The sequence below is a fragment of the Malania oleifera genome, chromosome 4 (assembly GCF_029873635.1).
Source record: "Malania oleifera isolate guangnan ecotype guangnan chromosome 4, ASM2987363v1, whole genome shotgun sequence".
In the NCBI taxonomy this organism is placed as follows: Eukaryota; Viridiplantae; Streptophyta; class Magnoliopsida; order Santalales; family Ximeniaceae; genus Malania; species Malania oleifera.
Window position 1 is genome coordinate 86,854,127 of NC_080420.1, and position 117,499 is coordinate 86,971,625.

At 36.6% G+C, this 117,499-nt stretch overlaps 1 protein-coding gene across 1 annotated transcript; it reads right to left on the bottom strand.

The window, feature by feature from the left end:
• Window positions 1-38,501: 38,501 nt before the first annotated feature.
• Window positions 38,502-96,779, bottom strand: LOC131154492 (riboflavin biosynthesis protein PYRR, chloroplastic). Its single transcript, XM_058107299.1, has 9 exons — window positions 96,146-96,779; window positions 91,812-91,946; window positions 87,086-87,185; window positions 86,799-86,924; window positions 86,379-86,692; window positions 78,115-78,234; window positions 45,717-45,962; window positions 45,504-45,629; window positions 38,502-38,861 (listed from the first exon to the last, which is right to left on the bottom strand). Exons 1-9 carry the CDS (start codon window positions 96,491-96,493, stop codon window positions 38,598-38,600), a joined length of 1,779 nt encoding a protein of 592 aa, XP_057963282.1. The 5' UTR covers window positions 96,494-96,779; the 3' UTR covers window positions 38,502-38,597.
• Between the last annotated feature and the right edge of the window lie 20,720 nt (window positions 96,780-117,499).

The window sequence follows — 117,499 nt, forward strand, 5'->3', positions numbered from 1 at the left end:
GGTCTCATCAAATTCAGCATCCATGGCTATAACTCCACCTACAACGGTAGTTCCCTACAACGTGTAAATATTTTCATCTAGTTTCTGCCCTTTCATTACAGTCAGATTACCTTTCCATATTGTCAAGACTCCACCTTTGTACTTGTAATTAAAGTCATTACAATCCAAAATGCCGAGAGATATCAAACTCTTTCTCAACTCAGGTGTATGTCTTACATTATACAATGTTCTTAGAGCACCATCAAACATTTTTATCTTTACATTTCCTATGCCAACGATCTTGCAAGAAGCATTATTACCTATAATAACTGATCTAGTATTTACTAACTTGTAAGTGTTAAACCACTCCTTGTTTGGAGTCAAGTGATGAGAACATGTCGAGTCAAGTATCCAAGAGTCTATTAGATTATCCGACTCCGCTGAAACTGATAGAAAATCACCATCCACTGAATCCTCTTCTTGAACAACATTCACAGATTTAGAAATCCCCCCGTGCTTATTAGCATTTCCCTTCTTCCTATCCGGACACTCCAGTTTCACATGCCCATTTTTACCGCATTTATAACACTAAATTTCCTGCTTCTTCTTGGATTGATTCCAGGATTTCGGATTAGACCCATTTTTAAACTTTCCTTTGCCTCGCTCATTACAACCCTTTACCACAAGTCTTTTCCCTTCATCACATATTTTTATCCTTTAATGAAAATTTAACAAAGCACTTGTTACCTCTTCCAAATCAAGTGTTTCTTTTCCCCACGTAAGAATGGTCACAAGATTTTCATAGGTATGAGTTAAGGGCAAAGAATTTAATAGCATCAAAGCCTTATCATGCTCATCAAACTTCACATCAACACTCATAAGATCACTTGTGATTTGATTAAACACATTAATGTGTTGATTTAAACTAGATCCTTCTACCATATTAAGCCAATATAAACACTACTTAAGAAAAAGTTTGTTATTGAGGGATTTAGACATGTACCGACTTTCTAACTTTTACCAGATAGCCGCTAAAGAATCCTCCTCCATCACCCGATAGAGAACTTCATTAGCCAAACACAAGCGTATTGTCGACGCTACCTTTGCTTTCAAATCTAACCATGTTGCCGCATCCATTCCTTCTGGTTGAGTATCAAGCATAGCCTTAGGCATTCCTTGTAGCACAAGAATATCTTTCACTCTCCTCTGCCATAAACCAAAGTTTTTGGTTCCATCGAATTTGACAATGTCAAATCTTGCAGAAGACGGTCCCGATGCCATAACAACAATCGCTCTGATACCAATTTGTTGTGATATGGATCGTATAATGAAGATGCACAGTGGAATAATCAACAAGAAATAAATAACACAACCAATAAGCACAAAAACACAAAGATTTACGTGGTTCGATAAAGCCTACATCCACGGAAGCGAAAAGGCACACAAATTTCACTATGAAAATCACAATGTATACAATACACTTCAATAATGATCATTTCCCCTCTCAAAATATGCCCAGATGACATATATAAAGTTTTCTTGGAGGTTTCCCTCGTTTGCCGAACCATCCAACGTTCAAAATTTGAAAATTCAGACAAACTGCCGTAGCCCAGGCGCCCCTCGTCAACGAACACAGGAGTTTCGTATACGAGACCAAGAAGAACCTTCATCGACGAATACAAGGATCTCGTCGATGAAGTCAGAAGTCTGAAATTTCCTGCACTCGGTAATTATTTGTCGACGAGCTTCAGAACCTTCATTGACAAACCTCTGTTGTTCCCTTGTCGATGAGCATAGGCCCTTCGTCGACAAGTCCTGCTGTGCTACCCCCTTCATGTTTTTCTTCCTCTCTTATTTGCTTATCAAAACAGAAGTATAAGAGCCACAAATAATATAAATTAGTGTAGGTTTTCAAAGAATAAAAAAACTACTTATGTCGTTATTAGCTAAATGTGTCAACCATCTCTATCTTCTTCTCCATGCTCTCTCTCTTCCCATGTCTTCCTTCTTTCCCATGTCCTCCCATTCCCCTTTAGCAATTGTACATAAAACTTTTACTAGGGAATTGTAAATTACTGGTCATTTTCCTACTTATGTACTCTTCTTTCTTCCCCCAACTCTCTCCTTTCTCTCACTTCCCTATGTCTTTCTATCCCCTTTTTGTAAAAGTACAAAGTCATAATTAGTCCATTACTATTGTATTAGATGGATTTTTCTTATTCAGACAACTTGGTTTGAATTTAGGGTTCATAATCTCTATTACTGTGTCATCTAAACCTAGTTCATCTGATGGATCCACAAGGGGGGGTTGACGTGAATTAGTTGCTGCTGGCTAGAGATAAGGCCAACAATAATAGGATGATGTTCTCTTGTTCAAATAAAATAGTCTTCCAGAGCCAATGATTATGACAAGAACAACTTCACCAAGATGCCTCATAAGAAAGATCCTTCTTTTTTCATTCTTCTTCGTTGCATGCAAGCGCCCTCTCCTTGTAATTATTTTCTTTTTTAAAAAATGATAAGATTTGGATGGTCCACCGGTCCTCGGACTCCCCGCTTTTTCTTCTTCTCTTACAAAACTCAATATATGAACCTGTAAGAACTCGTAGGATGGTCTTGCGAGTTTTGGGCGCACATCATTTTGGGAAAATGTTGTGATAGAATGATTTTTAAATAAAATATTTTTTTTAAATAAAATACTCAAAATTACATTGAGTTCAAATGACAAAAAGGTAAAGAAATAACATATTAAAAATAGAAAAAAGTAATTGAATTATAAGTGTTGGAGTTAAGTTTTTATGCAAGAAAAAATTGGTCAATGAATTTGATTGATTACATTTTATATACATTGTGAATTATGACTCACATTCAAAAGGAAAGCATCAATGGAATTCAGAGTATAGTAGTTCAGCAATTGTAGTATTTCTATTTTGTCTAAAACCATCGATGGATTTTCTAAAACTGTTGACGATTTTGTTATGGGATTTTCTGAAACCATGTGATTGTACCCAAGGGATGAACTACATCTCCTTCAAATTTGACTTAGGGCGTTTAGATAGGTTGCAGGCGTTCCCTTCCTATCTTCATTTCTTGCAGAACTGACCAAAAAAATATGTTGGCCAAACTTCCATTATCTATCTGAAAACTAAGGTGTAGTCCCAGGAGGGAGGGTGAATTGGGTTTTAAAAGTTTCTTTGAACTCCTTTTATAGATTCACAACTTATTGTAAGTTTAGTACTCAAACAAGGATGATTTGAATTACAATATCAACTAGAAATCAATATTCACTTTTAAAACTTTAAGAATGAGTAAATCAACTTGATCTTGCAGCAATGTCAATTAACCCCCAACCAATAAATTGATTCAATCAACACAACCCAATGATTCACAATGTAATTCTTTCAACTTTTGAATAATTCAATCCTCTCAATAAGATAACCAAAAAAAGATTCACACTAAAAAATGAATTCAGCAAAGCTTCCGAGATTTAGCGATTGAGTAACTCAAAGTAAAGTTTGATAAAAGCCCTGTTTTAATGAAGCACAATTGAAAATCTAAACACTCTTACGAAACTCAAATTTTAAATAAACTTTCAATTAATAAGTCTTGGGTGTTAATCAATCAACGTACTCCCTTATGGCTTCCGCAATAAGTATTGATCAACTAATGTACTCCCTTTTGGTTTTAGCAATCCCAAAGTCAAATTAATTTTTAGTTTATTTAATATCCAATCCACACAATTTATAGATTTGAAATTAACAACGATGCAGTTATATATGTGCAAAAAATTAAGGAGAGTTCAAAGAAAGAGAGTGAGACCAAGTTTTCACGAGGTTCGGCTTATACCAGCCTACGTCCTCGCCTTTGGCAAGACCACCTAAGGATTCCACTATAATGCTTCTTTATGGGCGAAGCAAACCATTACAATCCCTCATTCAATTAGGGTGGATCCCCCTTTCCAAGTGATACCCCACGCTTGGTACAACGATCCAACCAACCTTGAACCGTCAAAAACTACAAGAGAAACAAGAAACAATTAAGTGTACAATGACACTCTCAAAAGAGTAGATTAGTACAATTAAAATCTATATTTTAATCAAAATCACAATATAGAAAGATGAAGCTCAAGAAGATATCACTGGGGTTCTTTCTTAGATTGTAAAACTCAGTTAAGAACACAAGAACCATGGCCTTTAAATCAACAAAATCTCAGCAAAAGTATTCAATAAGAGAGCTTTGAAAATATAATTGAGATTGATTTTCTAGTTAGGTTATTTTAATTCTCGAAATCAACATGCATTTACAGAGTTAAAAAGTATATTATCATGTTACCCAAGTTGCTTGGAGTGTTTCCCAAACATTGAAAGAGTTTAGAGCCCAAGAAATCTATTTTGGAAACATTCCCTCACTGTTTTAAATTTGAAAGATCGAAGGTCAGTCACCTGAGGGGTTGTGTCAATCTCCTGAGCCTTTAATTCAGTGTATTTTTACAACACAGTATAGGGTCAGTCGCCTGACCCTGAGAGGTTACTCGCCTAACCAAGTTTTGTCTACTTGTCAGTTGCCTGAACAGACAAGGGTCAGCCGCCTGACAACTTCGATCACCCTTCAATATTTTGATCATAACTTTTTCTATACAATTTCAAATTAGACGTTCTTAGTATCAACAGAAATCTAAGAGAAAATTCCACAACTTTCATTTTGAACACATTTTAAAATAAGGAGGGTTTAATAAAGAAAAATGCACATCAATGCGGATATAGAAAAAATCACCAAATCGCATACACAAAGAGGACAAGGGGAAGATGAAGGGGGCTCTAAATAACATTGTTTCAACCCCCAATCAATCATAAATAAATAAATATATATATATATATATAGATATTTTTTTAAACCACTAATCAAAATGGTGCGATTTTGGTGCCTAGTGAGTGCGTGTAAGCATGCGTTTGCATGTGGATGCCATGTGCGGGTATGAGCATCCATGCATCTACTTGTTTTTACTTTAAAACGATCATGTATAAAATGATATTTTTTAACTTACTTTTTACATGTGTACGCAAGTGCAAGTGCATAGGTAAGCACACAGAGGCATCTGCAACCATACCTTCTTTGAAAAATTTATAATTTACCAAATTGAATAAAATTATAAATGGGACCCAAGAAAATATCCAAAATTTTTAGAAAAAAAAAATAGAAGAGGATATTATAGAAGAGAGAGAGAGAGAGAGAATTATGAGATTTGGAAGGAAAGGTAAGCTTAACCCTAGGTTTATTGGCCCATTTGAAATTCTTGAGAGAGTGGAGTTAGTTGCCTACAGGCTAACTTTACCGCCCGTTCTGTTGAATACACAATGTATTCCATGTTTCCATGCTGAGTAAATATGTCCTAGACCCCTCTCATGTGATCAATTATGGTGAGATAGAGCTCGGGGATACTCTAGCATATAAGGAGGTACCAGTGCAGATTCTAGACAAGAAAGAATAAGAATTGGTCAATAAGAAGATTCCTTTAGTAAAAATCTTATGGAGAAATCATGTGATAGAGGAAGCTTCATAGGAACTCGAGGAGCAGATATGAAATAAGTACTCGTATCTCTTCAGCAGGGATCAGTAGTAATCAGGAAAAGTTACTAGTAAATATGTGAAATTTCTTTTGTGCAGGTTAGTTAGATGTAATAATTTTTGGTAGTAGATAGTATTTTGGTTGTAGGAGAATTTTATTTTATGTGTATATATAATCTCCTAGAGCCTTGAATGTAACCATGTTATTCCTCCGCCATAAGTGAGGGTAAGTAATAAAATAAGTAGCCCATTTTCCTCAAAGGATGGTGTTCAATACAAATAATAAATTTCGAGGACGAAATTTTTATAAGGATGGGAGAATTTAGAGACTTAGTGAATTATAGCAATTAAATTATAAAATAAAGGAGAGGAAAAGGAAATTTTTAAAGGGGTTTTGCATTCATCAACGAAATGGCTTATTGGGATCATCGACGGGGACACGTGTTATATTGATAAGGAATCACCGAGAGGGCTATTTCAGGGCCTGAAATTCGTCGACATTGAATAAGTGTTCATCAACAAACTCTCTACTTGGCCTCGTCGACGAAGTGACGTGTCTCGTCGACGAAGGTAGGTGTATAAAAAGCTCAAACTCGATTTTTCAGCGTGAAAATGGCGTCCTAACCACCCTTCTCTCTCCACTTCATCCTCCACACCTTCTCTCTAGGATTCTGGGCTGGATCTTCGTCGGTTTTACGATCCGAAGCTACCACGTCAGTCATGGGAAGATTCTTTTCACATCTATTAGAGTGACTTGTAGGTCGGGCCAACTTGGGATCCATCCCACAATTTGGCTAAGTTAGTTAATTTCAATTTTATTAGGTTTTTTGGTGTTTTTGTACTGAGAAGAATATGTTAGGTAAGATAATAGTTAAGTTTTGTTGGAAAAATATCAATTTCAGGGTGTTGAGCTGGGGACCACACGGGTGTAATTTTGAAGTAATTTGTAGGCTTTTCCATAAGTCAGGTAAAGGGATAAACTAAGTCAGTATTTCTATGAAATTATTTATTAATATTCAGCTTTTATTTTGAAGGAAACTATGTATGTTATAGAACTGAGTTTGGGAATACTGTTGTTTAACAGGAAAACTATTTTAATACAGTTTAGTAGGGATTAAGATTTTGTGTAATTTTATGAATGGAACAATATCCATTTTTTTGTGGCATGAGTATGAAATTCTATGATTTTATGTAATATCAGAATATTATGTTTTCAGATTAAGTATGTTTTTACTGTTTTCAGGAAAATATTAAAAACTAAAAATGATACAGGGATTTTCAAACTACGAATGTTATATAATATGCTGGCATAAGGGCCGTGGATTTTATATGATATACCAGTGTAAGGGCCGTGGTTTTATATGATATGCTTAGGGCCATGAATTTTACATGATATATTATGCAAGAATTCATGAAAATATTATCATGACAGTTATTATTATGAAACAGTTATGTATCATTATTTGAAATTTACTATATGTTATAAGAACCTAGATGGCTTGGTTTAGGCTTTCACGAAGCACGGTACCATAGCTATATGATCACGATCATGTATATGTTAGTGTTACCACTTGTTGTAAGGGGTAGTGGGAGAACGTAAGTCGATGTGGTTTTATGGTAGTGCAGGCATCCCTCTAGTGTCCGAACCAAGAGGGGCAGACCCATCGTACTTACAGACTTATGTTGATCTAGCATGGATGGGGGGTAAGACATGAAACCAGCCGGCTATTCATCCAAGGTGTTATTTCATGTACAGTAATAGAAATATGAGATGATTTTTATGTATAAAAATTAGTATGTTATACCATGTTATGAGAAATTATGTTTTCCCTAGATATGAAACAGACAATTTCTTCAAATGTAATTTATGTACTGTTATATGTATAACACGAAAATACTTATGTTGCCACACACAGATATTAGTTTATTTCCCTTAATGAGAGGTGTCTCACATCAGAAATACAAACATTTTAGGAGCCCCAGATAGAAGAGCAAATAGAGCTCCGCAGCGTTAGAGTTCGTGTTGACTCTACGAGTCCAATCTGGTTTTGATAATGACAAATCACTTGGTATTTGATCTGTGCATTGAGTTTGTGAACAGGAACTATATTAAGCAGGCATGGAAGGATACCGAGTCATGCAAGCCATAAAGTAAAGCTGACATATATTGGCAAGATCCATTGAACTCAATGAGTATAAGAATCAAGATGCAAGCGGCAAAGTTCAAGAACGTCATGGGAATGGGTACTTAGAACTCATGTATTTATATTTTCGTATGATTTAATTTAAGGCTCAACATATACCTTAGAATGAATTTAGGACTCATACATTTCATGAACATCATTAAGGGACTTTCATCGACTTGGAAATATTCTTAAAACCTTGGAAAGTATTTTTATAAAGGATCCAAGAAAGAGAACAAAGCAAGTTTTTAAATTAGAAAGGAAAAATTCAGAAAAGGGCACTTCGGTAGCCTGAACTCAACCTTAGTCTCCTGAATAATTTTTTCAGGAGTCTAAAGATTAAGTTCGGCGGCCTAAAGAATTAATGGGAAACACAGAATCTGGCCGAGGCACTTCGGTCGCCTAAACTTGGGACTTCAGGTGCCTGAACTCGCCACTTCAGGAGCCTGAACCATACTTCAGTCGTCTGACCCTATATTCCAAGTTAATTTTTCAAAGCTTTAAGGGACTTCGGTCGCCTGGGCTTCGACCTTAGTCGCCTGAACATACGAGAAAACTTAAAAATTAGATTTTTATTAAAAGAACTCGCGAGCTATTTCTTTGATCCAACAGTTGAGATCAATTCTAAGGGTAAGACACTATATATACTGAATATCTAAACCCTAATAAAAAAGCCAAGATCAACGAGAAAAAAAGATAACACTTTTTGAAAGCAAATTGAGAACGTTGAGCACTTTACTATACCATTGCCTGCACTTCAACTTATACTTATCAAGTTTGAGAAAATCAACTCAGAAAAACAAAGGGATCTTATATACTCTTCTTGATTTCATTTTGGTATTGAGGTTTGGTAAATCAATCTTCTAGTTAAGAGTTATTCTCATGGAATTTCATTCTCTAAACAGATTTGTTGATTGATATTCATTTTTCAAAGAGATTGGTATTGCAAAATCGATTTTTGATTAAGTATTAAGAGGTTGATCTTGTGTGTGCGTGTGTGTGTCTAAATATATATATATATATATATATATATATATATATATATATTAAATCACTTTGATAGGATTACACTTGAAAAGAGTTTTAGCTATTGATTAAATACTTTAGGTTCAAGTGAGTTTTTTTCCATTCAAAGACTTGATATTTTTTAATACTAAAAATCCACTTGATTGGATATCCTTGAAGTTCATTAATATATATATTGTTGAAGGATATTTTCTGAAATAGACTACATTAGTTTTTTATCTTTGGAATACATATCGTCTATATATATACTTGAATATTACAAAGATCTTGTTGTGATTGAATATTTGAAAGAAAACCTTTTGATTTTGATTAATATAATATTCAAGATAAAGCTTTTAATAAATTCACATTAGATATATTTGTACATCTTTACAAAGTGAACTAGAACCCTAATATACTCCAAAGCGTTTCAAATATATCTTTACTTGAGAGTTTTTGATAAAAAAGGATTTGTGTGTTGAAGCATATCATTCATAAATGATTGTATCGTTTCATACATTCTGAGCTTCAAGTTACATCATATGTTAATGTATTAGGAATTTGAATTGTACTCACTAGCTTTTGTTGGAAGCGATTTTGAGTGTTTTACAGATTTCATTGTATTCACAGTTCGGCTTGTGAACCGGGGTTTAAGGAGAGTGCTATATCTCTTATAAGTAACGGATTAGAAGGGAGTTGTACCTCTTGTAAGCAGTGGATTGTAAGGGAAGTTTCGTCCCAATTTAAGGAGCAGGGATTATAGTGAAATCCTTGAGTGGGTTGCTCAAGGTGAGGACGTAGGCTGAGTTGGCTAAACCTCATAAAAATTATGTTTGTCTTCTCTCTTCCCTTAACCCTTTACTTTCTGCACTACATTATATTATTTGCATTACATGTGGATATTAAATTACTTTACACACAATTAATTGGGTAAAAAAAACTCATTGATAAAATAAATTTAACTCTATCATAAATCCTTGAAATTGATTTGTTAAATATACAAATAAGGATTAAGTGGTAAATAGGTTCAAAGAATTTTTAAAATACCCAATTACCCCCCCCCCCTTTCTTGGAATTACACCTTAATCAACATTTGGTATCAAAGCGGGTATACATTGACTTAATAGTTTTTTTTATAAAAAGATCACATGGTACACATTGGTGTTACTCCATTCGGTGAGAGACACTCATCCACTAGACCACCCATTTTCTGTAGTGTAAATTACACCTATTGGAAACGTAGGATGAGCATAAATCTATTGAACGTAGATTGGAAGGTATGGAAAATAGTAACTAAGGAAAATCATATTCACATGAAAGTAATTGATAAGTATAATGTACCTAAAACTGAAGATGAATATATTGAAGAGGACTGTAAATCAGTACAAATCAATGCAACTGCCATGAACTTGCTTTTCTGTGCATTAGATGTAAATGAATTTAATAGGGTAATGGCATGTAACTCCGTTAAAGAAATTGGGAAAAATTGGAAATTACATATAAAGGCACTAAGGAAGTCAAGGATAGTAGGATAGACATGCTCACCAGTGAATATGAAGCATTTAAGATGACTGTAGATGAATCTATTCAATCCATGTACACTAGATTCACACACATCATAAACTCTTTAAATGCTCTTGGAAAAACTTACCCTACTTATGAGTTGATCAGGAAAATACTCAGGGGATTACCTCCAGTGTGGGAAGCGAAAGCTACAACAATAGTAGAAGGGAGAAACCTCAAGGAGATGTCTGTGGACGAACTCATTGGATCGCTCATCACCTATGAACTGGTGATAAATGAGAGGAAAAATGAGCAAAGCAAAGCAAAGAAAGCCATAGCGCTTAAGGCAACATCTCACAGCTCCAGTGAGGAGAGTGACTCAGAATCAGAAGACAACATGGCCTTGCTTACAAATAAGTTCATAAAGTCCTTGAAAAAGAATAAGAAGTTCAACAAAAAATTCTGGAACTCTAAATCAGAAAGAGGAAAGTCTAGCATGAAGAAAAAGAAAGAGGATCCACCAACATGCTACAACTCCTGAGAGGTTGGACGCATCAAGCCTGAGTGTCCTAAACTAGTGAAAGCCTCAAAGAAAAAGAAGAATGCGTTGAAAGTTAGTTGGGATACACACAGCACTAGTTGTTCAGAATCTGAATCAAGAAACGACGAGGTTGCCAATCTATGTCTAATGGCACATGATGACCTTGAGGTACAATCATCATTTTCATCATCTTCGTATTATTCTAATGATTCTAAAAATGAAAATGATATGATTTCATATGATGAACTGAAACAAGAATACCTATACTCTATTAAAATGCTTTAGAAGAAAACAAATAAAATTTCTAAGTTGAAAAGTAAAGTCAAAGAACTTGCAAGCTTACTTGAATGTCAAAAATAATTTCATGCATCTTTCATAAGAAATAAAGATTTGAAAATTGAGGAGTTAGAAAAGGATTTGAAAGATAAATCTGAAATTATTTGTAAATTTACTGAATGACAAAATAATTTTGAAAAGCTCCTAGGAACTCAAAAAAATTCCCTAGAAAAGAAAGGGCTTGGTTTTAATGGGAAGGAAAATCTAAAGAAGAGACATCTTTACATGGGGTACTTTATAAGAGAGTCAAAATCTTATGTTCCAACTAAGCATTATCATAGAAATACTATATGCTTTAAATGTAAAAGGTTGGGTCACATAAAATTCAACTGTCCTTTCAAAAATAAAGATGTCAAAATTAAGAAATTATGGAAGGTTAAAGGAGAATCTAGCACTAACCCCCCGGAACCCAAGAAAATCTGGGTACCAAAGCTAGTTGTTTGATTGTGTCTTGCAGATATGTTTAAGATCAGCATCCTCAAAAGATAAATAGTATATGGATAGCAGATGTTCACGTCATATGACCAAGGATAAAGCAAAGTTCACGTCCAACACACCCAAGGATGAAGGGTTTGTCAATTTTGGAGATAATGCTAAGGGAAGGATCATAGGTGTAGGTAAAGTTGGTAATGATTCGTTATTAATTATTGATGATGTTTTACTGGTTGAAGGTTTAAAACACAACTTATTAAGCATAAGCCAACTATGTGATAAGGGTTACAAAGTATCTTTTGAACATGATAAGTGCATATTTGAACACAAAACTGATAATAAGATATTGTTCACTACTAAACGTCATGAAAACGTATATACCACAAGCTTTGATAACTTAACTTCACAGAGTGTGACATGCTTATCTGCTATGAATGAAATTAGCTGGATTTGGCATAGGAGACTAGGATACGCAAATATGGATTTAATCTCAAAACTTGTTAAGAAAGAATTAGTTAAGGAACTGCCTAAGACTAAATTCATGAAACATAAAATCTGTGATGCATGTCAACTAGGAAAACAAGAAAGAACAAGCTTTAAGAAGAAGAAAGAAATCTCCACTACTAGGTCACTCCAAATGCTACACTTAGACTTATTTGGTCCAAACCCAATTTAGAGTTTAGGAGGAAAATCATATGCATTTTTCATAGTTGATGATTTTTCAAGATATACATGGGTACTATTCTTAGGTCACAAAGATGAAGCATGAGAAAAATTTACAAACCTGTGCAAGAAAATTAAAAATGAAAAGGGACATACAATCACTAAAATTCGAAGTGATAGGGGTAAAGAATTCAAAAATCAAGGCATGAAAGACTATTGTAATTCATCAGGAATTGCCCATAATTTTTAGCTCCTAGAACACCACAATAGAATGGTGTAGTTGAAAAGAAGAATAGGTCTATACAAGCAATGGCTAGAGCTACGCTTAACGAACATAAACTACCTAAGTATTTCTGAGCTGAGGCAGTGAATACAGCCTGCTATGTGCTAAATAGAGTTCTAATTAGACCATCACTTAATAAGACTCCGTACAAGTTATGGAATGGCCATAGACCAAACATATCATATTTTCATGTCTTTGGTTGTAAATGTTTTGTGCTTAGAGACAACAAACACCTAGGAAAGTTTGATATGAAATATGATGAAGGTATCTTCCTAGGGTATGCCTTAGATAGTAAAGCCTATAGAGTATATATAACAAACGAACATTGACGGTTATAGAATCTATTCATGTAGTGTTCGATGAGTCAAATCTCTTCTCCAAAATAGCTGATGAAGATGAAGTTGAGATAAACAAGGAACTTGAGGAACTATTTATTGAAAATGATTCAGAAAAGAAAAATGAAATTAAGGAACCATCTATTGAAACTAATCAAATTGAAAATGAGGTTAATGAACCACCTAGAGAATGGAAGTACATAAAGAATCACCTCATTGATCAAATAATAGGTGAACCATTATGTGGAGTAGCCACTCGATCCTCTCTTAGGAATATGATTAGTCACACTGCATTTCTATCTCAAGAAGAACCTAAGAATGTGGGTGAAGCTATAGAGGATGAATCATAAGTGTTGTCCAGGCAAGAAGAGTTAAATCAATTTGAGAGAAACAAAGTATGGACATTAGTTCCCAGACCTAAGGATGAGTCAATGATCGGAACCAAATGGATATATAAGAATAAGAAAGATGAACATGGAGTAGTTGTGAGAAATAAGGCTAGATTAGTAGTTCAGGGATATAATCAAGAAGAAGGTATAGATTTTGAAGAAACATTTGCACCTGTAGCTAGAATGGAAGCCATTCGAATGCTTTTAGCATATGCAGCTTTTAAGGATTTCAAGTTATATTAAATGGAAGTCAAAAGCGCATTTTTAACTAGCTACATAAATGAAGAAGTGTATGTAGAACAACCCCTAGGCTTTGAAAACCATAAGAATCCGGATCACATATATAAAATGACAAAAACCTTGTACGGTTTAGAGCAAGCTCCTAGAGCTTGGTATGAAAGGGTAAGCGGTTCTTTTTATTAGAAAATGGTTTTATAAAAGGAATGATAGATACAACCCTGTTCATAAAGTCCAATAAAGATAACATTCTCCTAGTGCAAGTATATGTAGATGACATCATATTTGGCGCTATGAATAAAGAATTGTGTAATGAATTTGCTAATACCATGCAAAATGAATTTGAGATGAGCATGATGGATGAACTAAATTTCTTCCTAAGACTTCAGATCAAATAAGCAAAACATGAAATATTCATAAATCAATCGAAGTATATTAAAGACCTACTCAAAAAGTTTAATATGGAAGATGGAAAAATACTAGGTACACCTATGAGCGCTTCATTGAAATTAGACAAAGATGAACAAGGTATACCAGTAGATGTCAAGCTATATTGTGGAATGATAGGTAGCTTATTATATCTTACTGCCAGTAGACCTAATATAATGTTTAGCATATATTTGTACGCAAGATTTCAGTCGGCGCCAAAAGAGTCACATTTGCTAGCTGTTAAATGAATACTTAGATACCAGAAAGGAACCGTGGAACTTGGGTTATGGTATCCTAAGTACACATCTTTTGATATTATCAGCTATTCAGATGCTGATTTTGTAGGTAGCAAAATGGATAGGAAGAGCACGAGTGGTACTTGTCATTTCTTAAGACTCTTGGTTTTCCAAGAAACAAAATTCAGTAGTTCTTTCCACAGCTGAGGTTGAATGCATAGCAGCAGGTAGTTGTTGTACTCAAACGCTATACATGAAGCAACAATTGAAGGATTTTGGATTAAGTTATGAAACAATCCCTATAAGATGCGACAAAACGAGTGCAATAAACATTTCAAAAAATCTCATATTACATTCACGAACTAAGCATATAGAGATACGACATCACTTTCTTCGTGATCATGTGCAAAAAAGGGATGTGACACTTGAGTTTGTATGCACGAATGAACAATGGGCAGACATATTCATGAAACCACTTGTGGAGGATAGGTTTATCCAAATTATGCATGAATTAGGCCTAATGATAGACGAGAGGTTGCCTATAATTATATTAGATAACATAATTCGGGGGGAGTAATGTCACTTAAGATGTAATCACTTGGTATCAAATCAATCATCTTTTAGTATCGCATTAATTCACATTAGGTATCAAATCAATCAACATTTGTTCACATTCGATATAACATTAGTCCACATTTGGTATCACATCAATCAATATTTGATATCCTCACACAATATTTGAAATTTATGCATTAGCAAGGGAGATAGTTGATGTCAAAAAGGGGAAGAAGAAAATTTTTAATCTAATGGTTGAACAAGCTTACAACTTTAAGATTTCTAAGGGGAGAAAAACATAAGGGTATATTCACTCATGTATTATTATACACCTTTTTGTTGATGTCAAAAGGGGGAGAAAAATCAAGAGTAAAAGATGTTAAGCAAAGGAGAATAAGGATAACAGCAAAAATAAAAATTGTTGAAACATCATTAGCATACTTCATATTTCATTTGGATTCAGCCTAAACACTTGGTGTATGAACATGAGCATATTTTCATTTATTGAATATTTGATGCATCATTTGAGGGGGAGCCTTGTTAGGCATAACCCATTATATATTTTTGCTCGTGTATTTGTCATTATCAAAAAGAGGGAGATTGTTGACTCTACGATTCCAATCCGGCTTTGATAATGATAAATCACTTGATATTTAATCTGTGCATTGAGTTTGTGAACATGAACTATATTAAGCATGCACGGAAGGATAACGAGTCATGGAAGTCATAAAGTAAAGCTGACATATCTTGGCAAGATCCATGGAACTCAAAAAGTATAAGAATCAAGATGCAAGTGGCAAAGTTCAAGAATGTCATGGGAATGGGTACCTAGAACTCATGTATTTACATTTTCGTATGATTTTATTTGAGGCTCAACATATACCTTAGAATGACTTTAGGACTCATGCATTTCATGAACATCATTAGGGGACTTTCATGGACTTAAAAATGTTCTTAAAACCCTGGAAAGTATTTTTATAAAGGACCCAAGAAAGAGAGCAAAGCATATTTTTAAATTAGAAAGGAAAAATTCAAAAAAAGAGCACTTCGATAGCCTAAACTCAACCTCAGTCGCTTGAATAATTTCTTCAGGAGCCTAAAGATTAAGTTCGGTAGCCTAAAGAATTAATGGGAAACACAGAATCTAGTTGAGGCACTTCGGTCATATGAACTTGGGACTTCAGGCGCCTGAACTCACTACTTCAGGAGCTTGAACCATACTTCAGTCGTCTGACCCTGTATTCCAAGTTAACTTTTCAAAGCTTTAAGGGACTTTGGTTGCCTGGTCTTTGACCTTAGTCTCCTGAACTTGTGAGAAAACTTAAAAATTAGATTTTTATTAAAAGAACTCACGAACTATTTCTTTGATCCAACGGTTGCGTTCAATTCTAAGGGTAAGTGTAATGACTCGAAGAATAAAGCCATTTAAATTTTAAAGAGAGGGGAAAATGGAATTAGTAAAAAAGAAGGCAGTAGCAGACTTCACATTCATCGACGATGTGGCAATTTGGGCTCATCGATGTAGGTATGCTTCGTCGAAAAGAAGATACCGAGAGTGGGTTTGGATGATTCTGAATTTCTTCGACAAGGAGTGAGTTCGTTGATGAATTGTCTTCATGACCTTGTCGACGAGATGACATGGCTCGTCGACAAAGGTCAGTGTATAAATAGCCCTAAACGCGATTTTTCAGCTGAATTTGGCTACATAAATTCTCTCTCTCTCCCCCTTTTGATTTTCCCTCCTTCTCTCTAGGATTTCAGGCCGATCTTTTGCCGATTCGATGATCCGTAGCAACCACGACGCTCCTGGGAACATTCTTTGCATATCTGCCGAAGTGGATCGTTGGTGGGGTTAGTTCGAAATCCATCCCAGATCTAGGGTAAGGCTTTCTACTCAATATTTGACTTCTTGACAGTTGTAGGAAGCGTAGTACGCATAAAAATACTGAAGTTTAGTTATGGAGAATATCATTTTTAGGGTGTTGAACAGGGAACCCTACGAGTGCAGGACTATTTTCTTAGGGGCTTTTTAGGAATCAGGTAAGGGGATAAACTAAGTTAGATATTTTATGAAAATATAAGTATAATTTTATAGCATTTGATTTCAGAAAATGTATGTATATAAATATGTATTATGTTGGAAAATACTGCTGAAACTGATGAGATATTATGATTTTATGATAAATCCATTTTGTGTGGCATTAGTAGAATATATGATAAATTACTGTTTTTCAGGGAATATGATAATGATATGGAATTATTTTTGAAAAATCAGCATACGGGCCAAGAATTTTCTATGTTTTTTCGGCGTACGAACCAAGCATGGATATGTTCTGCCCGCTTATGGGCTGAGATATGGATATGTTTTGCTGGCGTACAAGCCAAGCTATGGTAAAAATATGAAATTCCAACGTATAGGCCAATGATTTTTATGATGTATATACATATGCAAAATGATGTGATGATGCCAACTTGGTAAATATTAGTATGAAATATCCATGTATCACAGTTTGATTATATGTTATATGTTATTAGAACTTGGTTGGCTTGGTCTAGGCTAACACTTGCACGGTACCGTTGCTATGTGTTCATGATCATCATGATATTGTGTTAACATTGCTGTACGGAGTAGCGTGAGGATGGATAGTCGATGTGGTTTTTAAGAAGTGTGGACGCCCCTGGTGTATAGACCAGGTCTGGCAGACCCATCAGACTTACAGACTGTACTTTTGACTTGGCAGTGGTCGGGCAATCATTGTCAGGTTCTGCCTTCGAGCCACACAACCTAGTCATGTGGGGGTAATACATGACAACAACCAGCTAACCTACTAGGGTTTTTTTTGTATTATTATTATATGAGATGGATTATGCTATGAAACCCAGTATGTTCTACCTTGATATGATTATACATGGTTTTTCCTAGAAATGATACAGACGATTTTATTGGTTATGGTTATTTATTCTTTTATGCATAACACGGATAAACTCATGTTGCCACACACTAGTATTACTTTATTTCTCTTACTGAGAGGTGTCTCACCCCGAATTATATGAACTTTTTAGGAGCCTCTGATAGGAGAACGGATAAAGCTCCGCTAAGATAGTTACGACTAATCTGCCCTTTCTAGAGGGTATGTATTTGATAGGGTCAAATGGATTTTGTGGGAAGTGACCCTAGGTCTCTTTTGAGTTGTGTATATAAATACAATGGATGTAGTAACTCTGGTACTGTGATGAGTGATGTTGGGTATATGGTATTATATGATATGTATGATTTTATGTTTCCTGTTGCTTAGGCTTTCGTACTGTAGTTCTGATGTATCCCTGGTTCCCACGGGTTCAGGTTGATTATGATCTGCTAGGGTTTGATGCAATGATTATATTACATGGAAAAAAATGTGTGGAAATTAAGCAGGTCATTACATTAAGACACTCTGAATATCTAAACCCTAATAAAAAAAGCCAAGATCAACGAGAAGAAAAGAAAACACTTTTTGAAAGCGAATTGAGAACGCTGAGCACTTTGCTATATGATTGCCTGCACTTCAACTTATACTTATCAAGCTTGCGCAAATCAACTTAGAAAAACAAAGGGATATCATATACTCTTCTTGATTTCATTCTGGTATTGAGGTTTGGTAAATCAATCTTCTAGTTAAGAGTTATTCTTATAGAATTTCATTCTCTAAACAAATTTGTTGATTAATATTCATTTTTTAAAGAGATTGGTATTGCAAAATCTATTTTTGATTAAGTATTAAGAGGTTGATCTTCTGTGAGTGTGTGTGTGTGTGTGTGTGTGTGTGTGTGTGTGTGTGTGTGTGTGTGTGTGTATTAAATCACTTTGATAGGATTACACTTGAAAAGAGCTTTAGCTATTGATTAAATGCTTTAGGTTCAAGTGAGTTTTTCCATTCAAAGATTTGATAATTTTTAATACTAAAAATCCACTTGATTGGATATCCTTGAAGTTCATATATATATATATATATATATATATATATATATATATATATATATATATATTGTTGAAGGATATTTTCTGAAATAGACTACATTAGTTTTTTATCTTTGGAATACATATCGTCTATATATATACTTGCATATTACAAAGATCTTGTTGTGATTGAATATTTTAAAGAAAGCCTTTTGATTTTGATTAATATAATATTCAAGATAAAGCTTTTAATAAGTTCACATTAGATATATTTGTGTATCTTAACAAAGTGAACTAGAACCCCAATATACTCCAAAGCGTTTCAAATATATCTTTACTTGGGAGTTTTTGATAAAAAGGGATTTGTGTGTTGAAGCATATCATTCATAAACGATTGTATCGTTTAATACATTCTGAACTTCAAGTTACATCTTATGTTAATGTATTAGGAATTTGAATTGTACTCACTAGCTTTTATTGAAAGTGATTTTGAGTGTTTTACAAATTTTATTGTATTCACGGTTCGGCTTGTGAACCGGGATTTGAGGAGAGAGTTGTATCTCTTGTGAGCAGCAGATTAGGTGGGAGTTGTATCTCTTGTAAGCAACGGATTGTAAAGGAAGCTCCATCCCAATTTAAGGAGCCGGGATTATTGTGAAATCCTTAAGTGGGTTGCTCAAGGCAAGGACATAGGCCGAGTTGGTTGAATCTTGTAAAAATTGTATTTGCCTTCTCTCTTCCCTTAACTCTTTACTTTCCACACTACATTATATTATTTGCATTGCATGTGGATGTTGAATTACTTTACACACAATTAATTGGGTAAAAAGAATTCATTGATAAAATAAATTTAATTTTGTAATAAATCCCTGAAATTGATTTGTTAAATATACAAATAAGGATTAAGTGATAAATAGGTTCAAAGAATTTTTAAAATACCCAATTCACCCCCCTCCCCCTCTTGGGATTACACCTTAATCAATAGTTCTACTGTTCTACCCTATCTGAAGGGTAAGTCATTTTGCTAGGGCCTAATGGATTTTTGGGTGGTGACCCTAGGGCACTTTTAGGATATTTTGGGATGTGTGTATGTATATGACAGTTGTAGTAAAACTCTGGTATTGTGTTGAATGAATGATTTGATATGTATATGATTTTATGTTTTCCGCTGCTTAGGTATCAGTGTTGTATTCAAGTATATCCCTGGTACCCATGAGTTCAAGTTGATTATGTTTTATCAGGTTTATTATGTTTTTTAAAAAATTTTATGGTAAAATAGGCAAGTTGTTACATATGAATAATGAGTATGTGAAGATAGAAGATGAGAAATGTGAAATGAGTTTATGTGATGTGAAATACTGAGAACTATGGGAACCGACATCATGAAGAGATGAGTAGTACGGAGATAATAGATGCAGAGTAAAGTATAAATGTATTATTTATTGTAGTATTATATTTATTTGAGATGAGGTAAACTCTCTGTATGAGGACTTGCTGAGAAAGACGAGTGCCCTGATAGGTATCGGATGTAGTTATACCGGGTTGCATAACATATTAGGGTAGAGGAAAGCTACTTATATGGACGGGTAATCTTCCCTATTCTTAGGAACCTTCGCTGATAAATACTACTGTGAATGTGTGTGAATACAAGACAAACTATCCACCTGATGGCTTAATGAGTAAGATAAGTGCCCTAATGAGCATCAATTGTAGCCATACCCGGTTGCATAAGGTATCAGAGCAGAGAGGTACTACTTGTATGGGCGAGTAATATCCCCCATCCTTGGGAAACTCTCATTAATAAAATACGTTGCATGTGTGTGAGTAGGGACAGAAAATGATTTCATAATTGTGGATTAATTTGTAAATGATGATTATATTTTGTACACAAACCTCATGACTGACACACACTGGTATTAATCTATTTCGTCTTACTAAGATGTTTCTCACCCGCTATAAATTTTATCTTTTTCAGGACTCTATGTGATCGAGCTCAGTGAGTTCGGGGTTGGCGTAGCATTTTTTAGAGAGAGAGGGTATAGACTTTTGATGTTTATTTTTGGGTTTTGTTTAAGTTTTCTGAGATGTATATATTTGAATACTGGATGTTGGAGATTACTATTTTGGGATGTATATATATGTATGTATAAATAGAACTATGGTATGTTATAAGGGATGTTAGTTTATTTTTCCACTGCGTAATTGATGTTATAGTATCAGATACAGGTAAATGGAACACGTAGCACTTGGGTCCCACTTGGCGGGTTTGGGGCATCACAAGGTGGGTTTAGAGCATTAGGTTTTAGGTTCTGTAGACTTAGGGATGATTAATACTAGGATAGGAAATGGGTAGGTTAGGTGTTGAGAGTTACAGGATTTTGTCTTGTAGCCTGGAGGCAGAAGTACAGCAACGGCTTCCTGTGATTTTTTTGAAGCAGTCGACAGTTTCAGAAAAACCACGGCAAACCTTAGATGATTTTTTTTTTCTAAGTTGTGGGACTGGTCCTTAAGTTGAGAAGTTGGATGTATATTGGATTTTAGTTTAATGATTGTGTTGATTAGGTTATGATAATGGGATCTAAATTCTTTTTATGTCCTATTTTCAGGATGGACCCTAGAAGGAAGAATGTAGAGGTTGAAGGAAGAGATGACTTAGAGGCTTCTAGTGAGGAGGATTTTGATACCTCCACGATGCAAAGAGGTATAGCCTGTCAAGTGAGGGCAAAGATAAGGCGGGATCCTAGATAGCAGAACTATCCATCTGTAAACTAGGGTTGTAGCATCAAGGAGTTCATGAGATTGAACCCTCCGACTTTTGCGGGAGGACCTGATCCAGTGGCTGCAGAGAACTGGGTTCAAGAAATTGAGGAGATAATGGAAGTATTCGGCTGCACAAATGAGCAGAAGGTTCGTTATGCTGCGTTTAAGATGATAGGAGATGCGAAACGTGGGTGGCTTTCTATGAAACTATTAAAAGGACAAAGATTGGTAAAGGTGGCACTAACATGGGATCGATTTAAAGAGATGTTCTTTGATAGGTATTTTCACTTGCCTACTAGAGAAGAAAAGGTTGAGGAGTTTACCAACCTAACCCAAGGGAATATGACTGTTGGGGAGTATGTAATGAAATTTGTGGAGTTATCTCACTTCGCACCATTTATGATCTCGAATGAGGCAAAAAAAGCCAGAACTTCTCGGACTTGGTGGATAAGGCCTCAATATTAGAGAAGAGTTTGCAAGGCAGTACAGAGCCATCAAAACAGAGAAAGAGGCCTGCACCTCCCAGTTTTCAAGCTAAGGCTAGTCAGGAATCGTGGAAGACAGAAAGGGATACTGTGGGCCCGAGGCAAGAAACGAGGGATCGAAGTTATCCTAGTTATCAGGATGATTCGTCCTACCCTCTATGTCATAGATGTAACAGGAGGCATAGAGGTGACTGCCGAATTGGGGGTCCCAGCTGTTATAGGTGTAGTAAACCAGGGCACATTGCAAGGAATTTTCATGAACTGCTGCCCAATGCACCTGGACCTAATCAAATACGGGGAAATCAGCATGTACCTCGACATGGAGGTGGTCCAGCACGTGTGTATAAGATGATCCCGACCAAGGCAGATATTGCCAAGGGCGCAGGTACGAGTTTATGTTTAAGATAATGAAGGTTTTATTTCATTGTAGTTAAAATAGAGATTTAGATGGTGGTATATACTAAATTGAATGAGATACAATAAGTTAATAAATTGTAGAAATATGGAAATGAACAATTAGCAAAATTTCAAGGACGAAATTTTATAAGGAGAGGAGAATGTAGAGACCTGAAAATTTTATTTATGGAAAATAATAAAGGAATGAAGAAAAGGAAAATTTTAAAAGGAAACAGTAGGCTTGGTCAACGAATCCCCTGTGTTCGTCAACGAAGACCCTTCTGTGGTTCATCAACGAAGTTTAGGCTTCATCGATGAAGAAATCCCGAACGACAGAAAATTTCAGGCTTAGGGTTCGTTGACGAAATCCTTCTTTTGTCGACAAACGTTCTTCTGCAACTCATCAACGAAGACTTCATTTCGTCGACGAGGTTGGCCGAGTCAACGTCCTATAAAAAGGATTTCTCTTTTCTTCCTCATTAATAAATCTTAGATTCCTCTCTTTCTCTCTCTAAAATGTCGCCTCTCACCCTCTCTCTACGATATCTATTCGTTCATCGCCTGATTCGACGATCGGAAGTTACCACGAGGATCTAGAGGAAATTCTCTACAAGTCTAGCGGAGTGGATTTTTGAATGGGATCTTTCCAGACATTACCCCAAAGTTGAGGTAAGGGTAGAAATGAGTTGTTTTTCTAGTATATGACTATTTAAATGGGTTGTATGGGCTTAGGGACGTTAATAGTTGTTGATATATGCTTTGAGTTAATAAACTAGGGTTATTGAATTAGGGTTCGGGTAAGCGCCATAGGCATCGCTTCGGGGTCCGTATTGGCGTAGTTCAAGAAATTAGATAAGGAGAATAGATTAAGCCAGTAGATTTGTAAATTTCATCGGTTAAAAATGGAAATTATTTGTGTATTTATATGATTATCCTACAAGTATTGAAAGCCAATTGTTTAAAGTGAGATTTTTGAGCTTAGGGCTAGGTTATTAGTTATTATTTGCGAAAAATGGAATTATTAAAGTAATGACATGTATTTTTAGTAAAACTGATGATGAACATGGATTGGCTTATTATTTTAGATAATATACATTTATGCGTATTATTTAAAATGTGTGGCATAAGTAAAATGAATATACTGAGTTGAGTTGTGATATATGCATGACATGTTGGAAATAATGAAATGTATTGGGATTATACTGCATGTGGATTGTTTAAAACATAGTAGAATGTGAATGTTAAATTGTAATGTATGATTTGAGAATTCCGGTGGACCATAGTAGGCACAGTACTGTTGCATGTGATTTCAGAAGAACTAGTGCACCTACATGTCTTAGAGAGAGTATGGAGACGGGATGATCGATTGGGCTAAGAAGGGTAGAGTCCCCCTAGAGTCTAGACCAATATGGGAACAGTCAATATGACTTACAAACTAAAGAGATTGTCACTGATTTAACTCTAGTGGGCCGACTAGGGTTAAGTCCAGCCTACGGGCCGCACAACCCGTCATAGGGGGAAGCATGACAGTGATTATCCATCTAGCAGTGAGTTCTAAATGCATAATTTTTAATTTAATCAATGTATAACATGAGAACAACGTATGTGAAATATTTATGAATACTGAGTATGTGAAGATAGAAGATGAGAAATGTGAAATGAGTTTATGTGATGTGAAATACTTAGAAGTGTGGAAACTAAGATCATGAAGAGATGAGTATTACAGAGATAACAGATGTAGAATAAAGTATAAATGTATTATATATTGTAGTATTATATTTATTTGGGGCGAGGTAAACTCTCTGCCCAAGGGTTTGCTGAGAAATGCGAGTGCCCTGATAGGTATCAGATGTAGCTATACCCAGTTGCATAACGTATTAGAGCATAGGAAAGCTACTTGTATGGGCAGGTAATCTTCCCTATTCTCAGGAACCTTCGCTGATAAATAATTGTGTAAATATGTGTGAATATGAGACAAACTATCCACCTGAGGGCTTACTGAATAAAGTAAGTGCCCTGATCAGCATCAGTTGTAGTCATACCCGGTTGCATAAGATATCATAGCAGAAGGGTGCTACTTGTATGGACAGGTAATCACCCCAATCCTTGGGAAACTCTCATTAATAAAATACACTGCATGTGTGTGAGTAGGGACAGAGAATGATTTCATAATTGTGGATTAATTTGTAAATAATGATTATATTTTGTACACAAACATCATGATAGTCACACACTGGTATTAATATATTCCGTCTTACTAAAATGTGTCTCACCAGATATAAATTTCATCTTTTTCAGGACCTTTGCGTGATCAAGCTCAGTGAGCCCGGGGTTGGCATAGCATTTTTGAGAGAAAGAGAGAGGGTATAGACTTTTGATGTTTATTTTTGGATTTTGTTTAAGTTTTCTGAGATGTATATATTTGAATACTGGATGTTGGAGATTACTATTTTAGGATGTATATAGAACTCTAGTATGTTATAAGGGATGTTAGTTTATTTTTTCACTGCATAATTGATGTTATAATATCACATACAGATAAACGGAACACGTGGCACCCGAACCCCACTTGGCGGGTTCGGGGTGTCACATTTCGCACCCTCAAAAGGGCTTCTCCCGCGTTCAAGTCAATACCGAGACACCTATCATTATAGAATTTATAGATTATATTATAGGGTATAGGTAACATATAAGTAGTCATAGTAACGAGAATATTTCACCTAACTGCATCGTCTTTTTTATAGGTGAATCTACTCTTATCTTTAATAACTTCTATAGTATAGACACCAGACCTTTTCCTATTTTCCTTTAAACTCCCTTAGGATTACTTCTCATAAACAGTCCAACCCGACCCCCCATCTCCTAAACCATAATACACCTAGGGTCCAACCGTCCCAAGTCAATTCCTCCCTAACCACAGTATAAATATTTTACATCCTCATTATTTCATCCCAAGAGATGCATCATTGCATCTGAAAAAGGGACAAGGAAAGGAAGAGCGATGATGAATGAAAGAACCAGGAAACCCTACCAAAACTGACCCAAATAAAGTGGATTAGCTCAATGCCACCGACATAAAGCTGATCGACTAAAGTTGCAAAGGCCCAGGGAAGAAAATTGCTGAATTTGAATTTTTTATTTTATTTTTTTTTCTCATTTCAAACCATCAAAATCACTTTATTTGCACGTTTTTTATGGCTTACACATTTTAGGCGTTAGATGGGTGGGGTTGGAATCTAGAAGTAGCCCCCTCACACACAGTAAAAGTGTCGATCTTTATATTAAAAGTTTCAAATATATTGAGGACATCACAATTGAATCACAGCGGCAACAAATCATTGATTAGATAGACATTTACATAGCTCAATTTCATGTTTATATATAAAAATAATCAACGATATTTAATTATAATTGTTGTGAAATTACGCACACAGCAAATACGCAAATTTGAGAAAATCAAAAAGGAAAAAAAGAATATGAATTTACGAGGTTCGACAGTGTACCTACGTTCGCAGACTCCCGACACAATTTTCACTATCAAATGAAAAATTGCCTAAAGCTTTCAACTCTCGGTTGCAATGTGTATAAATAGTCTTATCTTAAAACTTCAAAAATATCCAAAAATATAATGTAGAGCTACATTGCATCCTAACTCAAACATATTGTACCATACCAACCGATATGGTTGTTTGACCCTATGGGCTTCTAAGCTCTCCAATTTGTAATTGCATTCAAGTGTATATCCTCTGAACACGAGACACAACTCAGTCATGATATATAACTTTCATAAATTAGCACGATTTTTTGAAAATGTTTTTTTTCTTTTTTTTTTTTAAAAAGAGCATTATCATTGAAGGCATTTTTCTATAAACTAGTACTTGCATTTGACATATTAGTTTTCATTAAGAAAACTAATATTGTTATAACTTTTCATAATTTTAAAAAACCAAGGGAGGTGTTTGTTTTTTTATTAACCCACGTAGAAGGTTTGCGTAAGTTTTCCAAAAGTTTTTTCAAAAAAAAAAAAAAAAACACTGACCACTTTTGAGATTTTGAAAATCTCACATATCTCTTTTGTGATTTGATAAAAAGGTATAAATTTTCCTTAAATTTTGACAAAAGATCGAGACAAAATTTCCTCGATATTTGTAAAAAAGCAAGCCCAGAAAAAGATATTCAAGTGTCTCAAAAAATTAAAAATCGAGGGAAGATTTTGGCATCTTAAGAGATTTTTGCATCCTTTTATCGAATCAAAAGATATTGTAAAATTTTGTTAACTTTTTGTCAAATTAAAGGAGTGAGTGTCGTTCGTGCTTTTTTCTTTAGAAAAAATTTTGTTAATATTTTAAAAAATATTGTTGATACTTCACATTTATATTATATTCTTTAACTTTTATTTTATCATTGAAAAGATAAAAAATATATATACATATGTCATCTGAGTGTGAAAATTAAAGAATAAATCTGTCCAACCAAAAAATAAATGTAAATTGTGTTCGATCAGCGTCTTGGGGAAAAAAAAAAAAAAAAAAATCAAGCACGCACGTACGCACGCACCCAAGCTAAAGTCGGTTCATGAAGAAAATGACGTCAATTTTGTAGCGCATGGGTTCGGCCGAGTGTTTAATTATTGTTTCCGAACGAAAAGATGAGTACTCTCCACGTCATCTGATATATTCAAATCTCACTTTTAAATTAATTAGACTCACATTAAACTAGCTTTTCTGCTTTTGTATTGACACATAAATATTTATGTCGGGATAAAGTGTGGTCCATAATTTTTCCCATTCCTTTCAATTATAATATTTAAATAAAATCTTTTTATGCAAACGGATTAAAGATATTTCATTTACAATCTCTTGAGAGTCTTTCTTTAGCTTCGAGTTTTATTCTTTTGACTTGTTCGAATTTTGAGTTATCAAAATTAATTTTTTGAAATTTTCATTTGTTTTTAAGTTTTTGGAATCCATATTTTCATATTTGCTTATAAAAAAAAAATCATTTTGCCAACCAAATGTAACCTAAATTTTGTATCCTCATCGTTGTTAAAAAGTTAGTTTAATATAATTAGTGTATATTTTGAGTATTGTTTTTGTCCGTGAGGCTCAAAACATATTTTCCTAAAATGGCATTATCAGAAATTTAACATTTAGAAATGAGCTAACTGTCGCATAAAAGTATTTTTAGATTCATACGATAAAACTTTGAAATATACAAATAATATTTATGTCCTAATTCATCAATAAAATCTTCATACACATTTTAATAGGAGTGGCAAAACAGGTTAGAGGGTTAGGTTTGGACGGGTCTTAAACGGGTTTGGATTCGGATTGACCCATTTATTAACGGGTGACTAACATATAAACCCAAACTAATCCTTTTAATAAGCAGGTCATACGCGTTAAGAACCCGTTTAAAACATTTCATATAAAGTGACATAATTTTTTTATAAAAAAAAAATAATACTTTTATTTTATTTATTAATATATTAACAGAAAAACATAAAATGTAGAAAATAGTACATCTCTTTAATTAATATTTATATATATATAATTAAATGAGTCACCCGGTGATTACCCAATCTATATCTGTCTAACCCATTTATTAAACCAGTCCGGTTTGGATTGACCCGTTTATAGACAGGTCACCTTATGTTAAACCTAAATCTAATTTAAATGGACGGATCACCTGTCATTTGCCGAGTTTTGACTCATTTTGTCAACCCTACATTTTAAACAGAGTTATAATATCCCTGACAATTTCACAAAAAAATGTCCATGCCATTACCTAATTATCAGCATTGATCAAAGTAGAGAGCATTCCGATTTGGGCTCTAAGGCAACTGAGCATTTTGTTTTGCAAAGATAATGATTATTGGGTTTTTAATTACAATACATTTATCATATGTAATCATCCTATATCTAAAGGGTGAGCCTAAGTGGCAAGTATTCATTATCTCTATCCCCACTAAACATTTCTCTTTCTGTACGCCACTGTCTCTAATCTCCTATTATTTTTCTATCGGTTAAATAATAAAAGACCTTTATGATAAATTTAATTCATAATTCTACACGTAAATACTAATTGTCATTCTTATATCTAATAAAGTTATTTTTTTGTCGGCCTGTTGACTTTTAATTTTTTTTTACTGATTGTTATGTTACGAATTATAGTACTCACTCTAGCTTGAAAAGCAAGCTAGTTCCTAACTTGACCAATCGAACCAATTGGCTTTTACAATATGATCACAACATGTGTTAATTCACTTGACCTACATTTGATTCACATCGTAAGAGTTCAAAACGCATTATCACATTTTGAATCTTATAAAACTACTTATTTTACACTAAATGAATTCCTCGACAAATTTCAATTAAAGTATAAATTTATAAAGTATGGCATGAAAATTCACTGCAGAGTACAAATTCATAAATTAACATTTGATGTTATTTGTATATAACATAGCATATGTAAATTCTTCATAAGATAATAATTGAAATTTCATAATATCCAGTGAAGCTACCATAACTTCTTTCAAATATTTTAAAAGTTTTAAATGAAAAATAAAAACTGATGAAGATTTTGAAAATCAGCTAAATAGGATATCAACCCACTTTTTGGACCATATTTAACAACATACCAACTTGAATCCATTTAGCATTCGTATTTTATGCATAAAAAGATTAACATTCAATTTTATAATTTTAATTTATGAAGTATGAATTCTGAAATTTTAATTTACTTTTATTAAAACTATGTTTGATAGATTATTATAATACAAAACTACTGAATTATGTTTTATGATGTTTAGTCATTTAATTCGTATGAAATTGCATATAACTAAAATTTTGTAACATTAAAATTGTCTAGATATTTTTTCTAATTTATTAGAAAAATTTTAGTTTTTTTCTTTCTTACATATTTTCAGGAATTCTTTTAAAAAATAAAAGAATTATGTCGTCATGTTGTTAGGATTGGTGTTATCCCAAGAGGGGGCTAAATTGGGTATTTAAAAATTTCACAACTATTTGGCCGATTTACAATCTATCTCAAATTCAAATTTAAAAGCATATACCACAATCACCACAAAATAAATATAACGAACACTTACGGAAAGTTAAAGAGAGTAGGGATAGAGAGAACGACACCACGGTTTACAAGGTTCGACTATACCCGCCTACATCCTTACCATAAGCAAACCACCTGAGGATTTTCACTATCTTGCTCCTTTAAACTAGGGTGGAGCTGCCACTACAATCCCTCCTTGTAGGCAGAAATATCTTTCCAAGCGATATGCCCTCGCTCGATACGATTCAAACTCGTAATCCCTCCTTGTAGGCGCAAATACCTCTCAAAGCGATATGCCCTCGTTCGGCATGGTTCAAAACCCAAATCGCAAATAAATGAATGGAAATAATGTTTGTATACAATGGATACTCCTTCAAGAGCTGATAAGTACAAATACAAACCAATCTAATCCACTCTCAATGATTTGGAAGTTGAAGCTCAATAGAGTATCGAAATAATTTTCTCAAAAGGACTTTTGAAATATCAAAAGTAAGATAGCTTTGATGTAATAAATGTGAGTATAAAAATATGCTCAAAGCTTACAAGAGTACTTCAAAATATTTCCTCCAAAAGTGTTTTCAAAACTAAAGTAAGAGAATTTTGAAAATGATTAGATCAACTGAACTGAGGTTCGGTCAACTGACCCCAAGGTAATTTTCCTCATCCGCGAGATTCGATTGACTGACCCATGATCCGATCGACTAAATCATAAAATGATGAACTTCAGTTGATTGTACTTGACATATAGTCGACTGAATTTGGGTTTTCTATTGCGGATACCTTTCAATATTTCGGGCATAACTTTTTCTAGAAAACTCAAAATGGGACGTTATTGGTATAAAAAGAAATTTAAGAGAAAATACCACAACTTTTATGTTGAACATATTTTAAGATGAGAACTAATTGATAGAGAAAATTACTCATCAATGCGATGGCAAAAACATGAAAAGGATTTTGAAAATCTTGTTTTGGAGTTTTTCATTCCAAAAATGATTTTTACACTTGAAATAATTTTTGCACATTTGTAAAATGATTTTCAACACTTTGAAATAATTTTTTCTCATCTTAAAAATGATTTTCCATGAAATATAGAGTGCCTAGGGTCCAATTAAGTGATGATCCATACCCAGATTAATGCAAGAATTAAGGTGAACATTATTCAAGAGTTGCGGTTTCTCTTCAATTACTTAGATGCTGGTGGTTCTCCAAAAAATCAAGAGATAAATTGAAATGTGAATGTGGAAATATTCAATTGTGATTATGGGAGTTTTATTTAGTAGTTAACACTCCTTGATGTATAAATAGGGGTGTGTGTGTGTGTGTGTGTGTGTGTGTGTGTGTGCGTGCGTGTGTGTGTTGTGAATGTAATGTACATCAGAAAAATAGAGTTGAGAGAAAAGAGTGGGAATTCAGAGAGAGCCGTGAGAGTTGAGAGATTTTTGAGTAAGTATTTTATCTCCTCCTCTATATTTTTCAAAAAATACTAACTATCTCTTCTGTGGACGTAGGCAGAATTTGGCCAAACCGCGTATATCTTGGTGTTACTTTTGTGTGTGTTTTATCTTTGTTTCGTTGAAGTTTCCCAACAAGTAGTATTAGATCTGTTTTGGAAGGTGTCCGACAAGTTTTTTCGAAATCTCAATTCGATCGTATCATCGTGTAGTTCGCGACGAGACGGTCGCAACAGTGAAAACGACGTAAATCCGAACAAAGTCACATCAGTCGTCGCAAGATTCAAGTTCTTACTTAGTTTTTCCAGCTTGAACGTATTCCTAAAACTCTATTTTGGCTGAAGGTTGAAGAAGGTACCACATCATTAGCCACGTCACCATAGAGGCCCACTGTCACGTCATCACGGGTCCCATCGCCATATCATCGCACGCCCCACTGCCACGTCATCATTTTTGTAGTGATATATTGCGCTAGTTACATGTCTAAGGAAAATTTCTGTTTAGGAAAGTGAGACTTAAGCAGTCCATTGTGACTCCCCACTTCCCTGGGAATTTACCTACCGTAATTTAGCACCATTATCACTGGGCCCCACTGCCATATCATTAGCGCCACCTCAGCAAATGGCATCATAACGGCCAAGGAATATTCTATGAGTCAGGGAATATTCCGTTACTGAGTCAACTCACTTTAAAATGGGTTTTAGGGTCGAGTTAGCCCATTTCAGATCTGTTTTTTACAAGATCAAGCTTGTTTCTAAGATTTTGGATTGTTCCAGACACAACCATGTAGTCGGTCTTATGTGATTTCGCTCCAATTATATCATTTGAGCAAGCGAGAACCAAAAACTCAAGTCTATTTTATGGAAGATTCAGACGCCATGGTCAAATTGACGGCATCAAATTATACTCTATGGAGACCAAGGATGGAAGATTTCTTGAAATAGAAGGATCTAGGAGATCCATTAGAAAATGAAGGTAAGAGACCCAGCTTAATTTCTGTTCAAGATTGGAGTAAAATGAATAGGAAAACTATTGGTTTAATTAGACAATGGATAGACCACAGTGTATTCCATCATGTTGCCCAGGAGACCGAAGCCTATACCCTCTGGAAAAAGTTGGAGGATATGTATCAAGCTAAAACGGCCTGAAATAAAGCCCTCCTTATGAGACGATTAACAAGCATAAAACTGAAAAGTGGAACCTCCATAGTCGAGCACACCAGTGAATTTCAAAACCTGGTGACCAGCTCCTCAACGTAGAGTTGAAGCTTGATGATAAAGTTCAAGCCTTATTACTACTTAGTTCTCTGCCAGCCAATTGGGAGACATTGGTTGTTTCCCTAGGAAATTTAGCTCCTGGAGGCAAACTTACCATGTCATTGGTCAAGGATGCTTTACTCGGTGAAGAAGCTAGACGAAAGGGAGCAGGCATGAATCAAACACATGCCCTTGTCACCAAAAACAGAGGAAGACCTCAAGCAAATGGGAAAGGTAGGAGTTGAGGCAAGAGCAGAGGCAGAAGTATAGGATGGTCTCAAAAACGTGATGACAAAAATCAATAAGGTAAATATGTTTGTTTTTATTGTGGCATTGCAGGACATGTTAAAAGGAATTGTTGCAAATTTTAAAGAGATCAAAATCAAAGCAGCAATCAGCCGAAGAAGGAAGGGGGTGAATCTTTGGTCACCCATATGGGGGGACGTATCACTTCTCTCAATTGATGAAGAGGCGTGCCTTCACATAGCAAATCAAGATACTAAGTGGGTGGTAGACGTAGCAGCTTCATACCACGCCACTCCCCACGATAATTTCTTCACTTTATACAAAGCAAGAGACTTTGGTACTGTAAGGATGGGAAATACCATTTTTTCGGAGATAGTGGGTATTGGAGATATTTAAATCAAGACAAATGTTGGCTACACAATGACTCTAAAGGATGTTCGGCACATCCCTGATCTTCGTCTCAATCTTTTTTCTAGAGCATCCCTCGATCAACAGGGCTACGACAACCATTTTGGGAATGGTAATTGGAAGTTAGAAAAGGCAGTCATGGTTGTCACTCAGGGACATATCAGTGGTACCCTATACAATACCCATGTGAAAGTGATGACAGACAGCCTCAATGCAACTAAAGACGAGGCATCACCAAATCTATGGCACAAGAGACTCGGACACATGGGAAAGAAAGGGTTGTTCACATTGGCAAGGAAGGCACTCATCAATGTGCCTAAAAGTACACCATTAAACCCTTGTGATCATTGTTTATTTGGAAAAAAACATAGAGTCTCGTTTAATTCCTCTACAAAGAGAAGATCAGAGTTGTTGAGTTTAGTACATTCTAATGTTTATGGTCCCATGGAAGTAGAAACTTTAGGCGGTAACAAATATTTTTTAACATTTATTGATCATACTTCGCAAAAGGTATGGGTATATTTTTTTAGAACAAAGGACCAAGTATTTGACAAATTCTAGATGTTTTATGCCATGGCGGAAAGAGAAACAGGAAAGAAGTTGAAGTGTCTTCGATCAGACAACGGAGGCGAGTACATTCCCAGAGAGGTCAAAGCATATTGTGTTGTTCGTGGTATCTGACATGAGAAGACAGTCCCACGAACCCCACAACAAAATGTTGTAGCTGAGAGAATGAACTGAACCATCATGGAAAGAGTCAAAAGCATGCTCAGTTTGGCTAAACTGCCTAAGTTATTCTAGGGTGAAGCAATTCGTGCCACCTGCTACCTTATTAATAAACCACCTTCTATTCCGCGGCAATTTGAAATTCTAGAGAAAGTGTGGTATAGCAAGGAACCTTCCTACTCTCATCTGAGAGTGTTTGGGTGCAAAGCATTTGCACATGTATCCAAAGAGCAAAGACAGAAACTTGACGTGAAGTCAACTCCATGCATCCTTGTTGGCTATGGGGATGAAGAGTTTGGATACAGGCTATGGGATCCAGTAGCAAAGAAGCTGATAAGAAATAGAGATGTTATTTTTCAAGAAAAACATATGTATGAAGATTTTGAAAAGTCCACAAAGCCTACTAGTTCTAGTTCCAATGCTCAGAATTTCATTGTTGTTCCTGCACCTGTACAGTTGCCCACAAACAATGTAGGATGAAATTCCTGAAATAGAACTAGAAGCAGATACCGAGGGTGCTGAGCAGGCGGAAGAAACAATCCTCTTTGCCAAAAGCTATAGAACCAAAAGTAGTTCTTGAGCAGGGGGAGCAACAATCCTCTATGCTAGAAGTTATAGAACCAAAAGTAGCTCCACCAGTTGAAGAGCCTCAGCCAAGATGATCTTAGAGAAATTGCACATCGATTTCATCAAAGAAATATCCAAAGTCTGAGTATATTCTCCTTACTGATGAGCTCTTTACAAAAGAACCAGATATAAAAATTGGTAAGACTTACTAAAGGAAAGAAAGCACTGAGTAATAAATGGGTGTATAAGTTGAAGAAAGATGGCAATGGAAAAATCAATAAACATAAAGCTCGATTATTCATCAAAGGTTTTCAGCAAAAGATGGGTATCGACTTTGACGAGATTTTCTCACCAATGGTGAAGATGACTTCAATACGAGTGATACTCAGGTTGACAGCAAGTTTGAATTTGGAGCTTGAATAGTTTGATGTTAAGACATCTTTTTGTCCATGGAGATTTACAAGAAGAAATCTACATGGAACAACCTGAAGGTTTTGATGTTTCACAGAAAGAGCATGTGGTTAGCAAGTTGGAAAAAAGTATATATGGCCTCAAGCAAGCGCCGAGACAGTGGTATAAAAAGTTTTACTCATTCATGGTGGGTCATGATTACAAGAGAACTACAGTAGATCAATGCACCTACATTCAAAAATTCCCTAATGGTAATTTTATTATATTGACGCTTTATGTTTATGACATGTTGATTGTTGGACAGGATACAGTTATGATTACCAAACTAAAGCAAGAACTGTCCAAGTTCTTTGACATGAAGGACCTAGGCCTAGCTCCGTAGATATTGGGCATGAAAATTGTTCGTGACAAGAAAGCCAATAAATTGTGGTTGTCACAGGATATTATGTTGAACGGGTGCTTGAAAAGTTCAACATAAAGAATGCAAAGACAGTCACTACTCCATTTGCAAATCACTTTAAGTTGAGTAAAAGATCGTGTCCTTCTTCGAGGAAAGAAGTGGAAGAAATGGAAGCAGTTTCATACTCATTAGCAGTTGGTAGTCTAATGTATGCAATGGTTTGTACAAGGTCAGATATTGCCCATGCGGTAGGTGTTGTGAGCAGGTTTCTTTCAAATCCAAGCAAAGACCATTGGGAAGCAATTAAGTGGATTTTTAGATACTTGAAGTATACATCAAAGATGTGCTTGTGTTTTAGGGGAGCTGAACCATTCTTGGAAGGATATACTGATTCAGATATGGCAAGTGATCTTGATAGTAGGAAATCTACATCAGGGTTTCTTTTCACTTTTGCAGAGGGAGCAGTCTCATGGCAATCTAAGTTGCACAAGTGTGGTTCTTTATCTACAACAAAGGCAAAATACATTGCTGCAACAGAAGCTAGTAAAGAAATGTTGTGTTTAAGGCAGTTTATCCAAGAATTGGGTGTCACACGGAAAGAATACAAAGTACATTGTAATAGGCACAGTGCTTTGGACTTGAGCAAGAATTCAATGTATCATTCCCGAACGAAGCATATCGACATTCGCTATAATTGGATACGCAAAGTAATGGAACAACAACTGTTAAAGCTAGTGAAGATTCACACAAACAAGAACCCTACAGACATGTTGACAAAAGTAGTGACTCGTGTGAAGTTTGAGCTATGCAGAGACATAGCCAAGATGGATATCAATTGAAGAATGGTTGCATGCATTCTCCTCTAATGGGTATGGAGGGGGAGAATTGATAGATCCATACCCAGATTAACGTAGGAATTAAGGTGAACATTATTCAAGAGTTGCGGTTTCTCTTCAGTTACTTAGCTACGGGTGGTTCTCCACAAAATCAAGAGATAAATTGAAATGTGATTGTGGAAATATTCAATTGTGATTGTGGGAGTTTTCTTGAGTAGTTAAATCTCCTTGGTGTATAAATAGGGGTGTGTGTGTGTGTGTGTGTGTGTGTGTGTGTGTGTTGTGAATGTAATGTACATCAGAAAAATAGAGTTGAGAGAAGAAAGTACGAAGTCGGAGAGAGCTATGAGAGTTGAGAGAGTTTTGAGTGAGTTTTTTATCTCCTCCTCCTCCTCTTCTATATTTTTCATAAAATACTAGCTATCTCTCCACTGGACGTAGACAGAATTTGGCCGAACCACGTATATCTTAGTGTTGCTTTTGTGTGTATTTTATGTTTGTTTTGTTCAAATTTTTCAATACTAAGGTCGCCTATGAGAGCTTCACATCAAATCAAAGAGTCATGCATGTACAATTGAAACTTAAATACATTACAACTCAAAAATATATGTCTTCGAGCTTTGCTCTTCAATTTGCCATGGAATGTGCCCAATGATGTTTTCTTTGAGCGCTTCATGACTTCCATTTTGCATCGATCATTTGTGCTTTCTAAAACATAAACATGTTCATATACTTAACGCACAAATGAGATGTTGTGATTTGTCATTACCAAAACGAGATAGGACTCAAAAAGTCAACACATGTCAATGTTAACTAAATTGAGCCAAACCAATCAGACCAGCTGGATTTATCAACTAAAAGACGAAGTGGATGTATGATTTGGAAATCTATTCAATTTTCAAAACATTACACCAAATTGCTCATTTTTTCACAATTTTATAAAATTGATGTCATTTCCTAATTTAATTTATCATAATTGAATGAAAGGGGGGAAATGTAATATTTTATTAAAGATAAACTTTATTTTTTTCCTCATGAATTTGATGATCGACTAAGATTGACTAGTGGAAGGCTCTTTGTCAATGAAATCGAATTTCTATAAACCTTTTTTATATATTATAGAAATTCAATGATAGAGTATATAATATTCAAAAAATTTAAGGGGCGCCATTAAAATTTATCAATAATTTGTAACAAATCAACTAGACAATTTTTCAGGTCCACCCAATTAATAGATTTTGAGAATATCATTAAAAACATTTTAGCAAGAAGAAAAAAAAAAGTAACAAATATAATACAAATACATATACATATACATGATGTCGAGTCGCCATCTGAAAAGGGGAAAAAAATTTCTCACGTCAATAGTTTAGGTAGATCCATTAAACAATCACATTTTCATATTTCCCTGAAGAATGATTCAGATTGGATGCTAGTAATCTCAATGTCTCTTTGCATAAATTTGCCACCTTCAATATTACTTATTAAATTGTCATCTGAGCTCAAGACTAAATCAAGTCAACCATATTTGTTGAAACTAATTTCTTGAATAATCAACCAAAGGTGCATGCTCCAGTTTTTTACTAAGCTTTAATTCATTTTCAAACAAACTAATATGACAGTATTTTATTAATACAATTACCAAATGATAATACTTTTAGAAAAAAAAAAAAAAAAAAAAACAAGATTATTTCAAGGACGGTAAAAAAAAAAAAAAAAAATCTTACGCTTAGATTTCATGCATACATCATGCAACTATTGGATCAAAGTCAGGTCTCTTACCAAGTAGACCTCTAAAATATCCATGAATGAAACAGAAAAATAAAGAAGATTTGGTACACGTGATCAAGCAACTTTCATTCATGACCATATTGGCATTTTTAATCCAGCGTGTGCATCAGGCAACAATTATTCGGCCACCAAACCTTGAAGAGAGAATTAAATAGAAGCTCAATTATAAAAGGAATTCCCTATAACAGATTGGGCGGCTAAAAAGTATTCTTTCTGGAAAGAAAAATAATGCTTTTCTTCCTCGGCTTGCTTTGCTGCCCACCGAAACGTAACCTTTTCAATGGATGCCTCTACTCTATTTGCAGACCTAGCCACCCATTTTTTCCCTTACTAGGCTCTGAAGCTTTTGCAGCTTCTGTTTATTTTGTTCGGAAACACTGTATTTCATTTCTATATCGACTGCTGTTAAATTTTTTTTCAAAAAATAAAAAATAAAACAAATGGCGATGGTGCGTCCAATCATATTTTTGTTGTTTTTTACTATATATTTTTCCTTTTCACTTCTCTGAATAATTAAATATTAAAGTGAACTCCACGATATTTCCCTTTCTCTCTAGTATTTTTCAAGTCTTAGGTCACCTACCCTACGCAGCTAGGGCACGAGAGATAGGCCTACCACCGGAGGCCATGGCTTGTGTTTGACTTGCAGCTCATGCTCAAAACGAGGGAGAATAATTCAAGCCAGCTTTCCCAAATTTCCCATTTTCCACCCTTCCCACCAAACCTTTCCTCACCTCTGTTCAGCAATTCAGACAAAAACAAAAAGGGCAAGAGAAGGGTAAAGTATTGCTTGGAACTGTAACATGGAACAATAAAGGCAGCTGAGGCTGCGAATCAACTCATCAACCTTATTGCAACAGTGTAAAATTTGTTCTTACAACTTGAATTTGAAAAGTCCAAGCCAAAACCAACACAGCCTGAGCAGAACTCAAACTTGATCTAGTAAATAAATTGCCTAGGGTTTTCATAACAAAGTCAGCACCCCATACGACAACGTCACAAGGCAATGGATGGTGTCGTGAAGCTTGAGAAAGGTGAAAAATGAGAGCCTTTTATATTATGGGCAAGCAAATAACAAGGATGCGACAATCATTGCAAAAAGTAAAAATATTATTGAAATATTGGTTTTTCAAGTATTATAATATTAAAACAAGTTACCAACTGTTGGCACAATGTCTTTATCTTTTCTTACAGGGCCAAGCAAGGACTGTCACTCGATATTGAGGATTCGCCTAAAATCTCCGATCTCAACTGCATCAGCAGCCTACCCAGATAATTTAAGCCCTCACCTTCCCGGCCTCCACCCCAGAAGAGGTCATGAGGTGAAGCTTCAACAAGAACAGACCCAGCGGTTGAGAGCAGCATAGAATTCAGATGAGGGTAGATTGAGAACTTACATTTCAGGGCCCTGTACATGATATCAATCTTGATTCCTTCCCAATCAGATCTAACCTGCATTTAAGACGGCAATGTCATATTGAATGTAGAATACAAATTAATTGAATTAAATTCAATTTTTGTAGTGTGAGGGCTCCACTTTCTTCAACACAAAATTTAGTTCAATAGAAATAGATGTTGGATAACAACTAGATGGCAAATTCTGTATGCGCTTCATTCCACCCAAAAATATTTATTCTAGGCATGAATAAATAATTTATTACATTCATTTGTTTTTATTAGTAACATGACACCATGCAAAAGTATTTTCCCAAATTCCCAACAAAGAAACACAACCTAGAAACAATTCAGATCTAGAGAAAGATTACAAGTTTACAACAGTACTAACACCCCACCACTACCACCAACTACTACTAGGGCTTCACCCCAACTATTTTGTGTTGGCCAAGTGCTAGAATAGGACCAGGCGGTTATGAAGGTCTAACCTTAGTAGACACCGTTAACCCAGAAAGAAAAGGGGAGAGGCAAAACCAGAAATATACCAAATTAAATGTTGCCGGACATTATATATTATATAATAACAAGATTTGTATAGGGGTCATTCAAAAGCAAATTGATATGAAATATACCATTTTATTGGAAAAACATTTCAGGAAAAAGATATCCACTCGTACTAAGAAACTCAAATTATAACTAAGTTCACACTCATACCAAGAAACTGAATGAAATCCAGAAGTGGAAAAGGAAATGACAGGAAGAAACTACAAGAGATTTTATATTTTACAGTCCAATAACAATTTTTAAAATAACTGAAAAATTCGATTACTCATACAGCATTTTTGCAATATGCGTCTCCAGAGATCTAGCAAGCCAACAATGATATCAGCCCTTCTTTCAAGCCATTATTTAATGCACCAAGGAATATACAATAATATAACCATTGAAACCATCTTTGTAGGTATTTGTAAATTATTATATTACCACTTTCCCTAAAAGCTTAAGCTGTTATGTTGTGGGCAAACAATGTATATCAAGTGCTAATGGTTATTCAGTCATTTAGAAGGAAATTGGGCATATAATTCACAGTAGGCACACTAAGCATGTTTAACCCAACCTGTACTAAAAAGGCATTATTATTAATTGTTCAGAGTTTGGTTGTAATAAGTGTGTAAGTTAGTAAGGCAATTATGGTCATTCCAATTGTACTAGACATATATTTAAATAGAGGGAGAGATCTATCATTGAGTTAGGCCTTCCATTTTACCCAATTATTCAACATGGTATCAGAGCATGATTCTGAAACCTAAACCCTTAGCATCACCACCACCATCAAACCGAAGACAAATACAAAATCCGCTGCATGCCTATCATCATAGAAGATTTTTCAGCAATACTATAACCCTAGAAAACAGCCAGCAGCAGCAGCAGAAATTCAGACCAGTCGCTGGAATTTTCTGGGCAACACAGCCAATTCGAGAGCTTCTACACAAGTTTCTCCCGAACAAAGTGGCAATCAACTTCAATGTGCTTCATTCGCTATGAAAGACTAGGTTGGAGGCAATATGAAGAGCAGCTTGATTATCACAAATCAACTTCATTGGCTGAGGATGCGGAAAACCCAATTCTTCCAACATGTTCTTCAACCAAACATGTTGACAGGTAGTGTGAGCCATAGCTCTATATTCCGATTCAGCACTTGACCTTGCCACCACAGTTTATTTCTTACTTTTCCAAGAAATCAAATTACCAACAACCAAGATACAGTACCCGGTGGTGGATCTCATATTGGAAAGTGATCTGGCTCAATTTGCATTTGTATATCCATGGATATAAGTGTGACCCTGATCACAATATAAAAGACCTCTCCCAGGTGCACCTTTGAGATATCTCAAGATGCGAATTACTACGCCCCAATCACTTGTCCTCAGAAAATCTAGAAGTTGACTCATAACACTTGTTGCAAAAGATATATCTAGCCAAGTAACTGTGAGATAATTCAACTTTCCAACAAGTCTCCGATATTGTCCAAGATTAGGTAGCAAATCACCCATATCCGACATTAACTTGCTATTAGGATCCATGGGTGTATCAACCGGTTTATATCCCAACAAGCCAGTTTCATCTAACAGATCAAAAACATACTTCTTTTGTGACACAACAGTTCCAATACAAGATCTCGATACTTTTATACCCAAGAGGTATTTCAAAGATCCCAAATCTTTGGTCTGAAACTTAGTCTGTAGAAGAAGTTTGGGACTCTGAATACCTTTATCATCATCACCTATAATGACAATATCATCCACATAAACAACAAGAAGGATCCTACCCGATGAAGTATGACGATAAAACATGGAATGATCCAGAACACACAGTCGAAGACCAAGCTCAAGTACTACAGCACTGAAACGACCAAACCATCCTCTGGGAGATTGTTTTAAACCATATAAAGCCTTTTTGACCCGACACACTAAGCATGACACCTCCTAAGCAACAAACCCCAAGTGGTCGCTCCATATAAACCTCCTCCTCAAGGTCACCATGCAAGAAGACAATTTTTACATCTAACTAATGCAAAGGCCAGTGACAAGTAGTAGCCAAGGAGATGAACAGACGTATTGATGTATGTTTGGCAACAGAAGAAAAAGCATCAAAATAATCCAAACCATAAACCTGAGTGTATCCCTTAGCAAAAATACAAGCCTTTAGATGAGCCACAGAACCATCAGGGTTGACTTTCATAGTGTAAACCAAGTGACAACCAACCACAGACTTGTTAGGAGGAAGAAATACCAAGTCCCAAGTATCATTGTCATTTAAAGCATTCATCTCTTCAACCATAGAATCCCTCCACCCTGAATGGGCTAAGGCTTCCAAAACAGATTTAGGAAGCGTAGTAGATGACAGAGCAGTGACAAAACAAAAATAGGAGGGTGGTAAGGAGTCATAAGAAACATAGTTGGAAATAGAATGTTGAGTACATGTGCGTTTACCTTTCCGAACAGCAACAGGAGAATCAACATCATGGGAAGTATAATCATCAGAAGAGGAAACAAAAGGTGTGGTAGTAGAATCTAAAGGGGACCCTCTTCCTTGGAATCGCCATCATAAGTACACCTGCAAATTAGGATAATCAAGACGATGAGAAGGACCTAAACTACATGGAGACTCAGATGATTGGTTGGGTAAGGACAGCAACATAGAATCTAGAAGGTTAGGCAAAAGAAGAGACTCATTAAGCTCAGAACCGCTCAATGATTGGGTCTAGTAAGGTGTAGACTCAAAGAAGGTAACATCGACAGAAACAAAGAAGCAATGCAGCACGGGACTATAACAATGATATCCCTTTTGAGTATACAAGTAGCCCAGAAAGACACATTTTATAGCACGAAGATACACCTTATCCAGCCCAAGAATAGTTGATGAACAAAGGACACACCCAAATATTCGAGGAGGAAGAGAAAATAAAGGTGAATTAGGAAAGAGAATGGAGTAGGGAATTTTACCACTAAGAATAGAGGATGGCATTTTGTTGATCAGATAACAAGCAGAAAGTACAGCATCACTTCAAAACACTATAGGTACATGCATTTGATAAGGTAAAGTGCGAGTGATTTCAAGAAGATGTCTATTTTTTCGCTCTACAACCCCATTTTGTTAAGGAGTGTGGCACAAGATGACTGATGAACAATACCAAACTGAGTCATATAAGTAGTGAATTGTGCATTGAAAAAAATTTTTAGCATTATCACTTTGAAGTATTCGAACTGGAAAACCAAATCAAGTCTTTTTTTCGGAATAAAAAGCACAAAATACATGAAATAACTCAGAACGATCTTTTATTAAATATAACCAAGTCATTCTTGAATAATCATCCACAAAAGTTACAAAGTACTGAAAACTCAACTTGGACACAACCTGACTAGGACCACCCCATACATCTTAATGAACTAACATAGAAAGAAACAAGATGGTGCTTTCTCAATTGACAAGACTCACAATCGAGACTAGACACAGAACTCAAACCAGGAACAAGACATTTTAACTTTTCCAATGAAGGATGACCCAAGGGAAAATGAATTTGGAAAGGTGCGGCAGCAGTAGTGCAGGCGGTAGAAGGAGATAGCGGCTCAAAGTGATAGAGTCCACTAGCTTCACACCCTCCGCCAATTGTCTTCCTTGTCTTCAAATCCTGAATAACCACATAATCAAGGAAGAATGTCACTGAACAATTCATGGATTTAGTAATTTTGCTAACGAATATAATATTGAAAGGAAATTTGGGAATACATAAAACCGAAGGAAAAGAAATAGAAGAAGTGGGATTTACAATCCCAATTCCCTTGACTGCGATAGTGGATGCATCAACAAGAGTAACACAAGGTAAATTTGCAAGATATTGAAGAGTGGAAAGCTAGGTATACCTGTGATATGATCAATGGCAACAGAGTCTATAACCCAAGGACTAGGACGAGACGAACTAGATGACAGGCATACTATGTGCTTACCTGATTGGGCAAGAGATGCAATGGGAAAAGAAGCTTGTTGTGACGCTTGATACTGCTGGAACTCAAAATACTCTTCCTCTGACATAAAGACGGAAATACATTGACCCCCACTTGATCCCTAAGGTGAGGAGTCAGTGGTGGCTGCATTGGCTGCCCCCAAAGGTGTTAATTCAATGGTCGCTGCATTGGCAACACGTGAAGGTCTGCCCTGAAGATCCCAACACTGCTCAATAGTATGATTATTCCGTCCATAATGAGTGCACTTGCGTAGAGTACCTCTACCTCGTCCGTCTCTACCACTACGACTACTCGAACCACCTCAATAACTTTCGCGGTTGTTTGGTAGAGAACTAGAATCACTCTGTGTAGCAAAGGCTGTCCTCTCAGAGCCAGATGCAAGAGCAGGAGAATGCATGCTAAAGGAACCACAAATAACAAGAGAATAAGCATCGACAAATGATGGCAGCTCGGCACTACTGAGTATCTAGGATCGAACTGCCTCAAACTCAGGTCTCAAGTCTGCTAGAACACGAAAAACTATCATCTGCTCCCTCTGCTTTTGCATCTCACTAACGCCGGCAATTATAGGTTGCATGACATTAAGCTCCTCATGAATATGCTTCATCTCTCCAAAATAATCTACAATGCTCCTATCTCCTTGTTGGAACTAAAAGTACACTTGGGATAAATCATACATAAGTGTAATGTTCCTGGAGTATGGAAGTTTGACATAATCCCAAATCTCCTTGCATGTATCTAGATGCATACACATCTGTGCAATCTATGACTCCATTGAATTCTATAAAAGGGAAAAATTCAAGGCATCTTCCTAAACCCACACGTCTTTTCTATTCTCATCAAAAGAATCAAATTGGAGCAAGTGGTCAAATTTCCCTAATCCTACTAAATAAATCCGAACAGCTTTAGACCATTGAACATGCTTCTTTCCATCCAACTTTTGAGTCATTATTTGCGGCAGCTATGTAGGAAACAAATTTTTGGGATCCATGGATTCCATCCCAACACTCACAAATCAGCAATCACACCAAAAACAAGAATAACAATCAAAACTAATCAGGGCAATCACAAACTATGTGAAGCATCGACACAACGACGGATGAGGAGAACAACTCACCAATGGATATAGCGCTGCCACAGCAACCACACCAAAAACAAGAACAATCAATAATCGGAACAATCACAAATCATGTGAAGCACCGATGCAACCACGGACAAGGTTAACAACTCACCAATGGATATAGCACTGTCACGGCCTCACAACTGAACAAACGAATGCTGCCACAGCTCCAAAAAACTCATAATGAAGCCTTCACAAACCCTTAACAGAAATTAACGGAGTACCGCGAGTGCATGGTCGAAAAAGGCTGAACTTTGAGCAAAAAAATTGGCCTAACGGCTTGATAATATAGTCTAAAGAAGGAATTGGAGCATGGCAGAAGAAAGAAAAAAAAAAAAAAAAAGGCCAGAACTGCCCTCATGCACCAGCGCATGGGGTCGGCCCTGCTGGCATTTGGCTGGTGTGTGGAGGTGCGTGGGGTGCCCTCCGACGATGGGGTTCTGCGGGGTGGGTCGTCGGGGGGGGGGGGGTGTTGTCTGATTGTGTATATGATTGGTTTTCTGATTTAGTATGGAATGGAGGTGGATTAGGGAAGAACAGCCACTGGAATGATGTTTTCCAGCGACGGCTGAGGGAAACAGGGTATAGATAGGATCATGCTCTGATACCATGTTAAGATTTGATTAAAAATGAATGACCTAACTTGAAGATAGGTGTCTCCCTCTATTTATAATACAAAATTAAATACATTATAATGACAATAACACCCTTACTAACTCTCACTAAATAACATACTAACACACTCAATAATAATAATACTAAAAAACATATATAACCTCTAACAAAAACTATGTAGGTAATAAAAAACTATTAAAAAGAAAAACGGTCCAAGTTGCAATCACTACTTACAATTGGATCATTAATGAAGTTTCCAATTTTCACCTGAACAATGATTTCCATAGATAAGGTCAAATGGTCTAAAAAGGTTAATATTTACTAAACATGTCCTTGAGTTACTATCCCAACACCCTAAGGTGGTCTTTTGTGCTTAGAACTAGAAAGGCATAGGGGCAGTGCTTAAACTGCTACTTTCACCCAATGGGAAGACCGTACCAGATCAGGACACTGCTTCTGTATTGTCCTTCCTATTCGTGCTGCTTCCTCTGGGCTTCTTGCAGATTTTATCTCTTCAATACAATCATGTGTTACAGGATCATTTTCCCTAACAAACTTCTGTGCCTGCAATTTGGAGAAAATCTCACTAGCAAGAATATCTATGAAATTTGCACTGAGATAATAATATTAGTACTAAAACAAGAAGGTAACCTGGTAATAATGCTCTACACTCAACCATGTCTGATAATCACCATTCTTGTCAGGCATTTGAATAGGATGAGGTGAGAAATTTGAGAAGGCTCCATAAGGATCCCATGTTTTATAAAAGAAAATGATGCTTGATTCATACGGGATAACAGTAGGATCAATGACAGAGGTCTCATCTGCTGATGGAATAACAGGCGCCAGATCCGGAATAGGATGGAGAAATCCACTAATAAGCATGTCAGGGCCAACCTGCACATCATGTGACAAAAACAACCATCCATTCCCATTTATAAAATCAACAAAAGTTAAGCAAACATAACACAGGTTTCAAACCTGTACAATAAAAAATATAAATTATAGGGCGTTAACACAAGACCACATCAAAAGAAATAGAACAAACATGTAGGATCTTGTGGTTGCCAGTAGTCATGATATCACCTTATGAATTTAAGCTGGTTTTTTTTCCCTTTGGAGATCCAAGCATGGGTGCACTCAAACAAAAAATGATAACATAACAGCTAGCCTATATTTAATAGAATACTTAACAGTACTTCGTTTGGAGAAAATAGTAATTCCCTTAAACCTCCAGTATCAGTTGGCACTATGCGGGGGGGGGGGGGGGGGGGGGGAATACTACAACAGTTCATAAAAAAGGATAACTTGGTGCAGAATTTGTCCATTGGTCTTCGCAAAGCAATGCCTAGTCACTTAGTCTCCTATGAAATTGTGCATCCACTAGTTTATGTTGTACATTTGCATATTTAAGGATCTTGGCCTCAACTGATAGACCTGTGTTTGCATTTATTCATGCCTCCTCAAAGATTAGGATGCCTAAGGAAGAACCAAAGCACCCTCAAAGATTGGGGGATGAGCCAGCTGAAATCAGTGAATTTGATAGTATTGATGTGACAATGGCTTATTATTGGAGGTAATTTGAAAGAAACTACCATCCCCAGTTATACAAATTCATCTCTTTTATTTGTAGTGTCCACAATTTTATGAAAGTACTTATCATAAAAGGAAACAGGAGTACTTATTTCGCCCAGGAAAAGTCAACTGGATGTGCTAAATGACTCAGGAGAATAATGTAAGGGTGGTGAAAGGGGTGAGCTGAAAAATTGGGGGATGAGCCAACTGAAGACAGTGAATTTTGATCATGCTTTTGTATGTGATGTGACAATGGCTTACTACAGGATGAAATTTCTGCTTAGCTTGGATGCAATTCATCATGGGTATAATGCTCCTCATATATATTGGAGGCCAAACAGTAGATAGGATAGGCTCTTTCTTTTTAATGATGAAGTTAATTAAATGTTGTTAGTAATCAGGTGAGCATGAAGCAGCATAAAGATTTTAATAGGAATGTTATATTACCAACTCCCTCTTTGCTACATGTGGAGTCAAATCATAAGGATAAGGAAACCCAAGATCATCTAGGCAAATAGGTTTAAGATTTGACAAATTGTAGAGGTTACAAAATAAGAATGGATGGTAGCAAGTGCAATAAGAAGGATCAAAGATAGTTGGATAATTTAAAAGTGCTCCATAGAATACGATGTGAAGAGATTGAAAGAAGGGTTCTTTGAATAGGTTATGTTCATTATTGTGTTTTTGTTTTATTTATATTCTCTTTATTCTTGAGCACTTCCTGTTATCCATTAGTTTGCATGTTTTTCTCTCTCTAAATAATTTTTCTTTCACTATCAGAAAGATCATACTAAATACACATATTTGATCTCACTCCATGTTGTGTCCATAAGCCTCATATTCATAACCACTACTTACATAAACTTCAATCCCAATTTTACACAACTGGGAACACTTGCACCTAAACTTGACTTAAAAATTAAAATTACTGAAAAAGGCTCCCATGTTTGAAATATTTTTTTATTCGTGAAAGAATACATTTCTGTACTAGAATTTTAGGGCTTTGCAAGGTTAAACCACTGTAATATCAAAGCTTTTAATTATTTGAACCCAGGGCAAATCAATGTTTCAGATTTAGTATTTAATTTTTTGTTTAATCAAATCAGAAAAAAGAAAGGAATTTTCATCTTAAAATGAATTGGATGGAATTGATGTGTTAAAGGTTATTTTAGTATTATTATTAAGTGTGTTAGTATGTTAATTAGTGAGAGTTAGTAACAGTATTATTATGGTCACTAGAATGTATTTGATTTCTATTATAAATAGACGGAGAGACCCATCTTCAAGTTATGTCATTCATTCAATCAAAATCTTAACATGGTATCAAAGTATGATCCGACCTAAACCATATCACACTCGGCCGTCACAGGAACACCCTCCCATCACTGCCCTCCTCAAAACCACCTCAACCTTTCATTATTTCACAAAACCAACCATATAGCCAAAAGCAAAACCCTCTAAAACCTAACCCTACAAAATCCCATCGTTATAAAGCTCACCACACCGCCACGCGCCGACCAACTGCCATCATTTTCTGATGTTTATTCTCATGTCCTTCATGCTTCATTTAGCATACATTCTCCCACTCTTGCCTCTGGCTCTGAGAAGACAGCCCTTGCCACACATGGTGATTCTAGTTTTCTACCAAACAACCGTAGAAGTTATCAAGGTGGTTCAAGCAGTCGTAGTCGTAGAGATGGGCGAGGTAGAGGCACTCCTCGCAAGTACACTCATTGTGGACAAGGTAATTACGCTCATTGTGGACAAGGTAATCATACTATTGAGCAATCTTGGGATCACCATGGTAGACCTTCACATGTTGCCAATGCAACCACCACCGACTCCACACCTTTGGGGCCAAGTGGGGGACAACGTACTACATATATATATGTTAGAGGAAGAGTATTCCAAGTTCCAGAAATATCAAGTGTCACAACAAGCTTCTCTTCCCATTGCATCTCTTGCCCAAATAGGTGATCCAACAACATGCCTGTCATCAAAAACTGCTCGTCCTAGTCCTTAGGTTATTGTTGTGATATGAATCGTATAATGAAGATGCACAGCGGAATAAGCAACAAGAAATAAATAACACAACCAATAAGCACAGCAACACAAATATTTACGTGGTTCAGCAAAGCCTACATTCACGGAAGCAAAAGGCACACAAATTTCACTATGGAAATCACAATGTACACAATACACTTCAATAATGATCACTCTTATTCTCAAAATATGCCCAAATGACATTTATAGAGGTTCCTCGGAGGTTTCCCCCCGTTTGCCCAACCACTCAACGTTCAAAAATTCAAAATTCAGAAAAACTGCGGCAGCCCAGGCGCCTCTTGTCGACGAGACGCTTCGTCAACAAATACAGGGCTCTCGTCGACGATGCCAGAAGTTTGAAATTTCCTGCTCTCGATAATTATTCGTCGATGAGCTTCAGAGCCTTCGTCGACGAACCTCTGCTGTTCCCTTGTCAATGAATATAGAGCTCTCATCGACGAATCCTGCTATGCTGCCCCTTCATGTTTTTCCTCCTTCCTTCTTTACTTATCAAAACAGAAGTATAAGAGCCACAAATAACAGTTATAGACTCTGGTGCCACTAATCTATCAAAAGTATACCTAATTTCTTCTCTACTCTTCAATATCTTGCAAGTTTACTTTGTGTTACTCTTGCTGATGGATCCACCACTATCGTTAAGGGAATTGGGACTATAAATCTAACTTCTTCTATTTCTCTTCCTTCGATTTTGTATATTCCCAAGTTTCCTTTCAATCTTATACCCGTTAGCAAGATTACCAAATCCATGAATTGTTCAGTAATATTCTTCCCTGATTTCATGGTTATTCAGGATTTGAAGGCAAGGAAGACGATTGGCGGAGGGCATGAAATTGGTGGACTTTATCACTTCGAGCCACTCTCTCCTTCTACGGCCTGCACTGTTCCTGCTACACCTCTCCATCATTGCCACCTTGGTCATCCTTCATTAGAAAAGTTGAAACGTCTAGTTCCTAATTTGAGTTTTGTATCTAGTCTTGATTGTAAGTCTTGTCAGTTGAGAATGCATCTTTGTGTCCCTTTTGCTGCTCGAGTCAATGAACGGGCTGCAAGCCCTTTCATGTTAGACCATTTTGATGTTTGGGGTCCTAGTAGAATTGTGTCCAAGTAGGGTTTTTGGTACTTTGTAACCTTTGTGGATGATTATTCAAGGATGACTTGGCTATGTTTAATAAAAGATCGTCCTCAGTTATTTCATATTGTGCCTTTTGTTCTAAAATAAATACTCAATTTGGTTTTCTAGTTCAAATACTTCGGTGGGATAATGCTAAAGAGTATTTCAATACTCAATCCACTACTTATATGACTCAATTTGGCATTGTTCATCCTATGCCCACACTCCTCAACAAAATGGGGTTGTTAAGAGAAAAAATAGACATATCCTTGAAATTATTGGCACCTTACTTTATCAAATGCATGTACTTAAAGTGTTTTGGAGTGATGTTGTAGTTACTACTTGCTATCTTTATCAACAGGATGTCATCCTCTGTTCTTAGAGGTAAAATTCCCCACTCCATTATTTTCTTTCCTAATTCACCTCTACTCTCTCTACCTCCTCATATATTTGAGTGGGTGTCCTTTGTTCATCAATTAACTCCCGGGGTGGATAAGTTAGATCCTTGTGCTATAATATGTGCCTTTTTGGGCTACTCATATTCTCAAAAGGGATTTCATTGTTATAGTCCTACACTACATCGCTTCTTTGTTTCTGCATATGTTACCTTCTTTGAGTCTACACCTTACTACACTCAATCCCTAAGTGCTTGTGCTTCTGATCTCAATGAGTCTCTTCCTCCGCCTAATATTTCAGATTCAATTTTGATGTCCTAACCCAATCAACAACCTATATCTCCATGTCGTTTGAGTCCTCATCATTTCAATCATCCTAATTTGTAGGTGTATCACGACACCAGCTCCAAGGAAGAGAATCCCCTCTAGCTTTTACTACCATGCCTTTGGCTTCCTCGTCTGATGATCATATTTCCCACAATGTTGATCCTCCCATTGCTTTGTTGAAAAGGTAAACGCACGAGTACACAACATCCCATTTCCAACCATGTTTGCTATGACTTCTTATCACCCTCCTATTATTGTTTGTTACTGCTCTATCATCTACTACCCTCCCTAAATATGTTTCAAAAGCCTTAGCCCACTCTGTGTGGAGGAATGCCACAAATGAACGCTTTACAAGATAATGAAACTTGGGACGTGGTATATCTTCCTCCTAACAAGTCCATGGTTGGTTGTTGTTGGGTATACACTATGAAAGTCAACCCTAATGGTTTTGTGGCTCATCTGAAGGAACTTCTTGTTGCTAAGGGGTATACTTAGGTAAATGGTTTGGATTATTCCGACACTTTTTCTTCAATTGCCAAAACTTACATCAGTACGCCTGTTCATCTTTTTGACTACCCACTTGTCACCAAAGTCTTAAATTTCGACTTCGATTAAAATTTCGAAGCTCCAAAAGTACGGAAATTTCAACAAAAATTTCGATTTCGATGTCAATTTCGATTTCGATTTGAAAAAAATAATGGAAATCATTAGTAAAACATGGAATTCTTTTATGAAACTTTAGAAATGATTAATAAACATAATAATGTAAGTTTTAGGACCAATATATTACAAGTAAATACATCTACGTTGTGTATAAGGTGAAGAAGTTGAAATATAATATGTGCGTCAAACATATTTGTAAGATAATGTACATGAAACATAATTAGTGAATCAGTTAATACATATGAAATTCATAAATTATTTAAATATAATTTATTATACAAATAATGATAATTTAGAAATGAATGGTTAAATAAAATGTTGTTTTATGTTTATTTTTCCATATAATTTCAAAAGCACTTGTAATAATCATTTGTTTCGATAAATATAAATAAAATAAAATAAAAGAGAAATTTCATTTCACTCCTAAATCCCTAGTTTGAATTTCGAGGAAATTTTATTGCGAGGTTAAAATTTCGACAAGTTTTGCTAAAATTTCGAGAATTCAATAAATTTCAAATGATTTGTTGAGATTTTGACGAAAATTATACAAGAGGGAAATCGACTGCCATTTCGATTTCGAGGGTGATAGAAATCGAAAATTTCGACGGAAATTTCAACAATTTCGTGGAAATTTAAGACCATGCTTGTCACTGGCCTCTACATCAGTTAGATGTGAAGAATGCCTTCTTGTATGGTGATCTTGAGGAAGAAGTCTATATGGAGCAAGCACTTGAGTTTGTTGCTTAGGGGGAGTCAAGCTTAGTGTGTCAACTCAAGACGGCACTATGTGATTTAAAACAGTCTCCTAGAGCATGGTTTGGTTGATTTAGTGTTGTAGTACTTAAGTTTGGTCTTCGACGGTGCACAGTGGATCACTTCGTGTTTTATCGTCATACTTCATCAAGTAGGATCCTTCTTATTGTGTATGTGGATGATATTGTTATTACAAGTGATGATGATAAAGGTAGTCAGAGTCTTAAACATTTTCTACAAACTAAGTTTCAAACCAAAGATTTGGGACCATTGAAATACTTGAAATTAGGATGTATTCCCAAGAGGGGAGTGAATTGGGTTATTTAAAAATTATTCGCAGAATTTTAAATACTTCAACCCTTAACTATTCAACCTTCCAATATATATAGATGTATATATGTATATATACAGCAATCAAAACTATGTTAATTATAAGCCTTTAGAAATGAATATGGATATACAAACTGAATTTACAATATGAGATAACACATTCAATTGAGCACTTGTTCGTATTATAACTTTCAGCTTCATTCAAGAAGATTCACAACAATGTACTCAAGAATAAATTTAGTGATTGATTTAAATAAAAATCAACATTAAGATCTAACTTTCAGCACGTGTATTTTCTTTCAAAACAGGTTTTGTAAAATGCTTGTTTAGCTTCAGCACGTATACTTTATTCAGAAAATATGTTCACAAACAAGTTAATCCTCAGATTATTTATTTTTAAACTCAAAGTTGTAAACTTTTTGAATGGTCAAATCAATGCTTTGCTCATACAATTGAAATACATTTGATCTCAAACAAAATATGTTCAGCAAGTTCACTATGTTTAACAAGATTCCTCTTTTCAACAAATTTTCAAATATTTAGCTCAACCTCAAATATTCAACAAGATTTAATATTGAGCACGAAATAATATTCAGCAAGTTCTTATAAAAATAAAATCATGCACGCAGTTTAAAACTTGCAGAAAATAAAAAGGGTAGGGAAGAAGAAGCTGAACATCATTGTTTTTACTAGGTTCAGACGCAGCCTACGTCCTTGCCTCCAGCAACACGCTGCGAGGATTTCCTTTACCAACTTCGTTATCAGGTGAAGTTACAACCTCTCTCCCTCAAAGGTGGAGTTCGCCTCTCTAATGAGAATCCCCTCCCGATAGGCAACGATTCAATCCCCTAAACCGTCAAAAATACAAGAAATAGCAAATATTTGCTTGTACAAGAAAAAGCTCCTTAAACGAGCAGATTAGTACACGTTAGATTCAAAAGTAATACTTTAAGAACAATATGAAAGTTGAAGCTCGAAGTATATCACCAGAACTGATTGAAAGATGTGAGTTTTGAAGATCAAATCAGTCTTTTCCAAGTGAAAGAATCAAGAACACAGCAGTAACCTTTCAAAAAAGAGAATACAAGAGAGTTGTGTGTGCCGTTGCTTTTCAATTCGTGTTCTTGCCCTAATGTGTGAGAATAATATGTTTAAATAGAGCACTAGGGTTTCAAAAACTTTCCCTTGAATTTTCTCTTAATTTGGAAATCATTCACGCAAGATTTGGAAATAAGATCAGCGTTGTTTAACATTTAAACACCCGCATCAGTCGCCTGTCCCCGAAGGGTCAGTCACCTATGCTCATTTAAAATCAACGTATTCTGAAAGTCGGAATGAGGTAAGTCGACTTTGCCCAATAGGTCAGTCACCTATGCCTATTCTATTTGAATATTTTCAAACATAGAAGCACCACAGTCATCTAATTATTTATCATCAATCGCCTGTCCTTTCAGCAAACTTGTTTTTCAATGATTTTAGGTTCCAAACTTAATTCATATATTTGAAAACTCACTTTGAACTTTGAGAAAATATTTTCCATGAATAAAATCAGATATCTAAGTCCAATGACATTTCCTAAGAGCTTCAATCAATCATTATTGAGTTTTTAAGTACTTTTTTTTTTTTTTCCGGGTAAAAGAGGGCGGCACCTCCTTTCTTTACTAGAAAGCCCTTCACTTATGGCGGAAGAAAACTGTGGTTCCAGCAAAACAAGCTACAAATAGATAACCACTAAACAACTCTAAACGGGCCTAGAAAAAATCAAAACCTTAAAACAAACCTAAACCCACCAAACAAAAAATGAGAGGTTGAACTAATAACGAAAGGAAATTAGACCCCACCTATCCATCCGAAGGATACCTTTCAGAGAACGTGGTAAAAGATGTTATTCATCGTAGATGACATTATTTCCCAATTCTCCTTCTCTAGCGAGAAAATCAGTCGCACTATTGCCTTCTCTATATTGATAAATCACCATGAAGTTCACTCCTTCTAGTTCTGCCATGAGGTCCTCCCAAAAATCCCAAAGATACCACAAGGTACATCTATCTTTCCGAAGCCAATCAACAACAATTCGCGAGTCACATTCAATAATCACATTATAATAATGAAGTCATTTGCATAAGTGGATTCCTTCCAGAATTGTTTTTGATTCCGCACTATTGTTCGTACCATTGGCAAAATATATTGAAAAAGCCGCTTTCGCCATGTCATGAAAGTCCCGAATAATTCCTCCACCTCCTGAAGTATCCGGATTACCCCTACAGCTCTAATCACAATTAAGTTATATCCACCCTGCTGGAGGTTTAACCCACGAAATAATTTTTCCAAGCCTAGCGCGAACTCCCTAATGTTTAATTCGAAACTCCTTCAAAATCGTAATGTCCAACATCTTCAATTTTCGAAAAAAATTAGTGCTTTCAGCTAAAGAACTAACCCAGTATCGAACACTTCTCCATATCTGATCCGCACTTTGATATACTCCTTCTATTCTCGTTTTGCATCTTCAATTCCAAAGGCACCACTTAATCAAGCACGAAATCAATCCGATTAAAATACCTTTAATAAACGATTTTCGAGCATAGTGGAACTAGTTTGCAATTCTGTTTTTCCAAGGAAGGAACTGCTGGAAAGGAATCCCCAACACCACACTAGCCCAATGTCAAACCTCTGAAGCCACCTTGCCTAAAGAAAGAACGTGATCAATGTTTTCTTGGCTTCTCTGCACGCAACAATCACATGTCGAAGCCAACGATATTCCTTTGGCCTGAATTCTATCATCTACAGCCAAGCATCTAAACCAGGCTTTCCATAAACACATTGAGATTCTTTTGGGCAATGAAGAATGCCAAAACTAGTTATTCCACACAAAATTGTCACTTCTACTCCTCACTGCCTCTCATGCTGTTTTTGTAGAGAAATTACCATCAAGTGCAGGCTTCCAGATGAATATATCCTAACCACTCTTGCCAGCCAGTACATGGTGCAAAATTTCCATTGTTCTATCAGCCCTAACCAATTCTAGTAATAAATTAGAGTTCTAGTTATTATTTAGCCAGCAATCCTTAATACACAGCTTCTTGTTTGAAATATCCTCAGTGCGCACCAATAACGGGCCTGATGCAAGCCACCTATCAAACCAAAAAGAAGAGTTCCCACCTCTCACCAAAATTTTTACATTATCCATAACTTCTGGAATTGTGGCCATCATTGATCTCCAGAACCGAGAGTCATTTGGTCTCCTCTTCCTTATTAATAAATGATCAAATCTGCAATATTTAGTCCTGAAGAAACCTAACCATAGATTGTTAGACGTGAGCAATCTGAAGGCAAATTTCATGAGAAGAAATTTATGAACTTCTTTAAGATCTCTCAAGCCCATACCCCTTTCTGAGGTAGGTTTACAAATTCTCCCCCAAGAGTGCCAATGAATCCTCATTTTACCTTCCACCTCTCCCCATAAATAATTAGCAAGGAGAGAGTTGATACGAGAAAATGTGACCTGTGAACCATTAATAACAAACATCAAATGTATAGGCATGCTAGATAACACATGTCTTAATAAAATCAATCTTCCATCTTGCGAGAGCAACTTAAATTTCCACCCTAAAATTTTCTTTCTGATCTTCTCCACAAGAGGCTCCAAAACAATTTTCCAGAAACCAAAGGCGCACCCAAATACATAAATGGAAATTTACCTTCCATGAAACTTGTGATTCTCAATAAACTACGTTTTCAAGCAAGAGTAATGTGTTTCGAAAGGAATAACGCTAACTTTGTCGTACTAATTTTTTGACCCGACCACTTTTCATATATCTCTAGAGCGTAAACCAAATTTCGAATAGACCTCTTCCCCCCTTTTGTAAAAATAAGAATATTGTAAGCGGAAGCTTTGAATCTTTTATTCAAGCATAAGTTTGTTCATATGTACATCCCAATATATAATACTATTACCCATCCTAAACAAGGAAACAATCCCCTTACTGAATAAAATCAAATCCCCTATATTTACCCACTTTCCTAATTTGTATATTATTTACAATGATACTTGGAATTGGGATTTTAACACTCCCCCTCAAGTTGGATCATAAATATTAATCATTTCCAACTTGCTAATGAGATCATCAAAGTTCTGTCGTCCCAACCCTTCGGTGAAAATATCTGCAGTTTGTTCCTTGGTAGGCACGTATGTCATACAAATAATCCCTTCTTCAATTTTCTCTTTGATGAAGTGTATGTCCACTTCCACATGTTTAGTCCTGTCGTGTTGAACTGGATTGAGAGAGATGCTGATAGCTGCCTTATTGTCACCATAGAGTTTGATAGGAAAGTTCACCGAAACCTGTAATTCCTCCAAGAGTTTTCGTAACCACATTCCTTCACATATCCCTTGAGCGACTGCCCTGAATTTAGCTTCAGCACTACTACGAGCCACCACGTTCTGTTTTTTGCTTCTCCAAGTTACCAGATTTCCCCAGACGAATGTACAATAACCTGTGGTGGACCTTCTATCTTCCACTAATCCTTTTTAAAACTGCATCCATAAAGATCTCTACTTTTTTGCTTTCACATTTCTTAAAGAAAAGTCCCCTTCCCGAGGATCCCTTGAGATATCTAAGGATCTTGTACACGACATCTAAGTGGACTTCTTTTGGTGAATGCATGTGTTGACTTACTACACTGACTGCAAATGCAATATCTGATCTAGTATGTGATAGGTAGATTAGCTTATCAACCAATCTCTGATACCTCTCCTTTTCCACTAGTATTCCACAATCTTCAGCTCTCTTTACCGCTTCCATCGGGGTTTCGCTGGGTTTGCATCCCAACATGCCAGTTTCAATTAGGAGATCAGTAATATACTTTTGCTGAGAAACACTAATTCCCTTTTTCGTTCTCGCCACTTCCATGCCCAAAAAATACCGCATTTGTCCCAAGTCTTTAACTTCAAATTCAGCAGTCAGAACTTTCTTCAATCTCTCCATTTCTACAGTGTCATCACCAGTAAGAATTATATCATCAACATACACTATTAGTATTGTTCTCTTACGTCTTTCAGACAGTTGGAAGAACAATGTATGATCTGATTGCCCTTGTCAATAACCTTGATTCTTTATCACTCTTGCGAATCTGTCAAACCATGCTCTGAGAGATTGTTTGAGTCCATACAAGGACTTCTTGAGTTTACACACCCTGTTTTCTTCACCTTTCTCACTGAATCCTGGTGGTATAGTCATGTATACTTCTTCTTCTAACTCTCCATTTAAGAAAGCATTTTTAATATCAAGTTGTTGTAGTGGCCAATCTAAAATGGTTGCCAAGGACAAGAGAACTCAAACTGTATTTAAGTTTGCCACTGGTGCAAATGTCTCCGTATAGCCAATGTCGTAAGTCTGTGTAAAACCTTTTGCAACAAGTCTGGCTTTATATCTTTCAACTGTTCCATCATATTTATATTTCACTATGAAAACCCATTTACAACCCACTGGCTTCTTCTCGTTCAGTAGATTTGTCAACTCCCAAGTTCCATTTTTTTCTAGGGCTCGCATTTCTTCCATGACTGCCTCTCTCCATTTAGGTATTTCTACAGCTTCCTGAATATTCTTTGGCATTTTCATCCTATCAAGGTTAGAGACAAACGCACGATATCCTGTAGACAAGCTTTTATAAGACATGTATTTAGACCAAGGGTATTGAGTACATGACTTGGTTTGTTTTCTGATTGCAATAGGTAAATTGATATCATCAGGTACAGGATTATCAAAAGGAAGCTCAATTACCAGATCGGGATTGGGCGTGGGGTCATGGTTATTCGGAGCCATCACCGGTTCCAACGCTCTTGGTGCCACGGGTATGAGATTCTCCTTGTTCTTTGTCTTTGGCTTTCTTTAGTAAACAAGTATGTCTGCATTGTTTTGTTCTCCTGTATCTCCCCCTGAGGTTAAGTGTTCTGTTGTGTTTGGCAGGTTGGGAAGTAATGCAATGGAAGACTCGATAGATGGGTCAGGGAATGAAGCAACCGGAGGCTCAATAGGTGGTATTGGTGCAAACTCAGTAGTAAAGAGGTCAAAGAACCGATCTTCACCCCATTTCTCCCCCTGAAGAGAGGGCTTTGGGAAATAAGGAGTGGTTTCAAAGAACGTAACATCAAGACTAACAAACAGTCTTTTGGAGACCGAATCATAGCATTTGTAGCCTTTCTGGGTAGGAGAATAACCAAGGAAGACACATTTAATAGCACGAGGATCCAATTTATCTCGGTAGTGTGCATGAACATGAACAAAAGCAGTACAACCAAAGATTTTCAGCAGGAGACTGGAGGTGAGTCGAGAGGTAGGAAAATGTTCCTGGAATTTCTGAAGAGGGGTGACAAAGGAAAGTACTCAACTAGGCATTTGATAAATGAGATGTGTGACTGTTAAGATGGCATCGCCCCAAAAATAATGCTTCATATTGGTAGTGAACATTAATGCCCGGGCAACTTCAAGTACAAGTCTATTTTTTCGTTCAGCAGCCCCATTTTGTTGAAGGGTATCCACACAAGAACTTTGATGAACAATCCCATTTTCTTGAAGATAAGTTCCCAGAATAGTACTAAAATATTCCGTACCATTATCAATACGTAAAATTTGAATATGAGTCTAGAACTGTGTATGAATCATGGAATGAAAACTAATGAAAATAGGGCGGACTTCAGTTTTGTCTTTCAGTAAGTAGACCCAACAAAGACGAGTATGGTCATCAATAAAAGTAATGAACCATTTTGTATTGGTGCCATTGAGGGAACGTGAGGGGCCCCACAAATCACTGTGAAACATAATAAATGGGCGAGATGGTTTGTATATGGATGATGGGAAAGAAGTACGACGGTGTTTTGCAAGCTCACACACTTCACATTAAAACTCAAAAGACAGTTTATTTGAACAAATAGAAGGAAACAAACGTTTTAAATATTGGAAATTGGGATGACCCATCCTTGAATGCCATAACAAAAGTTCACTATCTCTAGAAATAGATGCAGAATCACAAATTGCAATATTACATAGTTCACTCAAGCTTGCCTCCTCAAAGTAGTAGAGTCCCTCATACGCCTTAGTAGTGCCAATCGTCTTCCCCGATGATAGGTCCTGAAAAACACAATGAGAGGAAACAAATTTAGCAGAACAATTTGAGTCTTTTCTTAACTGACTGATGGATAATAGGTTACAAGATAACTTGGGAACATGTAGGACAGATTGTAAAGTTATGGAGTCAGATATGCGAATACTTCCTTTTCCAGCAACTGGTGAGAGAGCGCCATCTGCAATTTTTACTCTTAAATTCCCAACATATGGTGAGTAGGATGAAAACCATTGATAAGAACCAGTCATATGATCAGATGCCCCCGAGTCAATTATCCATGGGGATTTGTAATAGGATATAGTATTTAAAGATGACAGATAATTACCTCCGTGAGCCAGGGAACCAAAGGAAGACTGACCTAATGTTTGAATTGATGAAAACATTTTATACAGCTGATCTAACTGTTCAGGACAGAATTCACTACTTGAAGAAGTATTGATTTTTTCTCCGTGTAATTTTTCAATTAACCCGTCGGAGTTAGCCTAGTGCCCACGATTTTTTTGGTGTTGTCTCGGCTTCCAATCTACCAGTTTTCCATGAATCTCCCAACAAGTATCTTTTAAATGACCTGTTTTTCGGCAATGTTTGCACCATAATTTACCTTTTTGTGGTCGTTGACCGGTTCCCCCTGGACCTTTTGATACAAGGGCCGAAACATTAGGCCCATTTGTGTGCCCATCTAATTTCTGGGCAGTTATGGGTGCGGGTAGATGATCCAGCCCAACACGATCATTCTGGGGCAGCATCACACGCCTCCTGTTCTCCTCCCTCCTAACCTCTGCAAAGACCTCTCGGGTGGAACGAAGAAGTCGCCGGCCAAGGATGCGTCCCTTCACGTCGTCAAGTTCTCGGTTCAGGCTGGCGAGAAACTCGAAAACCCTTTCATTTTCGAGTCTCCTTCGGTATCGCATACTATCGCCGGAGCACTCCCACTCCTCGTCGATGCTCAGGTCGAGCTCCTGCCAAAGATGGGTCATCTCTATAAAATACTCGGCAACTCCTCTCTCAGCTTACTTCATCTGCCACAATCGGGTCTTGATTTCAAAGACTTGCGAGTAACTCTCGATGTCGGAGTATGTCTCATGAACAGCGTCCCAGACGTCCTTCGCCATTGGCAAGAACAAGTAGACCTTTCCGATTGACGGCTGCATCGAGTTGACGAGCCAAGCGGTGACCATGGAGTTCTCGGACCTCCATTTTTGCAAGGCTACGATGTCGGTGAAGTCTGGTTTCCTCCATTCGCCGGTAAGATAACCTAGCCTCCCTTTTCCTACAATCACCAATTTTATGGATTGAGCCCACTCACGGAAATTTTTTCTGTTTAATTTCTCTAATGAGAGTGGAAAGACTGTGTTATCTAGCCCATTCAAACCCCCAACGGACGTGGCCTCTGAGTCATCGTCGATATTTTCCGAAGAGGTCGACCCTCTGCTGTTGATGGTGTCGTTGGCCATGGTTATCTAAGGTTGATAAACCCTAGCTCTAATACCATGTAAGCGGAAGCTTTGAATCTTTTATTCAAGCATAAGTTTGTTCATATGTACATCCCAATATATAATACTATTACCTATCCTAAACAAGGAAACAATCACCTTACTGAATAAAATCAAATCCCCTATATTTACCCACTTTCCGAATTTGTGTATTATTTACAATGATACTTGGGATTGGGATTTTAACAAATATCATCCACATATAGCAAATGCGAAACCAAAGGGGCCCCAATCGGATGATTAAATCGTCCAATACGACCCGTCTCATAGTTTTTCTCAAGCAATCTTGTCAAAACCTCCTCCATTTTTATGAATAAATAAGGGGAAAGTGGATCCCCTTGCTGCAATCCTCTAGTAGATTGAAAAAACCCTTTAAAGGTTCCGTTCATCATAACGGAAAACCACGGGGACTCCACACAATTTTTTATGAGCTTGCAAAACCTCTCATAGAAACCAAAAGCCTTCAGAACCTCCAAAAGAAAATTCTAGTTCACTCTGTCATAAGCTTTAGCCATATCAAGTTTTACCATCACATTGCCTCTAGCCATTTTTTTGTGCAAAGACTGAACCATTTCCTATGCAAGCATAATATTCTCAAAAATACTGCGCCCAGGGATAAAAGCACCTTATTCATGCGAGACCAACTTATCAACAACCTTAGTTAATCTAAAAACAATAATCTTGGAAAAAAATTTGTAGACCACAAAGCATAAACTAATAGGCTGAAATTTATCAAAGCTAGAAGGATTGTCCACCTTCGGAATTAAGACAATAAACGAAGAGGAAAAGAACCTGGACAGTGGAGTGCCCTGAAAAAAACTCTTTGCCACATCCAAGACATCTTTTTTTACAATGTCCCAGCAAGATATATAAATTCAGATCCAAATCCATCTAGTCCCAGACTGCTTTCTTTGGGAATAGAGAACACTGCTCTTTTAACTTCTTCTTCCGTCGGATCAGGGCAGAGAAAATTATTATCAACATTTGAAATTTGCCTTTAAATTAACTCAGAGAGATCGCAAGGTTCAACCACAGAAGACTCTGAAAGAAAATTCTAAGAAAAAGCAACAGCTTCATTATGTATTACTTCCGCACCATCCAACATCCTCCCATCATTCAGAACCATGCGGTCTATACGGCCTTTATTCCCCCTCTGGTTGATAACTGAGTGGAAGAATTTAAAGTTTTGATCCCCCTCAATCAACCATTTTTTTTTTTCGTAATTTGTCCTAGGCGAGATGCTTCCCTCTTCTCCTACACCTGAATCTCCAACTTAGTAGTCAAGTAATCGGCTTCGACCTCCTCAGAAAAACCTAATTGCAGCTGATTTTCTAGAGATTCCATCCTTTCCTCGAGAACTTGTATGCTTTCTCCCACTCTCCCAAGGACATTTTTATTCCATGCACGTAAAGCAACTTTTGTTCTCTTAAGATGAATAGCAAGTTTCAAAAGACCCGAAGTCAAGTCATTCTTGATCCAGGCATCTTTAACACACGACAAAAACAAGTCCTGCGAGCTCCACATATTAAGGAACTGAAATGGTGTAGGACCATACAAAGAGAATGACGTATTCGTATAAACCACCATAGGACTATGATCTAAGGATTTCTGACCCAGATATTTGAATTGAGCTGAACCATAGTGGTTGGAAAAAGCATTATTAATAAGCACTCGATCAAGCTTAGCCCAGCTACAAGCCACCCCTTCATAGCCATTGCACCAAGACATGCATAGGCCTGTGTTTGTTAAATCAAAAAGACCACAATGATGTAAATAGTCATTAAACTCCATCATACGTAAAAGTGGTCTTGGATTTCCACCAATTATTTCAGCACCCATTCGAATAACATTAAAATCCCCCAAGACCAAGGAAGGAAAATCCAATATTTGACACTCCTCCAGTTGCTGCCATAACTCTCTTCTTTTAACATAAGAACACTTGGCATAGACAAAACTCACCAAAACCCTTTGGCCATCCTTGAAGAATCACCCGGAAATCATCTAAGTCATGATTGAAATCCCCTCAAATGCATTCATATCGTTCCAAAACAGCCACAACTTACCGCCCTAACTTTCATTAGATATAAAATGGTGATAATTCATAAAATTACCCAGCATTACCATCCTCTCCTCAGCCACGAAAGGTTCTGAAATATCAAATAAACCAACATTAAACTTATTAATCAGCTTCTTTAACCTGCCTCTAGACCTATCCAACCCTCTCAACATTCCAAAAAAAAAATTGTAACAGTCATAAATTTAATTTATGCGTTCGGATGTGAACCCTCTAAGATTTCCTCACAGATTTTTCCTCTATGGTTTTGGTGTTTTCGGAAGTCCATCCTTGCCCTGTATCAAACTCATACATTTTTTCTTTGCCCTTCAACACTGAAATGTCGCCTTCCTCCCTCTCGGACGAATAACCCAGACCCAATTCCCCCTGATGTAAACTTTGATTCCCACTTTCACTCAGTTTAATATTGTCCGCATGATCCACTTTCTCTTAACACATAGTTTCACCATATGCAACTCGAGCATCATCATCACACCCGACTTCCTCTCACACCTCGTCATCACTCTCTGTTGAACCTTCATTCACATTATTTTCCAAGCCTCTCTGCAGTACATCAGAGTTTTGCATTGCATGCTCTCCTTTTTCAAGAGCCACAGGAATTTCCGATAATACAAGACACCTATCTTTGGTCCCCTTCATCATTGGCACAATACTGGGTCCTGCTTCCTGCTCCACTTTATTTTCCCCTTTATCCACATCGGTATTGGTTTCCATTACACCATCATTAGTCTTTAGTTTCCATATCTTTTTTCTTTTATATTTTCCATCATCCCTTCGCTTCTCTCCTACCCTACAAACAATCAATGTATGTCCTTGTTGGCAACAGTTAGAGTAGAAAAAACTCATCTTCTCATATTTGGCCTCTTGCAAAATACATTGTTTCGGAGATAAAACAAGAGGAAATTCCTTGAGGAAATACATTGTTTTAATGAGCTTCATGTCTCACATGACTTGAACCTTCATGTTTATCATGTCTCATTGTCTTAAGTGTAATTTTCCATTCAGATTCTTCAAGTATGTCCACTTGAAATCATAAGATCACTTAAGTCCTGAAACTCAAACTTGCATAGACATGCTAAGTAACCTTGATTTGTTATCATCAAAACGAGATTAAGTCTTGTTAGGCCAACAATACTTCTTGGGTATAAAAGTATCTAGATCTCATATGGGAACGGTTTTGTCATAGAGGAAGTATGTTCTTGATCAGTTGGATGAAAGTGGACTATTGGAATTCAAACCGGTTGATACACCTATGGATCCTAACATCAAGTTAATTTCGGATGTAGGTGATTTGTTGCCTAATCCTAGACGATAATGGAGACTTGTAGAAAATCCGTTCGGTAAAGATGCATTGGTAACCCCGGTAAGAAAATCCATTGAGGAGCCAATGGAGATTCCTTTTCGACGTCAAAATCCTTTGTCCACTTGAATAGCCGAAAAGAATTTCCTTCCATAGTTCTACCTTCCCTTGCCCACCCAAGCAAAAAATCACGTTCATTTTTCATGTGAATTAACACATGGTAATCATCCATGACACTGATCGTTGGAATTTCCATCAAGCCCCATGTTTTCACAATCGATAACCGAATTTCATCAATAGATGGTTGATTCCTCATCACTAATACAAAACGAAACTCTTCCTCAGCTTTAACCATCTCCGCTTCTAAGAAAATAAATCTCAATTCACCATTAATATTAACTAGCAATCTCATAGGAATTTTAAACGCAGGTATCTCCACTTTTTTATTCACAGCTTGCGCATACGACTGCACCCCGGGACTAGCCTGGACAGCATTCCCCACCAATGGTGAGCATGGTTTTAAATAACGGCCGCGACCGTTAACTAACGCCGTTACGTAACGGTTTTTTGGATTACCAATACTGTTACACCCCGCGAAATCAGTGGGAAGAAAAATCACAACCATAGCAGCCATTACGGACTGCGACCATTACGTAAAGGCCGCTACGTAACCGCTACAGGACTGTTACACTAAAAAATTATTTTTTTTTTTTACTTTTTCTTCTCGTTTTTTCCCTCTCTTTCACATATCATTCTCAATATACCAAGTGGCAAGAGGGGGAAAAGATTATAATGAGGATGACAATGATACAAAATTTACTATTTCTTTAAATACTCACAATAGATGCATTAATTAACAATTTGAAAATAATAACTTGTTAGGAAAATATTTTATTTTGATAATATTAATAGTGTGATATTTATGTTCTATATTTTTCAACGTCAAACTTCTTTCTTTTCAAGCTATTTCATATTTGTATTATTTGTACGTCTTATGTGTCTAATAGATTAATGGAGGGTATAATGTATTTTGTTTTATTAATTAATTTAACACACATAAGAATTTATCACAAATAAGAACAATGAGAAGTATAAATACGCACACATGTAATTTTTCTATCAATGGTGGTTTAAAACAAATGTAAATATGTTGCCCTTACCAAATAACTTAGTTAGTCAAATTAAAGGATCCAAAATACACTAAAACTCTTTCTAAGAAGGACTAAAAGCCTAAAACATGCAAGTACGCTAGTATGCACAAGGTTGTGCGTGCTTCAAAAAAATTCACAACCGTTACACCCGCTTCCCTTTATATAATATCCGCTACTCCCGCTTCCCGTTACACCTGTTACTGTTACGTTACTCTACCCGCTACCGCGATTTAAAACCATGACGGTGAGGCCATCGAAGGGGGGACGACACCTTCCCAACAACTCTAGACTACCTATTTTCCATAATGAAAGTCAAAAAATAAAAAACCGAAGCAAAGAGTAGATAGAAACTGAGGTGCGATGGCTATGGCAATCTCCTTCTGGCGTGCGGCGTCCCCCAAATCTTCAATCTTTGGCAACAATGGTTACAGGGAGAGTCTTCATAGTTGAGCTTTGAGGTTCTATTTTCAACAGCATCCGATTCAACAATGTCCGTTGGAAATTAACGCTACGACGGCAGGCAAGTGACTTTGTTGCAAGACTCCCAACGGTGTGATTGAAGGACGCGAAAGCATCAACGGTAATGGCGACGATAGTGACCTTGCAGGGAACGACGGGAGAAAACTGACGAGGAGAGCAAGTCGTATGAACCAAAAAGCTTGGAACTTTGAGTTCTGTTTCAACAGCGTTCGCTTCCACTTGTGACGGCAGGCAGGCGACGGCGAGATGCTCCCGCAGGCAGGCAGGCAACAGTGCAAGGCAACAGCAAGCTGGCGACATTGGAACACAGGCGGCCACGTGAGGCTGTGAGGCCGTGAAGGTGGAGGAGCAACGATGGTGCGTGGTGAGGTGGAGTTGCGAGTTTGAGAGAGAGGTTGAGAATATGGGCAGTGGCGAACGCGACTGTGAGGGGAGGGTCGGAGCAGGTGGCCGTGTGGACTCCGCTGTAAGGGGGGAGTTCAACGCAGGTGGAGGTCGTGGCTGAGGCGGCGGAAATGGAGCAGGTAGCTATGGAAGGGGGACAGTGGCTGAGTGGTGATGGCGAGATCGACTTCTACGGCTAGGCACCGCTGGTGCGGTGGTGGGCTTGGTGCAGAGGCGGCGGCAGCAGCGCCCCTTAAGTGTTTGAAGTACTTACATGAGACTTTCATATGATTTTCCTATCTTAGTGTCTAAGTCTTCATGTTGTGAAGCTTCCAATATGTCTTTTGAGCTTTATGCACTACTTCAATGAGCTTCATGTCTCACGTGACTTGAACCTTCATGTTTATCATGTCTCATTGTCTTAAGTGTAATTTTCCATTCAGATTCTTCAAGTATATCCACTTGAAATCATAAGATCACTTAAGTCCTGAAACTCAAACTTGCATAGACATGTTAAGTAACCTTGATTTGTTATCATCAAAACGAGATTAAGCCTTGTTAGGCCAACAATACTTCTTGGGTATAAAAGTATCTAGATCTCATATGGGAACAGTTTTGTCACAGAGGAAGTATGTTCTTGATCTGTTGGATGAAAGTGGACTATTGAAATTCGAACCGGTTGATACACCTATGGATCCTAACATCAAGTTAATTTCGGATGTAGGTGATTTGTTGCCTAATCCTAGACGATAATGGAGACTTGTTGGAAAGTTGAATCACTCACGATCACTTAGCCTGACATATCTTTTGCAACAAGTGTTGTGATTCAATTTATGGATTCTCTGAGGACAAGTCATTGGGACACAGTAATTCGCATCTTGAGATATCTTAAAAGTGCACTTGGGAGAGGTCTCTTATATCAAGATTAAGGTCACAATTATATTCAAGGATATAACAATGTAGATTGGGCCAGGTTGCCTTTGGACCAAAGATCCACAACTAGGTACTGTATCTTAGCTGGTGGTAATTTGGTTTCTTAGGGGAGTAAGAAACAAACTTTGGTGGCCAAGTCAAGTGTTGATTTAGAGTATAAAGCCATGGCTTACCCTACTTATGAACTTGTTTGTTTAAAGAACATGTTGGAAGAATAGGGTTTTCCACATTCTAAGTCTATGGAGTTGATGTGTCTTAATGAAGCTACTCTTCATATTGCTTGAAGCCAGTCTTTCACCAAGTTAATTGTCATTTTGTTAAGGAGACACTGATGCAAAAGCTCATTACTACTACTTATGCAAAGTCTGATATGCAGCTTGCTAATTTTTTTTCCAAAGCTTTGGGTGATGCTCAAGTTAAATTTATTTGTAACAAGCTAGAAGCATATGATATTTATGCTCCATCTTGAGGGGGAGTGTTAAAGGTAATTTTAGTTTTTTAGTATTATTATTAAGTGCAAAGTATGTTGACTAATGAGAGTTAGTAAGGGTAGTATGGTCACTAGAATGTATTTGATTTGCATTATAAATAGAGAAAGACCTATCTTCAAGTTAGGTCATTCATTTAATCAAAATCTCAACATGATGGAAGCATGTCACTGTTGGAATTGAATGATAAAGAAAATAGTCAATATATTTCTACCAAAAAATCGTGTTATATTGTCATTTTAGATGCTTCCAATAAATTTTTGACAATCAAAAGCATCAGAAAATTCACCATAAATATTGTGAATCTAGATGAAGGGCAAAATAGTCATAATGTTTTTGCATTGAAAATGTATTTTTTTATGGTGAAAGAAATTTATTAAGAGAGAGAGAAGGATACAAACTAATGAAGGGCAAGGTGTCCACTAGACTAACAAAAACTAACCATGTAACCTAGTGTATGAATCCGAATTAAGGGGTCGTTTGATTCACGGCATCAAAAATATCCCCAAGGAATGACATTCCAGGTAAATCTCATTCTTGAAAATACAATGCATGCCTTATGGGAAAATTTTTATTTGGTTCATATTGCAAGATTCCCATAAATGTACACAAGATTCCCATGTCAATGTTTGGCTAAACATAGGAATCCTAGTGAGTATTTTAAAAAGATGACCATTATACCCTTGAAATGTGTGTAATGAATATATGAAGAACAATTGTATTTTCAAAAAACAAAAATCTACAAAGAATATGTACTTAACTAAATCTAATTTTTTCACAATTATAAATTTAAAACTTAATAATCAATTAATTGAAGTAATTCATGGCAATCTAGCGTGTAAATATTAATTATGATATTAAATTTAAAATATTTTTATATATTTTCTAATTAACAATTAATAAAAATTTTCTAATTAATATTTTTAATTAACTTTTTAATATTCTTATAAAAAATAACAAACATTTATGTTAATTAATATTTTTAATTGTCATTTTAATATTTTCCAATTAAAATTTTAATTATTTCCTAATTAATATAGCATGATTAATATTTCTAATTATCATTTTTAATTAAAACTTTATAAATAATATTTTTAATTGACATTTTACATATATTTTCTAATTAGTTATTATTTATGCTAATTTAAAATTTTTACCTTTAGTTTATTAGTAATTTATTATATTAAATCGAATAATATGGCATAATTATAGTATAATATAGGGGCATTATTGTCTAAAAACCAAAATATTGAGGGCCATGTAGTCCAAAAAGTAAGATTCCCATGGGAATAGGATTCCCATGAAACTAACTCATAGGGAAGGTAGGATTACAAGGTCTAAAATTTTGATTTGAACTCAAATTTTGAAGCTCCAAAAGTACGAAAATTTCGACTTCGATGTCAATTTCAATTTTGATTTGAAAAAATAATGGAAAATAGTAGTAAAACATGGAATTCTTCATGAAACTTTAGAAATGGTTAACAAACATAATAATATAAGTTTTAGGACTAATATAATACAAGTTAAATACATCTATGTTGTGTATGAGGTGGAAAAGTTGTAATATAGTATGTGTATCAAACATATTTGTAAGATAATGTACAGTAAACATACTCGGCTACTACAAATGAAATTCATAAATCATTTAAATATTTTTTATTATACAAATAATGATAATTTAGACATAAATGGTTAAATAAAATACTACTGTAAGTTTATTTTTTCATAAAATTTCAAAAGCATTTGTAATAATATTTTTTTTCGATAAAAATAAATAAAATAAATTAAGAGAGAAATTTCACTTCACTCCTAAATCTCTTATTTGAATTTCAAGGAAATTTCATTGTATATTTAAAATTTCGACAAGTTTCACTGAAATTTCGAGATTTCGATAAATTTCGGGATGATTCGTTGAGATTTCAATGGAAATCATGCAATACGGAAATCGACTGCCATTTCGATTTCAAGGGTGATAGAAACTGAAAATTTCGACAAAAATTTCAACAATTTCGTGAAAATTTAAGACCATGGCTAGGAATAAGATGCCCATGTTTCATGGAATCCTTACATTCCTAGGAATGTGAATATGTATGCCACATCAGATTCCCATGCTCAAACAAATGTGGAATGAGATGTCATGGGCATCACATTCCCAGGAATCTTGAAAGATGCCGCAAAACAAATGGCCCCTAAGTTACAAATCAAGAAGGTAAATGAATCTTGAAAATTTTGGCCTTTCAATCTTCTTTACGGCAATTTGCCACTTTTTTTAATTCTTCAAAATGACAAATCCAAACTTACACCTAAAAACACTCAACATTTAAAAGAAATAAATAAGAATACAAAATTCACAAATCAAATAAAACTCACTAGTGTTGGACCAAGATCATTACATTTGGTATCAGATTCACCCTAGGGGTACCATCATGCTGGTGGATGCCCTTCACACATCCCATTTTGGTTATCCCACTTCTATTTTTAAATCAAGCCCATTGTTTTATTCCTAAGATCTGCTTTTTGATTCTTTATTCAAGCTTCAATCATCAAATATGGCTTTCCATCCATCTTTTGAAGATAAATTATTCTAGAAGTCAAGGAAACTCTTGGTTATTGCTGCTAGAAGGAAGGCCTTGGTTGATATAATGGGTAGTATGGCAATAGCAACCTCTAAACAAGAGCATATGACAGATTATCAAAATATTCAGACGAAGGATGATTGACTACATAATACTTATTTTAGAACAACATATCCAGCAGGAGGAAAGATTTATAAGTTAGTAATTGACAATAGCACTCTGCTTGCAAGTAGTGGCAAAAGAAATTAAAAGTTGAAGTGGTGGAATACCACAACCTTATTGCATTTTTTGGACTGATGAAGAAACGGAAGTGTAAGTGACAACAAGGTGCATGGTCCATTTTTCAATTGGAATCTCTTATAAAGAGTATATTTGATATGATGCAGTACCAATGGACATGTGCCATATATCCTACTTGGTCGTCCCAGGCAAAATGATAGAAGAGTAGTCCATGATGAGCGTGCCAATACCTACTCTTTCTATGTCAAATGGGGACAAGAAGAAGAATATAGTTTTAAAGCCTATGAAGGATGTTGATGTGGTAGAAAATGAGAATGATGAAATGCAAGCGCGTGGTTTTGATAAAACAAGCCAACACATCTCTCAAAATGACAAGGGCATTATAGAATTAGCAAATGCTCCCTCAACTGGAAAACAAGCTATAGCACATGAAGCACTTGGTACATTTACTCACCCTAAAATATGGGTGGTGTTGCAATTAAAGCAAGCTATGTCATTGATGTTGATCTTGATCCTGTTCCCATGAATGCCAGCCCCCATAATGCGGCAGCCATTGAAAAACAGCATATTCTACAAGAAATTAATGAAGTAGTTGCTGAGCCAAATGAAGAGTGCAACTGTGACAAAAACAAGGTCTGGAGAACAAGAATGCTGGAAATGTACAGGATGCTCCTCAAGGGGAATCTGCAACTACGAACCAAAAAGTATCTTCTGGTTGCAAGTTTAGAGAAGATCAAGTAAGAATTTGGGCTACAAATTGCACTTATAAAGATAAATTTCAGATAAGGTAAATTTCAAAAATGGTTACCTACAAAGGAAAAGAGTGGTGAAAAAGGCAACCAAGGTGCAGGAAATCAAAGGCGAAGTTGACAATCACTTCTGATTTCTAGTCACATCACATGGAAAGGAAAACCTGACTGTGAGAACTCCTAGACAAGCAAACATGAGCTTATATTAAGTGATGCCAAGATGTGTCAAACCATTAAAAATGGCAACCGGCACCGAGGCTAGTTTCTTCTAACAGGGGGGAAACGTTGCAAAAAGCGAAGCATCAATTAAAATTTTCTGGAAGACAGTCTTTGCCTTGTCAGTTGCAATCATATTAATTAATTATAGTTATCTAGGTGTCATTATCATGGCCTAGTCAAAGTGTGTCATTTCCTGAGTTCAACTTTATTTACAAAGTTCATTTCTAAATCTAGTTCCAAAGTGCATTTATGAGGTTTTTGAGTTTAGAGAAGTCAAGACAGCTGTAGTCAAGAATAGTCATTTTCCTAGGCACATTTAATGTGCAGGGCTGTCATGTACTTGTATTTATGTTAGTGCAGATAATGAGGGAGTACATATTTTTCCCTTTCTATTTTGGTTATCAATTCTGTTATCTAGACTTTCCCGAGATCTGGAAGTGTGGGTTGAGGATTCACCCATGTTACCTTTCATGCCCTCTGCCGCAGCATTTCTGCACTAGAGGATCTCATTTAGCCACAAAATCTACCTGTAATTATCCCTATCTTCAGATTTCTAATCTGACAAATCCTACAGTCTACTCCCTCCACACACGCTGCATCACAAGGGGCCACTAAGGTTGGCCATCTAGACTACTGATGCTGTTAGAAGTTATTTATGACTTTTAGTATTATTATTATTATTAAGTGTGTTAGTATGTTAATTAGTGAGAGTTAGTAAGGGTATTATTGTCATTAGAATGTATTTAATTTGTATTATAAATAGAGGGAGAGACCTATCTTCAAGTTAGGTCATTAATTTTAATCAAAATCTCAACATGGTATCAGACCGTGATCCAACCTAAGCCCTATTATACTCAGCCGTCGACGGAAAACACATTCCCATCACTGTCTTTCTCAAATCCACCTCTATCCTTCATTATTTCACAAAATCAACCATATACCTAAACACAGAACCCTACGAAGCCTAACCCCACAAAACCCCATCGCCGGGGCCCCATGCTCCAGCCAATTGCCAGCAGTGCTGACCCCATGCGCCGATGCGTGAGTTTCTGGCCACCTTCTTCTTTTTTTTCCTTTGTCATGTTCTGATTCCTTCTCTAGACAATATTATCAAGCTGTTGGGCATGTTTTTCACTCAAAAATCCAACCTTTTTCAACCATGCACTCGCGGTACTCAATTAATTTCTGTTCAGTGTTTATAAAGGCTTCTTTGGGAGTTTAGCAGTGGCAGTGTTCATACATCCAGTTGTGAGGCTGCAGCAGTGCTATATCAGTCGGTGAGCCGTTCATCTTGTCCGTGGTTGTGTCAGTGCTTCACATAGTTTGTGATTGTCCCAATTAGTTTTGATTGTTCTTCATGTTTGAAATTGGTGTGGTTGCAAGTTTGTGAGTGTTGGGATGGAGTCTACAAATCCCAAAAACCTGTTTCCTACATCACTACCACAGATAACGACTCAAAAGTTGGATGGAAACATTTATGTTAAATGGTCTAAAGTTGTTCAGGTTTATTTAGTAAGATTAGGAAAATCTGACCACTTGCTCCAATCTGATCCTTCTAATGAGAAAAGAAAAGAAGTGTGGGTTCAAGAAGATGCCTTGATTGTTTCCCTCTTATGGAATTTGATGGACCCATAGATTGCACGGATGTGTATGCATCTAGATACGTGCAAGGAGATTTGGGATTATGTCAAGCTTCTGTGCTCTAGTAACATTACACATGTATGATTTATCCTAGGACTACTTTCAATCACAACAAGGAAATAGGAGCATTGCCTATTATTTTGGATAGATGAAACGTATTCATGAGGAGCTTAACGTCGTGCAACCTATTACTGCCGACGTTCGTTAGATGCATAAGCAGTGGGAGCAGATGACAGTACTTTAGGTTCTAGCAGGCTTGAGACCCAAGTTTGAGGCAGTCCAGTCTCAAATACTTAGTAGTGCCAAGCTGCCATCATTTGCTGATGTTTATTCTTGTGTCCTTCGTGCTTCATTTAGCATGCATTCTCCTACTCTTACATCTGGCTCTGAGAGGACAACCTTTGCTACATAGGGTGATTCTAGTTCTTTACCAAAAAACTGCAAAAGTTATCAAGGTGGTTCGAGTGGTTGTGGTGGTAGAGACGAGCAAGGTAAAGGTACTCCTCGCAGGAACTTTGAATACTATTGAGTAGTGTTGGGATCTTCACGGTAGACCTTCACGTGTTTCCAATGCAGCAACCACCAACTTCACACCTTTGAGGGCAGCCAATGTAGCCACCACCAACTCCATACCTTTGGGGCCAAGTGGGGGGCAACGTACTATATCCATGTTAAAGGAAGAGTATTCAAAGTTCCTGCAATATTAAGCATCACAAAAAGCTTCTCTTCCCATTGCATCTCTCGCCCAGACAAGTAATCCCACAGTATGCCTGTCATCCAGTACCTCTCGTCATAGTCTTGGGCTCGTAGACTCCACTGCCACTAATCATATCACAAGTATACCTACCTTCTTCTCCACTCTTCAATATCCTGCATATTTACCTTGCGTTACTCTTGCTAATGGATACACCATTGCAGTCAAGGGAATTGGGACTGTAAATCCCATTTCTTCTATTTCTCTTCCTTTGGTTTTGTATATTCGCAAATTTCCTTTTGATCTTATGCCCATTAGCAAGACTACTAAATCCATGACTTATTCAAAGACATTCTTCCCTGATTCTGTGGTTATTCAAGATGACGAAGATGATTGGCGGAGGCCATGAAGTTGGTGGACTTTATCACTTTGAGGCTTAAGCCCCTATCTCCTTTTACCGCCAACACTGTTGTTGCCACACCTTTCCAAATTCATTGTCGTCTTGGTCATCTTCACTGGAAAAGTTAAAATGTCTTATTCCTTATTTGAGCTCAATGTCTAGTCTTGATTATGAGTCTTGTCAGTTGGGAAAGCACTATCGCATCCCTTTCGCTTCTTGAGTCAATAAACAGGCTGCAAGCCCTTTTATGTTACTTCATTTTGATGTTTGGGGTCCTAGTAAAGTTGTGTCCAAGTTGGGTTTCCCGTACTTTGTAACCTTTGTGGATGATTATTCAAGAATGACTTGGCTATATTTAATAAAAGATCATTCTAAGTTATTTCATGTATTTTGTGCCTTTTGTTCTGAAGTAAAGACTCGATTTGGTTTGCCAATTCGAATACTTCCAAGTGATAATGCTAAAGAGTATTTCAATGCACAATTCACTACTTACATGACTCAATTTAGTATTGTCCATCAATCATCCTATATCCACACTCCTTAACAAAATAGGGTTGCAAAGAGGAAAAATAAACATAACCTTGAAATCACTCGAACCTTACTTTAAGAATGTACCTAAAGTGTTTTGGAGTGATGTTGTACTTACTACTTGCTATCTAATCAACAGGATGCCATCCTCTGTTCTTAGTGGTAAAATTCCCTACTTCATTCTCTTTCCAAATTCACCTTTATTCTCTCTCCCTCTTCATAGATTGGGCGTCTGTTCTTTGCTCATCAACTAACTCCTAGGGTGGACAACTTGGATCCTCATGCTATAAAATGTGTCTTTCTAGGCTACTCATATACTCAAAAGGGATATCGTTGTTATAGTCCTACACTGCATCGCTTCTTTGTTTTTGCTGATGTTACCTTCTTTGAGTCTAGACCTTACTACACCCAGTTCTTGAATGCTTCTAAGCTCAATGAGTCTCTTCCTTTGTCTAATCTTCCAGATTCTACTTTATTGTCCATGCCCAACCATCCATCTGAATTTGCATATAGTTCGATTCCTTCTCATCGTCTTGATCATCCTAATTTGCAAGGGTATTCACGAATGCGACTCCAAGGAAGAGAATCCCCTCTAGCTTCTACTACCACGCCTTTGGTTTCCTCATCTGATGATCATATTCCCCATGATGTTGGTCCTCTCATTGCTGTTCGAAAAGGTAAAGGCACATGTGCTGAACATCCCATTTCCAACTATGTTTTTTATGACTTCTTATTATCCTCCTATTATTGTTTTCTTACAACTCTTCATCTACTACCCTTCCTAAATCTTTTCGGAGCCTTAGCCCACTCTGGGTGGAGGAAAGCTTTGGTTGAAGAGATGAATGTTTTACATGACAATGGCACTTGGGACTTGGTAACTCTTCCTCCTAACAAGCCTGTGGTTGGTTGTCGTCAGGCTTACGCTATGAAAGTCAACCCTGATAGTTCTGTGGCTCATCTAAAGGCCAGTATTGTTACTAAAGGGTATACTCAAGTGTACAGTCTAGATTTTTTTGATACTTTTTCTCTGGTTGCCAAACTTACATCAATACGTCTATTCATCTCCTTGACTACTACGTGTCACTAGCCACTACATCAATCAGATGTGAAGAATTTCTTGCATGGTGACCTTAGGGAGAAGGTCTATATGGAGCAACCACTTGGGTTTGTTGCTCAGGAGGAGCTAGGCTTAGTGTGTCGGCTCAAGAAGACACTATATGGTTTAAAATAGTCTCCCAAAGCATGGTTTGGTCATTTCAGTGTTGTAGTACTTGAGTTTGGTCTTCGACAGCGTGCAGTGGATCATTCTATGTTTTATCGTCATACTCCATCAAGTATGATCCTTCATGTTGTTTATGTTGATAATATTGTTATTATAGGTGATGATAATAAAGGTATTCAAAGTCTCAAAACTTTTTCTACAGACTAAGTTTCAAAACAAAAATTTGAGACCATTGAAATGCTTCTTGGGTATATGAGTATCTAGATCTCGTATGGGAACTGTTTTGTCACGGAGGAAGTATGTTCTTGATCTATTGGATGAAATTGGATAGCTGGGATCTAAACCGGTTGATACACCCATGGGCCCTAATAGCAAGTTAGTGGTAGATTGGGTGTTTGGCTACCTAATTCTGGACAATACCAGAGACTTGTTGGAAAGTTGAATTATCTTGCAATCACTCGACCAGATATATCTTTGGCAACAAGTGTTGTGAATCAATTTCTAGATTCTCTGAGGACAAGTCATTGGACGCAATAATTTGCATCTTAAAATACATCAAAGGTGCAACTAGAAGAGATCTTTTGTATCGTGATCAGGATCACACTTATATCCATGGATATACAGATGCAAATTAGGCTGGGTCACCTTCTGACTAGAGATCCACAACCGGATACTATATCTTGGTTGGTGGTAATTTGGCTTCTTGGAAAAGTAAAAAACAAACTGTGGTGGTCAGGTCAAGTGTTGAATCATAACATAACATTATGGCTCACACTACTTATGAACTTGTCTAGTTGAAGAACATGTTGGAAGAGTTGGATTTTTCGCATTCTCAACCTATGAAGTTGATGTGTGACAATCAAACTGCACTTCATATTTGCCTCTAATCCGGTCTTTCATGAGTGGACGAAGCACATTGAAGTTGATTGCCACTTTGTTCAGGAGAAACTTGTGCAGAAGCTCATTACCGCTTATGTGAAGTTTGATATGCAACTTGCTAATTTAATTACCAAAGCTTTGGGGGGTGCTCGTGTTAAATTTATTTGCAACAAGCTAGGAGCATATGACATTTATGCCACAGCTTGAGGAGGAGTGTTAGAGGTTATTTAAGTCTTTTTTGTATTATTATCATTAAGTGTGTTAGTATGTTAATTTGTGAGGGTTATTAAGGGTATTATTGTCATTAGAATGTATTTAATTTGTATTATAAATAGAGGGAGAGACCTATCTTCAATTTAGGTTATTCATTTTAATCAAAATCTCAACAGATACTGTGCAAATTTCCTATTTTACTGTCATTTGTTTCCAATTTTTTCCTAGCAACTCAGCATGGCCCCAATCAAAATTAGATTAAAACAAGCACCCTTTCACTTAATTTACGTCTAAAATACCCTTGCAAGGCTCAATAATATCATTTTATATTTTCTATTAAAATCTTATATTAAATTACTAATATTTTTACTAATACTACATAATAATATATTAATAACTCAATCAAAATGCAATCATCTCCAAAAAGAAAATGTTTGTTTTGTTATGCTTTATTTGAAAAATAAGTTTTTATGGAATTGAGCTTAAAAACCAATTGGGCTCAATGCACATTTATATATGGGTATGGAAAATTGTTGGCCAAAATGGGCTATCTACACATCAGCATCATTGGGCTTAAAATCTTTTCCCATCAAGACATGCCCTCAACCTAGTATCTAAACATAAGTAATAATCTGCTACGAAAAAAAATGCAGATTTACTTGAAGGCCAGTTGATACTACAGTAACAACCTAATATTAAGAAACAAATGGCTATTGGGTTGAAAGTTTGTGAATTCAATTGAATTTTGAACTGAACAAACAGGTTTATTATGAAAGCGTTCTGCATTTTGAACAGAGGATGTCTTAAAACTGCTATGCCAAAAGTCATAAGTCTTTAGCTCTTCCTAGAGTTGGTAATCTTTGATTAAAGAAACATAGCAAATAAAATATATATGATTTAATATAAGGCGATAGATTCAACAGTACTGAATAAAAAGACAAAGGTAGTACAGTATATTATATGATGCAAGAAACTAGATGAAATCAAATCTTTGCCGATGTGTGTAGTCAAATTCAAAAACAAAAACACATGAACAGACACCAACCTGCTCATAACAAACATCTATTAAATTAAGTGCTTGCGACATCTCAACCATCCCAAGCTCACCCACAGGAGTTGGTGCATTCTTTCCTCCAATGATTTTAGGAGCAACAAATGCAAACACCTGCACCAAAAAATAAACTGCCATAAAACTAAACAGTCATGCAAAAAGCCACAAAGGAAACCCCAAGAGATCAATATTATTATGCATCCTCAGGCTCAGAACCATTTAAACCATTTCTCAAAGGCATTAAGTACAAAAATAAGTTAAATGCATGCTAATTTATACCATAACAATAAAACAATGCAAGACCAAATAAACCAAAACTCCAAACTACCAGAATTACAGAAGGAATGACAAGAAAAAGTGATTTAAAAAGCATTCCTGAAGTGCGCCTCCATGTGTTTTAAGGAAAAAATGCCCAAGGTGAAGTGAAAAAGGCAAAACTCCTAAAAGACATATGCATTTTGGAATAGAGCATATGTCTCGGGTTAAAAACGTGCATTTCCTCAACCTTGACGAATACACTCCCTCCTCTTCAACAAACAGCCTCTGTCATCTCCTCCTATGAGAATCCTCCCTCGAACAGGGCTGTAATCTCTCTCTGGCTACTCAAAGACCACAATTCCCAATCATCTCTCTCTCTCTCTTTGCAACCAGATTCAGATCTTCAACAGCACTTTAGATTGTCAACCAACCTCAGATCTTCTCCAGATCTTTGTACTTTGTCATCTCAGTCGACCACTTTCCCTCATTGAGGACCTAATTCCTAATTCAGGTCTTCAACACTAACTGCTTTAGATCTTCTCTCTCTCTTCACCAGCGATCGGGGTGTGTGGGTGGGTGTGTGTGTGGTGGCTGTGTGCGTGAGAGAGAGAGAGAGAAAGCAAAGTGAGTCAACACTCTTTTTAACTAGGAAAGACAATGGTTACAGTACAATATTTAAATTCATTGCAAGGGCACGTGGCATTGGCCCTGTAATGCATGGGCAGGTATGCCCACAGGCAGCTCCAGTTCCCGAGTTTGAACTCTCAAATTTTGAGGGCTAAAGTTTACAAGTTCGTATAACACATTTTATTCTAATTATCTAATAAAATTCAAATTACTTTTGGCATGTTCAATTTATTTATATACATTTGAAATAAATTCCCAAAAGATGCTCGCCTTGCCTTGTAAAGAGTAAAACACCTCAACTTACCTCTTCGCCTTTTAAAACACTGAGAAATAGATTGGCCTAATAGTATTACAAATAAGTGAAATAGAATTAATCCCCAATAACACACAGTAGGGTGAAATAATTCAGTCCCGCGCATTAATCTTATCCCAAAGAAGCGCAGCTAGCAACTTACTATATGCCTGAAGACCCACAACAACCACAACTGCTATCAGTTCAATATGGAAGAGAGGGATTAATGGTAACCGCTGAAGTCCAGTTCTCATCAGAAATTTAAGAAGAAACCTGCACAATGGAAACATATAAGTACCGAAGAAGGTTCAATTTGTTATTCGAGGAGGAGATTAATGACTTGATTCCCTTGCAGAATGAATTCAATTCTTTCCAGCATTTATTGGCAAGCGATATAAGGAGTTGGTCTCTGGATGAATCTGGGGATTTTTCTGTTCCAATGCTCTTCCCTTTCCTTCGCATTCTTCTATTTGGAAAACTAAGATTCCCAGTAATAGAAAAGCTTTACCTGTACTGTAATTCTCAATAGGATCAATACCGATGGTTTACTTTAGGGAACAAATAAAGCACTTTCTCCTGATGTGATTGTTCTTTGCTATCAGAAGGGAGACTTATTTGCATTTATTTTTGCACTGTCCCCTTCTCCTGGATTTTTGGAATAATTTCTTTGGCATTATTGGGGAGCATTGGGTTTTCCCTTCTTCGGATGGTGTATGCCTTCTTTGGCTTTAGAGGTTTTGGTGAGGAGAAGAAAGCTCTACAAAGATGTATTGTTGTCGTTGTTGTTGTTGTTGCTTTTTTTGTTTTTTGTGCAGTTAGTTGGTGTATCTGGGAGCAAAATGATCTCATTTTCAAAGGGTTTTGCTACACCCATTGCATTGGTTCAGAGTAGAGTGGTCTTTCTTGCTTCCTTTGGTGCTCCACATATGGGTTTCTTGGAGTGTTTCATTGAATAAATTGCAAATGGAATGGAGAGCTTCACTTCACTAGCCTATTGATGTCGTCAAGTCCTTCTTTTTGTTTTCTCTCTTGCTCCCGTTTGGCTAGGAAGATGTTTTATCTTCATCTTTGTACCTTTTCCTTTTCTTCTCTTCATAAATTCTTTGGTTCATGAGAAAAGAAAAGGTTAATCAAAAGTGGATCCCATATTAAATAGTTCCATATTTAAGCATTAAGTGTTGAATACAAAATACAATTCTGAATGTGTGAACAGGGTTCTGAATATAATTAGAACTTGTCTTCAAATCTGAATGCTGAACTATTTATTTGTTTGGTAACTAAACTACGAATATATGTTTTCCCATTTTAACCCTATAAAACATCAAAGAAAAACCGTTTACTAAAAATAAGAAGTATTTTTTAAAAATTTTAAATAACTTTTTTATTCTAGCAAAAAATATCTCAAATTTAAAACATAAAAATATTTTCTTTTAATAAAATTTTACTTAAATTAAAAATTTTATTTAATAACAAATAAGCATTTATAAAATAACAAGAGCTACTAGTTAATATTATAAAATAATAATAAAAAAAATTCTCTTCCCCCATAAATAATTAACCCCATTTCCTTTCCATCTTCTCCACCATTAACCACACCCAGTTACCCCATTTCCTTCTCTTTTTGCAATGTTAACTGGAATCTATCGGGAACACGACAAGTCCCCAAAATTTTCACATTTTAAACACCAAGTCCTCAGTCCTGGGGTCGGGTTTGCAATCATCTCTTCCACCATCATCAAATTCGTTCCTTTCTTCATCTCCATTCCATTAATTTCTTCCATGCTCCAACAATTCCACCTTCCCCTTCAATACACGTTCTTCCTTGACATTATCTTAGAAGCCACACAGAAACTCTCGTGTCATCTCCTTCAATCACCCTTCACATGCTATCCGTAACCCCCCAACATTGGCCGCAGGCCACAGCAGCTGAAGGACATGGCTCACCGGAAGCAGCACCAGCATCATCCCTTCCTTCAAAATTGATTCCCTGTATTTCTCTCTGCAACTCCGATATATCAAGGGAAAATGCAGAAAATATGTGTTAAATGGTTGGTGCTGATCGAATCAGCGATGGAGCAGATGCTGGTTCGGTCAGTGGACATTAAGAACCCATTTAGAGTCCAAACAAACATCATTGGTTCATTTATTAGTGAACCAATTAACAGTTGGCCTCTAAATAGAGGTTATTAAGAGCAAACAAATGCCCTCCAAGTGAATTAAAAGTAGGAGTAATTGTATTGAGATGGTTTATGCTTTATGCACTTTCTGTTCATTGTTATCAGATTGGGGAGACTTGCTCGCATTTGCTTTTACATTGTTCCTTCTCCTAGAGTTTTTTGAATAACTTATTTGGTGCTATTAAGAAGCATTTGGTTTTCCCTTCTTTGGATGGTTTATGCTTCTTTGGATGGTTTATGCCTTATTTGGTTTAGGGATCCTGGAAGAAGGAGAAGAAAGCTTTTCTGAGACGGGCTACTGCTACTTCTGTTGTTATTTGGTGTGTCTTGAATTTTAAAGTGTTTGTTTACTCCTATGTATTGATTTAGACTAGAGTGGCCCTTCTCACATCACATTGGTGCTCTGAATATGGTTTTTTAGATAGGTTTCATTGACTGATCTGCGAATAGATTCGCCAGCTTTGTTTTACTAGTCTTGTCATATTGTAATTTCTTTTTCTTTTTGTTTTCCTTTTCAGGCTGGAAGTATGTCTTATCCTCGTCATGGTATCTTCTTCCCTTCTTCTCTTAATAAATTTACACTATGTTTGGTATGCACGAATGGAATGGAATGTGTATTCTAACATTTTTATTCCATTCCCATGTTTGGAAATGCTTATAGAAGTAAGAATGCAAATTCCAACTTGAAGTGGGAATAACCCTGCCTTCCAAATGTAGGAGGAATGAACATTCACCCCAAAGTGGAATCAATCCCAACTCTCCCACTTCTCAGCTCGCTTGACTCTCCCCCGACTTCTCAACTTGTCTCCCCAACTCTCTCTACTCTCTCTTTCTGTAAATCATTGGAGTCTTTCACAAATCAAAACAACAATTGAGGAAGGAACAAGAGGAACCCCAAATCAGAGCTATCCAAAATCAAAGCTAGGGTAAGTCTCTTGCTCTTCAATCTTGGTTTGTAGACATCAAAATTTTTTAGTTTGAATCTCGATCTATGTCAACTGCTGAAGTCTGGATGTTTGGTTAGGTTTTAGCCCTGAATCTCAACCTGAACAGATTATTCTGATCTCTGCATTCTTTTATATATATATATATTTTTTTTTTTTTTTTTTTTTTTAGATTTGTGATGAATACATGAATTTTTTCATATATAAGTACTTTTTGGTTAGATTTGAGCCATGAACAGTGGAATACATACCTCCAATTTTGCACAGGAGATAGATTCTATTTGGTCAATTTCTTGCTTTCTATATTTCATTGCTTTCTGTCTTCTGTTTTAATTATTTTCTGGTTAGCAAACAGTGGCTTGCTTTCTATATTTCATTGCTTTTTTTATCTTCTGTTTTGGATTACAACACTTTTCCCTTTCGGGATTGGGTTTGTTATTAGACTGTAGCTGTCCAAATGGGTTTGCAGTTTTGCCCCTACCTCTGCACAATTAGCGGAGTGGCAGGCCATCCTCTTGATGGAGCAGTTTCGGATTCTACACCAGAAGGGAACAGAGAAAGACTAAGATGAATCAAAGACATTTAATTCGTTTTTTGGGTGAAAATGCTGATAAAATTATAAATTTTGGGTTTGTTTAATTGTTCCATGTTGTTCTATTTCTAGCCATGGTAGTGAAGTTTGATTCGGAAATTATTTGGCAGTAGAATACATTAGAGTTTGGGAGCCATTTGCTGAAATATTGTGGCTAAATTGAAGAAAATATAACCCTGAATTTACAAGTAAAAAAAGAGGAGCATTTTTAGAAATTGATGCATTTTATTCCATTATTATTTGGATCACTTTGGGAACGTTTGGAAAATTTTTGTACTTCCTTTTCTGAGTGGAAATGCTTGGATCACTTGTAATATCTGTGACACATTGTATATGAGGAAAATATGGGATTATTGAAATATATGGGACAAATTGGGGAAGATCTATAATTCCTCTTATACACCAATCCTACTTCCTGGAATTTTCTGCTATATAATTACTCTTATAAATTGAGAAGAACAAATTTGGCATTGCATGGAAGGAGTGGTTTCCTGAAGTGGTTTTTTTTTTTTTTTTCCTCTGATATGGCTTTGTCATCATCTACACCAGGCCCTCTAACTGACCCATTTCTCTCCTATTTTCTCAGTTAAATTGGCCTTCCAATGTGCATCCACGGCATTGTCTCGCTTAAAGTCTGCATTGTTATTAGGAACAAGTACCATGGTAGCCGCTCATAATCCCACAATACCATGCGAAGCATTGCCAAACATTCATCCTTGTTCTTCTCTTATCACGCCCATTCCAGATTCCACAATAAGGCATTATATCTATATGGCTCCTCCTGCATTAGAGCACTCCCTCCTACTTTATGTTTGTGTTCAACAGCATCAACCCATAACTCCTCTTCTTTTTAAGTTTACGGAAACTGTTCATGAGTCTAACATTCCAGGCAGCCCATTGTTTCACTGCCTTCCCTTTCCTGAGCTCATCATCGAAGGATAATCTACCATCGTTTAGTCTCTGTCCAAGAAATAAATTAAATAGTGCTAATTATATCAGGTCTGATCTGTTCTGTATGTATCTTGCTTGATGTGCAAATAATATATGCAGAGTTGATGCTTTTGGGATTTATATCACTGGTGCTGATTGCGAACTGAGCTGAACTGAGTGCTAGCTTGGGATTTGAAAAATCCTCACCGTTGGTGTTGAAGGAAGGAGCAGAAGAAGCTCATGAAGAGGCTAGTAAGTATGTTTCTTTTGATTTGGATGTCTAGTTTATTGGATTTGAAATGGTTGTGCAAGGTTTTAATTGCTTGTTCGGATTGTTGTTGGATTGCTTTAGTTCTGAAAAAATTTCAATGTGGGTATTGCTATTTTTATAATTTTGATGTTGAGAGAGTGTATAGTATTTGATTTTCAATTCTTGTTTGTGTTGTTTAAGATCCAAACCTGTGGGCTCTATAAATCTCTGCCTTTTGACTATTTTTAAGTGTGGACGGTATTAACTCCTTCCTTAACAATTTAATTGTACTGATTGGTTGCTTTTTTTTTTTTTTTTTTTTCGGCTGTAAAGAATTTTAAAATTAAGGCACTTGTCCACTTAATGGGAACTCTTAAGGAACAGACTACTTTATCTGAAGGAAGTTTGTCTTCATTACAGGTTTATCATAATCCCTTTCCCAATTACTAGTGTTTGTTTTCTTCTTCTTCTTTAATGTTTTGTGTTCAACATAGACCAGATACTTCTGCAACTACTAATTGAACAAAACTTTTGCAGTTGACAGATACACTTTGCTGTTAAGCATACAAACTGAAGACAAGTTCTTTTATGTGCAGACGAGGGAAGCCATGACATATGGAAATGTTGGGAAGGTATTTGGCATACCCTTCCTGCTATACCTTGGGAACAAGAGATTTTGAAGTCCATGTCTCTTGGTAGGGGTTCAATGGCAAATACTACTTGGGTAGTTAATTAAACAGTTATGTACTTTATTTATATCTTGCTTCTATCTTGGAACTAAATTTGGCTGCTCAATTCAAGAAAGTATAATGGTTGTTGCCATGCTATTATGTTGCAGTTAGAAAGATGCTTGCAGTGACTTTGTGAAATTCAAGCTTGAAGATATAGGGCCTAAGCATGGTCGAGCAACATAAGGCAACAATAGATATTGGCTTTGGTCGCATGCTAACTAAATTGGCTTTTTTGTTGGGAACAATAAAGAAGCTAGAAAGGGGGTGAAGAGTAATCTTACTTTCGGTATCTTAGATTTACTTGATAAACTATTGGATTTTTTTTTGACAGATTAGGAGACAGCTTTTTTAATTTAATATGAGCTTGAAATGTATGATATTGATTAGTATGAGCAGTCAATTTGTTTGAAGTTAGATTTACCTCCAAAGAATGGCTATTGATATATTTTTTTACTTTATTGAATGAAATTGTTAGGATTCAATCTGTCCAAATTTAGAATTTTGCATGTATGTCAACAATGAGTGCTTTATTAATTATTTATTTATTTTAGTTAAAAATTATCCTTAAAAGAGATAGAATTTTTTAAAAAAATTTATTAGATTATATACCTTGATGTACTTTTTAAACAAATAAGAGCATTCCATTCTGTTATTATAATTATTTTCTATGAAACTTACAAATGGAAATGAGAAAATATAAGAATCACCATTCTATTTTAGTGTCAATTTATGCCTGCCACCATATTAAAACAAATTTTGAACATGGAACTTCTCCCCCTTTCTCAATTCCTTTCCTGTAATTAGTCCAATATTTTTGCAAATATTGCAGTTTCATTTTGAAAAGCAATTCAAATTTTTTCATAACGAAATTGTTTTGACACCTTGTTTTTTTCCACCCTTTGCTCATATATGAATTTTGAAAAAAAAAAATAATATATATATATATACACACACACACACATAAAAATATAAAAATTTAAAATTTCAAAAAAATAATCATGTACTTACCTTGAATTTTCTAAATTATCATCTTTTATCAGCAATTTGTAAAAATATCTATACCTTCTCAGTAGTAAATTCAAATATAAAAAGTTCTAAATTTATGAATTAATTTTTTTTAAATTCAGTAGAAAAAAATAAAGCATTCCATTCTATTGTTAAACTTAGTTTTACCAAACATGGAAATGTGGATGTGAATGGAAAGTACATTCCATTCTAGTGTCATTCTATCTTTGTAACCAAATGACAGAATGGGAATGATCATTCCATTCCTATCTAATTCCATTCCATTCTCATTCTATTCCATTCTTGTGTACTAAACATTGCGTTAGATGCTTCAAAATCAAAGCAAGCACCATATTAATTATTTTGGCAGGGCGCAGATCCATTAAGTAAATTAACTAGAAGGTAATAGTATCAAGATATACAATCCAAATCCAATGGGGAAATGAAAATACCTTGTGTATAACACCAGAAGAAATGGCAGGTGCAGCCAATGCCCCTCCACACTCCCACAAAATTGAAAGATATCCACGATCATAAAAATATTCCATCACTTCTCTAGGGTTTAGCATCTCAAATTCCACTACTTCAACACCTTTGGAGACCAGGAATTTCTGGAAACTCTTCCTAGCACCCATTTGTGTCACAACAATAGTAGGTGCAGAAGAGACATCCCAAAGATTTGCTACCTCAGGAAGATCAAGGGTCTGTGACATTACAATGCGCACAGGCAAATGTCCACCTCCATGTCTCGCAGTCAACCGTGGATCTAAATTCAAAATTGCTAAGTATAAGAACACTTAAGAATATCATGAACACCCCTAAGATAAATCATTATGTCAACAACAAATTAGCAGGTAACGAGTAATGCTTACTGTCCCTGCGTACTGTTCTTCCTCCCACAATAACCGCATCACTTCGGCCCCGCAGTTCAAAAACTCGATTCCTAGACATTTTGCTGCTTATCCATGATGCATGACCACTACTAGCAGCAATTTTTCCTATTAGCAGCCAAAAAAGAAAAGCAAGTATCAATGTCAACTCCAATTTATAGAGATAGAACCTTAGGAGTCTTCTTTCAGTAACTAAATTCATCTAATTCATTCTTATTGATGAAAAGCTCAGAAACCAGAAAACATTTTATTATACTCATAGTGCTCACCATCAAGGGTCATAGCATACTTGAGAACGGAGAAGGGAACTTGAGAAGCAGCTCTATATATCAAGGGAGCATTGACCAAGAGGCATGATTTTAAAGCTTCCTATAATACTTAAAATAAAATGTCAGTCAAAATACAGCATGGCATATGCAGACCACTTAATAACACTCAAAAAGCAATGATTAGAAAAGAATGTTCATGCATCATAAAAAATGAACACTTTAAAGGTCCATAAATACAATAATGAAGCATTGCCATGAAGTCTATTTTTCCCACAAATGTCCCTAGCAATAGTCTTTGCTCTACTGTCTTGCAGCATCAAACACAATTCAAGACCCTAAAGCTCTGCAATTTTTTTATGTATGTATAATATTGTACAGATAATATTTTCATGAGAAAATTAGATTTATTTTTATTGATTTCCATGAAAATTGCAAGGAACCCCTATAGCATTTATGAAATAACGTGGCCTTACCCAAGGATTCCCCATTCTACCAAACAGCTAATGGCCATCCATCAAAGTCAAGTATGGTGACAGAAAGTGATGACTGCCACCAATATATTAATTCAAAAAAGCAACACCATGCCCTGAGTTGTTCTCAATGAATAAAATGACTAAATTACTCCTTAAAAAGTAAGTGCTTGCCAATGAGAAACTGGCATAAATACATTCTTAGTCAAGAAGGCATGTTGGATCAAAACCATCCTTCTTACTTCACCAGTTACTGAACATTAATAAATTGAGAGGAATATGGTATCAACATATCTACAGAAAAGCATATGTTATTTTGAAACTCCAATGGAGGTAAATGATCCATGAATTGTGGCAGATCCAATTCGATGGAACATGAAGGTCAACCAAAAAAACACCAAAAAAAAGGAAGAATAGTAAAATGATAGCTCCATAAGCAAGCAAGGAAAGGAGCTCCAAAAAAAGTCATAAAAGGAATGTGTATTTTCTTTCATTTTCAATGCAACTGTTGTTATCATCTCTCGGTGGTGGATTCAATTAATGAAGACAGCTGTTAAGTGTCTGCAATTTCTGGTGCAGAGCAACAAGCACCTCAATCTTGGAAGGAAGTTGTATCGTATGGGAAAGAGCAACTTTGTGTAAAGTGTGGTGCGAATCTGCAACAAATTTCATTTGGAACTGATGTGGGATGATGTAACGGTCTGCAGCCCAACTCTGGTGAGGTATTATCTGCTTTGGCCCACTAGCCTCACAGTTTTGTTTTATTATATAAAATGTGCATCACATTGTTGGAGCCAGAACCATCCTTATAAACCCAAGATCTCCCCAAACACATTCGATGCAGGACCATGACATGCTCTCCCATTAAATGATCCAATCTCTAACGCCCTTATCAGAGTGGCCGACACATCGGTGTAGAATCCACCCACATGATAGTACCCCCAAGGTGGCTCTAATACCAAACATAATGGTCTCAGGCCCAAACTGTATGAGGTATTGTCCACTTTGGTCCACTGGCCTCGCAATTTTGTCTTATAAAAGGCGCCTCACATAGTTGGAGTCTGAACCATCCTTATAAACACAAGATCTCCCTAGTACACATCTAATATGAGACCATGATAGATGGTCAAGTCAACAACAAGAAGAGGCTGGTTTACGCCTCCTACATACAGCTAGGGTTTTCGCAGGGGTTGAAGATGAAGTGATCTGGGCTTGCATCTCTCTTTATTGTGTTAGATCTGGGCCTATTGTTGGGTAATTTGATTTGTTTAGACCAGGATTGGCCTCAAATATAAGCCCAGCTAGCTGACAAGGCCCACTGTGCGCAGAGATGGCCCAATTCTCTGAACAGTGTCAAGGTTCTCAACCTTATTCCCAAAGCAAGCCCAATGCTCCTCTAAGACCCAGCAAGTAGGAACAAGCCCAAAGTTTGAATCAGGTCCAAGGCCCACCATCTGTTTCACAGCCGGAGAAAAAGCAAACAGCTATCTTCTCATTAGCAGAATGGAATTCTGTCCAAATAGCCTTGAAGAACTAGAGACGTTGAAGGCTAGTTGTGAATCTATTGATTTTGGGATTTGGTTAGTGGAAGAGGAATCCTGTGCAAAGGACAGAAATGTAAGTAAATCCTTAGTCATGGCTGTTGAAAAAGGGGGTATTACAAAGTATTTAGAAGCTGGTCTGGAAGAATAATAAAAATGATTTTTTTTTGGGGAGGGGGGGGGAGGGGCAGAGGGGACCTGTTGGTACAAGAATCAATTTTGATAAATTTAGAAGCCAAAAGTTTTATGATCATTGGAAAGCAGTTCAGATGGGTGCGAAAAAGAGAAAAATAAATGAAGAGGATGAAGAGAAGAGAGAGCATTCTTGAGAGATAGTGCCAAAGATCTTAAGGAGAGGTTTAAAAGGAGGGTCAAGTGTTGTGGAAGATCCATATGCTAAGAATGATATAGCCAGTCATAGAGCTACAGCAAGGAGAAAAAGAAATGGTGGGACCTCTTGAATATTGATGGTGTGGACCTTAGTGAGTTTGATTGTGATAGGGAGTTGCTTTTGGATGAAATTGAGGAACAACATGGGTATGATTTTGACTCTTCTAACATACATGGAGATTTATCGTATACACGTCCATTGTTGGCCCCAAGGTTTCATTAACCTAATTTTAATGGTAACAAACTATTTGCTACTAATGGCTTTATGCTTAAGTTGTGTTTAATAAGCTTAAACCATTTAGAGTTAAAGATTTTATTTGTTTTATTTGTATTAAGTTCTCTCAAATTGTAATATGTTTTATCTTCTCTATCTCTAAGAATGTGAAGGTCATGGCACTAAGGCACTTAAACATGGAGAAACAAACAAAATTGTGAGACTGTTTTGAGTTGTCCTGCCAAGCGGTTGACCGCCCCTTTCCAGGCAGAGTTGCCTAGACAGTTGACTGCCCCAAGTGGCAGGTCAACCGGCCTAGGCAAAAAGCTCGAGCAGTCAACTGGCCTAAGTGAGCGGTCAGCCGTCTTGCTTTTTTAGTCACTCCAACAGTCAGTTTTTTCCTCTAACAGCTAGTGCCCGATCAACCAACCTGATACACAGGTCGACCAATCTGAATTGAGAACTAACTCTAATAGGCAGAGAACGGCTAGTTTTGCTGCAAATTATATATATATATGCCCATTTAAGCCTAAGGAACTATAGAGAACATATCCATATTGAATTTCCAAGTACCCAAACTCTCTCTTCTCTCATAATCTCTCTTGCGCCTTAAATTTCTCACCTTTGAGAGAAACACCAAAATTCTTATGCCGTAATCTTGCATATTCCTTAAGAGTTGTTCTGTTGTGCTTCAATTTATATATCAATCCTTATGAGGATATTTTCTCTTGTAATCATCTCTTGTAAATTGGTGCTATTTCCTCCATCAAAGTAAGGTGTATTTGGTTGTCTTGTCTCGTATGAAACAAGGGTGGTGATTGGTGACCTCACCATCACTAAAGCAAGGGAATTAGTGGAACCTCAATATGGTTGGCCTTGAAAGAGTGAACGTGGACGGGGATGGCCGAACCACTATAAAAAGGGTTTGCATCTCTCTTCCCTACTCTCTTTAAAATGCTTTAATATTTGTGTGATTTGCTTGGTTTGTTTAATTTGATTTAAATTTGGTAATCAAACACTTAATTTTCATTAAACATAATTCACCCCTACCCCAACCTGGGTTGCCAGGCCAACATCCATCACTGATGGAAGGATTGGAGGAGGTTTTTATTATTTAGGATGATGGTTTGGTTAATAATCAACAAAGTGAGGATGGAATATTGCCTACACCTACGGAGGAGAATCTTGGAAGGATTCAAAAGCTCAGGAATTAAGCGATTAGATCGGTTTAAATCTAACTAATTTTGAAGAAAACAAAGTGTACCCTGATGGTGGTAAAAATAAAGCGAAGACGGGTCATAGGAAACTAGCTAATTTGGAGTGCTCAGTGAACTATGAAAGAAAGGGATTGAAGAAGAGTTTTCTTAGTTTATTTTGTTTAGCCTTTATTGCCTTTATAGATTATTTCATTTTCATTTTCTTTCTTTTTATTTTGTTTTTATTTTCTTATTTTTATTTTTTGGTGGACTTCTCACCCCCTCTCTTAGGTTGTAACTTCTCTTTCTCTATCTAAAACATCTTTTTTTTTATCAAATAAATCTATATCAGATAATAATCATTATAAATAGCACCTTCATTCCTTTCAATAGTTTTAGTCAACTATCATTTTCCCCAAAGCAATGTCAAAAATGGAAGAAAAAGCAGCAGTTGCAGCGGTAACAAAATGCACTAGTGCAGAAATACAAATAAAACACTCCAACTAGCAATAATTAAGAACATCAACACGAACTTATGGGCAATTAAGGAGGAACTCTAAGATCCATTATCAACAATGTGCATAAGACAGGTAATGTCATGGTCATACCATCATATTTTAAACATTGAAAACATTGTTAAAAAGAATAAAATAGAACATCTATGCCAGACAAAAGAGATGAGCGGTCCTAATTAGAAGGCCATTCAAAACTACATATAAACAAAGCAGTGCAAGAATCATTGGACCATGCATGAAATTTAATTTAAGAGATTAGTTTTCACATAAAAGAAATATTATGAAAATAAAGGAGCAACTGCAAGGAGCAGAGGACAAGATGTCTTAAAAAATAGAAATCAAAAACATGAAACGAGTGGGAATTAGTAAAATAGCATGTAAAATTAAGAAATTATATCACCTCTATTGTTTTACTTTTTAGATCCTCCCCGAGTACATCAACCTGCATGCCTTCACTTCTTAGCAAACGTATTGCATTGCCTCTAAGATGCCTCAATGGATGTCTGATCCCAACAACAACTCTTGTAATTCCTGCCTAACATACAGAATGTCAGTTATCTAAGACTGCTGACACCATGAGACAATCATATAATTTATATTAACAGAACTAAATGAAAAAACATGCCATGTAAAACTTTAGATGGCTAGGTTTTGGGAGTGGTGAAAAGGGTGTCTAGGGTTAGGATGGTCGGAAGGGTGCTTTGTTTTCTCTCGGTGGTTTTATTATCCTCATTTAGGCCTGTCTTTCTAGTATCCCTCTTTATTATATGTTCATTTTCAGGATTCTGGTACGAATAGCTAGTAAATTCAGAAAGCAATGAGATTTTATTTGGTTAGGAGTGGGGGAAAGACGGATCATTTAGTTAGTTGGGAGACTATTTACATCTAAGGTGGGGGAATTAGGTTTTGCAAAACTGATGCCTAAAAAATACTTGATGGAAAAGTGACTCTGGCGGTCTCTTTGAATAAAGTTATAAAAATTAAATTTGGCTTGCTCTCAAATGGGTGGAATACTAATTTGGGTTTATGTTAAGTAGAGAGTCCATGGAAGTGAATTTTTCACATCTATTCTTTGTTTATTCCCTATATCAAATATGTTGTGGGTAATGAATCTCGGATCCGTTTCTAGAAAGAAACTTGAGTGGGGAATTATGCCCTTTTCGTTTCTTTTCCTCATTTGTGTCACCTCTCCTTAGTGCATTATAAGGTCTTTGCTTCCTTTCTTTCTTCAAATGGGTCCACTACTTCATGGGATTTCCACTTTCGTAGTCCACTAATGATAGAGAGGTCAAAGAACTCTCGTTTTTTTTTGTACTTTTGGAGGCTTTTTCAGCCCTTAAGTGAGAGAGATGGCATGGTTTGGGATTTTGATTCTTTAGAAGTCTATTCTTCTAAATCTTTCTTTGGGCATTTCCTCTCCATCCTTCTATTTAGAAAGCCAAAATCTCTTCTAAGACAAAGGCTTTTATTTGGTTGGTTGTTCTTAATAGAGTGAACACCAACAATCTGTTTCAAAGTAGGATGCCTTTGAAGTTATTACCTCCAGATGTTTGCCTCTTGTGTTTTGAAAGTTCAGAATCTGCATCACATCTATTTGGCACTATTCTTTCTCTTGGGGGATTTGGAACAGGTTGTTTGGTGTTTTGGAGGAGAATTTGGTTTGCCCAGGTTCAGTGGAGGTATTATTACATATATCTTCTACAGGACATGAGAAGAATAGAGATGGTTTTGTGGACTTGGGGGATCTTCGCAATATTATAAAAATTTTGATGGAAAGTGTTGACCTTATAGGTCACGCCCTAGTTTTGATAATGACAAATACTCTTATATTTAATAAACATCTAATTCATGTGCAGGTCCATATTAGCAGATCATAAATGGCACGTGAAAGATCAAAACTTGAAGACAAATTCATACTCTTGATTGTAATAATTTTTGTAGTGAAATTTGTCTGTAATAGTAATTAGGGTATTCGGTTTGTAATAAACACACACATCACATGTATGGTTTATTTTGTAAACTCAAACAAATCATGAATGAGAAAGGACCTTAGAAAAACCTTAGGGTGTACCCTTCGGTCGACCGACACCGGATTTTTTCGGTGTCTTAATTTTGGACACAAATGACCCTAGGACACTCACTCATGCATACATATGTTTGAATATTTGACTAAGGTAATTGCATGCTTGAAAAAGAACAAAAATGTACAAGTATTGTACTTTTGGTCGACCGACCCACACAGGTCATTTTCTCCTGGTCAACCGAAACCGGTCCGGGTCAACATGTTGACCACGGTCCGGTCGACTAAGCCCTTAGAGTTCATTTGACCCTGGTTGACCGAACCATATGAGAGTCAACATTTTGACCTCCTGGTCGACCGAGAACTTTTGTTCTCCAACTACCTGGTCGACCGGAGGGTCTTCGGGAGAATTCCCAGCGGTCTGGTCAACCGAACCAGGTAGTTCAAAATGGCCTGGTCAACCGAACCTCGGAAATTTGGGAAATCGCCCTCTCCTGGTCGACCGAGCCCTCAGTTCAAAATTCCCCTGGTCGACCGAACCATATGAGTCCTGGTCGACCGAAACATTTCTAGTCGACCGGACCTCTTGGGTTGCCATCATTTTTATAGCGGGTTAAATGTTTTTAAACAGGGTTAATTTGATTAAAATGTCATTAAACTTTTTCAACAATCCCTAATAGGTCCCCAATGGACAAAAATTTTGGTATGTCTATATATACTCATTCATTTGGGATAATTAAGTATTCATTAGCAAAAACCAAAAATCAAAATTTCTCTCTCAAGCTAAATATTTCCCATTGCTCATACTATTTCAAAATCCACTCAAGCTTACCTTCTTCATCTATCTACATCATTTGTAAGTGTATTGAGTGTTATTGCTTAGTAGGTTTGCTCTCTCATTTGTTGTGTATATGAATCGATTTTTCTTTGAGAGCATAACCCAAGTAATCTTAGGAGCCTTTTCTAATAAGCCTATCCTAAGAAGACTTGTTAAACTTCCGAGTGTTACATTATCATTGCAATAACTTAGGAAGGTTGTATTTGTTTTGGTTTGTAAAAATATTTTCAAAAGTACTCAAATATCTTGTGGTAGTCATATTGATATATTTGTGAAAAGATATTTGTGTGTGCTATATTAATCTTTGTGGCAATATCCATTCAAGTCTATACCATTTGCTGAAATACAAAGATTACATATATCTTGCAATCCAAGCATATACACTATTCACGTGATTGACATATTCTGCTATTTGAGATATTTGAACATTGCATGATATCTTTATTTGAGCTTCTTGATTAAGAACATCTAGAAATACAAAGATTGCTGGTTGACACTCTCACGTACATATAACACTGATAGAAAATATATTTGAGAGTATGACTACTTAGACCACACTGAGCTTACATTTTAAATCATCTGTGGTGTTTGTATTTGTGCGCATTTGTGGTACAAATCTGCTTTACGTGAAAGCACCCATATATTGTACCTTTTGATTGTATATCTGACAGATTCCAAGCGTGACCTGAGGGGGCGGTAATCCAGCTCGGTAAGGATTGGTGTAAAGGTTGAAGTCAGCCCTGTGATAATTTGACCTGATTTGTATAGGTGTCGTTCCACCCGTTCAAGTGAGCAAGTTAGTGTGATGATCCTTGTGCTGGTTACCCAAGGCGAGGACGTAGGCATTTGGCCGAACCTCGATAACATATCTGCGTGTCACCCTTTATTTACTGCTTTCTGGTGCTTGTGCGATTAATTAAACTGCTTCATTTAATTTCTGATATATTTACATTATTCGCATTAGATTGACCATAGGATTTTGAACATACTGCTGTTAGGAGGAATACCTAGGGGTTAAATTTTAAAAATACCAATTCACCCCCCCTCTTGGGATCACGGTAAAGCTAACAGAAAGGAATGCTCATATTTCCTCAAGGAGGAAGAATTTTGATTCTTTGCTATGGCAAAGGACTCACTACTTTTCTTCTTTATGTTATTTTGCAGCAGGCTGTTTCAAGGGGACACCCTTTCAAAACTTTAGCAAGATTGGAAGGCAGTTTTATTTTGATTGTTAGTGTTTTTTTGATTCCTTTTTCTACTCAATCCTTCCTCTATAGGCTCTATTTGGATCAAGGATTATGTTTGAAGAAAGGAAAGGAAAATAAGAAAGAAATCTATTTTCTATTGTATTTTCTATCTATATCAATTCCTATTAAAAATAAAAATTTATTCTAATACAAACACAACTTAAGAAAAAACAAATATCAATGATATTTAAAATTTAAAAAAAAAAAATTTGAATGAGTTTAAAATTTTGTTCCATTTTTTATACATTTTATTTTCTTACTTGATAACCAAATATCAAAACACAGATTCCTTGATTTCCTTAGTATTTTTCTTATCTTTCCCAGTGGTTTCCAAGCTGCAAACGAGCCATAATATTCTTTTCTTTTTCCACCAAAACTGAAATGTAAATTCACATATTCATATCAAACTGCCCATTTGTCTACTCTGCAATCTGTTGCTTTTCTCTCCCCATTCCTTTTCTTTTTGCTTCTCTTTCAGATTCTCTCATATTAAGCTTCTTTCATCTCTCCCAATAGAAACAAAGCGTAAATTTCCAGATCCAACATACAGAGTAAAACACAAAGAACAAAAGCAAGAAAAACAACATGTGGTTTGAGAAGGTGAGGGCATTTTTGGGCAGGGAAAGAACCTGAATGAGAGCGGAGACAGCAGCGTGGTCCCCATGGCAGTCGCCAGGCTCCAAGTTGAGATAAGCAGTGGCGCCTCGACACCACTCGCCGGCTGCCTCTACCGCTTGAATCTCCGCCGGCTTAGTTCCCTGCCCGTAGAGATACCCCTCGCCGACAACTTTCCCGGCGCCGGCGGAAATCACGCATCCGAAGTTCGGGTGAGGAGAAGTAAGCCCCGCCGACTTGTCCGCCAACTCGGCTGAGCGTCGAATGTACGTCGCCACGTGCGCTTGGTGCAAGTCGCCGTTACCGCCGTTGTTAGTCTTGCAGATGATAGGGGATGAAAAGGCTCCGAGAGACAAGGCCATTAGAGAGAGCCAACCGTCCGTTTCTCTCGATCTCTCTCTCAAACTTTCTTTCAAGTTTCAGCCATTCTTTTATCTATTTCAATTCCTGTCGTCGCTGTGGGCAATTCTTGAGATCTGCAAATACAGGGGAGGAGTTGGGATTTGGCAAATTGGCATGCGGACTTGCCTTCGCAATTCAAATGTTAATAAAAATTTAATTAAATATTTTATTTAATTATTTAGTTAATTGAATGAAAATGAACTTTAATTTATGAAAATATGAAAATGAGACCTATGCAAATTAAAGTTAAGAGGACCACATTTGGGAGTTGGGAATTTAGAGTTTAATTTTATGCAAATTTAAAATTTTATTAAATTCATACAAATGTAAATTTATAATCTAAAATACATTCTCCTTCAAGCACAAAGTAAGAGATATTTTGTTCAAAAAAATATAATTTTTAAGAGGTATACTTATCTTTTATTAATTAAAATATTTCTTAAAAAAATAAAGGAAAAATCTAAGTCTCCAAAGTGACCCCAAAAAAAAAGTAAAATGTCTTATTTACCCTCGATCCATTATACATGCAAAATGAAGATGTTGTTTATGTCCCAAACCCAATAACTTGAAAGCCCATTACTCCTTTGGCATTCTACAATTGATTCTCCAAATCATTTTACTACAGATTCTCCCAATTGCAACTTCACCTTTCATTGCCTATTATATATCATTTGTTTTCTCACCAAAGTTGTACCATCAGAAACTCAAAGATCCATCAAATATGATCAATGGCCCTCGAACATGTTGCTATTATTTATCTTCCTTTAAATCTCCTCCATTCAATCGATATTTCTCATAGCTATTGTGGCAACTGTTGAAGAAAATTCATTCACCTAACAACCACTTTGATGAGTAATTGTATCCAAGGTTTCCCTAAGAAACAAGTGTCATTCCCATGTTAGACCAATAACAACTTGGCATCCATCCAAATTTATATTTATACAAATTTTGATCCTCCTGTTCAAAATTATTTCTATTTCCCATTGAAGTTGGGATATTCTAGGAGTGTGTCTTCTTTTGATTTGTTTTAATGTGATTAGTGTCTTATGTTTATGGTTTGGTATAATTTTGGTACAACTTCCAACATTAAAGTTAATATTTGATTAGTTGTTCTACCGTGAACCAACCCACTATTTTCAATTTGACTTGCCTCTCAATCTATTGTGTTTGTGGGGAATATAGTCATGCATGTAGGGTACTTAACGATATGCTTGTGAGAAAATGGATATGAAAAAAAATGGTAGTCTTGAGTATAATTTTCTAAAAAATGCAAAATAATACTTCAATTCTACATAATATTAGTTTGATGTAGCTATTTAGAAGCAAAGCAGGCAAGAGCAACAAGTTTTTAAGTTTCGTATGCTGGCCTAAGTGCTTGGAAGATTGAAAATTAGCTCGTGTCCAAATTCATGAACCCATACCTATACACAAAAACTATGGTCATATAAATAGCAGACGAATAACTAATTTATTGTTTGTTATACAATACTTTTGTGCATACCATCCCTATTACTTGGTTAATGCCTCCCATAGAATCTTTAAAATGTGTTTACCTTCTTTTAGAAGTTGATTTAATTCATATCAAGATTGTGTTCGCCTATTGACTGCTGAGGGTTGTGTAGCTTTTGAAAAGTTATTAGAACCTCAAGATTGTGTCGCACACATTCTCCCTATTATAGTTAATTTGTTCTCTAGTACACTCATGAAGTTTCATATTTTATTAGACTATTGTTATACCAATTAATGTGCAACGGAAACAAACAATCTCACAATGCAACACTTAATAGTGAAATATATAGAACACAATCACACAAATTATAATGAAAGTAATAAAACAATGACACGAAAATTACGTGGTCCAGCAATGCCTACATCCACGGAAGCAAACTGTAACACCCCGACCCCGAGGGGCCTGGGATATTAACTCTTTACTACTGATTTACAGCGGAAGCAAATAAACTCGATTCTTATTAAACCAGAGCGCTAATTATTCATGTTACAATCACTTATTTCAAAAGAAGAAAATTACACAAACGTAAATATCTGAAATCATACTAATGTTTCTAATTAATCTTTATTTTTCTAATCCCCACCCGCATGCTTGCTAAGCCTGATTTCCGACATGTCCTTCAGAGTTATCTGAAATAAAATATGATTGGGGGGAGACGACGCTCAGTAAGTAAATAAGATTATTATTAGTGTGTTGCCAAAATGAGCTTTTAAAGAATTTCGTAAAACAATATTTAATACTATAACTTCAAAACTGCTTTTAGAATAAACATAAATTTAAAAATTCCTGCATAAAACTTTTTCATCAATTTTAAACGGTAAATTTTTATAATCATATACTATAACTGTTAAATTAAACTTTTAACTTTAAAACTGTAAAAATATTTAATGATAAACATACATATACTTTTCCTTGTATGTTTTCCTTAGATCGTCATTTAAGCACCAAAATGATCCTTTTCACGTAAACTTACACTTTTCCTTCAAATCATCAGTAACTTTGTACACGTAATTAAATATGTATAAACATATATTGTAAAAACCACCCTTAGGCCTGTTTGTCGTAAATCATGTTTACCCCCATGACTGGGTTGTGCGGTCCGAAGACTGGACTTAGTTGGCTGGCCGACCAAACTAAATCAACGTACGTAAACTTTAAGTGAGATTTTCCTTATTAAGTCCTGGTCCGGAACCAGGTGTGCACTCAGGAGAAATCCACTAACATAAATAACCACTCTGTAAACAGTGTGGGTGCACTCTGATCCGTATAAACTTTAAGCTGCGGTACCGAGCATCTGTAACTTTGAACTTTCGTTGCCATAAGGGGTTTGAAAATTATCTTATTATAATTTATGCAATTTAAAATAATATCGTGAAAATCTCATCTTTACTCATATTTACATAAAAAAAATGTAACGTAGAAATAAACTCATGCCACACAATTTTTGTGTTAAAAATATATATAATTTTATTTTTGAATAGAAAGAAATGCTGAAAATTTACTCAAGGGGATTGGAACATTTCTTAACCCAAAAATAGATGCAATTATATTAAAGATAGAACTGGTATAATTAAATATGTGTAAAAATAAACTCATGGAAATTTTATGGAACTAAGTAACATAATTAAAATTTACGTACATAATAAATTCGGGTATGAATTTAAAATAAAAAGAAACTAACATAATCAAAATTTACTTACCTTCTTCTTTTACCGTGTACTACGAACACAATAACTATCTTTAAGATATGAGATCGGAAAGAGTGGGTGAGTGAGAACTTACTCAAAATTCTCACTCCATCACAAATTCTTTCACTCACTAATCCTTCTCTTCCTTAGAAAATTGTTGTGAAAAATGAAGGTTGAGAGCTCCCTATTTATAGGAAAATTTTGGGGAAGAAATGAAATTTATAAAAGTGTGGGGAGATGGGTGAAATTATAATAATTTTTTTAAAAATTAAAGAATGGGCAAGGGATGGGCAAGGTATGGGTTGAGTATGGGATAGGGATGGAGGCCATGTGGGAGTGCTTGCCACCATTCCCACTAAATAATTTTTTTTTAATTAATTACTTACCTAATTAATTAATCAATAACTTAATTAATTATTCTATTATTTTATTATTTTTTTTCTAATCATTATTATCATTATTATTATCATTGTTATTAATTTTAAACTACTTTTAGTATTTATTTATTTTATTATTTATTTTTGAACAAGAATTAAATTTAAATTTTAAAAACTCATGTGGGCGCCACATGGTCTTGTGGGCCCCACACAACTTCGAGACCCGAATGGATCCTACGTAACTCGAATAACTCTTATATGATTTTATGCATTCTACATAGCTTTGAGACTTGTGAAAACCTCCATACGGCTTCGGGACTCATGTGGGCCCCACACAGTCTTGTGGGCCCTGCATAGGATACCTATATTATTATTATTTTATCATATATTTCTACAAATTATATCAGTTAAAACATTATTTTATGTACTTATTTACGTATATAAATAGTGTCTTGTGGCTCCGGGACTCATGTGGACCCCACATAGTCTTGTGGGCCCCACATATGATACCTATATTATTATTATCTTATTATGTATTTCGACAAATTATGTCTGTCAAAACACTATTTTATGTATATATACTTATTTACGTGTACAAATAGTGTCTATCCTGTTTATCCTATGAAATTCCATTTTGACCAGGCCGACCTCCAGGGAGCGACTGAGCCGCAATGGTCTCTGAGCACTCGCTAAGACAAGGTCTTTCTTAGGCATCAAACATGGAATCAAGGATCCTACAGAAAAACACTTCTGTATTGATATTAACTTAATGACTATTTTTATTATTTTATTATTATTGTACTTTAATCATATATATATATTTTTGGGTCATCACACAAACGGCAGTGAATTTTTACTATCTTGTGTCCAATGACACTTAGATTACAACATACAACATGTATATATAACCCTCTCGGATGTTTTCCCCCTGAAACTCAACCTATGCAACTTCCAAATTCAAAATTTGAAAACCAGCACTGAGTAACCGATCAAAATCGTTGACGGTTTCAGTCATACCGCTGACGGTTTAAAATCAAGACCAAACATTCGATGTAATTAACAAAAATAGTTGACTGTTTCTTCTGCACCTGGCAAAACCGTCGACGGTTTCCTCCTACATGTCAGCTTCACTATTTTCTACCATGTTTTCTCTTTGTATATGCATTCCACTCAATATATGAGTCCCATATTATAACAATATCCACCTTGGCGAATATACACCCTTAGGAGAAAACCTAAAAAACATAACTCGCTGCTCCACCTGGGGCAATAGGTTGGGACCACCTCCTATCTAACAACTGGAGACATTAAGCTAGTCTAAGCAATGCTTGAACTTATCTGTGATAACTAGCTTTGTCAAGATATCTGCTGCATTCTCAGAAGTGTGAACTTTCTCAAGCACAAGTTCACATGAAGAAATCAACTCCCGGATCTTATGGAACCTCACATTTATATACTTGGTTCTCGCATGATACACTTGATTCTTTGCCAAATAGATGACACTCTATCTATCACAATGTAGCTAAACTCCACCTTGATGTATACCCAACTCCTTGACTAAACATGTAAGCCACAATGCTTCCTTGGCAGCTTCGACAACTACCATATACTCCAACTCAATTGTTAATAATCCAACCAGAGGTTGTACCATGGACCTCCAATAAATAGGCCCTCCCGCAAGGATGAACACATATCCTGTTATAGACCTCTTGTCATCCAAATCCTCTACATAATCTGCATCCAAAAATCTTACAAGTTATGGATCACTCTGTTTCCTGCCAAACATGATGTCATAGTGAGAAGTATCTTGCAAGTATCTAAAAATCCATTTGACAACATCCCAATGTTGTCTACCCTTATTTGAAAGAAACTTACTCACCACATTGACAGCTTATGACAGGTCTAGTTTGGTACATACCATAGAATACATTAAACACCCCACTACACTAGCATAGAGGACCTTTGACATGTCACGGATATCATCATCCGTCATTGAGCACTGAGCAGTAGACAATTTAAAATGATTCACTAACAGTGTACTTACTAGTTTTGCATTAGCCATACTAAATCTCTTCAACACCTTCTCCACATAACCACCCTGAGATAATCATAATCTCCATGCAGTTTTGTCCCTGTGAATCTCCATCTCAAGAATCTTTCTAGGTGCACCCAAATCTTCATGTTAAACTCTTTATTCAACAAAGTCTTCAACTGATTTACCCTAGTCATATCCTTTGCAGCAATTCGCATGTCATTAACATAAACCAACATAAAAATAAGAGAACCATCATCAAGACTCTTAACATACAAGCAGCAACCATACTCACATCTCATGTAACCTATTCGGATCATATAGGAATCAAAACGTTTGTACCATTTCCTCGAAGACTGCTTCAGCCCGTAAAGTTACTTCTTCAATTTACAAACCAAATGTTCCTGTCCAGGTTGACTAAACCTTTATGGTTGTACCATATAAATCATCTCCTCCAAATCAACATGGATAAATGTTGTTTTTACGTCTATTTGCTCCAAATGCATTTCATAATGTGCCACTAATCCCAATACTACCCTAATAGAAGTGTGTCTGGTCATAAGAGAGAAGATTTCATCATAATCAACTCCTTTTTTTTGTGAGTAACCCTTTGCTACTACCCAAGCCACGAACTTCTCTCCTTCCTTTTTTGATATCGCTTCTTTCTTCCTATACACCCACTTGCAACCTATCCCCCTCTTCCCTTCTAGAAGCTCCACCAAATCCCACATCTAGTTCTTATGCAATGACTCAATTTCCTCCATCGTAGCACTCATCCATCTACTTTTATCCTGGTTGTGCACTACTTCTTGGAAAGTAGTTGGATCCTTGCAACTGGTAATGAGAACATAAGACACCAGATCATCAAATCCATACCTGAGCAATGGCCTCATAGTGTGTCTAGGTTTGTGTATAGCAATACTATGATCCTGCTAGTTTATCGAGCTAGAAATCCCTACATTCTAAACACTGTCATCAATGCCTAGAGTCTCTAACTCCACCTGCACCACATGCTCATCTCTACTCTAGTTTTCTGGCTTCTATTTCTCTTCATCTTCCTTTTAAGTACACGTCACCATGGTTTTTTTTATCAAAAACCGCATTTCTACTAATCACCACCTTGTTTGCCATTATATCCCACAGCTTGAACCCTTTCACACCTTTTTGATACCCCAGAAAAATGCAATGTCTAGACTTTACATCAAGTTTTGATGTTTTCTCATTAAAAATGTGCACATAGGCTCGGCAACCAAATACTCTCAAACCAAAGTAGTCTACTGCATTACCTATTCACACCTCCTCTGCAACTTTCCCCTCTAATGATGCCCTTGGTGATCGGTTAAGTAAGAAACACACCATACCACTGCCTCGGCCTAAAAGTTCTTTGCAAGTCTTGTATTCAACCTAAGACACTAAGCTCTTTTAGCTAGAGTTTCGTTCATCCTTTCTGTCACGCCATTTTGGTATGGTGTCTGGCGTACTGTGAAATGTCTCCTTATGCCATGTTGCTCACAAAATTCCATAAACCTTGAATCATCGTACTCGGTTCCATTGTCTGACTTTAGGCATTTAATTCTCCTCCTAGTCTGGTTTTCCACATCAGCTTTCCACAATTTAAACCTAACAAACGTCTCTGACTTCTGCTGTATGAAGTACACCCAGACCTTTCGTAAGTAATCATCAATAAAACTCACGAAGTACATATGTCCACCTCGCAATGCTACTCTCACCTGCCCCCAAACATCCGAATGAATGTAGTCAAGAATACCTTTCATCTTGTGAGTGGTTGTTTTAAACTATACCTTGTTTTATTTTCTAAGAACACAATACTTGCTGAAATTCAGCCTGCATGTTTTAACACTCTTCAAAAGATTCCTCTTATGAAGTTCCTTCATCCCATACTCACCTATATGCCCTAACTGCATATGCCACAAAATAGTATTATTTAACTCAGAAATTTTTTCAATTATACAATGCTTGATAGTAGGTCTATTGTAGAACAGTTTCATGAAAATATGCATATCATTAACCAATTTAATCAACATAATAAGAAAATGGATGAATGCATTTATGTTTCGTCTATTATTGATAAGTTACCTCCATCCTGGAAAGACGTTAGAAAATCTTTGAAGCACAGGAAGGATGATATGTCTCTTGAACAATTGGGCCAACATTTCCAAGTTAAGGAAGTGTTTAGGCAGAACCAGAAAGGTGCAGAAGAGCATACTTCCAAAGTGCATATAATGGAAAAAGGAGGTCGTTCTAAATAGCCCCAACAATCCAAAAAAGGGAATCTTAAGAGGAAGTTCAATTCTGTCAAGAATCAAAATCAGAAAAAGAAAGGTTCATGCTTTCATTGTGGAAAACATAGACGCTACAAAAATGAGTGTTGTCTTCTCATGAAAAAGCAAGATGGAACAAACTCTAATCTATGATTTCTAAAATCAATGTTGTTGAAGATGATTGGCATGGTGGATTGACTCAGGTGCAACAAGGCATGTTTGCAAAGACAAGAGTTCATTCTCAAAGTATGAACCGCTGGAAGATGGCAATGTTCTCTACATGGGATATTCGTCCACTATTGTCATCAAAGGCAAAGGAGATGTTACTTTTGAATTTACTTCCAGAAAAAGTTTAACTCTCACTAATGTATACCCTGTACTAGAAATTAGGAAGAATTTAGTTTCTAGAAACCTACTTAATAAGTTCGGCTTTAAGTTAGTGTTTGAATTTGACAAATTTGTACTCTCCAAGGGTGTAGTCTTTGTGGGAAATGGCTATGTGTATGAGGGTAGTTTAAGCTTAATATCAATAAATTAAATATTTCTGTTTATATTGTTGATTCACTTTCTTTATGGCATAATAGTTTAGGACATGTTAATACTACAAAATTGCATGATATGGCTAATATGGAATTAATTCCTTGATATGTAAATGGCATGGATGATAAGTGTAATGTATGTATTAAAACCAAAATAACCAGAAAACCTTTTATTTGATTTGCACGGTACACCTACCATAGGAGGCAAAAAATATTTTGTAACATTTGTAGATGATTTTTCTTGATTCTGTTATGTTTATCATATGCACACTAAAGATGAAATAATTGATAAATTTAAGGTTTATAAGGTAGAAGTTAAAAGTCAATGTGACACTAAGATAAAGTGTCTTAGATCAGATAGAGGAGGTGAATATCACTTCCCCGCCTATTGTGAATCTGTAGGTGTGATGCATGAAACTTCTACAACATATACTCCACAACAAAATGGTGTGGAAGAAAGGAAAAACCAAACATTGGTTGAAATGGTCAATGCCATGATGTCAAATGTAGGACTAAGTAGTGGTTATTGGGGTGAAGTCTTACTAAATTCTTGTCATATATTAAACAGAGTTCCTTTTAAAAGGACTAAAACCTCTCCATATGAGTTATGGAAGAAAAGAAAGTCTAATTTAAAATATCTTAAGATTTGGGGTTGTAGAGCAATTGTAAGGCTTCCTAAACCTAAGATAAGGAAATTAGGTGAGTGAGGAATAGAATGCGTGTTCCTTGGCTATGCTGAACATAGAAAAGCTTGCAGATTCTTGGTAATTGAACCAAATGATTCTATATAAGTTAATTCAATGATAGAATTCAGAGATGCAGAATTCTATAAAAATAAGTTCACTTCCATACAAAAGGTTAGTGATCAAAATAAATCAGTGGAGACTTTGAAACCACTTTGTACTAGTGGTGAACCTTATGAACCTAGGAGGAGTAAGAGTAGGAGAACAACAAATTTTTTTGGACCAGAATTCATAATGTACCTAGTAGAAGGTACTAGAGAATCACACTTTAGACAAACTATAATTTCACTAAATGTGGAATCAGATCCTCTTACTTCTGGAGAGGCAATGAAGTCTCAAGATTCTGCAGTTTAGAAAGAAGATACAAACGATGAAATGGATTCTATCATAGGTAATAAAACCTGGAAATTGGTTAATTTACCTTTTGGTTCAAAACCAATAGGTTGTAAATGGATCTTCAAAAAAAAAATGAAGGTAGATGGAACAATTAACAAGTTCAAAGTAAGGTTAGTAGCTAAAGGCTTTACACAAAAGGAAGGCATAGACTACTTTGATACTTATGCTCCAGTACTAGGATTGCAACTATAAGAGTCTTGTTTGCCTTAGCTTCCATCTACAAGTTCGAAATCTATCAAATGGATGTAAAAACGACATTCTTGAATGGAAAATCATGTGTCCTTTTCAGTGTATTTTGTCCTCACTCACACACTTCCTAAGAAAATTTCTTAGAGAAGTTCTTATGGGAAGGCTCTCGAAAAGAAAGGTGCACCTTATTGATATGAGTAGTAACATCTAATCCTTTTAAGTCTTTCTTCCACAGGATATCAAATAAACAAACCCCAAAATAGTGGCATGGAAAATTTGACCAAGTTATTCTTTCTAATGGCTTTAGGATACATGAATCTGATAAATGTGTATATAGTAAGTTCAATAGAAATAAAGGTGTAATTATTTGCTTATATGTTGATGATATGTTAATTTTTGGTACTGATATTGAAAGTGTTGAAAGTGCCAAGAAATTTTTCTCATCTAGTTTTGATATGAAAGATATGGGTAATGCAGATGTGATTCTGTGTATCAGAATAATTAGAAACAATGATAAATTGTTTCTCACCCAATCACACTATATTGAAAATGTAACATCCCTGAATTTCTTAACATAAAATATCACATACTAAATAAAATGGTCAACCCGAACCCGTGGGTAACGGGGACACCTGTCATACACAGCGGAAAACCTAGCAGCAGTACACATAAAATCTCAAACATCCCGTCATAAAATATAATACCAGAGCATTCTATACATCCTCACATACATCAAAATATCTCTAGGGTCAAACACAAAATAATTCTAACCCTAGTACAAAATCTTACCCTCCTCACGGGGTAATCTCACTAATCTCAACGGCGGCCTTGACCCGCCGGTCTCTCAGGGACTCCTGAAAAATGTAATAATATTGGGGGTGAGACACTTCTCAGTAAGGGAAAATAAACTAAATACAGCTGTGTGGCAACATGAATATTTAATGCATTTATACGTATATAGTACATTTCATAATTCCATAAACATCATCATATCGTACTGGGTAAACATATATTTTCACATCTGTTAATAATTCATATCATCCATAAAATCATTTGTTATAACTGTAGTACTAAAAATAAACCCAGGATGACTAGCTAGCTGGTGTCATGTATTACCCCCCATGACGGGTTGTGCAGCCCGAAGGCGGGACTCGACAATGGCTGGCCGACCACTGTCGAATCAAATATGTCTGTAAGTACGATGAGCCCGCCACACCCTAGTCCGGACTGCCAGGTGGACGTCCACACTCTACTGAAAGCCACATCGACTATCCATCTCCCATCCCCTCGTGGGACGGTAGCACTAATAAGGCCTCGTGCCAAAATGAACCCATAGCTACGGTACCGAGCTCCTGGTCTGAACTAAACCAACATCCTGGTTGTGAAAACATATAATACATGATCATACGTAACATCATTACGGCCTCGTGCCAAAAACATAGATACGGCCTCGTGCCGAAAATATAAATACGTGGCCTCGCGCCAATAACATAAATACGGCCTCGTGCCAATAACATAAATACGGCCTCGTGCCGATAACATAAATATATGACCTCGCGCCAAAAACATAAATACGGCCTCGTGCCGATAACATAAATATATGGCCTCGCGCCAAAATTGTTTCAGGTATATATATACTGAAAATACCTCATTTATCACACAATCGTCAAAACCATCACAACATCACTCATATTTTCATAAATGCCTGAAATCATGCTTGGTTCGTAAAATCTTTCACATCATAATACATTTCACATAAAATAATATTCATGCCACACATATGCTGTTAAAAGTCATACTTCATATTCTAAAAACGTGAATTATTTATATCTCATACATACATATACATTTTAATCATCATAGCAGTATTTTCCCAATCGTACATTTCATGCGTAATACACAATATAACCTATGCTTTTCTGAAAATAAATTTACTCATAATCAATAATAATTTGTATGAAAAATTACTGCTTTAGTTTATTCCCTTACCTGACTATTAAGAAATTCCTTAGGACCCAAAATTTCACGCCCTTGGCGCCCGAAATTTAATTCCTGCAATTTACATTTTTCCCCAGATTAATTAATCTATTTCTCCAAAATAATATTCATCTAGCCTTCCTTAAGCTCCATATACCTCAAATTAATATTTAAACTATTATTTAATATCCCTACTTAATTTTTCAAATTTTGCCTGCGGGTCCCAAAATTACACCCGCGGCGCTCACCCGAGCCCTAAATTTCGGAAATCCTATTTCAGTCGCAGATGCTTAATATTTTAGCATTTCTAAATTAATGCTAATTAATTAAAAATAAGCCCCTTAATAATCGCCGCACCCCAAATTTGGAGTTTTGGCCCGACACCCCCACGAAAATTCCGTCCCACTAGACTTGTAGAGAATCATCCCTAGATTCTCGTGGTGGTGTCCGTTCGTCAATTGGGCTTATATTTTGCAAGAAATTAAAGAAAAAGGGGGAAATGGCTTACCCCAGGGAATATGCCTACGCCGCTCCTACTATCGATCCGCTCCAGTAGAAATGACGGCAGCAGCGAATGGAGTCCAGTGGTATCTTCGGATTTTCGATCGGGCGAAAATCCGTCGCGAAATCGAGGAGAGAGGGAGAGAGAACGTGAGGAGAGAGAGAGAGCTCAGAGAGTTACAGAGAAAGAAAAGAAAAGAAAAGAAAAGAAAAGAATGGAGAAGAAGAAGAAGAAGAAGAAGATAAATGATAAGGGGGGGGGGGTTGAATTTAAAATAGAATCCACCTGAAGCTTAGCTTCAGGTGGTTTGACATATATATATATATATATATATATATTAATATAAAAAAAATATATTTAATTAATATTAATAATATATTTTATTAAAAAAAATAAAAATAAATTTTAATTAATTAAATTTTTGTTTCCTTTTTCTTTTAACTTCGATTAATTAATTAATTAATTAATAATAATAATAATAATAATAATTTATTTATTTTGAAATCAATCCACTAATCTGATTTCTTTTTTTTTTTTTTTTGGAAATCAATCCTCCAATCTTTTATATCTCTTTTTTTGGGGTTTTTACATTCTCCCCTCCTTATAAAAATTTCGTCCTCGAAATTTGCCATTCCCTTATTTCCCTTTTTTAGCGAAAACACTTCTTATTTTTATTGATTACCCTCACTTATGGCGGAGGAATACCGTGGTTACAACAAGGGCTCTAGGAGATTACAACTATTCAAAATTCTCCTAAAACCATTCACATTTTAAAACTAAAAACTCTATCTATCTTACGTTACACTATACAAATAAAAACTACACAATATTTCATTCACTTGACTGGCTAAACTCCACTGAATAAGTGCGGATATCTCTGGCGCATCTGATCCTCTAGTTCCCAAGAAGCCTCCTCAATGGCATGGTTGCGCCACAGAACTTTTACCAGTGGAATCTTCTTCGTACATAACTCCTGTTCCTTCCAGTCAAGAATCTGCACTGGCACTTCCTCATAAACTAAAGTATCGCCCAATTCCAGTGCTTCATATCTAATCACATGGGAGGGGTCTGGGACGTATTTCCTCAGCATAGAAACGTGGAATACGTCATGGATCCTAGATAGGACCGGTGGTAATGCCAAACGATAGGCAACTGGACCCACTCTCTCAAGAATCTCGAATGGTCCAATATACCTAGGGCTCAGCTTACCCTTCCTCCCGAACCTCATAACACCCTTCAGCGGTGCCACCTTCAGGAACACGTGATCTCCTGTGTCAAACTCCAATTCTCGCCGACGAGTATCAGCATAACTTTTCTGCCGGCTCTGCGCTGTCCTGATCCTGTCTCTGATGAGTCTGACTTTATCCTGAGTCTGCTGTATCAACTCTGGCCCCAATACCTGTCTCTCACCAACCTCATCCCAGTACAATGGGGATCGGCACCTCCTGCCATACAGTGCCTCATACGGTGCCATCCCAATGCTGGCCTGGTAGCTGTTGTTATACGCAAACTCAACCAGTGGCAAATACTGTATCCAACGACCTCCAAAATCCAGCACACATGCTCGTAGCATATCCTCTAAAATCTGTATCGTCCTCTCTGTCTGTCCATCTGTCTGAGGATGAAAAGTTGTGCTAAACGACAACTGAGAACCCATGGCCCCTTGCAGACTCTTCCAAAAACGAGATGTAAACCATGGGTCTCTATCTGAAACTATGGACACTGGGACGCCGTGGAGTCTAACTATCTCCTGGATGTATAACTCAGCCAATCTATCCATGGAGTAGCTAACTCTGATCGGCAAAAAGTGGGCAGTTTTCGTCAATCGATCCACCACTACCCAAATAGCGTCCTGTCCATGCAATGCTGGCGGTAATCCTGAGACAAAATCCATCGCTATATGCTCCCACTTCCACTCAGGAATGTGGAGTGGCTGCAACGATCCCGCCGGTCTCTGATGCTCAGCCTTCACTTGCTGGCACGTCAAACACTGACCCACAAACTGAGCTATCTCCCTTTTCATGTTGCTCCACCAGAAGGACTCTCGGAGATCCCTGTACATTTTAGTGCTACCCGGATGTACAGTATATAGGGATCGATGTGCTTCCTCCAGAATGACTTTCTTGATCTCAGGATCGGCAGGAACACATAACCTGGTATGGAATCTCAGGGCTCCATCATCTGAAATGCTGAACTCTGATTCCTGACCATCCTGTACCTTTCCCATAAGCTCTACTAGTTCTACATCATTCCTTTGAGCTGCTTTAATCCTCTCCTGTAGAGTCGACTGCAAAACCAAGTCAGCAATAAACACCTGGTGATCGCCCTCTACCAGCTCCACACCAAGCCTCTCCAAGTCCATCTGAATCGGATGCTGAATCTCCCTTGTAGATACAGATGATTCCACTGATTTCCGACTCAAAGCATCAGCAACCACATTAGCCTTTCCCGGGTGGTAGCTAATAGTGCAGTCGTAATCCTTTATTAGCTCCAACCATCTCCTCTGCCTCATATTCAATTCCTTCTGCGTGAAGAAATACTTTAAACTCTTATGGTCAGTAAATATCTCACACCTACCCCCATATAGATAATGCCTCCAAATCTTCAGCGCGTAAACAACCGCCGCCAACTCCAGATCGTGGGTAGGGTAGTTCTTCTCATATTCTTTCAACTGTCGTGAGGCATAAACTATCACTCTCCCCCGCTGCATCAACACGCATCCGAGCCCTTTATGGGACGCATCACTGTAAATTATGAACCCCTCTTCTCCTAAAGGAATCGTCAACACAGGCGCAGTGATGAGTCGCTGCTTCAACTCCTGGAAGCTCTGCTCACATTCATCAGACCACTCAAACTTCGCTCCTTTCCTAGTCAATCTGGTCAACGGGCTTGACAATCGAGAAAAGCCCTCAACAAACCTGCGGTAGTACCCAGCCAATCCTAGGAAACTCCTGATCTCGTGCACATTCTTTGGTCATACCCAGTCAACTACCGCCTCAATCTTACTCGGATCAACAGAAATACCACCCTTGGATACAACGTGTCCAAGGAAGGTAACCTGTTCCAGCCAGAACTCACACTTCTTGAGTTTTGCATATAGCTTCTTCTCTCGCAGCACCTGCAACACTATACTCAAATGCTCCTCATGCTCCTCTGTACTCTTCGAATATACCAGTATATCATCAATAAATACTACCACAAACTGATCCAAATACTGGTGAAAAAACCCTGTTCATAAGATCCATAAACACCGCAGGAGCATTCGTCAACCCAAACGGCATAACTAGAAATTCATAGTGACCATACCGTGTTCTAAATGCCGTCTTCAGAACATCTTCCACCCTGACTTTCACCTGATGGTACCCGGAGCGTAAATCTATCTTCGAAAAGATCTGTGTCCCCTGTAACTGGTCAAACAAATCATCAATACGCGGGAGCGGGTATTTATTCTTGATAGTTACTTTATTTATTTCTCGATAGTCGATGCACAATCTCATCGAGCCATCCTTCTTCCTCACAAACAAAACTGGTGCTCCCCAGGGTGACACACTGGGCCGAATGAAACCCTTATCTAACAGCTCCTGCAACTGCTCTTTCAATTCTTTCAGCTCTGCCGGTGCCATTCTATACGGCGCCTTCGAAATCGGTGCTGTCCCCGGAACCAGATCAATAACAAACTCTACCTCACGATCAGGAGGTAGTCCCGGCAAATCTTCTGGAAATACATCAGGGAAATCTCTCACCACTGGGATATCCTCCACCCTCAGTTCGCCTTCTGATACAGCCTTCACATAGGCTAAATATCCCTGACAACCTTCTGATAGCAATCTACACGCCTGGATAGCCGATAATAACTGAGGTGGGGTGCGCACATGTGATCCCACAAATCTGTACTCCTGTCCCTCTGGAGGTCTAAACACTACCACTCTCTGACGGCAATCAATGCTAGCATAGTGGGCAGCTAGCCAATCCATGCCCAAGATCACCTCAAACCCATGCATGTCTAAAATCACCAAATTAGCTAACAAATACCTCCCTTGAATATCCACTGGACAGTCCCTGAGTACCTTCCTACATACCCCTACGGTTCCAGTTGGCGTAGCAACAGACAAACTAATTTCTAACTGCTGAGGCTCAAACCCACACAATTTAACATAATCCCAGGCGATAAATGAATGCGTCGCCCCAGAATCAAACAAAACAGTAGCTTTAAATGACAGTATTGAAACAGTACCTGTCACCACATCTCCTGCCGCCTCAGCATCACCCGGTGTCAAAGCAAAAACTCTAGCTGGGGCCGTATTCCTCTGCTGGCCTCCTCGTGGTGCCTGGTAACCTCCTCGTGCAGGTCTAGGAACAGTACCAATCTGTGTCGGACACTCCCTCATCATATGTCCCGGCTCCCCGCACCTGTAGCAGACACCTCGCCCAGCACGACACTCTCCCAGGTGTTTCTTCCCGCAACATGGGCAAGCGGGAGATGGCTGTGCACCCTGGAAACCGCGATTCCCGGTCTTCTGTCTCCGGTCCCTATAATAGCCACCTCTCTTCCACGCGGCACGGTCGGCTCCCTGCTGGAAATCAGAAGGTATGGATCTCTTCTTCTGCCTCTGCTCCTCAGCCTCCAATCGCTCTCCAGTCTCTGCTATAGTGGCTCTATCCACTAGTTCAGTAAAATCCTGCAACTTCAGAATCGATACCTGCTTATAAATTTCTCTCCTCAAACCTCTTTCAAACTGTCGTACCTTCTTCACCTCATCTGGAATAATGTACGGGGCGAAGCGAGATAGTTCGATGAACCTCGCCGCGTACTGCTGTACTGACAGCTGTCCCTGCTTCAGATTCAGGAACTCCGTAATCTTAGCCTCCCTAGAAGAGGCTGGAAAATACCTGTCGAAGAATATCTCTCTAAATCGCCCCCAAGTCATCTCTACAGGTATAGTCCTCTGCTGCTCTAACAATCTCACTGCTGACCACCATCTCTCGGCCTCTCCAGTCAATCTGTAGGTGGCGAACAGCACCTTCTGCTCCTCTGAACACTGCAGCACTGCAAAAATTTTCTCCATCTCCTGCACCCAATTCTCAGCGACTGCAGGATCCGTTCCCCCTGAGAAAGCTGGAGGATTCATCTTTATGAACTTCTCGATCGTACAACCGTGGCCTACAGACGGACCACCTTGTTCTCTCGAACTCCTGGCAATTTCTGCCATAACCTGCTGTGCTACGCTGCGTAAGACTGCATCTGAATCACTACCCGCAGCGCCTGAGGGTCCAGCACCCTCACTCCCACTGGCGTGGGCACTATTTCCACCGTGGTCCATCCTAAAAGAAGAAATAACTTAACTCAAAACCTCTTTCTCTATACATATCACTCAGCTCATATGGTATATTTTCCTAATTAACTCGTCACTCTTGATCTTATTTCAAGGTTCAATCCTGCAACCTAGATACCCGACCCGATGATAGTTTACAATGAATTTCCTGAAATCGTCACCCCAGGAAAATCATACAAACCACCACGGAAGTCCTGCATCTAGACAACAAAACCAGACCTCAAATCCTTTTATCCTATACTCTGGTATTATTACTGCTGCACTCTAGAGTCTACAGAACCTAGTATCCTAGGCTCTGATACCAAATGTAACATCCCTGAATTTCTTAACATAAAATATCACATACTAAATAAAATGGTCAACCCGAACCCGTGGGTAACGGGGACACCTGTCATACACAGCGGAAAACCTAGCAGCAGTACACATAAAATCTCAAACATCCCGTCATAAAATATAATACCAGAGCATTCTATACATCCTCACATACATCAAAATATCTCTAGGGTCAAACACAAAATAATTCTAACCCTAGTACAAAATCTTACCCTCCTCACGGGGTAATCTCACTAATCTCAACGGCGGCCTTGACCCGCCGGTCTCTCAGGGACTCCTGAAAAATGTAATAATATTGGGGGTGAGACACTTCTCAGTAAGGGAAAATAAACTAAATACAGCTGTGTGGCAACATGAATATTTAATGCATTTATACGTATATAGTACATTTCATAATTCCATAAACATCATCATATCGTACTGGGTAAACATATATTTTCACATCTGTTAATAATTCATATCATCCATAAAATCATTTGTTATAACTGTAGTACTAAAAATAAACCCAGGATGACTAGCTAGCTGGTGTCATGTATTACCCCCCATGACGGGTTGTGCAGCCCGAAGGCGGGACTCGACAATGGCTGGCCGACCACTGTCGAATCAAATATGTCTGTAAGTACGATGAGCCCGCCACACCCTAGTCCGGACTGCCAGGTGGACGTCCACACTCTACTGAAAGCCACATCGACTATCCATCTCCCATCCCCTCGTGGGACGGTAGCACTAATAAGGCCTCGTGCCAAAATGAACCCATAGCTACGGTACCGAGCTCCTGGTCTGAACTAAACCAACATCCTGGTTGTGAAAACATATAATACATGATCATACGTAACATCATTACGGCCTCGTGCCAAAAACATAGATACGGCCTCGTGCCGAAAATATAAATACGTGGCCTCGCGCCAATAACATAAATACGGCCTCGTGCCAATAACATAAATACGGCCTCGTGCCGATAACATAAATATATGACCTCGCGCCAAAAACATAAATACGGCCTCGTGCCGATAACATAAATATATGGCCTCGCGCCAAAATTGTTTCAGGTATATATATACTGAAAATACCTCATTTATCACACAATCGTCAAACCATCACAACATCACTCATATTTTCATAAATGCCTGAAATCATGCTTGGTTCGTAAAATCTTTCACATCATAATACATTTCACATAAAATAATATTCATGCCACACATATGCTGTTAAAAGTCATACTTCATATTCTAAAAACGTGAATTATTTATATCTCATACATACATATACATTTTAATCATCATAGCAGTATTTTCCCAATCGTACATTTCATGCGTAATACACAATATAACCTATGCTTTTCTGAAAATAAATTTACTCATAATCAATAATAATTTGTATGAAAAATTACTGCTTTAGTTTATTCCCTTACCTGACTATTAAGAAATTCCTTAGGACCCAAAATTTCACGCCCTTGGCGCCCGAAATTTAATTCCTGCAATTTACATTTTTCCCCAGATTAATTAATCTATTTCTCCAAAATAATATTCATCTAGCCTTCCTTAAGCTCCATATACCTCAAATTAATATTTAAACTATTATTTAATATCCCTACTTAATTTTTCAAATTTTGCCTGCGGGTCCCAAAATTACACCCGCGGCGCTCACCCGAGCCCTAAATTTCGGAAATCCTATTTCAGTCGCAGATGCTTAATATTTTAGCATTTCTAAATTAATGCTAATTAATTAAAAATAAGCCCCTTAATAATCGCCGCACCCCAAATTTGGAGTTTTGGCCCGACACCCCCACGAAAATTCCGTCCCACTAGACTTGTAGAGAATCATCCCTAGATTCTCGTGGTGGTGTCCGTTCGTCAATTGGGCTTATATTTTGCAAGAAATTAAAGAAAAAGGGGGAAATGGCTTACCCCAGGGAATATGCCTACGCCGCTCCTACTATCGATCCGCTCCAGTAGAAATGACGGCAGCAGCGAATGGAGTCCAGTGGTATCTTCGGATTTTCGATCGGGCGAAAATCCGTCGCGAAATCGAGGAGAGAGGGAGAGAGAACGTGAGGAGAGAGAGAGAGCTCAGAGAGTTACAGAGAAAGAAAAGAAAAGAAAAGAAAAGAAAAGAATGGAGAAGAAGAAGAAGAAGAAGAAGATAAATGATAAGGGGGGGGGGTTGAATTTAAAATAGAATCCACCTGAAGCTTAGCTTCAGGTGGTTTGACATATATATATATATATATATATATATATATTAATATAATAATAATATATTTAATTAATATTAATAATATATTTTATTAAAAAAAATAAAAATAAATTTTAATTAATTAAATTTTTGTTTCCTTTTTCTTTTAACTTCGATTAATTAATTAATTAATTAATAATAATAATAATAATAATAATTTATTTATTTTGAAATCAATCCACTAATCTGATTTCTTTTTTTTTTTTTTTTGGAAATCAATCCTCCAATCTTTTATATCTCTTTTTTTGGGGTTTTTACAGAAAAGATACTGAAAAAGTTTAATCACTATGACTGCAAACCTGTTAGCACACTTTTTGATACAAATTTGAAATTCTATCCTAACATTGGCAGAGCAATAAATCAGTTAGAATATGCTAGAGTTATTGGTTGCTTGATGTATGCTATGACTTCTACTAGACCTAATATTGCATTTGTTGTAAGTAAACTTAGTAGATATAATAGTAATCCTAGTGATATTCATTGGCATGCTATATATAGAGTGTTAAAGTATTTGAAAAATACAATGGATTATGGCATACATTATGAAGGATATCCTACTGTTTTAGAAGGATTCACATATGCTAGTTGGATCACTGATCGTAATGATCATACATCAACCAGTGGGTGGATATTCACCCTTGGTGGAGGAGCTATCTCCTAGGGTTCAAAGAAGTAAAGCCTTATAACAGATTCCACTATGACATGAGAATTTGTGGCTTTGGCTTCTTGTAGTAAAGAGACAGAATGGCTTAGGAATTTGCTATTAGAGATTCCATTTTGGCCAAAGTCTATGCCACCTATATCTTTGCATTGTGACAGTGAGATAACTT

Excerpts from the sequence above, each read along its gene's own strand:
- LOC131154492 (XM_058107299.1), bottom strand. The coding sequence starts at position 96,493 with ATGGCCTTGTCTCTCGGAGCCTTTTCATCCCCTATCATCTGCAAGACT. Across the intron at positions 87,186-91,811 it reads TAAAAAGTAAAACAATAGAG|GAAGCTTTAAAATCATGCCT; the intron begins GTGATATAATTT and ends TAAGTATTATAG. Across the intron at positions 86,925-87,085 it reads GTATGCTATGACCCTTGATG|GAAAAATTGCTGCTAGTAGT; the intron begins GTGAGCACTATG and ends GGCTGCTAATAG.